Below are 117,184 nucleotides of genomic sequence, written 5' to 3' on the forward strand. Positions count from 1 at the left end.
AACGAGCCGCAGCATCGCCACTAGAATCAGTAATATGCGATTGATACTCACAGATCGACGCTCAAATCGAGTGCTCATTCGAATACAGCCAATCATTCGTTGTTCGGCGCTTAGTGAGTGCGGTTTCGGTTGCGCTTCCAAAACAGCGATTCAATTTGCGCGCACTACCAATTCGGTTGATTCGCGTGTGCGTCATTTTAAGTAGGTGCTCAAGAAAACTAGCTTTATCTATTATTAAGTAGAAAGTACAAAAGCTAAGATGCGAAAACTATGGCTACTGTCTGGACTGCTGCTGATGCTCAGAAGCGAAGAGATTTTTGCACAGAATGTGCCGCATATAGCCTGCCCGCAATACTTTGAGTATTTGGCCTTTAATCAGGAATATATCGGACGACTAACTCTACCACACGATCCACGTTACGGCAATAATACAATATTTGTGGAGTTTTCGCAACGCACGCCCATCAATTCGGTGAGTACAACAAGTGTTGGATTCTTTTTTGTTCTTTGACGAAATCTGCGCGACGTCGTGTCGTGTGAATTCCCCTGGGAAAAAATGAGTTATAGCTCACGTCAGCATCAGTTGCGTTAATGTTTATTTTCCCGCTGGCATTGGTCAGTCAGGGCCATGTGTGAACATACGTTTGTTGCTCGCACTCCATTGCATTCTTATCAGTTAGACATATTCGTATTGACCCTCAGCTCTGGCCTGCGGTTTTTCCGCAACAATCACAGCTGCAGTGCGTCTCCCAATTGACAATTCGCTGTTGTCCAAGCAGCTTCTTCTATTTATACGCACAATAAGAGTTAAGCCTGTTAATTAACTGTATAAACACTGAAAATATTCTGAGTAGTTGTCAGTGAGGTCTTGATTGACTTAAGAGCTCTTGTGTGCTCTCAGCTGTGCCCTGAGTTGAGTTGAAATTTTTCTTTACAAAAAAATAGTGTTCGTAAATTCTCGAACACAAAATTAAATCATGATAGTACAAAATTTGAAATCAGAAGAGACGCGCTCAGCTTTCCGGTTTTATTCTGTTTATTTTTTTGACTCGGCTAGAGATATAGCAGCGATGTCAAGCAGTGCAACAGGTTTCTTGGCTTTTGTTTTGGTAATTATATTAATGTTGGTTGTGTTTTGTATTTTAGTAAAAACCGCAAGCTTGTATTCTTGGTTTTTACCAGATACTCGTAATGTGACATTTATATGAAGAATATAACCCATTGACGCAGGCGAAGGTTAAGCATAATAGCCATCGAAGAAATTTATGGCATGTTGCCAATAGTGGCCATAGTGCTCATATCTAGAATTCATGAATATTAAGTAATGAAAAAAACTCAAAGATACACGAACTCGCAGCAATAAATGGCAGTTGATAGTGCTAATAAAAATGTATTTCAAAGCTAATCTGTTCGTAATTTTTATTTTAAACAGTGGCAAATTTTAGATGTGAGAGATAATTAAAAGAGCATTTCCAGAGTAACATCCAGTATTTCTTGTTCATACATTTAACTATCTTTGAAGTAAGTTTTAGATATGAATATTTGAGGCAAGCTATTTAAAACATGGAATAAATATAACAAGTCATTTTTAAACATTGTTTAAATTATTCGCTGACCCTTTTTGCTTTTTATATATTCTTGATGCATAACATTGTTCTTCAAACACAATAAAAATACAAGGTGAAGTGGTTAGTTTGAGGCCCTGTCTGGATTAGACAAAGTTTGGATAAGCCAACTGTTGATCGTCTGAATAAAGTTGAGTTAAGGAACTGTTGTTCAGTTAAAGAACTTGGTTTGAAATAGCGAGACAAATTAGCAGCAGGTGCAGAACAGGGCAGAATATTCTTATCGTCGCAGCTTATCCAGAAACTGTTTACTTAGAGACGATATCAAAGCTTGTCTAGCCCAGTTTGGCCAATTAGACTAATGTAAAAACTAATGCCTTTAATGACCCAAACTTTTTGAACAGCCTCTAAGAAATTCTCTATCAACTTTTAGAAACTTTATTTAGATTTATTCCGATATTTCTTAATCTTTTATTGGAGAAACCAGATTGTGAATTGAACGAGCCAGATGTAAAGCCTTGCTCTCATACTCGACGCACCATCGCATATTAATTATCGACAAAAACTCCCTTTGAGAGAAAGTATTTTATTTAGAGATATGCTCCATTAGTTGGTAAAGCCCACTTCTCATTCCAGCTTGTAATTAAATGAATGCAGTTCCTAAATAAAAATTGTTTCGAAAATAGCGATTTGATTTCTCATTTTGGAAAACATTTCCATATTTTGTATCCTCTTTTGGCCTTTCTTTCCTTGCTCTAATCTCAGCTACAGCTTCCGCATTTTAACATATTCTGGCCATTTAACAATTAACTAGTAACTGATTCGATTTATTCCTCACTACAACACAATTATGAATATAGCAACGCTTATACATCGTTTTCTTCTATTTTATTTCAGGCTTACGTTGGGCGTCTTTCGCTTTTGCAAGATGAAGAAACGACGAAATATAATTTGGCCAACGGCATACCAATACAATATCGTGTTGACTTCCCAACGCCTGGTGTTTTGCCAAAACTAACGCAAATATATCTAAACAATGCAGTTATCTGTTATGCATCTCCATGTAAGCAATAATCGAGCTCTTCAATCGGTCTGGGTAAAATTGAATCGCCTATTTTACAGATCCACCGCCAAACACACTCATCTCCCTGACACACACACTACGCTTTCAGGCGTCGCCATTGCGTGGTAATAGTAATACAATTACCATTCCGGTTCGTCCAGCTCCGGCGCGACCGCAGGCTACACAGCCTCCACAGATCGTACAGAGACCAGCTCAGCAGTCTGTGATCGTTCAGCCATCGTTTCAACAACAACCTCAGCCACAACGTCAGCCTCAGCTGCAACCGCAACCGCAGCCACGACCACAACCACAACCTGCACCCACAGCTGCTCCTATACCGGCCACAGCGGCCCCAAGGCAACGCCCCACTGCCATTACAAACCAGGCTCAGCTTAATGCGGTCTGCGGGCGTGAGACCCCCACCATTTCACCTTTCATCTTTCACGGCACAAACGTGGCTCACGGAAAGCTGCCCTGGATGGCGGCCATATTCGAAAAGCAGACCAATGGACTCGTGTACTTCTGCGGTGGCACGCTGCTCTCTCAATCGACTGTGGTGTCAGCGGCGCATTGCTTCCGACTTAAAAATAATCTACCTGCTAGCCGCACTATCGTCTCGCTGGGTCGCGTCAGTCTCGATGACTACAAAAACGGGGTGTTAAGTGAGATCGAGGTGATTGTTCAGCATGAGGAGTACCAAAGTGATAACTTTTCGGATGCGGATATTGCGTTATTGAAGCTGGTGGAGCGTGTGACGTAAGTAATAAAAAAAAGAAAACAAATCAATTTTTAAACACCAAAGATAACATAATGATTCAGAACTGGATGCGGGTAGTCTATAGCGGAGAGATACAAAAAAAAAAAAGCGCCATGGGATATTGACTCTTAAATAGATACTTAAGAAGTGCGGTAATTTATTCGCTTTTGGGGTTTTTATGTAGTCTCCATGACCTACGTATTTATGACATACATATAGTCTTTGAATACTCATCGGCAATATTTTATAAAATCGTGATCAATGTAACTACATTTTGTGTTCATTCCGATATTTTACTATGAATTTTTGTCGCTTTTAGCGCCTTTGTGACGAACCATATGCTCACTTTTATAATTTTTGGGTTTACTTTTGACTGTCATATTCTTCCAATGTGTAAATTAAGTTTATTTATTCTTTGACCCATTATTCCAAGAAGAGAGAGAGCATATTTTTGTTGTACATCATTCTTATTACAACAGAGAAAAAAGCTTTCAAAGAAGGTCTAAGAAAATGGTATTACTATAAACCAAAATTTTGTATTAAAAGTAATTTCTATTTTAAATTATTACCATTATAGCTTCACGGAGTTTATTAAGCCCATTTGTCTGTGGAACGAGAATTATCGGCTGGACTTGCCAACGGGGGAGAAGTCTTATGTTGCTGGTTGGGGCGCCGATCAGGATGGAAATGCCAACACAAAGATAGCCAAAATGACAGACACTGATATACTCAGCGAATCGGATTGCCTGCGTCGACTGCCAACGCGGCGCGTGACGCCACGCACGATATGTGCTGAGAATAAAGTCGGAGCGGGTCCGTGCACTGGCGACTCAGGCAGTGGTCTAATGCTCAACGAGAACAATGTTTGGGTGTTGCGTGGCATTGTGTCTGCCGGTCAGACGCGCGCCCAAGGCTGCGATCTAAGCAAGCCCGTCATCTACTGTGATCTGGCCAAGCACATACAATGGGTACGGGCGAGCATGTGGTACTGAAAATATGAAAACGCATACCCATTAATTGTAGCAAGTAGTAGTTTGTTAGTTATTTATGTTAAGATTAAATCAAAACTCACAATACAGTGCCAAAACAAATGCAACTCAGGTTAGACGAAATAAAGACAAGCCCACAAAAAGAGTGACAATTTGGGAAATTGGAAAATCACCGAGTGGCACTGACTGGCGGTTGCTTGCAATTTGTCAGTGCAACAATTTCATTTCATTACATGCACTTGACGCTGTCACTCTGGTGCGATAATGAGGCTAAATTGAAGGTGATGCTATAAAAACCGCACGAAAGTCGCGCAAGAAACGCGCACAAAACGCTATCAAGCATGGAGGCATAGAGTACAACAGGTGTGTGCGTGCATCCTCGCTCTCTCTCGGCCTCTCTCTCAAAAGCTCGGTCTGCGCTGCGCACATATTTCGCCTACGCTCCGACGCATCCTGTTGAATCGGCAGCCTTCGCGGCTTTAATTTCCCACAGACAATCAGTCGCGTATGAAATCGCTTGAAATTTGTTGCATACTTTACGGCATTGGCAAATAATCGCACAGCTACCGACGCCAACTTTCGTCGCTCGGCTGTCCGCCGGCCAGTCAGCCAGCCCGCCAGCCAGCCAGCCAGCCAGCAAGCCAGAGCCAACCTGCCCAAATGGCTAGGCTTCAGTCAACGTTTAGCTTTCCAATCGCACGGTTCGGCTCGGCAGCAGGTACAACAGCAGCAACAACAGCAACAAAACTTACACGCGCGTCGGCAAATGCTCGTGTCCACCTACATGGCTTAAGATCAGCGTTGAACGTGAGTGGGATTGTGCGTGAAACTAATTATGAAATAAGTTAAAACAAATAAAAGTGTGGAGTTGTGGATGAAGAAATAAGAAATTTGTATTATTGTGAAGTCGCCTTCTAGGCGCTGTGTGCCACGGTTGTTGCTGCAGCTTTTCATGCAACAAGAAATTTGACTGCCAATTTGCGTGACCAGCCAATTTCTTGTACATTGTATGTTCACGCTTATTTGCTAGCCTTTTGCATTACGTTGCTAGAATTAAAAAGAAAAATAGGATGAATATATGTACAAGTATAGGTGTTTCTGATCGGCAAGAAAATTTAAATTGCTGTGCATTTTGCATTTGGCATTTAATGCCTGACTCCAAGCCATGTGCGCAATGCATTATAAATGAATGGCGAGCAGGAGAAGAAACGAGAAAAATGTTGCCGAAAATTTGCAATTTCCGTTTGGGAAACGAGTTGCACAGTCACATATACATGTACATGGACACATGTACGAGTATGTAGATATGTGTTTGTTTTTCTGGCGCAATTGTTGTTCAGATTGCGTTTTTGTTGTTTCTTCTTGTCGGTTTATGTACCATGCCTTACTTTAGAAGCGTATGGCTAGGCAATCGTCTGGCAGTTGGAAAATGGAAATTTGCAACGTGCAGCTCATGTATAAAAATAACTTGAAGCAGTAGCAGCAGCAGCAGCAGCAACAACAACAACAACAACGACAAATGGTCGGCTATAGACCAACTGAATATTTGCTTAGCTATTAAAACATACTCGTACATACCTGCGTATAAAATATAACGTGTGCGGAAATTATTTAAGTCGAGTTTCGAGCCCAAAAACAACAAAAATGCAACGTCGCAGTTGCAACAGAATTTTCTTATTCAACCACAAATTAAGATTCGATTAGAGAGCGGAGTGTGAATACGTGAAACCCTTATTGTTGCACTTTCTAACATCCCGAACCCCTCCTATTACCCCTCCTCCACCTTGACCACCCGATTGGACATTAAAGTTCCGCAAATCCCTCTCCAAATTCGCGCACCAAAAATGACAAATGCTGTGAGCGCAGCAGCCGTAACGGCCACCACGGCCATCGCTGCATTGGCAGCAACAATTGCTGCAACTGCGGCAGCAACAACTACAGCAGCAACAGTCGCCACGTCGGTGGCAGCAACAGCAGCAACAGCGGTAAATGGCAGCAGGCACCTCGGTTCTGGCCATAGCAATGCCAGCAGCAGTCTACTACTTGCCGCAACTAAATTTACCGCCGGCAGTGGCAGTGTCAGCAGTAGCAACAGCAGCAGCAGCAGCATCAGTAATCACAATCACAGCACACTACTGTTAGCCGCCGATCACTTACCGCTGCAGCTAACAACAGCCAAAGTGGACCTGGACTTTGAAATCGACATACAACTGCTGACAAATGGCTATGACGGCACCACGGTGAGTAAGCAAGTAATGGGAGTAGTGCGCGTGAGTGTGAGTGGCATGCAACCTCTATTGAGTGCTGGCTGCCCCAGTTCGGGCACCCCCAATATGAATTTATGTGGCCTCATTGGCATGGCATTGATTCGCTGGCTGCTTTATGTCTGTTGCGCGCTCGTTAAATTTTCCCAGCCAGCCACACAAGAAACACAATGAAGTTAAAGGTAGACGTTGTTGTAATATATTGTTACACTACTTGAGATCGGCGAGTGGGAGTGCTTTGCAGTTTTTCTTTTATTACGGCCATATTCCTTGACTTTGTATGTTTTTGCCTGTGGTTTATGGTGCGTATGTGTAATAAATATTTTCACTATTTTAACATCAGCTCCTGTTGAGCTTTGAAGACAATATCAAGGTACAGATTTGTGAGCTAGCTGGAAAATGAAAAATTCCTACAGAAATTCGTCATAAAGGCTTGCATTTGTGATGGAAGGAAACTACAAAGCTTCGAGCAATGCCATTATTTTTGGAGACTTATTATTGTACGTATTGTACGTTTTATTATTACACGTTTCTCTTTGAAAGCTTATTATTTTTATTAAAAAGAATAGTATTATTTGTTGTTACAAAAATAGCCCATACTAAGTATATTGATTTAATTGAAATAAAATTCTTTAAGAAAACGGATATTCTAACCGATTCAAAATGCCATTACTCATACGCAACGTTGTCAATTCTTCCTTCATTTAAGTATAACGTTTTAAATTTACGATTTTCGGTAATGGTAATCTTTCAACCAATATATTGCAATTATTGTTTGCGGATTACTCGTTTTGGCTACCAGTTTTGAAAGTATTGCTCTGCATATTGTTCTTCGATCGGTGTTTGTTTTGTTTTTCTGAACTTTTTTAATGACATTTCCACAGTTTCAAAAAAAAAAAATCTTTGCAAAGACGAACTACTTCTTATTTCATTTATTCAAATAACATACAATTTTTCTCACTTACCCAAATGGAAATTAATGCGAAACTCATTAGCAGCACACGCACATGGGAAACTTTTCCATACAAATACATGTATGCACGCACAAACTCACACCTAAATACATGTATGTAGGTGTACTATATTATCCAGTTTTCACTTGGTAGATGTTTAAAAAGCGTGCAAAAAGTCTCAGTGGCTCGCGTGCCATAGACAGGAATTGTATACAGAGGAGGGGGGGGGGGGCATTGAAATAAATGCGTCCATGTACATAAAACTTTATACTTTCGGCATACGAAAAATTTACGTGCCTGGCTAGTTTAAGGGTAGACCAAACGTCGATACGCATATAAATGTTCTATACCCTGTATTCCGCAATACGACGCAAAACTTAAGCACTATCCTGTTCGCACGTTCAACTTTCAATCGAATGTGAATAATGAGTAGCATGTAAGTAAGCCCGCAAGTTGGCGTGCAGCAGGAAGAGAAACGCTTAGATCCTGCTGGCAGCTGGCAAGCACAACAACAGCTGCGGGTCGCGTGTTCAGCGCTGAACACGAGCAATGACCACATAAACACATACACCCATACAACCATGCAGCTAGTTAAGGAGCAACGATGTCGTTACACATTTTCCGCATAAATAGACTTTTAACTAATTTATAACTTCTCGTCATGACGCGACACCATGCAGGTCACAAAAGGAAAATACAAGTATTTGCGCTCATTAAAACCTGTATGTGATAGAATTGAATTGATTGAATTGTTTTTATTTTTTTAATTCAATAATAATCATGTTGATGCTGGGAAAGATATATTTTATATATTTTTATATTTTCATTTTAAAGTGTGATTTTTCAAAATTATTTTCTATTAAAAACTTATTTGGAAAACATAAGCTTCTGCAGAAATAATTTAGCTTATATTACTTAAGAAACTGTTTGAGAGGAATAGTTTTGGAAAATAAATAGCTCGGCCAATTGATGTCTTAGTTTATGAATTGTTATTGTCTTGGAAAGTTATTGGCAAAAACCATTTTCGATATCTACGTATGCGTCCCTCCTTTATTTCTAAGAATGTATTAGAGAGCAATGCAAGAGTCCGCATGTATTTTATACTGAATCAAAAGCAGTATTTATATTTTATTGCGTGATTATTAGATATATTTGTTTTAGCAACAATTTTATAACTTTGTGCCAATTTCGAAGCTTTTATTGAAAACATGGTTGCCAGCAGGCATTATTTATTCAATATTTATCAGTCATTCATTTTAAACATGTTCTCTCAAATTTCCACGAATTTTCGAGGAGTTAAAAAACACCAGCTTTAAATCTCAGAAAAGTTGACTAAACTAAATAAGTAAGTTTGGAAAATCAATTAAAGGCATTAATCTTTAATGAAAAGCATTCAACATTTTGTTCGCTTATTAAAATTTGTGACTTCAAGCTGCAGCTATCGAAATAGAATGTAAGAAGAATGTAACTAAATTATAAGAACTTCAATTTTCCCTTTAATTGATAGTATATTGTACAACTTAATTGTTCGAGGATTGGTTTTGGTTAAGTTTATGAAATTACGATTATGTTTTAGAAAAGAAAGAGTCGTATACTTATTTATGATTTATTTATCTTAGCAAACGGTCGCATCCGTTTAACTTTATTTATCGGCATCATTTATCATCGGGCGTACTTCGCAAAAAGTATTGGCCTTTATCAAAGCTCACTCGAAATTCATGTCTGTCTATGTCTGTGCAATCTCGGGGGTGTTGTTAGCAGCTAGACACTTGTTCAATTCTATGGCTTTTAGATGGGCATATATACAAGTTATATTTTATTGTAATTTGTCCCACTTGTTTTGCAACATTATGGTGCATTAGCCCCTGATGATAGAAGCTCAGGCATTCATTGTCTGAGATTTGCATGCGTCTTTTTATTTATTTACAAAACAAACTCATAAATCTTCCACACAAGTGCATTGTGTAGACGGCTCTTCTATGTTTGCATAATACTCTAGCTTTATATTACGTACACGCCGCGTTATGCAGCTATATTTTGTGCAAACTAATTGAATTATTAATCCATTTCGCTACTCAGCCTTCGCTATTGTTGCTTTTGTTATTGTCGTTGTTTTTGCATCGACCCATATTTTTTTGCATCATGGTCCACACTATTGTGGCCATTGTTGCCTGTCTGTGTGCAGGCATGGAGTGTTCGGGGGTGTATATGAGTGTGTGTGGGTTTGTTTGCATTTAATTCCGCATTTTCTATTGCCCGGAAGCTGTCGCATAAAAAGTTTAGCCTGCCTTTGTTCGATAGCTTTGCATAGTAATAACGATAAAATATTAATGGTATTATTTGTGTGTCCTTTTTGTTGTATTCCGATTGTTTGTCCCATTTAAGTCTCCTGACTGATTGCTACAAATACTCTGTGCTATTGACCAGCATCAATTGTTGGGCTGACACAATGCATTGGCACTCGAAGCTTGCACTGACATGACAAATCGACAAATCGGAATTTCCGCCGGCGATTTGTCCATTTATGCCATGCGCGGTTATATTCATAACAAACGCTTACATATGCAGAGAAAGGGAAATGTAAAATATTGCATACATTTGCTTGGCCAGGCAAATTAAGGACAATATTTGGGGCTCACAAAAAAGGGTGAAGTGTGTGCACAGCTCGAAATTTATTATTTTTGCAAGGGGAATTTCATATTTTATGAAAAAAGAGACATTTTCAAGTGCCTGCTTGAATTTTTTTTTTCAATATAACCAACCATACCGTGTCATAAATTTTAAGAAGCCGAGTGGCAATAAAAATACTTGATATGCCATCTTAATGGGCTCAGTAGATTAAATAAAAGAAAGTGTTTACTATGATGCTGGACGAATAGGTATAAAAAGAAAGCAGAACAAATACATGATCTATATTTTTGTACCTGCAAGCCATTTTGTGATAATTCTCTTTTCGTGCAGCCTTTTCTTAATAGCTTTAAAATGTTGACATCAAACATTGGTTAAAATGGATATGGTTGAGTCAATTGTTACGCATAATTAATTTTAGGTCATGATTGTATTAAAAAAAGAAAAAAGCATAAAAGCATAAATTAAGTGGAAAGCGGATCTTTATATTTTTGTATAATTGAAAAATTTGACTTAAATCTTAAAATAATATTATTCAGTTTTGATTAGCTTGCAGCTTAATCAAATTGTCTTTTTGTTTTTCTATTAATTCTCCATTATTGGCCCAACATATTGCAGTGTTTGTTATTTATCCATTCTTTGCATTTCCTCACAATTAGATTTTTTGTATTGATTTATTTGCTTTTTACATCCCATAAACGGTTTTCGTTTAACAAAACTGTTTTTGCCAATTAACTTCCGACACAATTGGCTCTCTCCACACTAAAATGATTTCTTTAAGCCTACCATCGGACGAGTTTCAATTTATCATGATTCTTTGAACTATATATACCCTTGTATTTAATAGATTAATTTGTAGATTAATTAAATTGTTTTTATTGGTATTTTAAAAATTATTTTTACACTCAATAAAAATTAAAATCTATAAATAGAATTAATAAGTTGTTATTTCATTCCTACTATTTACGAAAATTAAAATTGTTAGTCTATTGTTTGTAAAGAGCCCGCCAACTGAAATATCTTAACATCGTCTGTTTGCGTTTATTCCTTGTGTTTTCGTAATGAAAATTGTTTTACTGTGTCTTCGTCAGCCCAGCAACAGCTTCCATAACGTTTGAGTTTTGGCCAGCATCGTAAATATTTCACACTCTTATGGACAGTCTGCTTTTTTCCCCTCTGTCCGTATATGTATGTGTATATGTTGGAATGTTGAGCGTATTGCCACAAAGTATCCAACAACAATTTATTTCATTTCGTTTTGTGTTTTTGTCTTGAACCCTAAGAAGAAAATATTACAGTTATTTTATTTGCTGCTATTTCTTATATTTTTGTCTAGTTTTGGCGGCAGCTCTGAACTTTTATTTAAAAAGTTTTGTATATAGAAATATGTTGCTGCTTTATTAATTTTCAATAATAAAATCATACTAGTAGGGAGCAACTTCACAGAAGCAAATGACGAACAATTTTGAATAAATAAATTTGTTTTTAGAAACCTTTGCAAAAATTGATTGAATTATAATTGCACATATTGTAATTCCAGCTTCAAAGAGTTTTTTTTGTAATATTTTTGTATTCCTTCCGAATACATTTAATTACGAGTATTATACATATGTAAAAACTGAGTTTTGAGCAAAAGAAAAATATTTAAGTGATTGATAAGTTATGGTGAACATCTTAGAAATCGTCTAAGCTTATTTCGACTACTTATTTAAAAAATTGTAATCCACCGCAATGTGGAGAGAAATATAAGCGGCTTATAAATTTTTGTAAAAAAAATGTAAACACAGCTGAGAGCGGCAGACTTCAAATGAATAAATGTGTGTTTGTTTTATAAAAGCGCATAAGTCCATTGTTTTTTTTTTTTTTTTTGTTTTAGTTGAATCACCTGAATAAACACAGGAGATAAGTACATAGTTATAAACAGAAAATACTATAATAATAAATATCAAGAATTTGACAAAGACTTAAAATATTAAAGTAAATATGAATTATAAAAATAAACGATTTAATATCATTTTTTTTTCTCGAAATTGAAAATGATGGCAGATTTGTGTGTTGTGTTACATGTATGTATAGCTGACAGACAATAATCTGGCGTTCGAAATTCGCGTCTACAAATTTTCAATTATTTAAATCGCCTTTTATTTGCGAACATAAATGCAGTTGACACTGCCACAACAACAATAAAAATGACTACAGAAACAGTAACGAGATCAACAAAAGCCAACGCACAATTGCAGCGATTTAATTTAATTAAGCGAAATAAAGAAGCGACCGATGTAGCCTCAATGCGAACGTTTGCGTGTATGTGTGTGAGTGTGTATTTGACATTGTCAGTTGTGTGCCATAATCACATGGCAGACGTTAAAAATACCTTGTCGTTCAGAACGCGGCAAAGCAAATGAAATGGCAGATAATTTGTGATTTTTATGTTGTCTGTATTTCATTTTTTTTCTGTTAGGTTGATGTACTTTTTTTTAAAGGGTCACGTCATGACGCACACACATATATATACATGCACTCAAATAGAGAGCCTGATTTAATGCGCAGTCGAAGGGCTTCAATAACCTCAAAAGGCTCTTTATTGACCGTAAAATGTTGGCCCTTTTTCTACCTACTTGTCTTGTGTGTATGGCCGTTGTTAGATCTGCTGCCGTTCTTTCCATTTTTATGTCACTCATCCCGAAGTTACGGTCTACAAAATACAACTACAACTCGAACGTTTGTAACAACAATGAGGCAAAGTGCAAGCGATTACATTTCACAAGTCATTTTTATGATTTTTATTTGCTCTCTTATGTTCGTTTGCTTGTCCCTGTGTTTGAGGTAGTTTTATGATTGAAAATTTAGCAATCATGATGCCAATAGCTATAGGCAATCCATTCTACTTAGCTGCCATTTTATAGGAACTGCGACCTAGAAACAACTCAGCCTGAAAGTATGCAATAACATTTGCACTGATGTATGTGAAGAATAGAGTGTTTAAGTGCTTCCATGTGTATGTGTGTGTACTCCAACCTATTTTCACTTGATTTTACTTTAGTAGTCAATATCTGTTTACTGCTTCAGATCCACCATTGATGTGTATTGCAACAAGCCTGAAACATTTCCAGCGCTAATCCGAAAGGAAGAACAAACAACCTTATACGAAGAACTGCCTGCTTGTCAGCTTGTGCACTGGCATGTAAAAGTGTGTGTATGTGTGTGTTTTTAGTGGTAGTAAAAATGCAACAACGAAATGAAGATGCAGGCAAATGGAAGTGCGGCTGTGAGGCAGTCAGCCACACAAGTCGAGTGTTGTCAGAGCAAACCCATAAGAAACATTCCATTTTAATGCGACAAAACAAGTGCACCAGCAAGAGTGTTTGCATTTGTATGTGTGTACACGACACTTGTGTTGTGTGTGAGTGCAGTAACTTATAGTAACAGCTATAGCTGTTCCCTCCCCACTTTCCTCTCACAACTTTGTTTTGCATAACGAGTGTAAAAAATATAAAAAAGTTATACATAAGTGCAAATATGCCCCACAGCCATCATAGCGAAATCAATGAAATATGTCTAAAGTAGGTGCACTGAGAAAAAGAAGTGGAAAGGGATGCAATTTATATTTAAAACCTGTATAAGATGGATGACAGAAATTTTGAAAGTGAATACGTTTTTAAAACATTCTCTTTAACGCGAATAATGTTCCGGTTTAAGTTTGTTTTTTAATTGCTTAACATGAATTGCTTATTTAACATTTGCCGATCATCAAACATTTATTTGACGAAAAACAAGCACAACAAAATATTATTAATACTAACAGAAAAGAAGAAGAATTTAAAGATGATATGGATATTTTGTTGGAATTGAAATCTGCATAGCTGTATAGTCATATCTTGAACGGTGCGAGTTCTGTTTTTAAGTCCAAACGGAAATAAATGCACGACTCTTTCGAGCTAAGCTAAGAGAACAAGTGCTTTGGTTGAGCAAGGGCTTCCACCTTAAATTTGATCTGAAAAGTAATTATTCTTAATATAATAAATAAAAATTATTTTTGAAATAATAGGATTTGAATTCTTATTAAAATAAATTTGAATCTTCTGGCAGTGTTGACTGCATATACTATAAACACAAGCATCTTATGTACTATATAGCTAATTATGGCACCGTTGTGGCAACACATCGGGGATGGCCAATCAAAATCGAAATCGACACACCGGTGACAAACACAAATTGGCAAGTAGACAATTTTCCCAGACTGCACACACAAACACAAACTGGTCCACAAGGGGTTAACGCACACACGCAAACGCTGGTGTGGAGGGGCGGCCCCTAAGCAGTGGTCAATTTTGACGGCTTTGCGTTGTATCCTTGTTATGCTGTGGAAATTTGCAAATCGCAAGATAAACAACATGGGCGTCGTTTAGACTTCGATGTACTATATACTATATATTTATTTACTTGTATACTACTTGTATATATTTTAAAATGCGACAATATGCTAATAGTCGTATATTTAACTATGCTTATAAATTATTTAATTTATAACCACGCTTATAAAGTATTAAGAACCTAACAAAATAATAAATTTACTAATACATGTCATTATATTCTTTAGATCGATCTATTACTTGATCACAAAATTACCGATATTTGATTTATTGTTGTCTTTAAATGGCTTTAATTTCCCGCAAAGCGACAAACTTTTTGCATATGTCTTGTAATAGAACAATTGGAATGAAGAAAAGGCACAGTTCCTTACAACAAAATATTCCATTGAAATACAATATAATTAGCTCATTATTTTTAAAAATTGAAACTCCAACTCACCGATCATACATCAATAGAGGAGGTTTTCTCATTTCATCAACCCCTTTGAGCGCTGTCTATGTACAAGTATATAGTACGAGTATGTGCATTGATGAGCTTTAGTCTGGACATCACACCTCAAGCATGCACCCCACTAGGTCTTGACATACACAATAAGAACAGGAACAACAACATAGCGCCAAAGTGCATATCAATTAATTAATTGAGATTAAACCAATCTCTGGAAATTGGCAATGGGGCCTGAAAATAAAAAAAACTTCAAGTCAATTTTATGATTTATTTATTTTTTTAAACAGAAATTTTTGTGTGGATTGGCAAATCAAATACGTTCTAAAGAAGTACGTTCTTAAAATATATTTTAGTGTAAATAAGCCTATTATTATAACAAATAGAACCAGCTGTGATAATGTTGTCTATATTAGATTAATAGCTCAAGTTTTATATTAATATCGCATGCTGACAGTATAAAATCGTCAAAGAGATATAGAAAACATGGAATGGTATGGTCCATAAATTTTGTTTGTTTTCAAAGTGTTGTTCATCTTATCCAATTACAGCCTTCGTTTACAGCACACACATCATATTAGAATATTAAATCACAATAAGATATATAATAACTGTATGTTATACTTTTTCTCAAAAGCCTTTAAAAGCAATACTTAATATTTCCTTTATGATCCTTTTTAGAATAACTTAATTTATTACATAAAAAATAAGTATGGATATTCTGTCTTCAAATTTTCTGATTGTTTTTATATAATGTTGAAATATACAGAAATAATAAGAAATGTAACCAAACATTTTTGTATTGACTTAAAATTGTCTGCAGAACAGTAGATGCATAGCCTGCTAATATTAAAAATAATAAATAGGGCTTTACATTGAATAGCTGTGGACAACTTTTCATAGTAAGTACATATACTCGTATGTTCAAAATATATTAAAATGTGAACAATTTATTCATGGGCAGAATTGAAGCAATGTAAGCGCTTTACATATAAAATAGCTGTGAGCATTTACCATGTGCTGGCGGAATGACCAGAAAAAGGCAGGTTGAGGTAGATGTAGAGGTCTGGGTCTCGCCACAGATGCTCGTACACCTCAAGTGTGAAAATTAGCTCTGGGACATTTGCTGTGTAAATTTTGATAAGCAAAAACCTAATTAGTGCATAAATAATTGGAAATGTTGGCATGTGGCCAAATATTTTGCCCAGAAGTTAAGCAAAGTCTGACTTGGGACGGCAGCATTAAACAAAAAATTTATTGAGCGTATCCAGCATAAAGCAGACTTGGTAAGCCCAAATGCATAAGATAATTTGAAAAAAATGTATGGCTAAATATCTTTGCAGCCCACGTTCGGTTAAGGCTCGAGGCATGATACATAAATCTGCATGGCCCTAAATATTCAATATGAGCCTTAAAACCCAATTTACATTTAATGTTCTAGCTCGTAAATATATGCACACATATAAAATGGGTTGGAAAAGCATATAAAATTTTCATAGGTGTTTGTCGTGACATTACGCTGATTTCATAACTTAAGAGCGCTTTTTTTGTAAAGACTTCAATGATGGCGCAGAAATTTCGCATGCAATTACAAGAGTGTTTGAGCAAGTTGAAGAAATGTCTTCTTGACTCTAAAGTTGCGCTTAATTAAGCTAAATGGAACAATGAAAACAAACAAGGCGCGCACACACACACATGCTCACACAACTTGTTAGACAGCACAAGACAATGCAAACAGAGAGCTAGACCAGACAAGTCAGACAAATAGACAGAGACACATAAGGACAAGAAGTCAGGCAGGCTGTCGACTTTATGCAATTGTCAGCGGCAATGACAGCGCTGACAATGGCATGAAACAGTCTTTGACAATTGTTATTACAGTTCACATATGCTACAAATGTTGATGTTTGTGAGTATGTGTGGGTGCGTGTGTGTGTGTGTTTGTGTGAGAATGGGATACCTTGAATACGTGTTACATCACGCATACGCCCTGTTTTCCGGCCTTGCACATATCCCTAGGCTTCAAATATGCACATCCCAAATGCTGGTTTAAAAAATTTCTCAAATATTTGGTTTCCACCTCTGCGGCATAAATCAGCACTTTAACACTGTTATTATCTATTGTGTGTGCGCCTAGTGGGAAGAACATGCTGGCCCAGAAGTATGTAAAATATGGCACACAATGAAAAATACATAAGCATTAGCTCGCATTTGCTGATGCATAGCAAACCACAATACGCCGCCAACAGACAACCAAACAGCTTAGCTCAAGCAAATAGGGAAACCACTCAAGGCTAGAAATTTTGCATGATAGTCGAATGAAAAGTCAGAAAACAAAACATATTTTAAGTCTGCTGTTAAAATGTTCATTTCTGCTATTTTCAGCTTCAGTCTTCTAAGACTCCACTCTTTCCATTAGTTTTTAGTAATCACCCCGATGAAATAAAATGTTTTATTTATTTCTTTTAACAACTTACTATGCTATTGTTTGACACCAGATGATAGCTTGTAAATTATCAAAATTGAAAAACTAAAATATGTCGTTTAACGTCTAGAAATATAGTAAAATTTTTCCCAATTTATTTTAAATTGTTGACTGAAATGTACAAATAAGTAAGTTTAACCGAGTACACCCGTCAAATTATTAACATGCATTTGAATATCAATTTAAAACTCAAGCCTTTTCTGGATTCTTCAAGTGCCTCGAGCTATAATATCGCAAAAATTATACATGCACTCAAGTCTGCGCCTATGCTTACGAAATTTCTGGTTTTATATAGGAATTTAAATGTATGGTAATGGTGATAGAGCATATGAACATGAAGATGAACATGAGCTTAGGCCTTGGCCTACACTTACAGCATTTATTTATTCACGGTTCGCTGTGGTTTATGGTTGTATGAGCAGGCTTTTTGTTTGCTTTGGCACAATACTTACTTAAGATATTACAAGTAAGACAACATTGAGGATTTAAATTCAGACGAACGCAAATCGTCTTTGAAAAATGACAGTATTAGCAATATTTGGCTAACGAGTTCAATCAAAGGCTTACCACAAATGCAAATGCATTGAAAAACGTTCGTGCCACAAATAAAGCTAAATGGACAACATTTATTTTAATAGTAGCAATTTGTGCATTGCGTGATATTCCTACTGCGCATATGCCGTGTTGCCCGAACTTGCTGCAAACTTTTGAAAACCTTATCATATTAGGATAAAAGCAATAACTATACAACTAAAAATACATATGTGCAGAAGTAATGGAGTAGACTGCCAAAGTTGCAGCTTCTGGCAATAAATTGTAAAAGCAATGACAACAACGCCAGAGAAAAATGTTTGTCACCCCAAGAAAATGCTCAATGAACTTTTTATGAAGAAGAAATGGCTTAAATGGCGACGCGTCGCAGTAAATTTAACAACTAGCTTCGAAAAAGCGAGACGAAAGAGAATAATCAAAAATGTTGTAAAAGAATAAAATGGCTAAGAGATATTAATATAGAAACAGCAAAGAGTATTGTAAAGGGGAACTCATAGAATACAGTTAAATGAACAAACCGATTGCATAAAGAACTTGTTGTTGTTATCAGATTTAAAGCTTAGAGAATCTACGAGCAATCCATTTGGTAAACGACTTATGCTGTAATGTACAATGTGATGCAAAAGTGTTTACTTTGAAAAGCGTATTGATCTATATGTCCTTATTAGAGATCTTCGAAAATTTTATGTTAAATGTATATGTTCAATACAGTTGTTAGGTAGGCAACATCTGTTAGAATCGAATCTTTTTGTCTTGCCCTTAATATCTTTTCTCTTCTGTCTTCCTAAATATTTTCTTTCATCGCCATCATCGAAAACGACAAAAATAAATGAAAAAGCGTTTAAAAAGCCGAAGCTATCTGCACTAAACGACGAAGATTTTAAAAAATATACATTAGCTCAACATTTGGAATAGTCTGGCCATTTGAAAGTGAAATGTTTCTTCGTTAAAAATGTGAAGTGATTTTTGACAATGCGCCGTAATTTTGTTCTTCTCTCAATAAATAGAAAGAGCCCTCAGTTGTTTGTAATTTGGACATATCAAATGCAATGCCATTAATTTTTACAATTCTTGCTTCAGCCGAGTTTCATGAACAATTGAAACGATCCAAAGATAAATTCGCTTTTCAAGTTCAATTATTTAGGCATTGTATTGGAGACTTGTCAACTTAACGGCCTCCATTTATCTCATTTCGGACTTTGTTGAACTCTCGTTCACATCATTAAAGCAGTATATGTATTTTTCAGAAAAGTTCTTAGGCATTCAACTTAATTTTAAGTGCCATTGAGGTGTTAATAATGTTAATAATATAAATTAGAAGCCTATATACATTTCTAGAGCTTTTCCAATAGAAAAACCTTCTAAAGGCTTTTTGGTTACAAATATTTCATTTATAGAATTGATTCTAATATTCTTAAAGGCATCTTTCAATAAATAATAATAGTAACTTGTAATAAATATTCTATATTTATTTCATAGTCGCCATGCTCGAGGAAGCATTTCATAAATCATTGTAATTCCGTTCCTATTTCTTAGAAGATTTAATTAAAATACTCGTGTATAAATAGAAATAAGAGTAGCTTAAATAGAAAAGGACTTTGGCATATATATTTTCTTGCTTATGTTTCTCTAATAATTGTATGTTTGCAAAAGAAAAACAATTGTAAATGGTAATTGGGCGATCTAGAAACTGAATATATGGACTTACATATTCTAATTGAAATGTGCAATTATATGCTATTCATTATAGTCTATTGTGAGGTGTCAGCAACTAGTTGTAAATTGGGGGGATGTGTCTGGCAATAAAAAAGCTGGCAACATCAAGCGGCGGAAGCGCTCAAATGACACTGTAAAGTGGCTGAATGGCCCGCCATGGATGGTCAAAGAGAAGTTCTGAGAGGAATGAGTGGGCCAGGAAAATGAAACAAAGCGTTGGCATTGCTTTTGTCGGTGTTTTCCTTCTTCCAACCACTTGCCACTATGTAATGGAAGAGAGTGTTCTTGTTGTTGGAGTTGGCGCACCGTGTCGTGTCTCTGCTTGTAAATCACACTACTTCCGGCAGGCAGACATATTTACACACCAACACACAGCAAGATGGCCACGCACACAAACACACACACACATACAGTGTGTGGCTATAGGCAACAGTTTTGCCTTTTAGCCATTGTTATTGTTATTATTGTTGTTGTTGTTGCTGTTGTTGCTGTTGTTACTGTTGTTGCTGCCGCTGTTGCTGTTTGTTAACAGGTTTTGTGCGTTAGTTCGCTGCCTTTTGCGCATTATTGTTGCCTACTTTTCAGCGTTGCTCACTTGGCCGAAGGCAGAAATACGTTGTTAACAGTTGCGTGCTTCTGTGAGTTGGTCTGTTTGTTTAACTGTAAGTGTATGTGTGGGTGTTTGTGTGCGTGTGTATGTGTGTGTGTGTGTGTGTGTTGACGTTTAATCAACGCACTCTACCATTTAACTTAACAAACAGTGCTCCTGCTGTAGCTTTTAGTAGTATGTTTTCTTTGCCTATATGCTCGGCCTTGGCGGCCATTGCTCGTTGCTAGTCGTTGTCTTGGCTTTTGACATTTTGTGTAGTTATTTGTTACTGTTGCTGCTGTTGTCCACTGTTTATTGCCAATTAAATGCAGCAGCTGCTGTCACAGCTCTGCGCATCTCGCTTAGTGCGTTTATTTTCTTTGCCTTTTAAATTTCATTTCACACACTCACTAAATATTTTGTTACAATTTCAAGCTGCTTACGTTCTTTTCATGCCTCTCTGTTCTGCGCGCTTCTTTATTTCCACTTTGCTTCCGTTCGTGTTTTTTTTTTTTTTATTATTCCTGCGCGTTGCTGCGTGTAAGCGCCTAAGTTCCTTTTATTGCCATCAGCAGACGGCTCCTTGAAGTAGAAGAAGAAGCTGGAAACACTGTGCCAATTTAATAATTCATTTGACAAACTTAAGGCAAATTATTTATCTATGCCATTGAAGTTGAATTATATATATTGAGTTTTTTCCGTCATTGTTTAAAAATGCTCTCGAAAAGTCTATATTGATGGTGGGATTGTAAAAGACAGTATTGTTGTTGTTGCTGTTCGTGTTACTGCTGTTGCTGCTGTTTTAACGGCATTTTAATGATGACACCACAATGCTGACATCAGCAGGAAATCTGTGAAATAGTCGAGTTTAATGAATATTTTACATCAGGCCCTTGACACGGCGCATTTAATGTAATTTTTATAATCTTAAGTGTCTTTAATTGTGTTTGTTGCGAGCTTATGGCCACAACGACATTGCCGGCCTGCAACTGGCAAGCAGAGACAATAAATTAACTTTATTATGAAAGTATTAAACTTTATTTATTGTTCTGCTCGACCATTAGCAAAATGCTGGCAATAAAATGGAATTCTGCACCCTACGTCCGACAGTTTGCTTTCGGCTACTTAATGTGTTTATTGGCTTTTGCTTTCAGCTTTAATTCAATGAAATATTTGCATACAAAGCTATACAATATTAATGCTGTTAACCTGTATATGCATGCAACATATTTTGATATTACTTAACATGCCTTTGAGCCTAAATTAAGTAGCTGGTAAGCAGCTTAATGGAAACAATATATTATAATAAGCCATTTGCCATTTCGCACCCACAAATAAAACCCTGGACAAAATGAAACGAATTGATTTTCCATGTAGTTTTTTCGAAAGAACGCGATATCGCGACTTAAGCTCTCAGAGACAACAAAAATTATAAGCAAATAAATTAAAATATTTTAAAGTCAAGCTTTCTTTAAATGAATTACTTATTTATTTAATTACATCTTAAGTAGCTGCCGTTCCACCACTCCAGTAATTTTTTTCTCCTATTCTTTCTTCTGTTTAACCTTCTTTGTGTTATTTACCGTTCGTCTGTTGCAAAATAAATTCAAGAAATAAAGTAATATAATAAACATGTCAGAGTATTTAAGAGCTGATATCCATTATCCTTGGTATATGTGTTCACAAAAGAAGTAATTAACAATTATTATCAATAATGGTAATATTAAATTTACAAAGATTTCAAATTGGTATCTAAAGTAGTTGCAAATAATTTAATAAGCTGCAATTCAATCTACATTTATAATTCTCTATTCATTTGTGCTCACAGAAAAGCTACTTTTCCGACAATTAAGCAATTACAAGCCTATTATTTCGCATCGATAATAAAGTGTAAGCAATATAAGGACACCTATGTATCAATTACAATTTAAATTTTAATGAGCGCTTTTGAACACCACATTTCCATTTGAATACTTGTATGAATGCCTTATTTTAGCGCAATGCGCTGTGCACAAGGTATACATTTCATATTTGAATTACATAGCAGGAAATTTATGCCACCTCCTTTCAATTTGCGGCACCTGACACTGGCACTGCCTTAATTAAAGTTTCACTTTCAAACAATTAGCAACTGTAAATTAATAAGCCGCTTTAAAACAGAGCAAAAAAGTAAATAAATGAAAGCCACGGGCAGCAGTTCAGTGCGGAGCTCATCACATGAAATGAATATACCTGGAAGCAGGTGAGGCTTGAAAGGAGGAAGAGTTCTGCTCATAACTCTGATAAAGCTTTAAAAAATGCATGCAGTGATGGCAGTTTTATTTTTTAATTTAATTAATTGTATGTGTCAGCGGTTTTTGGTCTGTTTTTTACAATTTTCATTTGCGTTTTTCCCCTTACGCTTGCATTTACATATTTGTGGTAAATTAATGTTGCACATACGCCTCGTGTGCAGCATTAAAAAAGATGAATGTAAAAGCAGCGGGAAGAACTTAAACGCCGTACATATTTTACATGTGCCAGCTTGCTGTAAAGGATTGTGTTTGTTTTTGCTTCCGTTTTTATTGGAGTGGTCTTGTGGGGGGAAACCACCAGCTGTGCGCAGCGGTCATGCAGCGATTAACAGACAGCTCGCATTGCTCGCCTTTGATCGCAGCTCAAGCGGCTGGCATCGCTATTCTTTTGCCGCTTTGCTCTCACTATAAAGCAGCTTTTCAGATTTATGGTTATTAATCGAAAAACTTTCGTGTCCATGCGTCTCCGACTATAAAGTATGTTGTGTTGGCGACTACCGTTGTGGTTTTAAATCGAATAAAGCCCACTCTAGCATAGTTTTGGACAACTTATCCGTCCAGGTGAAATACTTGTATGCGAGTGTAAAAAGCGCAAGTACAGCAGGCGCAAGAGACTAAAATTCCAACAGCATAGTCATTGCTGAAATACCACAAAACACATAAAAGCAGACACACTCACTCTGACACGCATGGTGAGTAAAACCGCAAGGCGAAATTCTCAGCCAGTAGAAGCTCGCACATGCCTGTCAAGACACGTACAATAACAATGGCTGCAGGATGGCCCTCACAAAGCTTAACAAATTAATTTTATCGTCTACACGAAATTCACTTTTCTATTGTACAGGGTGTTGGCAATCCCAAAATGTACACATATAGTACATACATACCTCCTACTCGTAAATTCCATTCAAGTTGATAAACTAATTTCAGTTTGCCAACTCTCATTCGTAGCTCGGCCAGGCTTCTCCTCTCAAACGAAAACTTAACACTCGAGTGCATTCTTAAATGACTTAGCAATGTGTACAAATTTAGACATACTCTATATTTGAATGACTCCAAGCTCTATTGTGACATTTCCTTTTTTCTGAATAAAGTTTGAATTAAGTTTGTAACTTCTATAATGCATTTATTTATAGCTAAATTCGTTTTAATGTTAACTAGTACTTGAAGTGTTTTGTGTAAATTTAAAAAAATATCAGATATAAGTATGTAATTCTTTCAATATTTGTTCAATAAAATATGTAATGTAATTAAGTATGATGTTTGTGAACTTTTGCAATAAATATGCGGCAAGTCTAATCAAGAATAAGGTTTGTTTAAAGTCGCTGCAAGAAAGCATTTACATTCGCATTGCTCATATAAATAAAAAAGTTATTAAAGTTTAGTAAAATTAGATAAATTTAAAGCTTCTCAGTTTGCATCAAGCCCTTATGGTATTGTATTCATAAAATATCTTCCAACTAAAAATAGAGTATCCAATCATCGAGCAAAATCCACCACAACCTTATTACTTATTTTCCAGTTTTAGTGTTTGCAATAAATAAATTCCTTATCCTTGGTGCAAATAAATCAAGTGAAAGTTTATGAAAGTTCTGAAAATAAAGTTTTTGAGGGAAAAGATTTTCCCAACACTTCAATGCACAATTTCATTGAAAATGCGTTTGTAATTGGAATTTCCTAAAATTAAAAAAGGGGCATTATATTAAGAATATTTTTGCCAGTTGGATGTTTATTTGTAGCACCCTGTATATAGCAACAGATTAGGGAGACACATTTTGTCGATTTTAATAATGAATAATATTGCCTGTGAGGCTTCTTAGCGCAAAGTTGTGTTACGTGCGCACCAGCGTTGATCAGCTTGACAGGCTTAACACAGACAGACAGACAAACATACAGACATACTATTTGGTGAGACGCGATGACAGACGTAATACTTGAAACCGCAAATGCCAAATGATTGATAGTTTATGCCTTACCCAGAAACACAAGTAGCGGACCAAAACAGACAACCGCAAAAATTTGGCTGTCTGTATGCATGTGCAGAAGGCTGTGTATGTGTCTGCTTATACACATATTTATAGTTAGGTCCTCTGGCTGCCTTAGTGGGTGTGACCACAGTTTTTGGCACCCTTTGTGGCGTCTCTTCAAATTCAAAGCAACATCGCCAGCATATTTTCAAAGTTCAAAGAAAGCATTTCAAAACAAATTTTGAGCACTAAGTTCCACAAGACCAACTCTCTAATACCCTCTGCTCAGCACTACTCACATATAATGCACAAAATTAAAGGATACTTTAGAATTTGAAGAGCTATTATTCAGATACGAGTGATATAGGCATCGATCGTTGATATGGAAGCTATAGAATGGATTTGGTGCAAAAAATATTACAAATTAGCAACAAGTTTGCATAACAAGCTTACTGTTCTCAGCTAATAATGCTCAAGAGATCTGATAAGACAGTCGGATGGGACTTGGCTCTGACGAATCGTATCCTTATCTCGATTAAATATACGCTCATTTTATTCTGTCTCTAATAACAGCTTAGTTTTCCCTTTCAGTCCTCGGATATAGGGTATTCAAAGTGAAGAATGGAAACAAAGTTAGAGCAAAGGGCAAACCACAAGCTGACGTTACAAACAACAAAAGTAACATGCCAACTAATGCTTGTTGCTTAATTAGTTACTCATTTTTTTTTTAAATGTCATACACATTTCTAAAACATAATTAGTTTCGCAGCTGCTTAGAAGCAGAAGCCTTTCATATTAATTAAAAGTTGTGCCGCTTTGCTGTCATTTAATGCAACCGAATATGCAGTATTTTTTCTTTTTTTTTGACGACGACGCTCTTGAAAGATGACTAAATATTCTTTAAAACATGTGGTCGAGGTCAAAGTTTTGCCAACGGAAAGCAAGAACTTTGCTTAATGGCTGCCAGCTGACCTCTGAAGAAAAAAATTAGCATAAATCTGCATAAATTGGGCGTAAAAAGAAAAAATATTATAAAAGCATTTGGTCCAAAGTTGTGGTGCCTGCAAATCAAAAACTTTTCCCACTAAATTATGTTTATTACCTAATGCTGTTAAACTGACGAATCTTTTGTTTGTTTTTTTTTTTTTTCACTTGCAGCTGACTTCGTTTTATAATGAGACGAGCACCTGGACGAACACCTCCGAAATGGATACAATAGTTGGTGAGGAACCGGAGCCGCTCTCACTTGTGTCAATTGTAGTTGTTGGTAAAGTAAATGTCGTTGAATGTGTTTCATTCCCAAATGCAAGCTACCCCGCATATGCGCATGCACGCATACTCCCCTCCACAGATTGGAAAGAAATGCCGAAATTTAAAACTAATTAGTTTCGAATTAGCGCACAAAATTGCATGTTGCATGTCGCAAATCATTGGTGTTATCTAAATGGAAGTATTGATGCTGCTGCTAAAAAAAATGATGATGATAAAGAAGATAATAATGGCGGTGTTGATTGTCCGTTCAGTGTCTTTTATTTTTTTCGTTTGCCCACATAAGTATGCTATGCTTTGCTCTACTCGGCATTATTTTCTTATTGTAATACTTATTGGCAACAGCATCAGTATGCAGCACGTAACACTCTGTTTAATCCAACGCTCTGTTTACCAACACAGGCATCTTCCTATCGGTGCTTATATTCCTGTCCGTTGCTGGCAATATTCTCGTGTGCATTGCCATCTACACGGAACGCAGCCTGCGACGCATTGGCAATTTATTTTTGGCCTCATTAGCGATTGCGGATCTCTTTGTGGCCTCTCTAGTGATGACATTCGCGGGCGTCAACGACTTGTTGGGTAAGTACAGCAGAATCTCCTTCTCTCACTCCTTCCACTTCTCTATCTCTGGGTTGCCAATGCAAATTTCAATTGAAATTTGTCGCTCGCAAATTTATGTAAAGTGCTGCAGGCTACCAACACAAGCGTAGGCGTGAATTGGTCACAAAAAATATTAAAAAAGAGAGCAGGAAGACACAAATGACTGCACAATTCGCAGAAAGTGCTCGTTGACTTACTGTCTGACATTTATGGCAGGCATTTTTATTATAGCTTTAAGCAGGCAGTTATGCAAATTCGTCAGTGCCCTCCAAAATGCTGTACCAATGGAAAAATGATTTGTGAAGTAGCTGGAAGCTGCATAAGTGATCTAAAAATGTGTCTAAAAGAGCTGGGATAATTTTAAGCAAATATTATTGTGGCAAAGAGTTGGAGCTACAAGGGCGCTCTAAGACTTAGAAGCAACTTGAGCTCATTGCATGAAAATATATAGATACTTTGTAGATTGATTCTCGATATGTTTATAGAAATGATTTTATTGAAATTAAATCTGAATTTGAATTTAACATGAAACTCTTTGTTGGAATTATGATGAGCTATTTATATAACGTGCTACTTGTATATTAAGGAGCAGTAATCAAGAAATAAGTTGTTTGCAATTATTGGAGAAACTTTCTAAAATACACATAAATGAAAAGTTTGTCGATAGAGCTGAACTGTATGTCTAATTGTAAATGATTTTGTTAATGAATAGTAATAATTTGTGAAAAATTTAATATACATTTTTCTAGCATAAATAAAAAATATGCGCCAAATATTTATTATGGTTGCTAAAGATAGCTTGGAGATACATATTTAAAGATATATGGTATATATGTATACTTCAGGCTCTCACAGCCAGGCAACAAACTAGAATTTCATTTCAAGCCAAGTTTAAGCCAAACGGGCAATGTACAAAAAAGAGCGCTTTTGTGTAGCTGTCGCTGATGCTGCCATTGCTGTTGTTAGCTAATATGCAGTATATATGTACAAGTATATGTATAGACGCACACATTAGTTTGCATTTGCAGCACTGAGGCAGAACCTCAGAGCTAAGTGAGTGGCACGATGGCAGTCAGGCTGACAAGTAGGCAGCTGCTACCGTTACTGCTGATATCACTCTGGCATTGCAGCCACTATCCTAGGCTGTTTCCCCCTTTAGCTTGACGTTGACAAACTTTTCAGCTTAGCTGTGTCAGGCACAAGTTTTGCCCAGGCAGATAGAAAACCCATGCCACCAGGCGAAATTGCCTTGAATGCCACAGCCACCAGCCACCAGCCATCTACTTACAGGCATTAGACATCAGGCACCACCAGCAGCTTGCATTTCGTTTCTTTTATGAGAAATTTCGTGTTGTTGAAGTGGATTTTATTAATTTTGCAAAATGCAAAACGCAGCATGCAAATTAAAAGTTGACAAGCATTCAACCAACCAACGGTGGCGACAACAACGACAACAACGACAACAAAGCCGGCAACACAAACGAAACTTAGTTCTGTTAAGTAAATAAGCAGCAAATTAGGCGTGCGGGTAAATGTGAAAACGGCTTGGCACGATGGAACAAATGCACACAAATATAGTAGAAATAGAAATAAAAATATAATATTTATACCAGAGTTAGCTACTTATAATTATTATAAGGTAAACAATCGTATTTAAACTATTCACATAGTATATTCCATAAAAAGAAAAACAAACAATTGGTAAGTTATGCTCATTAACTTAAATAGTCACTTTTAATTTAAAGTTATCTACAACCTTTGGAAACCAAATGAAAGTATTTCCATTCTGTACCTTCCTGATTCATGAAGTTAAGAAAAGTATGCAAGCTGATGCGGTTACACATTTATCCCTATATTAAATTTCTTTAAATAATTATAAATTTTGGAGTTACAGGCTGAGGAACTACGAGGTTTGGGAAGAACAATTTATATACATGTGTGGATTTAATAAAGACTAATTGAAGAATCACTAAGAAGTTGTCTCTATGTTAAGAATTATTCTCCTCAAGACTATAAGTATATAAATTTCGAGCACAAATGAACTTTGAAAAGCTTACAGGTTTGAAAATAAGTGATCGGAATCAGGGTTCCAGAAATAACGAATTTATAATAAAAAATTTAGCTTAGTTTATCTAAAGCGAAAGAAACAAGTCAGGAAACTACAAAAACGCCTAAAAAATTATATATTTTGATTTGAAATTGTCATACTTGACTTCAGTTTTGAAAACTAAATTCATTAAAAAATAAATATGAAGTTAAACCGTCTTGTTCCTGTAGAAGTGAAAGGGATGAAGAAGATTTAACAGTATTTTAAATATTAAACTCAATTTTAACAAGTACACCTTATTCTGGTTTTACACGGTAGATTGTTCCTAAAAAAGTCGTGTAAAAATGACATTGATCATATGCAAAGTTAATCGTGCTAAGTGGAATATAGTCGTGTAACCATATATAAAATTTTTAATTTTCAAACCGCGTTAAATCAAACCCGTGTAAAATCAGAATTAGGTGTATTCGAAAATGGTTGTATACTTCTTATACTTACAATTCTTATTCTTTTCAACCGTTATGCTATATTTTGAGCCATCGTGCGCGTCTGCGGCTTAATAAACAGACAAACTTTGAAGATCTGCTGATTTGACTCGATGCCGGGGCCTCTGTCAACGACATGTTCCGGTTGAAAAAACATGCAGCTGACATCAATGCGTGCTGAGCGGGGCTCGATGGCATGACATGATGACAGGGCGCAAAAAAAAATATGCCGAGCACAGAATACGGGAGCAAAAAAGCAATGGGGATACACATGAAAAATTGCGTAGGAAACGCAAAAGGAGCGTGTGCGTGTGTGTGTGTGAGAGAGAGGGTTTGGGGTGGTGTGCGCTGAAGGTACCTGTAGGCGCCGACTGTTGGAGGTGGGGAAGTAGAGAAGGTAAAACAGTGACGAACAGATACATAGAATCTGCAGCTGAGCTCCACCTAACCAAACACAAAAACCCTGAGCATGTGAGTGTGTGTGTGTGTGAAAATAATAAACGACTTTCGCACTTGAAGATGAAGATGGCGAGTGGAAAGATGTTGAGAATTCTGCCACGACCATTGCGACGTAAGCAAAAAAAGATGGAGGGCAGAAAAATAAGCTGCCTCGGAGTGTGAAAATAAATAAAAATGCTTCAGCTGCCATGGCAGTTGAAGACAAACAGCCGCTTACTGAGGTTGAGGTAGAGGCTGCGGCGCCTTGAGGCATGGACATACACAGACACAGCCACACAACTAGATTGAAAGCTGTTGAGGCGAATTATTTTCATAACAGCGACTTTCCATCGATGTGTGAGTGTGTGTACTCGTATGAAACAAAACAACATTTAACATGCTTCATGCCACAAAGGCGACGCAGGCAAATCAGCGAATAAACGTACACAACTCACACACAAACCTCTATTTGTACAAAATTTAGCCAAACATCAACCCCACACACTGGCATACAGATGACAGCTGCTGCTCCAGCTCAGAATCGCAGCTGTGTCCATAAACATACACTAGATATTGGGAAAAGCAGCGTACACTTACAAAATAGTGGTCTAATTTCTAACATATTCATGTATTATCTTCAGTCTATCTTAGTCTACTATCATTAATGTATTTAGTCTACTATCTTTATCAAGCAGAATTAGCATAAATCTTCAGTTTAATTCAGTTAAAACTCAAAAGTATTGAATAACTTTAGCGGCTTTCCTAATTATATTTTCGAACTAATCATTTATTTTTACTCCGCTTGGGAGCATTGGGCTTCTATAAGAACATTTTTCCATCTGGCTCTCAATTTCTACTCGTCTGTCTGTCTTGGCTGTAGCTGTATCCCATGTGGTGTTGTTTGTGGGTTAAATTCTGAAGGTAATCCGCCGCCAGGTTGTCGTCTTTAGGTCTGTTGACCCGACTGCTTCCTTGGGAGTGTTCCTCCAGAGTATCCGTAACATCGACATCGATGTGGAGCCATTTTGGGTTCATTTGTCTTGTATAAGTTTCCATAATCATTTGTTGTCGGTCGACCTGGTGATTGGCCAGATGCGACTTATCCCACTGGTGGGGCTGCCACCTGTCGCCGTCGGGGAGAGGCGTCTTGGGGGGGGGGGGGGTTATACTATTGTGTTGTCCAGATAGCGTGGATGGATGTGTTATTTTGCTGGATAAATGACCACGACGTTGAAGGCATGTATTTTAGAAGAGTTTTCGAGAGGAGACATTTTTTTTTTTTTTTTTTTTTTTGTTTTAATATTATTTATATAATATCAAATAAGGCATTCCTTGTACTCGTACTCGTACAGTTACATCCCACATAATTTATAGTATTTAGATCATCTGCTCTCTAAACTTTTTAACAACACAGAACTTTATAAGGGGAAGTAGAAATTATAGTCAGAAGAACAACAACAACAAAAGTATATCCATGACACTCCTATATACTATATAATGGAAGAGAGTTCAGAATTCGATTGTTTAATTGTAAGCTTTTGATCTCGATTTCCGATCGCATCCAAGATACTTGCTTTAAGACTGATTCGTTTCGTCCTCTACATATTGTAGAACTCAGTTTTTTTTTACAAAAGTGAAACATGTTATATTTACATATATTCAAGCTTAGTCAGTCTTGGATTGTATTTTTTTTAGTGTATGTTTTGCCAGTTTGTTTGCTTGTATATAAGTATGTACATCAATATGAATTATTTGCTGATTTAAGCACCGACGCCGCCGCTTGAGTGCCTTTAAATGTTTTCAAAGCTGGCAAGGATTGCAATACTTGTAATATGCAGCCTTTTTCAATACTGCAGCTCAAGCAAATGACCTGTAAAATATATATATACAAGTATATATATGTTATGTACAGCAATAAAATGTTAAGAGCTATTTAATTTTTGCTAAATAAGCAGCATATATGTATGTATATGCAAGATTAGTGCTTCCTAGCAAGCTGTTGAGTTGGACAAAGGACAAAGACAATTTCTCGACTTTTTCAAAATAATTCACTGAAAAATGAAAATATTTCTTTTAAAGTAAATAACAAAGAAAAGCTATTCTAATATTCGCATAATTTTTCATTTCATGTCCAAGAGGTCCGACAACCTCGTTTTTTACCAAAAATGTCTTTGAAAATGTCAAAGGCAGCAGAACTCTCAATTTACAAGAATGCTTCATAATTGTGTTGCATTTTGTCAATGCGGTTAAATTTTGGAGATAAAGCAGAAATTATTTAGAAAAGACGAAATTGTGAACTTAGAGAAACGAGAATGGACTGTGCTTAGAAGGCAGCAACTCAGATTCCACAATTAAAAATATAAAAAGCAAATTTAACACGAATTTAGCAGGTTTGAGAATTCAAAACACAGGTATGCTTGAATTCAAATACTGGTCCTGTAGGGTCTACGTTTAGATCCGTGTCCTTTAAGTTATGTTTTTTGAGATCATGGTATTTTAATAAGACAAAATCCAATGAAAGCAATATTTTAAATGGCTTAATAGTTTAAAATAAAAAAAAATAAAAACGTATTATTCCCCATATTTTGATGTTGATTATAGAAGCCTTTGTAACGTTATAGATTATATTTTTTCACAATTTTTCTTGCTTACTTTATATTTATATAAAGATTGAGTTGCAGCTTTAATTTTTTATAATTTATAATTTTATTTAAATAAAACAGTGGCTTAGAATTCTCAGCCTGACCATTTCAACATTTTAGTTTTGTTTACCGTATAGAGCCTTCTTATTCTCAGCTCTAAACTACCATAATTATCTGATTAAGGGTACACCTAAAAAACTCTCATCTGCTCATTTCTTCAAACTACCACATGAATATTAGTATTGTTAAGTAGCTCTGCGAACATTAAAGTGCTCTGTCAGTTGCCCAAAAGTGCAACTAATTTTGATCAAATTTCCTCAACTGCACCTGCTCAGTTGCAGTTTTCCAACAGATTCCCGTTCAGTACACAACCATAACAGTTTGCTTTCAATGTTTTTACCGCGTCATTTTTATTGACAATCCCAGTATCGCGCCATAGCAGGAGCCCCAGGGTCCATTGCGCATAAGCGCAGATTCTGTTAACTAAGCGATACTCTCGAATGAGAATCACTTTCTCACTTCTAAGCTGAAAGAGGGTTTGGTGGAGGGGGGTAGAGGGTGCCTGGGGAAATGTATTGACAAAATTGCTGCTTATACCTGCTGCTTATTATATTGCGTTAACCACATTACGAAAGTCAATATGCGCATGGACATTCATGTATGCATGCCCACGCGTTGAAAGTGGATAACCTTCTTCCTGATATGCCATATCCTGTTCGCGCTAAAGGGCAATATCCTGTGTCTCTGTGTGACACGAATGGCATGAGACCTAAATGAGCATAATGTGCGCTTTATCGAATAACACGATGCCAAAAGAGCTCGTTATATCACACATTTCGCACTGACATGTACGAGTACAGCGCTACAATTTTATATCTGTCTGTATAAATCAGTACAAAATCGAATTGTGTATCAAATTTGAGATTGAATTTATCAACGATGCACTTATATTGCCGATTTGTGTTGCCCTCTCACTCAAACAGCATAATTGATGACCAATATAGGGTTGGCGTCAGCAACAAAAATGGAAAGCTAATGGATATCCTCTCTGGCGGATTGAGAATTGAATTTGTTCGCCAAAGGATTGGCTATTGATTTTGTACGAGTTCAATTTTATTTCAAATATCATAAATGGATGGCGAAATATTTTAAACATTCCTTGTAATAAAAAAGCGAACACAATATTTAGAACTAATATGTAGCAATAACAATTTATAAAACAAAATAAAAATGTTGGTTTCAAAAATGCAGTTTACTTTTACAAATAATTTTTATGAATTTTTTGAATCAATATCAAACAATTTTACAAAAAGTATGGTGAGTTTTTTCATTTTTTTTGGCAACATAAATCTAATTAAACATTTACACAAATAACAATTTCTCTTCGCGATGAAAAAATTGTCGGCGAATCTCATATACTATATAGTATATATTAGAATCTTAAAATAAAGGTCAACAATTATTTATTCTGGTCATCTCACACTGATTGTTGTGTTTATTTATCAGCACCTTCTGGGCTCTGACCAGGTTTGGAGGAAGATGAGGAAAACATCCTTTATCAGAACTGATCCCACTAGGGCTAAACTGAGTTAAAACTCTCTAGAAAACTTCCCATGCGAAAGGCTGGCTCTGAGAGCCTAAGTGGGTCATCTGATAACCTAGTTTCGTGCTTCGTTCCATTAGAATTTAATTATATTAGAAACGTTTCGAAATCGTTTTAAAAATACGAAAAAAACACTTTCCGATTATAAATGGAGACCACTCACCGTATAATATTGGATAAAAAGCGGTACTCTCACACACTTTCCGGTCGAGAAATACAAATGGAAAATGTAGTTTTCTTTGTTCGCAAGGCAACGAAATTTCAATATTGCACGAACGGTGAATACAAACGCACCAATACACTTAAATGAGGCACAGTGGCGCACAGGAAACGGAAATGAATTTATGGAATCATTTAAACTCAATTTATGTTATAAATAAGTGAGGCAAAAACCCGATTCGTGCAACGCCTTTTGCGTTCCACATCGCAACCAATTATTTATACATACATATGTACATATTTTTTTGCGTATATGTATATTATTATTCTTTCCTTTTATTTTTGTGCAAATTAAGCATTTTCCTTGGCCGGCGCCGGCCGCAACACGACAATTTCCGCACACATGCACAGGTCCTGTTAAAAGTATAAAGGCAACCGGAAGAACATGCTAGTTATTAAGGATTTTTAACAAGCAGTCAATCAATCTGGCAGGCAGTCAGTCAGTCATGCAGTCAGTCGGTGAACCAACAAGCCAATGAATCAGCCTGACAATCACTCAAGCAAACTCCACTGAAATTTTATTTAATGGCTCGTTCATATATGTATGTTTTGCAGGTTATTGGATCTTTGGCGCACAGTTTTGTGATACTTGGGTTGCCTTTGATGTCATGTGCTCGACGGCATCCATTTTGAACTTGTGCGCTATATCAATGGACCGTTACATTCACATCAAGGATCCGCTTAGGTGAGTGCCAGAAATAACTATTTATATTAAAGCCCCTGATGACGTTGACATTGTACGCTCCTTTACTCTACTGTTGTGGTTGTGGTGGTTCTTGTTGTTGCTGTTGTTGTTGTTGTTGTTGTTGGCGCACCTGATGCCACGACAAGCGTCTGTCATATGCATAAATTATGCAATATTGTTGCTGTCACAGCGCAAATTTATAGAAAATAATTGTCCATCAAGCGCTTGCCAGCGTGCCAGCGTGCCTGCGGCCTGTGGCTGTTTAGACACTAGTGCTGTCGCCTATTGATTATTTTTTGCTTGTTCTCTCTTTATGCTCTTGCTCTATAAATACTTGTGTGGGTGGGTTGTTCGGAAAATTGCATATTTAGCACAGAAACAAGCGACGGGAAAGCGGCCATGAGCGACCATGAGATGCTTCAATTTGTTGTCTGACAATACTTAAGTGGAAATATTATTGATGTGTTGGGTGAGAACTTCATGCCAGCTTGGGCCAGGCGCGACTTTGACAAATGAAATGCATGATTTGTTATCGATTGCACTATTCTGCATTTGACGAGGCCCGCTTTTTCATCCAAATAATAATTGTAAGGCATTCTTTTCTATTTTTTTTTTTTTTCAAAGCGTATACCAGCATATTGCTTTGCCAGTCACGTCGCTTATTGCTCTGGCGCTCGACTTGTTTATGGCGCGGGGCGTCATTAATAGCCGCACATAATTGTTTCATTAGCAACAGATTTATTGGTATTAACGAGGTTTTGGTCGCTCTGCCTCCAGACATACTCGTACATAAGTGGGCGTGGGCGATACAAGCCCATGAACGTGGCCTTGGCTGGCAATGACTTTATTTTTATGCGCCATTCTTGCTCACGTTCCTTAACGCTTTTGCTGCATCACGAGGCAGTGGTTTATGGGCATTAGACCAACAACCGTTAGCTAAATGCTGTGCAAAGTCAGCGGCAAAGCATGCTACAAAGTTTTGCGCGTGTCATGCTCCCCAAACTCGTCGCCATCATCTACATCAACGTTGCAACGGCAACGGCACTGGCACTGACACCGGTTGTGGCAGTGGCAGCATCAGCATCAGCATCAGCAGCAATAGTGACATTAGCTTAAAGTACAACACTAAAAGTGGCTTCACTTTCCCTAATTCACTGTTCAAGGACTCAAGTGTCGGGCTTAATGCAGTTCCGTTGAACGAAGTTAATGGTAGAGTCGTGTTTTTTAGTTTAGAGTAAAAACGCTCTACAAATGTGTAGCTTCATCTCTTTTTATCCGCCATTTGATGCAGCTTTTATCATTAAATACGAGTATTATAGTTATTTGCAGCTAATTATACATAAAAAATAATTATTTTAGTTAACAAATGTTTTCCTATTTATTTATTATACGAACTATAAATGACTACTACATACAATCGAAGCATAAATTTCTGTTATTTTCTATGGCAGATTGTTACCTGAAATAGCTTCATATAGTACTTGGAAGAACCAAAACTCCTTTACCTCTAAAAGGTTTCAGCTTAAACATTTTCAATGATTTCGTCCCACTTTGAAATATCCTTATTTCTAACGTGTATTTAGTTATAATACAAACTCATTTTAAAAATGTTTTAAAAGCGAAACAAAAAAGCACTTAGAGGAACTGATTTTATTAATTCAAATTTTAATCAAGTTACGATTCGGATTAAAAAGAGATTCTTTCGTTCATTATAATAAAAATAGAATCACTTCCAAAGCACAGATCTGGTTTAAATAAGAAAGATATCGAACTCTAAAACTCTAGACCATTTTATAATTGTGGCATATGTATTTGTTTATTTAAATCTTATAATTTATGGCACTAATCACTAAAACACAAAATTTGTCGAAACAAATTATTAATTAGAAAACATGCTTAGCTCAATTTAATTCAATTCTTAAAGCTAATTATATATAATTTATGACCATTTTGGAATTTTGACTATTTTTTTTCAGCTTAAGCAAAAATTATAACTGTTTTCTGGTCGAGAACATGAAAATATTATGGGAATTTAATATAAGTAGTTAAGATAAGTTGCAATCCTTCTTTTGTTTTTGGTTGATGACTCTTGACGTTAGGAACACAAAATCAATGACGTAATGACAGAAAAATAAGCATATTTGATTTCCCAGCTAAGCTTTAGAAGCAATGAATGCTAATTGGAAATAATTATGTTAGTGCTAGTCAATTGAGGTTAAAGAAACTGTAATTTGTTTATATTCCGATTAAATTAGTATATTTATATTATGCAAGTTTTAAAATTCTTTTCTGTGAACAATGTTAATTCAAATAAAGCAAATGTCAGAAAAAATTTGAAATCTACTTTGATAAAATCTTTTTAATTTCTCGTTCTGTGATAAACAACTTTCTGGGCCATCAGAAATGTTGGATCAGAAATCATCTTTCAATTAATTGAATCGAATTGAAGGGAATGCTTAAATTATGTGAAATAAAATCAGCATTCTCTAGCAAATTGTTTGAAATTGTTAAATATTGTTTAATGATGTTGATATACTCGTATGTTTAGTATTCATACATACATATATCTTCCTTCATGTAAATATAAGCACATTTTACCAAATATATATGTATATGTGGATTTGTATGTGCTGCCCTCATCGCTGTTCATTTAAGTCCCCACAAGCGCCAATATACACATCCAATGCCTGCTCCAAACAGTTTGTTTGCTCGCATCTTTGTTTGGCAGGAACAGGGAACTCTGCAGCCTCAGGTGCCGCATTGACAGTCCCCTATCATGCATATGTATATATGTACTTGTACAAGTAGATATGTGTGCGAGTTGAAGTTTGTACATGTGTACCGGTATTTTCATGAAAATGTAATGTGTAAGGCTCAGAGCTTTGTAACAACGTACAATGGCTTGCCAAGAGCGGCTGTCAGTCAAGTAAGTTTGCTTTGTAGGGTGTCGGCTAATGCAAGGCTATAGGAATTGATTTGGATTTTAATGGCTTGTGGCGGGCAGGCAGGCAGGCAGGCAGGCAGGCTTCAAGCCAGCTCGATAGAACAAAGCGAGTGCCAAAAACTTTAAACAACCTTATCACTGCAATAAACTAAACCCTGTTGGCATTTGTCTTCGATAACAAATGCAAGACACTTCATTTGGAGCATTGTGCGAAACAATGCGTGTTAATTAAATTGTTGACAGTGGCATGTGAATGGCACAGGAACGACAGCCAACCAGCAATGGCAAAGCACGCTCTTGAGCCAAAAGGCAGCCATCAAAACAAAGTGAAATAAAATAAAAGAGCCAAGCAATTTAAAGCAAAAATATTACGTTTGTGGCATGCCGGCGAAGTCAAACGAGAATTTATAACATGTCAGTTTCCAGAAGTGTGCAGACCCAAACAAAGTGGCTGCTGGTCAGTCGTGGCGCGTGTGTCTGGGATCCTTTTTTTGTCATTCTCAAAAAATAACAGCAATGTGTTTGCCAGCACGCTGCAAACTCATGTGCACAATAGAGATGGCCGTAAAGCGGGCTGTTGTCGGCCAAATATACCAAAAAAGTAAAATATGTATAAGAATGTATACAAAAAGTGTCTTAATAAATATTAAGGCTAAGTTATATTTTAAAGTATCAGTATTTGGAGAACCTCCTTTATTTATTTCCTGGGAAAAAAATTTTTGGTTTATTGAAATTAAAAATCATTTTATATATTAGACCACATACAAACCATATACAAACATGGAATTGATCAGTTTTATTAAACGGTTTCTTCTTGCAATCTATAGTTGCAATTAATAGTTGTTCGTTATATAATTTAAGCGAGCAATCTTTGGTTTATTTTTTTTTACAGGAAAACTATAATAATTTAGCAGCAGCAATATTAAAACAAAGAGGTATTTATATAAAGAAATAATATAATACAGAGACAAAGAATTTCAATAAAATCTCTATAAATGGTTAAAATATTCAAATGAAGATATAAAATATATGTCTGCAAATAAATCGTACTTCTTAATTTATAAATACAATTGGTTTAATAATAAAAATTGCAAACAAATATTTACTTTTTATTTATATATTTATTAGAATTATAAGTCTTTTGGTATATATCTAAAATATAAGTATAAGCCGATATTCTCATTAGACCCGAATATCATTATTTATTCAAATAAACTAAAATTGAGCATCCTTTAAGGATTACCTATTGTGTGTGCTTTCACCTAACTACAAAAACTGAATATCTTTATATATAACAATTGCAATTAATTACAATTTTTTTGTGCGTGCATTAGCTGTTCCTGTAGTCCCACCTCTAGCCTCTATATACGAGTATGTACGGGGACAAGACAAATTTACACGGGTCTGGCAGCGAAATTAATGTGACTCAGCAGGCTACTGTGTAGCCCTTAATGGCAGGATCCGCGCAGCCAGCAGCCCAGGGTTGCAGACATACTCGTACTTGTATGAAATCAGACACCGGTACTACTCCTGTCGCTGCTTCTGCTGCCGCTGCTGACGTAAACAGCGGTAATAAATCCTTTGATGCTATTTTCAGCAGAAAGCCAAAAGTAGAAAAATACTTCCTTCTCCTCCATCTCTTCCGTTCTTCCCAGCGCTCGACATTGGCAAAACTTTTGTTGGCCTTTTTGTTGCTCCACTTTCACCTGCCATGTCTGCCTCATCATATGCCCCCTTCTCCATCCTGCTCCACAACCCCTGCTTATTCGTTTATGAAAAATGAAAAACGCTCCCGCTCATTTGTATTGGTAGTATGCTGCACAATGTATGTGTTTGCTGTCAGGTTTTCCATAGTTTTTTGATTGTAACTAGCTGGGGCGCAAATCACGGTTCATTGAGTGTACATATGTAGTTGACTGCGACATGACGTGACAGGAAAAAACATTAAATTGTTGTTAAACTTTGAAAAAAAGGGTTAATCTGTGTAGACTGTTTGGCCTAAATAATGCAATTTAAATATAAGAACATAATTTTGTGAAGCGTGGTTTGTGTCTTCAACCGAAGCACGACACTCTTTGAAAATGTTAAAACTATACCAAATTGTGGGTGAACTTGCGACATTTTGAATGTATGTATAATAGCTGATTGATTATCTTTTATAATTTTGTTCAAAGAAACTCGAACCAATGGCTTATATATGAATTATGTGTGCAAAGTTTGGTTAATGTAACTTTTGAAATGTGGACGGAATTGATGGTGTTACTCACATCCGTTTGTCGTACAGAGCACTTGACTAAATTATTTTTGGCAGTTAATTGCCGAAGTATTGAAAACTCATGTAATACTCAGCTCGTTCGCCCTGTAGCATGTGTAAAACGGCCGACTTTAGGGCCGGATAAGGACTCATTTCGCTGACATGTCCAGGCTGAACAATAAAAAGTGTTGACCGCTTCGATGCATTTTAATCTCGGATATCTACTTATGCGCTGAAAACTTCAATATCCAGTTCTTATTCTTTAAGCCATTATATTGCGGCACAACAAAACCAATCCTGCCGAATCCCTAACGCTCGTATCCAAAAACATTGTCACAGTTCTTAGGTGGAAGAACCTGCGCAGCCTGGACCTTTTAATTTTATTTTTTGCTGGATAAGTTCATAAATAAAACTCTTTAAAATAATCCTAAGAAAAAAATTGCACAGATTAGCATATGCGAAGTATTTCATTGGGGTTAATCAAATTATATTTAATAAAACCCTCAATTAATTAATTACAGGCAGCTTAAATAGCATTTAATATATTTTCGAGGTCCAACAGTCCATGCATACAATATGAGCATTAAAATAAACCAATTTGCTCAGATCATATGTCATGTGGTTTTAGAAGTTACTTAAACGAAAGCTCAATGGCACTAGTCTTCAGATCTCATCTAACAATTTTACTCTCAATCCAGCGAAGATGCGAGGCCACGTCACTGTAGATGACATACTTCGTCAAATCACAGGTGTCGCCGGAGCGTTGAGCCAACGAGACGATGGCTCGCAACATCCATCGACCATTTCGCTGAATCATTAGACCTGCTCCCGAATCGCCTAGACAGGGGCCATGCGCCTTTTTGTTGCCGGCACAGAGAGTGCGTGGCGTCAGGAAGTCCTTGGCCGAAACCATTTCACGCAGACAAGTCTCACGCGATACGGTTTGAACAACAGCCGCTTTAGGGAATCGTGTCGGTTTGCCATTTTCATCATTTCCCCAGCCACCAATTGTCGCATCCTCAACCCCACCATTGCTAAGAAGGGTGCTCGACGTCCACATGCATATGGCTCGAACATAATTGCTTTCCCTGCAACAGAAACATATAATACTTATAAAATCGTAGTTCGTAGGTATTAGATAACTTACTGGACGTGTGTGGTGAAGATGAGCAACCCTATGTCTGAGTCTGGTACTAGATTTCCAACAAAGTCTGGATGTGTAAATGCACTCTGAATTTCCATTAGCGTTGCACCGGTCTCTGGATGCGTATCTAAATCATGTCGGCCCACATAGACGCGCATTTCTTCCGGTTGCTTTTCCCAAATGCAATGCGCCGCTGTAACAACCGTTCGACTAGAGATAAGTGTAGCCACACATTTGTAGGTCAGGCTGAGCTTTTTCGGATCGGGATCATCATCGTGGTAAAGGGCTGCCATCCAAGGAAATCGACCATGAGGTAGGGTCTCTCCACCAATTAGCAGACCAACTAGTCCCTCCATTCCACATTTGTCTGTTGCTGGATTTTCATCCCTGGTTCCCGTATTTACAGTAATGATGGGCTTAGCACCGCCACTACCACCACTTCTTGCTACAGTAATATCGGTATTTCCACCGCTACCATTGCTGCTGACAACGGGGGTTCTGGTGGGGATAGATACCTTTATGGATCGCGTTATTGTTAATGAAGGTGCACCGTCTGAGCAAAAAAAAAAACATGCGAACTTGAACAAGGGAGAACGCTACAGTCGAACAAGCCCGACAGTGAAATACCCTGTACCTAAGTAAGCTTCCGACACTGAGGTATATGCGCCTCTAACAGAAGCAAAAACAAGTAAAAAAGCTAAAGTCGGGTGTCCCGACTTTGAAATACTCTGTACATATGTTTACAATAATTATAGAAAATAAAAAAAAAATTTGATCGATTTTACCTCTCTCGGTATTCGAACTCACGTAAAGGGTTTATAATTGCACATTTACATAGCAATTGCGTATGTGTGAGTGTATGTATGCCTATGCGCATCTATTCGTGTCTGTGTAAGCATTTTCGCAGTCAACCAAACAGCAACAACAACAACAGCCGCGGGCAGCGCTTGAGCAGCGCTGCAGCAGCGCTGCATCAGCAAATATATTTATGGCTATAACTTCTTGTTAAATCGGTCTATCATAATGAAATTTGGCATACGGACACATAATAACCAAATGGGGGATTTACGGGAGAATTACGGGAGTTACGATTTGCGGGGTAGAGGGGGGAGGGAGGGGAATTCCAAAATATACATTTTCTACGGATTCACATAAGGCATCTGGGACTAAAATTTGGTGTTCCTAGGTCTTATAGTCTCCGAGATATAGGCGATTATACGAATGGAAAATCGGGAAAACCCCCATAGGGGGGAAGTGGGGGGGAAAATCAAAAAAATAAAACAAACTCGTATAGAATACACACATAACGCATCTTCGTGCAAAATTTGGTGTCTCTATCTCTTATAGTCTCTGAGATCCAGGTGTTCATACGGACGGACAGACGGACAGACAGACAGACAGGGCTAGATCGACTCGTCTCGTCATGCTGATCAAGAATATATATACTTTGTGGGGTCTGCCACGCCTCCTTCTGCCTGTTACATTTTTCAGCTCCCGCAAACCTAATATACTCTTGTACATTTCATGTACAGAGTATAACAAGAAGAAGAGCAAACTTGATGCTGCAGCTGCTATGCGTAGTACCGGAGTGAAATTGTTTCGCTAATAACTTTTCTTAGAATTAACCGATTTAGATGAGATTTAAAACAAAAGTTGATTATATGAATTATATTTGAATTATGTGTGCAAAGTATGGTTAATTTAGATTTTGAAATGTGGCGGAGGGGGGCGGGGGTGTAATTCCAAAAAATAAAATAACTCGTGCTTTCTCGGACCTAGGAGAATCTGGATGACAGCTTTGGTTATTCCAGCTTTTAAAGTTTATGAGATCATCTAGACAGACGGACGGACGAACAGACGGCCGGACAGGCGGACGGACATGTCTATATCGATTTGTCGAGTCTCCCTGATTAAAAATATATATTCTTTATGGGGTCGGAGATGCTTCCTTCTGCCTGTTACATACTTTACACAAACCTAATATACCCTTTTTACACTACGGGTACAGGGCATAAAAATTGTAGCAAACTACACCAACGGCATTACTCACATTCAATTGCCGTACAGAGCACTTGACCATTTAACTGTGCATATATTATTTTGGGCAGTTCACTGCCGTAGTTTTGAAAAGTTACATAGCATTCGGCGCGTCCACCCTGAAATATGTTTTGATAGGCCGCCGTTCTGTTCGGATAGAGAGCCATTTGGCTGACTTGTCCAGACTGAATAATAAAAATTATTGACCGCTCAGTTACATTTTAATCTCGGATATATACTTACGGAGCCATAGCCATGCGCTGAAAACTTCAATGTCCAGTCCATTCTCGTTAAGCCATTATATTCCGGCACAATAATACCAATCCAGCCGAATCCCCAACGCTCGTATCGAAAAACATTGCTACAGTTGTTAGGTGGAAGAACCTGAGCCGCCAGTTCGACAGACACGCAAAGCAACGCCAGTGTAAGCGATAGTATTACCATCAATACACGATTACTCAATATAGAGACAGACATCGGTTGACTTTGTAAGAATCTGCGCTCCGGGTCCAACACGTTAAGCAGCCGAACGAGAACTGAGCGTCTCGCGATTTTTGACAATTGTTCAATTGCGCTTTGGGAGCAGTTGGGAGCTCGTCATCGTTTATTAATGCTCTTCTTCAACGTAGTATATATATTAGGGAAATTCCAAATGCTTAATCGGAGAGAATCAGACAAACCTCTCTCGCAGTTTTCAACGTTAAGTACAGTGAACGCATACTACTTTGAACATGCCCGTGTTGAAAATATATTTGTCACTCCCAGGGTATTAATTAAAAAGTATTAAAATTTCGTTTAATTATGCCAGAGTGTATTACAATAATAATTAATGCATATAATGAACAGAAGAACTTTAAACAATAGAGCGCTGCAATAGATTACGAGTGTCAATTTTGGTTTATATAGGTTTAACAAGAGAGAACGCTACAGTCGAGCAAGCCCGACAGTGTAATACCCTGTACCCAAGTAAACTTGCGTCACTGAGTTATATGCGCCCATAGCAGCAGCAAAAAGAGGAAGAAGAAGAGTAAACTTGTTGCTGCAGTTTGTGGGGGTTGTACTGGCGAGAATTTGTTTCGCTAATAACTTTTCTTAGAATTGACCGAATTGAATAAAATTTTAAACAACAGTAGACAATTATATATAAATTGTGTGCAAAGTTTGGTTTAGGTAGCATTTGAAATGTGGACGCTGTTGACGAAATTCTGTCGCGGGGGAAGGGGGGGGGGGGGGGGGGAAAAATTAAAAAATAAACTCGTCCTTACCCAGACCTAGGAGAATCTGGATGCCAACTTTGGTTATTCTAGCTTTTATAGTTTCTGAGATCCTAGCGTTCATCCAGACGGACGGACGGACAGACGGACGGACATGTCTAGATCGATTTCTCTCGTCATGCTGATCAAGAATATATATATCCTTATGGGGTCGGAGATGCTTCCTTCTGTATGTTACATACTTTGCACAAACCTAATATACCCTTTTTACCCTACGGGTACAGGGTATAAAAATGTCGACAGTATTAACAAAATTCTGTAGCGGGGCAAGGGGGGGAAAATTTAAAAAAATAAAATAATCTCGTCCTTTCTCTGGCTTTGGAGAATCTGGTTACCAACTTTGGTTATTCCAGCTTTTATAGTTTTTGAGATCATTGCGTTCATCCAGACGGACGGACAGATGGACGGAGAGACGGAAGGACATGTCTATAGGATCTATAGATCGATTTCTTTCGTCATGCTGATTCAGTATATATATATTTTATGGGGTCGAAGATGCTTCCTTCTGTATGTTACATACTTTGCACAAACCTAATATACCCTTTTTACCTTACGGGTACAAGGTATGCAAAATTCACCTCAGTTCCATTTGGAGGCGAAAAGTGCGCCATAAAAATGTATGTATGGCCAACTTCAGATTGCGGAACAATTTGTCTAAAGAATTAGGGAGCCTAATGCCCCCTCCCCCACCCGGCGAACGCCCTTGTTCTGGCGTACATCGGAAAATAAAACACTAACTTGCTCCATCATATTTTAGAAGTTGTTATGTATTTGCTTGACATGTCCATAAATAAAACTCTTCACAATATTTAAAAATCTCCAAAAAGTCAAATTTGGTAGATAAGCATATCTGAAGCATTTCAGATTTCCCCAGTTATTTTTAATAAAACCCTCAATTAACTAATTACAGGCAGCTTAAATAGCATTAAATATATTTTCGAGGTCCAACAGTCCATGCATACAATATGAGCATTTAAATAAACCAATTTGCTCAGATGATTTGGCTTATTGTTTTAGAAGTTACTTAAACGATAGCTTAATGGCACTAGTCTTCAGATCTCATCTAACAATTTTACTCTCAATCCAGCGAAGATGCGCGGCCACGTCACTGTAGATGACATACTTCGTCAAATCACAGGTGTCGCCGGAGCGTTGAGCCAACGAGACGATGGCTCGCAACATCCATCGACCATTTCGCTGAATCATTAGACCTGCTCCCGAATCGCCTAGACAGGGGCCATGCGCCTTTTTGTTGCCGGCACAGAGAGTGCGTGGCGTCAGGAAGTCCTTGGCCGAAACCATTTCACGCAGACAAGTCTCACGCGATACGGTTTGAACAACAGCCGCTTTAGGGAATCGTGTCGGTTTGCCATTTTCATCATTTCCCCAGCCACCAATCGTCGCATCCTCAACGCCACCATTGCTAAGAAGGGTGCTCGATGTCCACATACATATGGCTCGAACATAATTGCTTTCCCTGCAACAGAAACATGTAATATAAAATCGTAGTTCGTAGGTATTAGATAACTTACTGGACGTGTGTGGTGAAGATGAGCAACCCTATGTCTGAGTCTGGTACTAGATTTCCAACAAAGTCTGGATGTGTAAATGCACTCTGAATTTCCATTAGCGTTGCACCGGTCTCTGGATGCGTATCTAAATCATGTCGACCCACATAGACGCGCATTTCTTCCGGTTGCTTTTCCCAAATGCAATGCGCCGCTGTAACAACCGTTCGACTAGAGATAAGTGTAGCCACACATTTGTAGGTCAGGCTGAGCTTTTTCGGATCGGGATCATCATCATGGTAAAGGGCTGCCATCCAAGGAAATCGACCATGAGGTAGGGTCTCACCACCAATTAGCAGACCAACTAGTCCCTCCATTCCACATTTGTCTGTTGCTGGATTTTCATCCCTGGTTCCCGTATTTACAGTAATGATGGGCTTAGCACCGCCACTACCACCACTGCTTGCCACAGTTATATCGGTATTTCCACTGCTACCATTGCTGCTGACAACAGGAGTGCGGGGGCCCCCCGAGTTACTGGATGGCCTGCTGGCGGTGCCGCCAGAGTTACTGGATGGCCTGCTGCCGCTGCTTCCCAAATTGCTGGATGGGCTGCTACCGTTTCCCCCCGAGTTACTGGATGGCCTGCTGGCGGTGCCGCCTGAGTTACTGGATGGCCTGCTGCCACTGCTTCCGAAGGTGGTGCTGGGCCAGTTACCACTGCTTACGAAGGTGGTGCTGGGCCAGTTACCATTGCTTACAAAGGTGGTGGTCGGCCAGCTGCTGCTGAAGAAACTGCCACCGTCAAAGAGACCACTGGTATGAAATATGTTGGTGGTGCCACCGCTAGTGGTACCACTGCTGCTAACGAAACCACTACTAGTGCTGCCACCAAAGCCACCACTACTACTACTGCCACTACTCGCAGCACTGCTGACAGCGTTGTTTAGGAAAATGTTGTCCTTCCACTTATTGGCAATTGGTACTGATTGTACTGAAGGGGGTCGCACAGTTACGGGCGCCTGAGTGATTCGAACTTTATACGTTGGCGGAGCCGTTGGCAACGGTGGGCCAGCTACTTGATTGGTGGATACAGATACCTTTAAGGATCGCGTCATTGTTGATGATGGTGCACCGTCTGAACAAAAAAAAAATGGGAACTTAAAAAATTTAAGGAAAGTAAATCAAAGGCTTTACTCACATCCATTTGCCGTACAGAGCACTTGACCATTTAAATCTGCATATATTATTTTGGGCAGTTCACTGCCGTAGTTTTGAAAAGTTACATAGCACTCGGCGCGTCCACCCTGAAACATATGTTGATAGGCCGTCGTTTTGTCCGGATAGAGAGCCAATTGGCTGACTTGCCCAGACTGAATAATAAAAATTATTGACCGCTCAGGTACATTTTAATCTCGGATAGATACTTACGGAGCCAGAGCCATGCGCTGCAAACTTCAATGTCCAGTCCATTCTCGTTAAGCCATTATATTCCGGCACAACAATACCAATCCAGCCGAATCCCCAACGCTCGTATCGAAAAACATTGCCACAGTTGTTAGGTGGAAGAACCTGTGCCGCCAGTTCGACAGACATGCAAAACAACGCCAGTGTAAGCGATAGTATTACCATCAATACACGATTAGTCAATATAGAGACAGACATCGGTTGACTTTGTAAGAACCTGCGCTCCGGGTCCAACACGTTACGTAGCCGAACAAGAACTGACCGTCTCGCGTTTTTTGATCATTGTTCAGTGCAGGCTTGGGAGCAGTTGGGAGCTCGTCATCGTTTATTAATGCTCTTCTTCAACGTAGTATATATATTAGGGAAATTCCAAATGCTTAATCGGAGAGAATCAGACAAACCTCTCTCGCTGTTTTCAACGTTAAGTACAGTGAACGCATAATACTTTGAACATGCCTATGTTGAAAATCTATTTTCGATGAGGAAAGTATACACAGCTTATAGACTAAATGCACATCTTTTAGTCAGTCCTTAAAATAACGGTATTTACACAGCTAAGCGGGGATAACTTATCCGTTCCTTTTTGTTTTAGTTAAGCAGTCAATTAACCCAGTTGATTTAATTTACCTTCTTATTGTCTTGCCTTAGTCGATGAACTCTTTAAAAAGATTCCAGTTCGTAATCCACTTCCACTTTGAAATTATTAAGCCATTGTTTGGAATAGAACAAAAAAATAATGTGGACCATTCGTTTTTGTTTAGGGATATTTGAATCACAGAAGTTTTGATATTGGAGTTGCCTTTTAGATTTGATAATCAATTTCTGGTTTTACGCCCAACCAGTAATGATCTTCTTTGAAAATGTTTTCTTTGTGCCACTGTTTCGGCCCAAATCTTCAGCTAGCTGTGAAACTAATCCCCGTAGAATTATAGAAAGCTGTTCCGCTGTATTTAGATCCTATTTTTATTCTCCATATAATTGACTGCACGCGTTAAACGTGCATACATTCCTACAGCTTCTTCTTATATCTAATTGCTAATCGATATCAGATAACAATTCATTCATTGATTAATTCAGTATGGAAAATGGATAATTCACAATGGTATTAATACTAGTAACAATAATTGGCAGTTGGTTATTGTTTGAATTCAAATTAATTAATTAAATACGCTTATGGCATCAACAGCCACCAAATGGCAAGGTAGAAAATATTATCCAACACTTTTTATTTTTTATTAAATCTGCGTTGAATTTTTAAAATTTCGATAATTGAGCTTTTACCATTTAAAAGCATTTTGCTGGGTGCAGTTAGTAGTAATTGTCTATAAATCGTCCATTAATATATTTTAATATATATATTACTATTTATTTTTAATGAATCATTGCTGTTAATTTAAAAACCCCATGTAGTGGTACTTACATTTATAAACATGAAAAACAATCTTCTTAAATTTGAAGTCTTCTTTTTGTTAATGCAATCTCACAATTTAACTTTCAATCCACATGAGGGACGCATTTCTTCGTATTGTTTCAATCAAAACAATAGCTTACAGCTTCGCCTTATCCGCCAACGCTCCTTTTTGTGATGTTAATAAAAAATATATTGTCAATATATATTTTATGACTTTGGGCAGCACCATTCGGTAATTGTGGGGATAGTATGCCTACACTGTTATTCTGTGGCACATTAATTGAAGGTTTCACTGTTGGTAGCATGGTTGCTGGCTGTGACATAAAGTTTTTTACTGTGTAAGCCTTGGCTGCATCGAAGATAACACGGGTTAACGATGATAACCAAATGAGAGAATTTATTTCAATCAAATAGATGAATAAATAAAATAAATAATTAAAATAACTTTTTTTGTAGAATTAGTTTGATTTATCAGATTTCTTTCTGCATATTTGGGTGTCGGAAAACTGCTAAAGTTTTGACTCGAACGCACTACCCAATTACATGTCCAGTTGTTGACTACCCAATTACATGTCCAGTTGTTGATTGTCCTTAAGCTCCTTGGCCAGGCAGAGAAGCATGGGCAAAGTCCAAGACATCGTTATAGTGGCAAGCATCTATTTTTTTGTAACTCGACACAGAAGCGATGCCATTTCAACATACAAGTTCGCACTGCCCGCCAAATAAGGAAAATGGCCAATAATACAAAGAGGTGTAGCATCTAAAATGTTAGTTATTCAAGGCTTGGCAATTCCCAAAATCTTTCTGAGATTCACAAATTCTGAAGTTTTCAGCAATGCTACCTTTCTCTCCCTTTCTCTCTCAGCCTCTCTCTGTGTATTGGTTGCTCTTCCCGGGGATTTCTTGATAACACACAACAAGTTTTAAAATGTGGGCTTTACCCCAAACAGAGATAATACCCCAGCTCGTAATATTAACTGACCAACGCAAGGTAATCCACCACTGCGTAATAGTACTCGTATAACAGCCGACTTTTATGAGCAGCTCTCAGCTATAATCTGTTAGCTCCATGCTAACCAAATACTTGAAATTGGTTTGATGAAATGAAAAACACACAAGCTGTATTGAAAACTATAATTTATTTGAAAACAAAGCTATTATTTTGTATAACTATGTATTAATAGAAAATACACATCAAACCATCATTATGGTTGTTGGGTATAATTGAACATAGAATTTATTATTACTGAACATTCAAACCTGATCATCACAACACCTGAACGGTCCAATACTGGGAGATGTATTCGTACTTTACTTTTTTTTTTGTTCAGCTCAGACGCTTTTAAGTCATGCTTTGTGCGCAGCATCTTTGGTGGCTAAACCAGAACTGAACCCACGTCACTCATCTCGTTTAATCATCACTGATAAAAAGAAGCTTGAGAGCGTAATTGAGAGGAGCAGCCGCGAAAACCTGATCTGCGCATTAATTATCTCTTTAAGAGAGTGGCTACACACGTTCCGAGATTAAGAATAACAAGGGAGAACGCTACAGTCGAGCAAGTCCGACAGTGTAATACCCTGTACCCAGGTAAACTTCCGTCACTGAGTTATATGCGCCCATAGCAGCAGCAAAAAGAGGAAGAAGAAGAACTTGTTGCTGCAGTTTGTGGGGGTTGTAGTGGCGAGCATTTGTTTCGATAATAACTTTTTTTGGAATTGACCGAATTGGATTAAACAACAGTAGATAATTATATATAAATTATGTGTGCAAAGTTTGGTTTAGGTAGCATTTGACGAAATTCTGTAGCGAAATTCGAAAATTAAAAAAAATAAAATAAACTTGTCCTTTCTCGGACCTCGGAGAATCTGTATTCCCACTTTGCTTATTCTAGCTTTTATAGTTTCTGAGATCCTTGCGTTCATCCAGAAGGACGGACGGACAGACGGACGGACGGACATGTCTAGATCGATTTCTCTCGTCATGCTGATTCAGAATATATATACATTATGGGGTCGGAGATGCTTCCTTCTGCATGTTACATACTTTGCACAAACCTAATATACCCTTTTTACCCTACGGGTACAGGGTATAAAAATGGGACTCTCTCTCTCTCTCTCTTACAGTGAATTAAATGTACATTAAACTCTAATAGCTTAAGCATAAATTAAGATATTTATATGTGTTTTACAGTAATATTTATTAGGTATAATCACAACATTTATTTCGGTGTCTGAACAAGAAAATTCCAAATTTTAATAAGTAGGAATGCTACAGTCGAGCATTACCGACTGTGAAATACCCTGTACCCAAACAAACTTCTGCCGCTGAGTTACGATTATATAGGAGAAGCAAAAGTAAGTCTTAATCATTCGACAATCGAGACAGTTACAATTCAACTCTAGGTCGCTCATCTGTTGAATATACCAGAACATTTGAACCAATCTGAAAACTTTTTAGTTGCTTTAAAAATATAAATAAAAAGACTTTTCAACTTTTGGAAAATCGCTCCAACTACAACATTGTAGGTTTTACTTCTGCAAAACAATTACTTGATTTTTGGAAAAATATAAATGCTTTTAATTTCCAAAGTAATGGTAATAATCCGCTTAATGCCTAGAACAACAAATTTGTGTTTAGTTGCATATATATACTTTTATATTTCACTTTATCAATCCAATTCTTGTTGCTCACTAATTTAGTAACATTGTTAAAGATGTTAACAACTAAAAGAACCAATTTGTACAACACTTATTTGCGCAAAGTAAAATGCAAATTATTTTTTGCCTACTGTAGGTTTTCAGACGCATTAAGCTAAGCTCTAGGGCATAATCAGAATAGCTGTATTGGACCATAAATTTGCTTGCCTGCTTCTAGGCGCTCATAGCACAAATCGACGAAGCTTTAAAGCTGTCCATATCACAGAAACCGGGAATACTTTCAAATTGAATTATGCCACTGTATTCATTTCAATTTTCAGTGCAGAGCACACACCACTCGATGTCGGGAACGGAAACATGTACTGGGTTTTGAAGCCACAGTCCTACACAGAACAGGACTGGGTGCCATTGCCGCCCATTAGGCATGCCAGTCATCCAATACTGTTTGCCTAACCTGCTGCTGCTGCTGCCGCGTCTCCAACAGTCGTCTCGAGAGTTGAGACATGGGGGTACTTCAAATGTCAAGTCGACGCTTGAAAACACTGTTAGGATGTATGAGTAGATGAACGCCCATGACTCGGCAGCAGCGAAGCTCATAGCTCACCTGTCTTTTGTGTCTAGGCAGTTGTCTCTTGGCCAACTTTGGTTCTGACGGACCCGTTTCGTTGTATGCAAATCTGATTTATTTGCATGTCAAAGCAATGGAACGGCACATTTTCTTTTTGCACGCAGCGTCAAAGTTCACGCAGCCAGCGCTTAGATCTCATTAGGGCAGACAAGCAGCCAGATCCCACCCTACACTCCTGTGAGCCTCGGCTCGACCACGCTGGGAATGGAGCGAACTGCTGAATTTGTGTATTTTTGTAGCGCCTTAGAATAATTGCAGGCGTTTAATTTAATTGTGCTCGGCAAGATTTGAGTCTTGGCAGCAGCCGTTGCGCCATTTGGTCTTTTATAATGAGCTTTGCTGCAAAATTGGTGCCGAAAAAATAAAGCAAAATAAAATAAACGGAAAACAATTTTTGAAAAGCGCCTGCAAATTTAATTAGAAAATGCTGCCAACAGCCGGAGACAAAGTTAAAACGATGGCATTAAAAAATTGGTTTATGTGACAAGTTGCAGCCTAGGGGCATGTGCTCCTCTCCAACCTCATCATCATCATCACCATCATCATCATAATTATGGTCTCTACTGTCAGACACATATGTGTGGCATATTTGCAGGCGAGTATAAAATTAATTTCAAACTGCAATAAAAAGGCGTAAGTATAGTACTAAGCCCAAAGTTTCGTAGTGCTCAGGAGAGCTCGTTGTGTGTTTGTGTGGAGAAGAGAGGGAGAGAGACAGAGAGAGTAAGGCAATGTTAGCGAGTGCGAGACAAAACACTTAAGCGCAATAAAACACGCGACAAAAACCGACAATGGCGCACAAGGGAACATTTTGTAATTGTGTTTGCCAACTGTCTCCAAGTGCTGCCTCCTCTACACTGCAAGGAAATGTGTCTGCTCAACGAAAATCCAATAAGTATGTTTAATTTCGTATAAAGAGCTTAAATATCCAGCTCTTCTTAGAATTCTTTTACAAAAAACGTATCGGCATTAATTGGCAAAACAAGCTCAAATGTACTTAAAAAGAAGGCTTGAACATTCTCAAGTCATATGCAGAATGAAATTGTGACTTAAATGGTATTTTGTATTAATTATGTTACGTCTACTGTTACTTCTAAACATAATTATGGTAAAACCACCTCGATATTGCATGCATTTTTTAAAGGGGTCCTGCGTATCTTTGCTTTGAGCAAGTCTAATTTATTAAAATGAGATTTTATTTTCACCGCAAACTCCCAAATTGGGATATTTTTTCATTAGAGCGGATTATATTTCTGTTATATATAAATGTTGCTTTACACATTATCAAATGAACTGCTTATAAATTTGTCGTGATGATGCGTTTTAATGTCAATTCTTTAAGCAAAATTAAATTCACTTTAAATCAAAAACCAAGTTTTGTGGTGAATTAAAATTGAAACTAAATGCAACAAACATTCAAAAAGTCAAGTTTGAATAACAAGTAAAAGACGTGAGCCCAGAAAGAATGTCTTTCTGCCATATTGAAATTGTGGAATGTGGGAAATAAAGTGGCAGCAGCATATACTAACTACTAGCAGCTCTAATCTGGTATGGAAATAATCGCAGGTTAAAAAAAAACTTTAAAATATATACAAAATAGGCATGCTGAGCTGATTTGTATTTGAAAACCTATATATATTTATTTTAGTTTGTTATAAAAATTCAACAAATTTAAAATGTCTAACTAACTTTTATATTCGGTGTCATGCATTTTTTAAAAGTTTGCCTTTTATGTCCACATTAATCCCACGTCGACTTGAAAAGGGATTAAAGAGTCGGTTGACAGTGGTTGCATGGTCGGATCGATATACACACTTTGCTTTGTTTTTCTCTGTGTATAGGTTATTTCCCTGTATAATCGTGTGTGTGCTTAGTAGAAGAAAGGGCGTATAGTTTGCCACTTGAGTGCATCATTTTCAATAGCAGTGACAACGGCAACGATGCTCTCACAGTATGTGACATTTGTGTACGAAACGGCAACATTTTGCGCACTACAAAGCGCTCATAAAAAGTAATAAATGTTGGCATGCAAGCAAATAAAAACTATGCACATGCCGCACACTCCTACACATGCACACACACACACACACAGGGCCGCATAAGGCGGCCCGCGTGCCACACTGTAATTTCTTGAGTGCGTGTAAGCTATACACACACACACACATATACATAGATATATACCATGGGTACATGGGAGGTAAAGAATAAATGTAAATATGCGACACACTTGGCCACAGAATTATGCACAGTTGGGAAAGAACTGGCACTAGCTGTGCCTGGCACACTACTATGTATTACTGCAGGATAAAGAGACACAGAAGCACACACACACACACACAAACACATACACACAATTTCAATTAGCCAACATTGCTTGATTGGTTCCTCCTGGCGTTCGATGCCACTCAATGGCACTGCTTTATGCGCATATATCAGAGCCATTCGCACGCAAGTCGGCGCCGATTCCTGAGCAGTGCCAGGCTCGAGGACCATATTGGCAGCGGATGAGTCGACGTATCATTTTGATTGTGCCCACACAGGTGCAGGTGTTTGTGCAGCCGACTGTTCCCTTGGCTTCTGCGTTGCGCTTGACGTGCCAAAACACTTAAAGCCCACGCACTCACACTCGCCCTCACACTCGACCTCGCACAAAAGCCTCGCACGAAAGCCTAACAAAAGGCTCAGAGAGTGCGGGCAACAGCTAAGCAATGCTCAGACAGTGATTCAGCGGGGGAATGGGTGAAGGGGGTAATACGAGTACATTGCCACTCTAAGTATGACAGCAAGAGTAATGTCGCCTGATGGCAGACATCTCTATAAACAAGCTTCTTTTCGGATAACAGACTGGGTGAAAAGTCGCATGTAAAGAAATCCTACTACTATTTGAAAGTATTCGGAGAGGGAGTATGCTTGCATATCCCTTAGTTCCTGTAATGTTGTCTTTTATCCTTTGGGCTGTGTTAGTTGCTAGCTCCCTCCCGATGATAGCCACACACCAATAGAAAATATACAATCGAAGTAAAATTGATTTTTTGGATAAAACCCATCATTATCATCACATACATAAGTAGCTCCTTATTCTGCTAATCAACTACATATATGTCTGTCTATAAATTTAAATGAAAAATAGTACCTAATAATATTCTCAACATTTCAACAATGCCTGAAGTGCTAAAGTCGTATGATTCCACAAATGCGCGTTTCCTCCTAAGCATTCTGTGACAGCTTACTTATTCATATGGATACTCCGATTGGAATTAATATCTCTTAGATGAAGCAATCGAGTTCAGGGGGAAAAGACCAAGCCGATTATACTGCAGCAGCTGTTGAAGCGGTTGCCCGCAAAACTTCTGGGTGCACGCTAACAAAGGACTAATAGGAAGACTGTTTCAGCTCACAATTGCAGGCAGACGACCACAGGTGACAGTTGGTTATGCTTTGAGGCAGCTTAAGCTAAAAACTGCACCCTGCGGGTCCCTTTCAACAACTTGGCATCTGTCAGTGTGTCTGTGTGTGTGTGCGTGTGTGTGTGTGTGTGCATGTCTTTGTATTTGTGTATGTGTGCATGGAAATCAATTTCGTGTGAAACGAAATTGAATTTGTGTGCGAATACAATTACATAAACTTCCGTTTCCGTTTTGCGTTTTGTCGTCTGGTTCATTTTCGAAACATGTGCAGACTGAGTGCCACTGAGTGTGTCTCAGCTGTGTGTGTGTATGTGTGTGCGTCTTTTTGTATTGAAATTGAATTATTCTGTTTGATTTCCCGCCAATGTCTGAACCAACCATGCGTCGAACTGCCAAACCAACCCGCGCTTCTTGCCAGCGCTAACATGTTCTCTGCCAAAAATGGCACATACGAGTATATATATAAACACACCCACATACATATACCATACATGGGTAAAGGGGCTAAAATGCCATCGGCCTTAGATTTTGCCTGCTCATTTCCGTTGCACACAAGTGCCAAGCCAAACCAAACCGAACGAAACGCAATTTTAGCCACAGTCGAAATCGAAGTGCTTTTGGTTCCATCGATTTTGGACTATGATGGAAACTAAAACATAAAAAGGAAGACTCGACCTTCATTTGCATACATATATATATGTGTGTGTGTGTGTGTGTTTTAAAATTGAATGCTGCGGTTAGCCCTAGGTCGTGCTGATTTGTTTTCGTCGAGTTCGTTCGTCGTTTCTTTAATTAATGACATGCAGGGACAAATGCGGTAGTATATGCTGGTCAACACCTCGCCAGCAGCGCGGCTGACGACACGTTAATTGGCCAAGTAGCTTAGCAGAGGCAACATCAACACCCATTAACACTGATGGCCTAAATGGGTAAGTGAGGGCTGTTTCGTGTTTGTCCCTTTTGGGGGCACACTTGTCAGACACACCCAAAAATGATGTCCTCAAATGCTGCAGCTGCCGCCTTCTACATGTAAAGCCGCAATCGTAACATGCTCGATTGTTGTTGTTGTCGTTGTTGTTCAGCTTACCCTTTGCCGGAAACCGCAAAGGCAATCGTCTGCAGACTGTCGTGTGTTTCCATTTCCGCTGCTGCAGCCTGCAGCCTGCAGCAACAGGCCTAAGCACTCAACGCCATCTCTCTATTACTATTTCTCGTTGTCTATTACTGTTTTGCACTCATTGCCATGCAATCCAATTTTTGTTTTTCTTTCAGATACGGCCGTTGGGTCACACGACGGGTCGCTGTCATCACCATAGCCGCCATCTGGCTTCTGGCCGCCTTCGTCTCGTTTGTGCCAATCTCGCTGGGCATTCATCGACCCGACCAGCCTCTTATTTTCGAGGATAATGGCAAAAAGTATCCTACATGTGCGCTGGATCTGACACCCACATATGCCGTCGTCTCCAGCTGTATCAGTTTCTACTTTCCATGTGTGGTCATGATTGGCATCTACTGTCGGTGAGTAAGCTTCCCATACATACTCGTACGACTATTTCTTACCATGGAGTTGAACAGCAGGTCCATTTTTAAATATTTAAGGTCCTTTTTGTTACACTATATTACTATATTTGGAATTTTTGAACAAAAAAGCCCTAAACCGAAAACATTTAGTCAACTGCCAAAGGCACTCCATTTCTTGCATTGCTCATTAGGCGATTATTTCCAATATCGTATTATTATTATCTTAATAGAATTATTATTTTTATGTTCTTTTCCAATTTCCTATTTTGCGGTAACAACTGTCTGATTTTATTTGCACGTAACTTTTTATGGCATCTTCAGCTTTCATTTCGAATGTTTATTAATCCATTAAGAAATGTTCATATGCGATAGGTACAAACTATTTGCTATATAATTTTCAACATATAGCATATCATTACGTTGCTGCTTTATAAAAACTTGACGAGCTCACAATATTGTGTCACATAATTAATAACTCCATTGTGGTCTGTCTTGATTATCATTCAAAAAATATAAAATTGGTAAATATTTTTAATTCTGTTACCAGTGGCTTTCCTCAAAACTTCGTAATATGTTAAGAACTTAAATGAATTAAAAATAGCAGATAAGAGGAAAGAAAATCAAACTAAAGTTTATTTTTTTCGAACTCTTATTTGAATACCAAGAAAAAAGATAAATCATAAAAATGCGAATATAAGACTTTATAGTCTATGGCGGATGTGGTGTATATAATCAATAAATTGGCACTCCTCTCGCATCGACTCCTTCCATAACTTAGTGTACCTAGTAGGGGAGATTTGAATTGTTATATTCCTTTTTAATTGTGATGTTCTGTGTACAAAATAAATTAAAACAAAAAATATTCTTCAATCGCACAGTCTTAAAAATGTAACTATTCATAAAATATTGAAATCATCCATTTGTCTGACAGTAATGATATTTTTTGTATCAATAGAGCATGTTTTTTTCATTCCATTTCACGTTAGAATTATAATAATTATTTCTTGGTTTATTGGCATCCGCGAATTAAATAATTCAAGAAGACCCTGACGTCTGCGAAATTTCAATCCTATTTATTTCAAAGTTGAAAAAATACAAGCAATCAAAATATTATGATTTCTTTTTTTGGACAAGTACGCATTCTTACTGATATGGAACAACATTTAGAAATAAGGCCCATCCGCATTGGATTTCGTAGGAAACCCACTGTCTATGACTCATTAAATTTTGCGATTGCAGGCTGGCAATTTTAACAATGCTGCTTTGTCTTGGCCTGAATAATACATGAAATGCATAAGAATATCTGCAAAGACTCACACACTAACAGGCAGATACATATCTACAAAGACAATCACATAGCCACATAAAAAACTAATTTTCAGCTGCTGTCTGGGCCACAATTTCAGACGCCTTGGGCTGCAATTAGATACAAAGAATCCAAGATACAAACAAGTATTGTATTCCTGCCCTACGCTACGAATCCAACGAAAATGTTATGAAGCAAAGAGCTGGCGAGGGGAAAACATCCGAAACTAAGCCGCCAAAAGTTGCGCAACTCCTTGCCATCGTAAGAAAACTGAATTTTCTGTTGGGGTCGTGTCGGCGTTGAAATATGGAGAAGGCGCAAATAAAACCCGAAAAAAACAAGGCAAATATTTTTATGTGCTCACATAAAAAGCTGAGCTGAAAGCCGCACACGAAAGGCGCGGAAATGCGGTGAGCCAAGTAGTAAAAAGTAAATAAAAAGTAGTAAAAACTACGACTATCCCGTTCGCAATGCAAACCACCAACAAGGAATTCATCAAACGCCGCAAGGACTTCAAGCGTCGATGGCGCAACAGCACGATAGCTCAGGAAGAAATTCGAAGGAGAGAGAGTGGGTTGAGTAGGCAGTTGGCCTCCCTACTGTTGTTGTTGCTCTTGGGGTAAGCAAATAAGCGCACGCATTAGTGTCAACTAAGTAATCCCCAAGCTGACCCACAGAGCGGCAACAGGAGCGGAAACAGTGGGGCGTGTGAGGAGCGTCTGACAACATTGCAAATGGCAAAAGGCTAGACAATATGACCAGCGAACAGTGGTCGAAACCATACAATAAATCTGGACCTAATATATTAATAGCCAGGGTAATCGATTGCAAATGAAGTATTAATTACAACTCATTTTGGTTTTCATTGCCTTTCAGTTGACTTCAAGATTTATTATCCCATTCTTTCATTTATAAATATTTCTAAAAGCTCCACAAAATTGCAAAAGCTCTGCTTAAAACATATGCAGTGTAAATATTGAGGCCAACAGAAAACTGGGATTAGCAAATAAGTGAATCATACATAATTTATCGGCTCTCAATAAATGTACAAATTTTTAGTCATACTTGTATAATGCCAAAATGGCCATTTGGACCAGTGTGCAGCGTCAGCGGCCAAGGCCGGCGGGCTTGCGGGCAGGCGGGCAGACGGGCAGACGGGGGTTAGACTGGGCGATATGGCTGCTCATCAACGCGCGATTACATTGCGGCAACTGCGCAGTCGACACTGGCGTCTCTGCCGCTGGGCGCCTCTGCACGTTGCCATTTCAGCTTAACGAGATTTGAGGCAAATGGGCGAACGTAACAAATGAGCACGAGTTGCTCAAGCAGCTACCAGACACAAACACACACAGACACACGTACACCCTCACATATACAGGCATATACAGGGACACTAAAACACACTCACGTACACGCACAACAGCTCCAACATTCCCCAACCTCAAGCTACATAGTATAGTCATATATCTGCACAACCGGATCAGCACGGCTTCTTGTTGAGTTGTTGTCATTGGAATTTTCTATCAAATTTCGGTTAAATTACAGAATAAATATGCTTTTATCGTTATAATTTGTGCATGCCATGTTATCCTTTTCGTTCAACTTTGTTAGTGCTCGTACAAGTGTGTATGTGTGAGTATTGGCATGCTATTGACGTCCCTGAGTATATAGGAAAAGGCATCAAGCATACGCACCGTTGTGTGTTCTTTTTATGTGACAACTGGGAGGCAAGCACTTGAGCACTTGAGCAATTATTGCAAATGCGAAGCGTAAAGTGGCTGGCAGTTGTGTAGGGTATACGTGCTTCAGTCAAGATGAAACCAATGCCGCTAGCCACTTCAAGGCGTCTGCTTAATTGCCTAACAAAAAGCACAAGTAAATAATTTTCGTATCAATTACATAAGCTTGAGCTACACCCATCTACAACAGATTCTTCAGCCCACAAGCAGATAGCAATTACATTGTGTAACACGAAATATAATAAAAATTAAATAAATAAGAACAAAGGAAGGATATGATTTAACCTTTTCGTCTAAAACAGAAAAGCGGAAAAGCGCAGATGATGGGAGAAAAATCTGCTTGTGATAGTATCTCCAAATAAAAGGCCTTTTAGATATTTAGATATGGCCTCTGCTGTAGTTATTTCACACATTTTAGCATATTTATAAGCTTAACATAAAATTCGTTAAAATATAAAATATATAGTGCATTAATAATAGCTAATACTTGTGCACTAATTGCCACTTTTTTCTTATTTTATATCTTACAGGCTCTACTGCTACGCGCAAAAGCATGTGAAATCGATTAAGGCTGTCACACGACCTGGCGAGGTGGCCGAGAAGCAACGCTACAAGAGCATACGACGTCCCAAGAATCAGCCGAAAAAGTTCAAGGTGCGCAACTTGCATCACAGCTCACCATATCATGTGTCTGATCACAAGGCAGCGGTCACTGTAGGCGTCATCATGGGCGTCTTTCTCATCTGCTGGGTTCCCTTTTTCTGTGTGAACATAACAGCCGCGTTCTGCAAGACCTGCATTGGTGGCCAGACCTTCAAGATACTCACCTGGCTCGGCTATTCGAACTCGGCTTTCAATCCCATCATCTATTCGATTTTCAACAAGGAGTTTCGAGACGCCTTCAAACGCATCCTCACCATGCGCAATCCATGGTGTTGTGCCCAGGATGTGGGCAACATTCATCCACGCAACAGTGATCGTTTCATCACGGACTATGCCGCCAAAAATGTGGTTGTCATGAATTCGGGACGCTCGAGCGCCGAACTGGAGCAAGTGTCTGCGATTTGACCAAAACGCTGCGGCAAGTCTACGACATGGTTGTGTCAAGCGTGCGCCTGCTGCGGTTGCTGTTGTCCTTGCGTCAGCTTCAGTGCCGACAGCCGCCTCGAGGATGATGATGGTGCGGATGCGGCCACATTGACAAGCAAGTATGTTCCATGAGATTCGGTTACTGTGGCCACAACCACCATTGTGGAGACTGTGGAGGCCACACAAATGGAAACAGAGCTGGTTTAAGTCATTTGGGTTCCTAGACAACATTTTGAACAAAATGGAAAGCGTACACTTCAACTGAAGAGTGGGCGGCGCTTTAATCGATGCAAAAAGAAAACCCCAAAAAAGAAACATTTACCAAAAAACAAAAGCAAATACAAGACCTGTAAGTATTATCAGCGCCGGGCAACTGCGTGTTTAGCATAAGCAATCAACTGTCTGAGTGTCCAGCACTCTCTCCCCCTCTCTCCTCTCCCTATTTAACTGTGTGGTACGTGTAAGAGTGTGCGTGTAAGGATGCATCTGTGTGTTAGTGAGTGCGTAGGTTAATGCGTTTAAAGCTGTTAGCTTAAGTCGACTTACTGAATAACTACCACGTGATTAGGTCTAAGATCCCTACACAAAAGAGCTTCTAATTAGTTATTAAGCTTTTGGTTGTGACATTTGGCTTCACATTCACATACAGCTGTTGTGGTATTGCTTTAAAATTACCTCAAAAATTGAGAAAGTGAAAATGTTGCGAATAACTTTTGGGAAAATTCACATTTGCACCAAATTTGGTTTCAAAACTTGTTCATTCAAATACGAAATATAATTGATATGAATATTGATAATGATATACATTACACAAAAGTATAATGATTTCAAACAATTATTGGTTAAAAATTTGCAATTTTTGACTTATTCTATAAAATCACAGTTCTCATCGATTACATATAAAGCTCTTTCAATTGAAATGTTATTAATTGCAACGCTAATTTGTTGTCGGAATATATTTTTTGTTTTTTTTTTATTTTGCCTATAAATTCAATATTCAAATTAGCTTCCATTGGAACTTTATTATTCTCTCGTCGTCAATTTGCACTTGTTAGCTCGATTGAATGCTATTCAGTTTTCTGTTTGATTTATTTGACTGCGATATTTCATACTGTTGCTTTATTGATTTATTAATTTGTTCATAATTTTAAAATAAATATATTCAATATATTTGTTTAGTCAATGTTCGTCGCCTCTTTTAAATTTTTTTAAAATCTCATCTCTTATTGATATAAAATTTTTTTGGTTTTTTGGATTTAATGTACATGCATATAATTTAATCATTTTAACAACAATTTTGTATATTAAAACATTTGGAATTTTTCGTTTTTTTTGCTTAAAATTACACATATCCTTAACTAGTGAAATCTTTTTATTTATAATAATATTATAATCACACAATAAGTCAGCATTTGTAAGCGAGATTTATTATTTCGACAATCGCTGAAAGCATCCTAATTGCGAAAAGCGCATTAAATAATGACAATTACAATAATTACTTATATTTGTTTATCAACGTTGAATGCAATTTGAGATTTTCAAACGACGTTTTAGAGCATGCCATCACAGCTATTTGTATTCTCTATTCCATCAAACCAATTTATCCAAGTGTGGCAATCTTAAGGCTCGATGATGCTGATATTTATTGCTAACTGTCTTTGTACATTTTCTGTAATCAATTAATGCCCGTAAGCCACAACATGAAATTTATTGCCAAATTTCGACATTGCAGCATTGGCCACAACTCGATTTTGGTTCGTTGAACACAAACTAATTGATTGAACTGCAAGGGGAAACACGCAGGATCAATACAAAACCGACCAGCAAACACAAACACACACCCGCACATTATTATTTATGCGAAGCATAACACGTCACTTGGCAAATATCTCAATTACCTGCACTATAGTGCATTGTGAATACATCAAAACAACACTCACTCACACACACACACCTCCAATCACACAGAAATCACAAAAATGCCATTCAAAAAGTGTAGCATACAACTCAGCACTGCACTTTACATGTTTTACCAAATTTTCAGACTAACGCACAACGCAATTATTGACCAAAACAACCATGCTTATCATTTGATTTATTGATGAGAATTTATGGTCATTGAACGCTGTGCCGGAAAGTGCTCAAGGCGAGCAGCAAAAATGGACGGGAGGGCTCTATAAAAAACATGTTGAGTGCCAGAGCATAAAACTGCAAAACTACATCCATAAATCATGAACGAAACGCTAAACCCGAAATCACATGCACACACTCACTTCTGTATATATTTTAAACGAGAATTTGTGCATATTTAGTATTGAGTGCAAAATGTTTATGTACGGGTCGCCCACAATACACAAATCACAACATCGGCTTTGAAAAACAAACAAACTCGCGCTTCAAAATAATTTTATGGCGTAAACTTGGCAGACTGATTATGCTCATGTTTGTTTATTTGAATTTATGCTTGTGTATATATTTTTGGAGCTTGCTGTTGGGAGCACAAAAACAAAAACAAAATAAACCAAAACACTCAACTTCTAACAATAACTCAAGTCATTAATTTTCGCGCACCCGGCGCCAAGTTGAAATGTTAATTAAGTCGACTGTGATTGACACTTTTGAATCGACAGATGTTTGCGTGGGACTTGCTTTTATAGAGAATCAGTGGGGATGCAGATAGGGGGTATGTTTGCAATAACAATAACAATACAAAAAGCTTATGCCCGCTTAAAGGTTAACCGAGCTTTGCGCGCCCGTGATTACCAAATGATTTAATGAGCTACACCTGAAGAGCCTCAGAGATAAGGTGATGCTTCCTTCCCCCTTCTCACATCGCTACTGCCACAGCAGCAAGACATAATGAACATGTTGCCTGTAGGTTGATACAAGCACCTCGTTGCCGTTAGTCAAGTGAAGTAAAACAAATGTAAACAGTTTGCTTTTCACGCCAAATAAATATAAAGAAAAATTACGCTGCTGGCTTTTCCCTTCTTTCCCGCTTTTCACTTTACTCCGAGCAGCTGCTTGTCTGCAAATAATTGTTGTTGCTGCTATAATCACTCTTGTTGTTTTTGTAGGTCTTTGTTTGCAAGCGCAACACGCCGTTTGAGATTTATTCTCACTTTGCAATGGAAAATTACTTAAATTTATTTATATATGCAGGAGGATGTGTCCGCCTCCTTCCGATTCCCTTCTCCATTATCCTTTTTCATTAAACATACAGAGAGCATTACTCAAATGAAACAAACAATAATCAACATGCAAGCCGATAATAGCCGGCTTCCCAAAGGATATATTTGCATTAAAGTTTTTCTTAATAACTTACCTTTTGCATATTTATTTTATTTTTCTTTAAAATTTAAACTGACCATTTTTTGCAATCTATGTGCATTTTTATTGCATTTATTTTTTCAAGTCTGATGGTAAAATACTTTATAGGGCGACATTTAAAGTGTAAATTAAATATCAAATGAAAATTAAGCGCTTACTACAAGTATATTATCCTGAAATTCAGTAAAGTGCTGTTCAGTTTTTCAGTGTCACACAGCAACCCGCGTTGTCTGTATCTCTTGATTATAGATCTTGATCATAAGTCTGGCACGAAATTTAATAATAGTTTAGGTTTAGTTTTGTCGAATAAAATGACTATGTTTCTTACTTTTAAAATAATTTCTAAAAAACAAGTAATGAATACTAATCAAATCTATTAATACTAAATCAATAGTTCTACGACTATATATTAAAATTGTTCTGCAAAATATGTGTAAAGAGTAACCCTCTTGCGTAACCCAATGCTTATAGAGACAGACAATTAATTTAAATTTTGTATATTTCAATACCTCTCTATCCTATTTTACAGCTGAAGTTTTCTGTTTTAAATTTCGATTCGAGCGCACAACCTTCAACAGGCCAATAGAATGTTCAAAACAAAATTGAAACTACAAGTATGCTTCAACTATTTTTGTTTGTAATAGTTATGCAACTACACTTAGATGAAATACGTATTTTCCTTTTGTAGTTGTCCAAATAAAAATTTACAAACAAAATAGCTACATTGCTCTGTCTCTTAAAAATATGCTGCTATATGTTATTGAAACGATATAGTACTGACGGAATTGCTTGCTTTTGTATTTTTTGAAATAAAATTTGAAAATCATTTTAGACTAATTTAAATGTAAGAAGAATTCTATTCAACATTTTACTGAGAAGCTGCCTAAATTCGGCATAAAATCAAAATTGCATTTGTGTTTTTTGCCAGCATTGTCAACTGTATAGTCCCTTTATTGCCACTGACCCACAGCTCTGGGTGCCATTAACATGTAACGGTAGTCAAGTTGTCTGTTGACAATCAGCTTATAGCTTTACAGTTTTGTTTTTTTGGTACTTTTGTTTGCGCCAAATTTAATTTACCTTTTTTCTTGTTGTGATTTTTGTTTTTGCTTTTCTCTGTATTTATTTTGCAAGTTTATTAAAAGTCGCTGGCTGCCATCATTTTAATTACAAAACAACAAAGCGCCTATGCCCTGGGCGAGAAGGGGACGGGCGTAGGGACACACCCCTAAAGTAGGTGGGAACTGTGTATTTGTGGCTTATGCCTTTTGTGCATTTGTTTTTGGCTCATTTCCTTGGCGTTGTCGTTGTCTGGCACGCAATCAATTCCACTTTTGTTTGCCTCCAATGCTTTGCGCATTTATTTCGCACGTGCCGAACTTGAAGGGTAGAGTGGCTTGTGGGAAAAACTGCTGGCGGTGGTAGTGGTGGTCTGTTGGGAGTGGGACTTGGAGTGAAAAGGCTTGAAAAGTTAGCTTGCTGAGCTGTGCGATTCTGCTTTGTGGTTTTATCACGCACATGCTGTGCCCAAACATTCGAGTACTTTATACATACATACTTACATATAAGGACTGTCTCATATTTTAATCGAATGCTTTAAACAAGCTTTCCAAGTGTAGAACAACCGAACTGTCGCTTCCCCCGATAAAAGCCTTCCTTATCAGACATCTCCAGAATCTCTGTGCAGGAACAGCTATGCGCTAAGATTCCTTTTAACTCTCTCTAAGTTTTCTTTCTCTGTTAAGTTTTTTCTTTTTATTTGATAGATCTATTGACGTCTCTGACCATGCTTGGTTATGAGTCTGGCTAGGAGTCGGCGGCATTTATTCGAGATTATTGTAATTTAGATTTTACCTACTTAGGCGTTCCTAACTTATAAGGCTTTCCAATAATTTCTTATGTCGACAATCAGTTGACAGTCATGTTGACATAAAATAAGTATAATAGAAAAATAAAAAAAATCAATTATTTGAATACAAATACAGACTTGGACATAGGAGTAAATTAGTTTAATTCTTGTAAATTTTTGGGCTTGCAATTTCCATTTTTAAGACATATTTATTTTATACGTATCAGGGTTGAACCGATATGTTTTTAATGGCAATCTTTTGTGCCGAGACAACAATCATGTTAAATGGTATTTGCATGCATATCTTCTCTGAGCCTCAACCGAAGTTTCGTTTTGTAAACAATGAATATATGTCACATTTGTTAGGAGTCCAACTAGGCCATTAACCATTTCACCAGCAAAAATAATCAAATACCTTTGAAAGAACTCTGCAAACAAAATGCATTTTCAAGCAGTCTGCTTTAAAGAGGTGTAGCTGCATTTAAAATCTACTAAGCTGGCATTCTTAATATTTTTATGCCGAGTTTATGGATTTCCGACTAATCTCTGTAACAAATGTATGGAAAATAGTAGATAAAAGAAAAAAGGAATAATATTTTAAATCGGCACGCGCCTCGTTCGAGGCTGCACTTTATTTTAAAGTACAATTACAAATGGCTGTTTTAAAGTTTCCTAAAATTCCACATGCATTCTTAACCATCAATTCAATCGAGCATCATTAACAAAATCTAATTCCTATTCACTAGGTGCTATAGCTTTTTTATAGGTCTAGACTTTAGACTCTTTGTATAATGAAATAACCTCTGCATTTACAATCAGCAACACTTGAGTTAAATGTACTCTTTGAATTATGTTGTAAATACGTAACAGACCTTATAAATATACCACTCACTCAGTTGCCATCTTCCTTCTCTCGTTTTCTCAGCCATTTGCTGCCATGGCGAGCTCTATCCGTGATAAACTTCATACCGCCATCAATGCAAATGTGTAGTGTCTGAGGCCGCGTGTTGGGTTTCTTCAAATCATTCGAATACTAGGCAACATAATTAGGATAATGTATGGCTATGACTGTGCCTACAAGTCTGAGTGTGTTTATTTTTATTCCTGTCCTTCTTTTGCAGTTGTCCTTTGTTTTTGCTAGTCCGTTATTTATGTAATCCAAATGATGCTGATCCTAGCCCGAAGCAGTACTTGCCATTGCCACATTCGCTTTGGCAAGCGGCTTTAGTCCCATTTGTCCAGCATTTAAGCTGTGCTATTGGTGCCTTTTGTTTCGCCGATTCTTCGATTCACTACCCAAGGCTGCTGCCTTAGCTAGCACCCACTTAGCCAGCTTTCCTTCTCTTTTTGCGTGTGGTTCATTGCTTCCGGCAAAGACTGAAGAAAGCTTTTTAGGACGTTAAGCAACTTTAGCGCCATTTGCTTTTAGCTCGCGCGCATTTCCTTGTCGTTCATTCTTAACTGCTCCCAAAAGTCGCGCGTTCGACTGACTCTTCAGCTTTAATTGAAACATTCGCGCTTTCGTCGTTCAGCCAACGGGCTGGGTAGACATTTTGGCAATTTGGCGCGCCATTTTCTTTTCGCATGAAATATTTGGTTTTTCAATTCCTTTTTTTCTCCATGCGTAATTATATTAGCCAGATTCATGTTACATCGCTACGTGCTCTGAATGCAAAGTTGTTCGGCTTTTTATATGCCTGCTAGAATGTATGTTTGTATGCGAGTCTCTAAATCAGCGTAGGACTGCGTAAAATATAACAAACATGCCTGTGCTCTTGTCCATGCCCTTGTCCTTTGCCCTCTCATTAGCATAATCGCCATGCGTTTAACTGACAGAAACCAGAAACATGTTCAAAAAGTGTGCGAGTTTGGTCGCTCCTCCAGAACTTACCAACTGACGCCTTTGGCTATTTGAAGTTTGGCTCACAGCCGCATTACTCATACGCTCCATTGCACGTGCTGTATAAATAAACAGATTTCTCGTAATTGCTTTCTCAATTCAATTATTTGCCTCCCACTTGTTTGTTAACAGGAACAGAAACGACAACACCAACAACAGCAATAAAAACATTCGCAATGAAAGCTATCTAGTGTTGACAGCAACTTCAAACAATTAAAATTCCAATGCAAATAAGTATACAAATACAAATAAATTGCAGTAAATAGAGAAAAAATAGCAGCAGCAGTTCGGGAGAAATGAGCACCATGTTTACTTTACTGCGAAAATTCTGTACGTATGCGTGCACAATTTAAAAACAACACAAATAGTCGTTTGATAAATATTTAACTAAAAGACAAATAGCTGTTAAATAGGCGCATTGAATACGACTACAAGATGTAAAATGGCACTGGAAATAAAAATAGGACAACATCGTTTACGTATAAAAGACATGATAATAATAAATATAGAGCACGCGCCATTGCTATAAATGATTAAGTTGTAAAATATGATCTTGAATGAATCTTAATTGACGGCAGAGACATCAGCAGCTTGTTAGTAGTCTAGATCAACATATTTACGAATACAGTTCATTTGAGAATAACTTATTAAAAACATTCGATTTAGTATTCCAGTTATTAGTTTATACCTTGCCTTTGGAAACTCCACCATGTTCGGTATTTCAGCAGAGTTTATCTTTCAAAATAGTTGGGTGAACGAAATAATTGGTCGAGATTTTAAATTACATTATGTTACATTAATGAATTGCTCTAATATATGAATATCCTCTTCGTTCTTAAAGTCTACTGTTATCATTAATAAACCTTCATTTATTATAAGTAGTATTTTTTATTTAATTGAATTCAGTTCATTACATAAAGTTTTGTTTAATTCGTAAATATTTGTTGGCACTCGGACCCGGCTTTTAGGTCAGGAATATTTGTGGCGAAAATTTAAAGACAGACACTGTGTTCCATAGTTTTGTTAAAAATAAAAGAACAATTGCATTTCCATTCGGCTTCTTGAAATATCTTTTAATGTGATCAACGACCTCATAGGACGCCGTATTAAAAGTATTCTTAAGACTGACGGCTAAGAAACCATAAGAACTGTAATAAAACGTTTACAAAACAAATAAAATATTTTGGGATTTTTCAGAAATTGTCATTGCCTGCCTTTGCTTCTTGTAATAGAAACAATTTGTAGGAGTCCCGAAAGCTATAAAAACAGTTTCAGATGAGTCCAAAAATTGAAAAAGCAAAGGCTGATATGAAACTTGGAAGTTAACAGTTGAAGCTCGAAGGATATTTCCTAGTGCCTCAGCTACCACCATAAACTATTATTTCATATCGATGTTCTCCAACACCTTCTCTTATTTGTTCATGGGAAATTTCAATGTATTTGTTTAATAATTGCAAAGAATTGTTAATCCATTACTTGACATGCTGTTAAAAATTTTAAATAGTGTAAGCTGGAAGCCGTCCTGAAAGCTTCCAGTAACCCTTTTCACTTTAGCTAAGAGGTGAGCTTAAAAATCCTTTTCCACACTGCCAGCTAATCCGTTCTGTCAAAATTATTTGCATTTCCACTTTGCGCCGTGTGATTTGGAAAAACTTGAGTGCAAATAAAATTAAAATAAGGGCAGACGAGGCGTACAGAAAGTCAAACTATGAATGTCAACATTTTGCATAAATTGCATGTCAATTGGCAAGGAATGTCAAGAACTTTCTATCCTACTCTCCGTCGTCAGACTGTCGCACTGGCTTAGCCACGCGAAGCTCGCTGATAGAATGATTGATTGATGGACGGATGGATGGTACGATTGAAATGAAAAATTTTCCAAACGTGCACGTGGCTGATGTGCAGCAGAGATTGACATTTCATTTGCAGTCAGTTGGCCAAAAGAGCCAAAAAATAAAAGTAACCGAAAGGATGTTAACGTTTAGCCAATGCCAAATGGCCTCGAAACGTTGCTCAAACAGTAGATATCGTATGTATACAGCTGCTGCCATCAACGACTGTCTGCTGCATAAGCTTTAAAAATTGTTGCGCCTCATCGGTCGCACAAACAAAGTCCAGCGATGCGTGGCAGCAACAGTTGGCAATCTGAAAGGGGACGACAGCGGCACAAAATCGTCTAACTTGTTTGTAGTTTTTTTTTCTCAGCACTTTCGTAGTTTACTGGGTCCTGATCTCCTGTCCGACACACAATCCACACCGTGCTGCCAGTCCGTCTGTCTGTCTGCCTGAAGGTCTTGAACCTATTTCGCCTTTTTATGGCTTTGCGCCTTAAAGTGTTTATTTGGTTTTACGACTTTGTACAAATTCGCGTGAGGACGCGTTGCTGGCGCGTGTCATTTTGTTGCCTGCTTTTGGGCGCTTTCTCTCTTTTTCTCGCTTTTTATACTTGCAAACCCAAATCGTTTTATTGCCGAAATGCGAGCTGTACTAATTTATGCAGCACCCTAACACCCCCCCCCCCCCATTGCCCTCCTGCTGGCTCCCTGCATTGAATTGCCTTCCCACATTTTCCAACACGCTGCCCCTGACCAGCCAGCTTTATTTTAATACCACGTTTCGAGTCACGCTCGAATAGATCATAAAAATAATTTTAATCACAATTCTGCTTACGCTGACTCCGATTTTTGGCCAGCCAGCAACAAAAGCAATTTTTTTGCCACGGGCAAGTTGGTCAAATGTTTCCGCCGTCCCTGTTTCTAGAGTGACAAATATTTGTTAGCCTCCTTTCATATATCCTGAATTTACAAATTTCCCCTGATTGTACAAATACCACTATTTTTAGTCGCATTATTATAATTCAATCAAATCTTAAAAAAGCTAAATATTTTGAAGCTTGTAAAAGATATTCCTTTTAAACATAATTATATAAAATAACTTTGACTTGAAAACGTCGTCGACTTTTGAATTTAATTTGTAAAGAAATGTATATAATATTTTAAGAAAATAATACAAAATAAATTTATTTATAGCTTGATCTATATAATGAAGGAACTAAACTTTAAATATTTTATTCCATTCCTGGAGTGCTACAGAGAGACGATACACAAGCACATTCTCAGACCTGAAAGATACTAAATATCCAGCTGGAAATACTCTAGATATTATACAGACAAATGGACATGGTTACATCTACTTGTCTCGTCCTACTGATAAATCGCCTTCGGCTAGCGGGTACACAAAAAGTATTAAATTGATTTGCAATTTAAACAATTGATAAACAATTTATGCACATCTAAGAATCAGCATTTTTCCAACAATTTTTTTCTTTTTACTGTATTTTGCATAAATTTGCCAGAATGTCATGTTTTTGGCACGCATGTTGACCTGCACCTTGGCCTTACTACAAGTATACTATTCTTGGTTGGCCCTTGCCCTTTTCTCAGATTGAACTGCCGCAGCAATTGGAACTTGGCACTTGAACGAGCTCGCTTTTGATATATGAGATGCCTTGACTTTGACTTTGGGCCAAGAACAGTCGAAGAGCGATGGGCGCTCAAGGCCAAAACAACATTGGAGCAATCTAAGTAACTTTTTCTTGGCAGCTTAAAGCGCTTTAAGCTTCCGCCAAGACATTGCTGTCATTGCATCTTTTTTTTATGCTCGTGCCGTGCCATTCGAAACTTTTGCATCCCTCCCAAGCGTCCCTTTGTTGCTGTGCAGTGCAAAGTTTTGCCAGCTGCAGCGACTAGAGCAGGAAATGGCAGCCGGCAAAAGTTGTCGAGCTGCAAGAATAACAATTGTTGCAAACTTTGGGGCCGGTAGACCAAGGCCCGCCCACCTGCAAAACATGCAATTAAAATTACGAGCAGCCTCCACTCCACTTGGTTGCGCCTCAATGCACACGGCTTCCGAGTTATGTGCTGTCTATGCTATGACTCAGCCAACTTTGGCACATTTTAATAATGCATATTTGGGGCTAATTTTCTATTTGCCTTTGCCATTTCACTTGTGCTAATTTAATTGAAAAGCAAATTCAATTCATATTCATGCCAGAGAGGAACTCTTCCAGAAGGTTGTGCGTGTACGTGTGGGTGACTTTTTTTCAATTACTTTGTTTCAGAATCGCGGCAATACGTGTATAAGCCGCCCATGAAGAAAAGGTGCTTAATTAAGTCGAGCATCTGCACAGCCAACGTCTGTTTCGAAGAGTTAAGTTGAAAGTGCATTGCAACAATCAGAATTGCAAGTTGAATGCATCCTTTGGATCATTGTTGATGCAACGCAGTCTGCAGAGCCATTTTCATTTGGCTTGCATAAAATAACAATCATTAATTAATTCTTCCTTTGCATGGCACATCAACGCATTTAATGAAATGCTTCTCATGATGTTTGCTGTCATTGTTCCACTTTGGATGGCTTCCGACTGCCAACTGCCAACGACCAACGACCAACGGCCGACTGCTCAACTTAAACTGCACTCAATCAATTTATACTCATAGTATGCAACACACTCTCACATGCAATGCACTTTAATTGAAACTTGAAGCCGTGAGCTGTGTGCTGTGTGCTGTGAGCTGTGAGCTGTGAGCCGTCCTCCTCCGGTGGTCGCGGACGACTTTCATTGGATGGCCAGCGGCAGTGCCAGCGATACCTTCGCCATTGTCAGGACGCCTTGACATGGCCCGTCATACAGTTTGCAATTTTAAACCCAAATTGAATTACTCACTGCGCCATGCTCGTCAGCATCGTCAGCATCGTCGTTGATGTTGACGTTGGCGTTGGCATCGCAGTTGACGTCGTTAGCAGAAACCTCGTCATGGTCGCTGCGCCCACTCTGCCCACCAATGCTTGGTGCGCTTTGCCCATCGGCATGTCCTTGGTGGTTTACGGCATGAGAAATAGTACTCGTATAAGTGCATATGCACACATCTATGTACATACTTGTAGGTATGCTCCATGGTGTGGCCAAAAATTAAATTGCTCATAAAAAGCAAATAAAACCCAAAGCACTATTTCGGTTTGAATTTAAATATAAAATCATAAATCAGGCAATGATGAGCAAAAGTTATTGAGTTGAGTCTTTAGTGTTGAATTAAAATGGTATTCAAATTCTTAATATATGTATATAATATCAAAAATTGTATGTCTCCCTCAGAACACGAACTTCAAAGTGCTCTATTCTTTAACTTAACACGAATAGCTTTATTATTACATGCAGTTAAGGTTGTTGTACTTATTAGGTATAAAAAAGGATTTTAATATGTGACTCTACAAAATTTTTAACAAAACTTTCCTGATCCATTTCGAATAAACATTTGCATAATTATACCCTGTACCCTAAGGGTGAAATGGTATACTATACAAGTACTATGAGTATGATCAGATTGACAAAACGAATCAAAATAGACTAATCCATCTGTCAATCTGCCTGTCCGTCCGTTTGTAAATGGGCGATCAGATACCCATTTGTCCACATGAACAGCTAGAGATTTTTGCCATAACTGCTAGGGACACCAAACTTGGTATGTAGAATTATAGAACCTTATCTATATGCATAGCCAGTGAATTACAAAGTACATACGGACTCATTTTTTATATATGTAGTTCTCATAGGACCGATCGTGGATAAATTACCCGTACTTTTTTTGGTTATATATATTATTGATGTCTCCTAATAATCTTTAATTTGGTAAATCTAGGGAATCAATAAAAAAACACTTAAGTTCGTATTAGACTAACGAAAAGGCATTTAACTATAGATTAAACATCAATATTGTAGTACGCATTGTTTCTTAATTGTGCAATTTATTACAGAATATTACAGAAAGTTTAAAAATTGTCACAATACCATGAACTATGTTATGCACCTGCATGACATTCGCAGACCCAAACACAAAAGTTCCTTTTAAAAACCAATTGAGCATGCCATCCAATATTGATTATCAGGAAAAACCATTCAGTATTCATGCAACTCCATAATTATTGCGAGGGCAAAACGTTTTCAATGAATTTGAACATTTTTCGATTGTGTAATGCCGCAAAAATTTTATAATTGATTGATTTACATTCATAAGCGCGTGCCGAACTCGGCATAAATATCCTTTGTCAATGCATACCCTTTTGTTTTGTGGTCCAACAAACACTTAATTAATTGATAAATATTTTTCCATTAGGCCCAGCATGCCAAAAGTACCGAGCATACCAACATAAATATGTGCACATATATTCATTCGTAATCGTACTCTGGGTCACAAATTTAACAACATTTAGCAACAACAGAATTGCGAGCTCTTTTCCAGTTTTAAGGCAATTTGAATGCAATATTTGTGGCATTTGCCAAGTGTGTTTTATTTACGATTGGTTTATAATTAAAAAGTAAATTACACACACAATAAAAAAACACACTCGAAATTTGTAGAAATGTGATTTGCAAAATGGCAAACAACAAATTGGTCAACTAACGAGCCACAGTTATAGTCCCCATCCAGCCCCCAAGGAGTGGAGGTCAAAGGGTGGCTTGTGCTACTGACAGCTGCCAAGATTTTGGGTAAAGGGGGGAGAAGGTATGGAACGAGTTCCATGGCGTTACCGGCTAGCTGCGGGGCAACAATGCAGGCGTGAACATAAATTTCAAGCTTCAGTGACGCCAGCATCGCTCGACCGAGCTCACATTCTCCAACATATCTCCCCCCTTCCTCTTCACTCCCACTCTACAAACTTACTTTTCCCTTCCCTTCGGTTGTGTGCTGCTCCCCCTCTAGTCAACGTTCGAAGCCAGCTCATCGGCTTTGTTATGGCTAAAAGTGCCAAAGTTTATTATTAAATAATGTTTGAAAATAAAACTGTAAAAAGAAAAATCAATTTCGGAAGTTTTGTTGCGACGACTTTCGTCTATCTCTCTCTCTCTCTCTCCCTCTCTGTCTATATAACACTCCCTCTTTCTCTCATAGGCCCTTAGATGTGTGAATGAACCTAACTAATCAAATTAAGTTTATTTTTAAATTCCATTTTAGCAAAGAACCCTTTTTGTCTTTATCGACTCGCAGCATACATAAATGGCCGAAAATTGTTCGATGCTGGTAATCGAATATTTTTGGTACCTTCCAGCCCCCACTCACCAACATCATTATTATCAATAACATCATCATCATCATTATTTCCAAAGTCGGCCGTTTCGCTCGCTGGTCGAGCCGAAAATAGCTGACCCAAAAATCGATCGTCCTCAATTGTCAGTCTGTGAAGTTGACATGATGGCGGCCACTATGACATCGACATCCTTCGTCCTTACCAGCCTACACACTACATTCATCATCCATCACTTTCAAATATTTGCACCGAACGAATATCATGACGTTTGCCAGGAAAAACTTAGAACAAAAACAACGACAACAACCAGAAGAGGAACTACAATGGCAAACATTTGACAATAGCAATATTTAATAGGAATATCGTAGGCTGAGCACATTTTTCACTCACGGTTTCGGACTGTTTAGGGCAGTTGGGTAATCGGACAGTTGGAAAAATGAAAACCACACCAGAGCCATAGAGCCGAGTGGAGCAAAGGCTGACAGCTTGCTTTCTTTATGGAATTACTTCTGGCGCAATAATTTTTCCAACTGAATGAGTCGTTGAGTGAGCCTCTCAACGCTTCCTCTCTCTTTCTCTCTCTCTCTCTCTCTCTCTCTCTCTCTCTCTTGTTCTCTGTGTATATAAGTGAGTGATTGCGTGTGCATGTGTGTGTGTACAAGCATACAATGTACGTTTGCCACAAGTAGCATACTCGAAGTTGTTCAGTCTAGGGATGGACACGACTATCAATTAGCCATGCAAATCACGCTGACAATATTACGTTTACTTCCAAATTTAATAATGTACATATTTATATTTATTAAGTTTTTTATTTTATTTTGTGAAATATTGCATTATTTTTTCTTTTATTCAAATAAATAAATACAATTTTTATGTTTATTATTTAAATATTTCAATTGTTCTAACGAACTTAGATTCTTAATATATAGACAGCATTTGAAACTGGATATCCAATGGCCTTCACAACGATACCCTTTTCCTACGTAGTCCTGAGCCGCTTACGGAATACATTCAATTTTATGAATTTATGTTCATTAAAAAAAAGAATATTTCTGATAAAAATATAGACTACAATCTGACTTCTCTACAATACAAAGATTAATATTATGGGCAATTTTAATAAATCAAGTGTTACATAATGTTTAATACCATCGGAAGTATTTCAATTTGAATTACTTTTTTGTTATTTTATATAAGTTGCTTACTACTACTCACTTTCCTTAAAGGTTTAATTACATTTTCTGACAAATTTATTCATAAGCTAGCACTTAAAACACCTAAATGGGTACGATTTTGAAACATATAGTAGTAGACATACTCTTAATTTTTCATCTTTGATAATGTGAATCCAACTGCTAACAAGTCGCACCTTCAAGATATTTTTCAAGTGAGACAACAGAGTTTCTCTACTCTCTTTGACATATTTACTTTGAAGTACTCGTGAATTGTTTAATGGAGTTTCTGTATAATTTAAATAATTTAAATTTTTGCATTGACTTTGTATTTTTTATTTAGCCCATCCTCTCTACTGAAGCCCGTTGGAATTCTAATAATTCCTTGCCACTTTACTGCCTCGTCTCTAGTTCCGCTTACAGCTCTGCTTTGTGGCGGTGGCGGTGGTTTGCCCTCCCTTGGTTGGTTCATTGATTTGCCTTGGCTATGGCCCGAGCCACTCTGGACCATACTGGGCCTGGCAGCCATGAGATCGTTATACAATGCGCTATCAGCTTGCCCAATGGCAGTAATTTTTTTCTGTTGCTACTGCCAGTAGGTGTGTAGCTATGAAGTGGGCCAGACCGGTCGGTCAGTCGACTAGACACCTCAATTGTGCTCGATGAAATTACCTGCATACTTTTAGGCGGATAGTAGTTGCCATTGTTGTTGCTTTTGCTGCGTACGTTGCTGTCGATGGCAGTTGTTGCTGTTGATGTGGCAGTGATTGTTGTTGTTGCTACTGACTAAGTGCTCACGTCGTGTGGTTGACCGGACAACGCAGCATGCGGCTGGTCCGCACCTAAAGCTTTGCGATTGTCTTGGCCTCGACTACGATGACGAGGACGATGAGGATGCTGCTGCCATTGGCGCTGGCGCTGGCGCCGGAGCTGTGGCAACGGCTGCGGGTTGCAGCAACATGGAACAGTGGCCCGAGAGTGCTCTGGGTACACAGCTATGATTAATTACACTTAATTGTAATTTATACGCGTAGGCGACTCTCCTCTCGACGACAGCTCGATGGCGGCACTTTCTGGGCGCCCTCAGGCATTTGCGGCAATTTGTATTGCTGTTGTTTGAGTCTCGCTATCTGTCTTCTTCCTTCCTTCCTTCCTTGCTTGCTTACTTCTCTATTAGATAACCGTCAGTTCTATTTGATGTGTGCAGCCCCACATCTTTTTCTGCTACAACTACTGCTTTTGACTTTTCTGTCCTGTTAATTGACTATTAGGCCTCACATTTTTTAAACGTTTATTTTTATTAGCATAGCTGCTAGGCATGGCGACTGACTTTGGAGTTGGCCATTGGCCAAAATATCCTAAGCTCACAGGCGGGTCCTATGAATAGGTCGCGCGTGCCTAATTGTTTGTCGACTAGTGCTTTGATTCCTCCTTTACTTAAAGCTCGCTGCTGGCCAGTAGAGCGATATCTAGAACTTACCCTATGTGTGTGACTGTGTATTAAGTATCATTTATTGGCTATAAATTAGGGCGCTTTTGAAACTTTGCTCGCTCTTTGACCAATTTCTTAGTTTCCTTCATTAATCAAATTACAATTTGCAGCAGCAAAACCTTGACTTGCTCAATTTTATGTAATTTTTAAAAGCTTTGCACTTGCATTAGCTAATCTCATCAATTTGCTACAATTAGGCAGTTTGAAATGTTATATTATGTGGACAACTTCAATTTCAATTTCGGTTAAACCACTCCATTTAAATTAAAATTGGCATTTGCTTTGGGTCGCATATGAAACCAATAATAAATTGACATTTACGTAGGTGTAATTACCTGCAAAGCCATAGCAAACAGATGCTGTTTTATAATTGCTAATTACTTACAGATGCTTCACATAATAATCAGCAGTCGTGCTGAGTTTACATTTCTTTATTGGAGTCACTCAACGTCATGTAATTGTAAACAAATTTCTGAAAATAAACGCATCTAAATACACATAGTAAAATAATTGGCACTTTGTGAGAAGTTGTTAATAAAACTAATTTATAATAAAGCTTAGTTACTCAAATGTTTTCAAATACCAATACACAGCCAGCCCCTCCGCATATATGTGAAGCAATAAATTTGAATGGAAAATATGGAATTTCATTATTCAATATTAAGAACTAATACAATATTCAATATATAAATACCAGTTCAATTTTTGCAGAAATAGAGCAGCAAAGAAATGAATAAAGTCCCACATTTCGCACATCTGTCAATATACGGGTAGGTCTTGACTATAAATATCATTCAAATTACCAATTTAGGTTTTTTCATCTATTTCAAAAGGGTTCGTAAAAGGTTATGTCAATTTAGTCCGTCAATTTAGTTCGCTACAACAATACCTTACAATGTTTTCGTGTTTATAAAACCTTGTTGTTGACAATAAACAATGGAAAGTAAACAGATTCAATAATTACAATTTTCAGAATTAAATAATGGCAAAGTTCATTTATATTCTTCCAAATCTAAGCAACAGTTTATGCATGTCCTTTCTGACAACAGAATAATAAAATTCAGGCTTTCATTTCCATTCAACTGAATTTTACAAATGTCTTGCTAATAATTGATAAATTGGCTTAAAGTATAAGCAATGTAAAACATTTTGCGCAATGCAAAGCTAAATAAATCAAATACATAACTTGTTAAGTAAGCTACCAATAAGGCAATCTCTTCTTTTTTCTGCACAGCTAACAGACATTAATTAACTCATAAAGCTTTAAAACTCACATAATTATTGCAAATTAGTTCAATCATGCTAATAAGTTCATCATCCATCAGTAAGTAGTTGTAAAATCAATGTAGACATTACTATTATTGTCTCTGCAAACTGTAGTAGTTTTATTTACTGCCCAGTCGTAGACCATTCAATAATCATCGTTAAAAAGTTGGAGCACAACTTTGATTTTAAAAGTGCTGCCCTCAACAGTTTTCATAGTTCTGACGACCCACTACAGCCTCCCTCCCACCAACACTATCCCCACATAATTAGATCAATTTGTGCATTTCAGCTAGACGGGCAAACCTTAAAATGGAAAAAAACAAAGTGCCGCAAAAGTTGCGAGCCAGTTGCGAACATTTAAGTTTTGCATTCAACTTTTGTGCAAAATTCGAAACTTAAATGAAGCAGAGCACCGGCTCGAGTGCCTTTTGCCCACTTTTATGAATTTAAATAAAAAAAAGGAATTATATGGCAGCAAATTTTTTATGCGTTTGCGACTGCAACTTTTCCGCTTTCCTTTGGTCAGCTGCTGGCCAAGTTTTATGACCTCTGCTGAAAGGAGCAGCAGCAGTAGCATAATTCTGCTGACATAGATTTCATCCGAATATTTCGCACTAGTTTTTCATTTTACGATGGCACGCAATGAAAAGTGAAATACTTGAGTGCGCTACTTGCCTTTGTCCTCTTTTCTTCTCCTTTGTTTGCTTCATATTTGCACCGCTCCTGTTTTTCCGTGTTGCCGCAATAATAAACGAAAACGAACCAGAACGCGCGCTAAATACAAACAATGCTATGTAAACGGGGCACAGTGGGGTAACAGTATCGGAGATAAGTTCCTACAGATCTTTCAAAGGAAGAATTCGATTTAATTTCGTGCTTGTTGCAAAACAGTTGTAATGAATGTTGTACAATTGTTGAAAATCTTAAATGCCTTCAGATATTATTTTAGTTTTCGATTTAAATAGTTTATTTTAAATTCTAATTTAAAAAACATTTTAATTACAATACACATAAGCAAGTTATAAGTACTTGATTTTATTTCTAATATTTTCACAATTAAAGTATAAAGACTCTTATGTTTGTTTTAGGAATTACTGTAATTTATGCTTGACAAATCAGTACCTTAATTTGACTAGATCCAAATGTTAATATTAAATTTTCTGTACACCAAACAAAACGAGGGTCATCATCTCGTTTTGAATTAATAATCTCTTGATGCCCTAAAAGTTTCATAGGAAAGGGACAATTATAATTGCATTATTTCAAGGTATGGGTAAGCAAATGACCAAAAGCAAAACTACGATCTTCTAGTAATTGGAAATTCGGCGTAGTTATGACCATTTAAAATATTAACTATGGCTATTTTAATAATGCGCTGTGAGTTTCGTTTGTACTACGCAACGGGTGTGATTTATTTTTTGTATTTGATAATTAAAAATTCAGCCTGCGGTTGTGCAAACCCGTTTTAAAATGAACTCAATTTCAAAGATGTGGATTTTTTTTAAAGCTATATTTTCTTCTGACTACATAATTAACACATACTTGTAGGTATCACACAAATTTGTAAATCTTCTTTTCTTCTATTAATCTTCAAGAGTCCACACAAAAACGTCGACACATTGAGGAAAATCCCCAATGAGCAGCCTTTAAAACGGGCTTTAATATATCGTATATATATATACGTGTATTTTCCAGTATAAGACTCGGTTATATCATATTCAGGTATCTTTTTTGGAAATGGTTGGTTCAGAAATGTGACTTTCTACCCCACTGTGGGTCGAGAGAATGAGTGAGTGGGTCAGCCAGTGAGTTCCGTGCGCCACTTTCAACACTTTTGTTAACGTACCCGCACCTATACAAATATGTACACACACACACAACAAGCGCACATAAATATGCATTCTGGCATTTAAAAAATATGAAATATTCAAGCGTTGGTGCCGCAAACAAATGGAACAAAAATTATTTTCAATAAACGCCTTGCTTTATGCTAATTTTTATGCCTTTTCATTGCCGCAGCCATCCCTCATTCTCCCCTTTTCTGCTTTTCTCGCTTTCTGTCAGCCTCGCCAGCTAAATGTTTTTATGTACTAACCGACACGGACCAGAAACATTTATAGCATTTTGGTAGAAGATATTTGTTTCGTGTTTTATGACGACTCCACATTTAGCCGCACTGCGTCAGTTATTCAGAGCGCGCGTCCAAATTAAATGTGAAATGTGTGCGCTTAATACTAGTGACCACAAAAGATATTTATTTGGTGCACAGACATTCAAATGCTCTTGAATAGTTGGCATCGTAGCTCAACGACAAGTCACTTCCTAATAAATTAGCTAGTCTAAAAAAAGGAAAATCACGATCAGACTTTGCAAAATATACTGATTTAAGCGATGATTTGGATGATTGGTAACTTAATAAATGACTCAAAATTTCTGCTTGAGAGACCGTTTTTTTTTTTTTCATAAGTAAAACATTAAATGAAATCAAAACTTAACACAAGTAAGGTAAGCAGGCCAGAGAAAGTGGAACTTGGTTAGGTCATGATTGCTTCTTCAAATGCAATTGTATGCACTTTCAACATACACACACTAAGAATTCCAAAGCTCTTATATTTATGGATATTTTTAAATGCAAAATTGCATTTTTCTACCTCAAGGTTGCTTTAAAACGAAGAAATAAAAGTATATTTGAAGAAAAGGTAAACTTCGACTATCTACTATCAGAGTATGTAAGCTGGATGCAAAATAATCTTCCAATTGTCTGCATCTCCCTTTTCGCAACATGCGCCTTTTACTGACACAAAATATATATACATTTCTTTTCAAATTGAATTATGGGAAATTTTTGGGTTGACTCATATGACAACGGACTTAAACTGCATTAAATGCCAAAATGTCAAGATTGAAGCAATTTTTTTTCTTTGCTCGAGCGTGCAGGTCGCATTTGATGTAACAAAGGGTTAAGCGAGTTTATGAGCCACGGGCGGTACATTTGCGGAATGCGACTTCGTTGCTAGGCTCCCCCGAGAGCTGACTAGCTGGTACTAATAAAAAATGAAATGTGGATGAAAGTTGCACATGCACCCGTACGATAACATGAAATTGTCAACTGTCAGAAATGCTTGACATGTTCGAATGTTAAATCAACACTTGTGCGCCCGCCCTGTCAATAGAAATGATTGTCAGACTTTGCTCAGTTGAAGCGCAATAGTTTAATGGCCATACGATTGACACTAAAGTTGACACATTCTAGCACCATTTTTGCCCTCTCGTTCGCTTATATGCGGGCGTCGTGGCTGAGACTGCAAAGTATTAAAGAAAATCCCACGAGACGAGCTCCATTTGCACAACGTTCGCATTATACTTGTATAGAAACGCACAACTGCAACGTCTGTCAAACAGACAGCACAACAGACAGCAAGACAGACGGCGTGCTGACAGACAGTGCAGCAGGCGGCACACACTTAGACATAAAAAAACACATTCACCCACACAAACACAAACACACACACTCTTGCACTCAAAGTCATTGCAATGTTGCATTTTATTCTGCACCGAACCGCACGGTTCCGCTTGGATATTTGAAAATGCAGTTGCACTTGGGCCCCTCCTCTGGCCATTAGTGCAAATATCAATAGTGAGGCAAAACAGAACGGAACTGAACTTTGTAGAACAGAATAGCAATGCTAACGTCCGCTCGAATTTGTCAGTCATGCATTCAAGCACGTATTCCTATAGTCGTATATATTTGAGACATGCCTGTTAACTTGTATGCCAAAACCCATTTGCCATCATATACGTTGTTTAAATTGCTATGCTACACAACAACAACAACAACAACAGCAACAAAAACATCAACATATCAAAAAGTTTAAAATGTTAATTAATAAACGTCGCATTCAGTTTGATGAAACATCAAGAACATATCACGCATACGTAGCGTCGCACAGTGGCTGAAAACATCAACTGGCTTGAAACTCTTGAAATTTGTAAGAATCATTCAATAAAATGTTGTACTTTAAATATTTGACATTCTTGTGCAAGAAATCGTGTACAAAATTATTCAATTTGTATTTATACTTATATGTATATATAAGAAAGACTTGCAGGTAAAACATAACTTAACAATCATTTTCTTGAGTTTGGCAGAAAAAGAAGTATAACACAACAAAATAAGCGAAATTCGTAAATATCGGAAAGGCATATGTTATTGAAAAGCCAACAACTCATCTAATTTCCCACTGTGCGTCGTTCTCATCCCAGATACAAACACACCACCCCAAATACTCAAACATGAAATTTAGTACCTTTGCTTTGGTTCAATTTAAATATTTTATACCTTATGTAAACTCCTAAAGCTAAGCATTTAAGTTAAGTACTCAAAAATAAATATAGAATTAGGTACGCGCAGCACGAAAGTATGCTACGAAATAAATTACTCACATACTTATACTAGTGTACTTGTACATGTAAATAGAGCGCAATTAGACAGGCTAGCTCAAAAATTGGCTAATAAACCAAAGAAAATCGCAGAAAGCACACACGAAAACTTAAATCATTCATAATACAGCATAAATTTCTAGTTTTAAGGCATAGTAAATAGACTTAAATATGTGTATGTGTTGCAAAAAAATGGCACATGACCTAACAAGGGTTGTGCTTGGCTAAGCAAACAAAAACTACGAGTTATACAATTAATATAAAATTAAATAAAATGATATTGGTTAACTGCTGATCTGCTACTTGTCACAATTCGCAAGTCAAGCTGTGGTCGTAATTTGAACGGCAGCTATAAAAACTGTAGAAAAATTACAAATAGATAAAACACTCATGACAAAAAAAAAACTTGAAGCTCTTTTGTACCTCTTGCTCCCCCACTTTCGAATTTAATAACTCTTTAAAAGCTCTAAGTACAACTTAAAACCTAAAACATAGCATTAAATTATAGCAATATATAAATGTCTGATGGCAACGTGGAGCGATGAAAAATGAAAATTAAATGAAAAGCGAAAACAAAATCTACAAGTATGCAATTTGTAGTCGCGCAGAAATGCAAATGGCAAGTGTGCAATAAAATTTAGTTACAATTATGCTAAAAGCATTTAATAGTATAAATTCAGTATAAAAGCAAAAATAAAGTGTAATACCAAAATATACGATGGAAAAATTTAATTTAAATTGATTTGTAAAATATTAAATTAAATTACGAGTACACCACAACAAAAATTGTAAACATACACACAAATCCAAATGCGAAACAATATAAGAAAAGCAAACACGAAAAAATAACAAACTGTAGTCCATGGAAAATGGAAAATGTAGTTCACTGTTATTATCTCTGAAAACATGAGCCTGTGTGTGTACGTGTGTGTGTACATTTTCTCACTACATGTGCACAAGAAAAACAGCTTAAACTACTACTATGAGCATTAGCAGCTAGGTGTAAATGTCTGTGTATATGTATGTATATCTAACAATGTGTGTACTATACGCTTAAGTCCAAAACATTTGATGTATAGTAAAGTACTTTATCACCTTGTGTTCTCTGTTTCTTAGTTTTCATTTCGTTATTTCCTTCATGCTGTCATTCAACTGTTCAATGACTGCAATGAAAAAAATAACTGAAATTGTTGTTGGTGTTTTACAATCAATTTAAAGCGCAAGCCTGCAAAATGTTCTATCAACTGTAAAATATATGCTGTTAATTATGCCGATAATACACTAAAACCAAATACTGATGAATTACATACTATGATAAGACATGAATACTTAAATAAATAATGAAAATATTGAAAAGCATGACAAACGTTTACCATTTCATTTTATTGTAATTTAATTTTCAGTTCTTTTTCAAACCAAATGACAAACGTCAATTTGAGCAGCGATGGCAATTATTGATAAATCAAATTTCAGACTGTCACAGCTGAGCACTCGCATGTAATACACTGTGATAAAAAATAGTAGGTACGGTAAGTAATTTAAAGAAATTAATTTGAAGTATTGCTTTGCGAGATTGAAACTCTTTTTTGATCAACTTATAACACATATATATGTATATAACATACTTGTATTACATATTTTGGGATACAATGATACGCATGTTAAATACCAGGAAGTTTTGATTTCGTTACACAGACGGAAATATGTTCTTTTATTTAATGCAAGCTTTTAGGAAAACAGAAAATCGTCGAGTTTAGAATAACGTTCTTCTCTGCCCAAGGCATATTCGTTTCAATAGCAGAATTCCACAATTGCTTAAAACAAAAAAAAAGTCTTTCATATTTATGTGAATCCATAACCAAGCCATTATTCATTATTCGCTTTTCTAGCGGTCTCTGTATTTTAAAGTCGAACGCTCTCCACGCTAACGTTAGTCATTTTTTAAATTAAATTGCACGGCAAAGGCTGTCAATATTTCAACATGTCGCTGGCGTTCCAAGTGTAATTGTGTGTATGTTCTTTTCATTGATTGTTTGGCTGATGTTTTTTCTTTTTTATATACATATGTACATTTATACGAGTATATGTGTGTGGACAATCGTTGATTGGGTGCTTGCGACTGGCATAGTAATGGACTCTTTGACCGATGCGAATTATTTTCATTTGTTAATTTCTTTAAAACATTAGAGGCTTAGTAATATTGGTACTAGGTGCTAGTAGCTTATCACTAACTAAGTATATACATATTATTCGCAAGATTCAGCTAAAATTAACTTCAAAACTAAAAGAAACTCAACTCCCTACGCATTCTTCTGAAAAAGCATTTAATTAGTACGTGATCCACAACATTCCTAATATAAATGTGTCCTCTCATTTGAAGCAGAGCAGATTCATATTTAATATAGACAATTAATTTGTCTGTTTCCGTTTTTAAAACACACCCGGCTAGCCGAATCTGTTCATTTATTTCAGTGCAAGCTTCAATCTTCAACTTTACTAAGAGTATGAGCTAAAACACAAACAGTTTTTGCAAACTTCTGCTATTTAGATAAATATTTTTAATAGGAATGCAGTAAACAAAAAAGTATTTCTGCTTCTGAATTTTCAATACAATTTCCATGTAGATCCCAGCAAAGTCCATTTAAACATCAAATAACAAACACTCTACCTCTACACTCAATGACAGCATATAAAGCACCAAGGATCAATCTGAAATATTGTGAGGTTATTATCGGCAGAGGAAGCTTAGATTAAGTTACCATATACAATGGACTTCATAGCGTGCTGCGGCCATTTTATTTTCACTACCACACACGCGAAAAATATTTCAACTTCATTACAAAATGTTGTGGGAACTTAATATCGGCTCACCAACCTTTAAACGAAGAAACGAAAAAGGAGGGGGTATTTTTTTCAAATCAATCTAACGGGCCAAGCATAGCGACACAAACAACAACAACAACTAGAATGTACACCTTTACATACGCATATACATATAGTACATAGCACACATATATAGAAGCAGCGACGGACTGAAGTTTTAATTTCCGTTTGCGGTCGCCGCAGGAAAGTCGAGAGCAGCAAAATTACAGTGACTGTGGTTGTTATTCGAGTTGTTGTTATTATCGTTCATTGTTGTTACTTCTTGTGTTGGGCTATCGTACTACTATCAGATCACACTGCTGGTACGTATATGTCTGCTCGTAAATGTAAAAGTTGCTGTCAGTCAACGGATGTAATTTTGGTACTGTTATGGAAATATTTCTTTTCCCACATTGTGGTTCTTCCTGCTAACGTTATTATTGTTGTTGCTGTCGCAGGTAACTATACAAAAGCAGATAAGTCAAGAAGTTGTCACCAAAATTGTTTGCAGCGCAAACATAATAAATGAAATTCAAATATCAAATAAATATTCAATAATTTGAACTTTGCGTTCAAAAGAGAGCAATACTTGTACCTTTTTACATAAAAGCCAATGCGTACAAAGCAATACGAATTTGTTTGAGAGCATAATGTACTTACATACAAGTATATGAGGCATAGGTCTGTGTGGATGTGTGGGTGTCTGTGTGTTTACAGACACAAAAAATGGCATAAGCAAATAAAAAATAGATGAACCTATTTCTTTTTATGCCTAGCTTGCCACATGTGCTCCACATATCTAAAGTAATATGCTATACTATATGTATGGGCAACGATGTTTCTTAGATATGCAGAAATAACCTCAAGGCAACTGCCGCACATTAAAATGAAAAAAAAAAAAAAAAAAATTGTAAAAAGAAATGCCCCAGCCCCTTAAAACATACACATTCACATATACATACAGCACAACCATACGGGCATCCTTCTTGTAGATAGCAAAGTTTTCTTTTTGCCAAGCCGTCAAGAGGCACCAATGAAGCTCGTGAAGCTTGAGTAGCTTTCGACTACAAGTACTGGACAAATTGAAGAAGCATTACAATTTTTCTCAGCACTTTTCCAGCCAAACAAATTTCGTTTATCTACCTATATTTGCGCAGAATTTTCCTTTTTGTCCAAGTATTTTTTCGTTCTTAGTCTTTGTTAGCATTTGATTGCCAGAAATGTTTAATGTTTGCAAGTATCTTTAAATAAAATGTGTTTCTTTCCCTAATTTACTTGTAGTTAGTAGCTTCCAAATTGTCTCAAATACTCTTTGAACCGTACGCACTTTATTTGGGGCTTTAAGTAGGTAAGCATATAAATAACATTTTCCTCATTATAAACAACTGCTTAAGCCATATAAAGTTGAATCTTTGACCACGCGCGGCTTTAAATCAATGGAAAGCCCGTCGGGCTTGCTAATAAATTTTCTTCCACTGGTTGTTCATTTATTTTTTAGAGATTTATCATTTTTTCAACTGTTAGGTATGATAACGACTGACTATTCTAAATGTATATTGCTGAGAACCGAAGTATAGTTTTACCGACACGTAATTGAAACTCCACCTTTTTGACGTCATTATAAGCTTTAATTTAAACGATTTCAACTTCAAAGATTTTTAAAAAAAATAAATACACACGAAAAAGCTACATAAAAGTTCCATATTGCATGAATGATTAAAAAATCGAATTTAAACAATTAAATGTTTTTAGCACTCACTTCAGTTTGTAATTAAAAAAACAAGATAGAACGCTACAGTCGAGCAAGCCCGACAGTAAAATAGCCACAAAAAAGAAAAATTAAAAAAAAAAATTTTAAAAAAAGTAAATTATTAAATAAAATGAATGAATTAATTAATTATTTAAATTAAATTAGAATACATGTTTATGTTCAGTTTTAACAGCATACATTTACATCACGTACCTATGCGTGTTTATATGCGTGTATGTATGCAGCACAAAGTTGAACCAAAGCAGCAACAACAACAACAGCTGCGGGCAGCGCTGCCGACAGAGCTGGCTATAACTGGCTATATGGCTATAACTTTCTTCAGAGTTGACCTATCATGATGAAATTTGGCATACGGACGCGTTAGTGCTAACTGGATGTACCTAACAAAATTGATTTCAAAATTCCGAGAATTACGGAAGTTATAAGAAACAAGATAGAACGCTACAGTCGAGCAAGCCCGACAGTGTAATACCCTGTACCCAGGTAAACTTCCGTCACTGAGTTATATGCGCCCAAAGCAGCAGCAAAAAGAGGAAGAAGAAGAGCGAACTTGTTGCTGCAGTTTTTGGGGGTTGTACTGGCGAGAATTTGTTTCGCTAATAACTTTTCTTAGAATTGACAGAATTCAATTTTAAACAACAGTAGATAATTATTTATAAATTATGTGTGCAAAGTTTGGTTTAGGTAGCATTTGAAATGTGGACGCTATTGACGAAATTCTGTAGCGGGGGAAGGGGGGGAAAATTAAAAAAAAAAATAAACTCGTCCTTACTCGGATCTAGGAGAATCTGGATGCCAACTTTGGTTATTCTAGCTTTTATAGTTTCTGAGATCCTAGCGTTCATCCAGACGGACAGACGGACGGACAGACGGACGGACAGACAGACGGACATGTCTAGATCGATTTCTCTCGTCATGCTGATCAAGAATATATATACTTTATGAGGTCGGAGATGCTTCCTTCTGTATGTTACATACTTTGCACAAACCTAATATACCCTTTTTACCCTACGGGTACAGGGTATAAAAACACGAATTGCGGGGGAGTGGGGGGGTGCATCGAAAAAAAACTCAAACTCGTACTTTCTCGGTCTTAGGAGAATATGGAAACCAAGTTTGGTTATTCTAGCTCTTGTACTTTCTGAGATCCTTGCGTTCATACGGACAGACGGACGGACGGACAAGGCTATATCGACTCGACTTCTCATCCTGATCAAGAATATATATACTTTGTGGGGTCTGCCACGCCTCCTTCTGTGTGTTACATACATGCGCACAAAACTAGTATAGCCTTTCACCCTTTGGGTACAGGCTTTAAAAAGTATTAATCAAAAAGCGCACATAAGAAAGTCAACAACAAAACCACAAGGCAATTAAATACATACATATACATATACAAAGACATATGGCATTAGCTAAAGCTGATTTAATCATTATATAAGAAAATGTAAGACTAAATGAGGATATTTTCCATTCTCTTTGCCGGTCTATCGACCAGTAAGATGATGAAGCATTTTACGATGATGTGTTAAGTATTGTCCTTTGGTTAACACATTTCCATTGCATATTACCTTTGTAAAACAAAAACTTTTGTACTGCCCAAGAGTGAAATCGGAATTCAAATGGTGGCCAGATGGTGTCATTAAGGAAATCAATATTAGTTACCTACGCTGACAGTTGAGCAAGGTCAAAGGCAAGCGTTGAAAGGGTGGTACGTGGCGGTCTACGACGTATTGAGCTTGTTTCAACACGAATTTAGATGAATATGTTCAGATCAACAAAAGGTGCAGGTGGCGCAAAACTTTGGGAAACATGTCAACACACGAGCGGAAAAGCAAGGCCTAAAACATGCCCAAAAGCAATCAACTATGCAAACGAGTCAAAGTAATACCACACAACAAATGTGCTCGTACGAATATGTACGCTCGAGGTGAGTTAGAAAAGAAACAAGCAAGGTCAACTGTGGATATTTTTCTACAATTTATCCATGTCATGTTCTGCCAACAACGGAGCAAGGGAGACACCCGTGCAAGATGTCTGCGAGTGGGCAGCTGAACCATCCAATGCATTCAAAGGTTTGACTGGCCATTTCCCATGTACTATGAGCTGACAGCCAAAAGCCAACAGAGTATGTTCGCTGCAGTTTTGTGAATGCAGATTTATTGGCACTCGAGCAGGCAAGAGGCACACATTATTGGCCCACATGTGGTGCTTCATACTGCAGTGCAGCATGGGTCCTGAGCTGACTGATTTCCAAGCATATTTCAACAGCTTTTAATGGCAATGCTCATTTGTTTGCAATGACGACGACTCTGCCGCAATCTAGCTCTGGGCAGTGTTTGGCAACCGCCAACACACAGAAGTGGCGCCAATATCTGGGCTGGTTACATGCGAAAACATTTATGGTGCTTGTACTTGTGGTATGCCAGGCGAATGCACAATGCGGCGTATACGTAACACGAAGCAAATCCCAAAAACTTACCAAGCGTGCAGTTGCCACACAACAATGCAAAATTAATTGTCTAGTTGCTGCAAGTTCTTTTAAGCTCAACTTTAAACGAAGGATATTTCTACAATTTCCTGTGTTTCATGCAGCAGTTGCCGAATGAGGAAAATTTATTATCTAACTATGACATTTATGACTGCTAAACGCAGTATTGGAAACAGTTTTAATTGCTCGAATCATTATGTTGTGTCTTTGAATGACAGTGAAACAATTTGGTTTGTCTATTCGTTACCTGTGCTCATAAATCCAATTTTCTCTCCTTCCCTTTTGTTTGAGAAGTGGGCCCAATAGGCCACAACGACCATGTAGATGTGTAAATCCCACAATTAGCTCAGAAAAATAATAATAAATACCTTAAATGAAAATAAATTTTTGTAGGTACAAAAACGTTTTTTGGCTTTCAGCAATTTCTCAGCAACTTTAACTATTGTTTCAACAATATAATAGATGAACATTCTAAGCTGGCCAATTCGGTTAACTTAAGCCTGATTGAAACGATTCATGTACAGTTGAAATATTAGAATGAATTGTATGGCTTTGATTAACTATTTTTACCAGCAATTGCTGGGATGTTTCCTTTATATTTGCTCAATACAAGTATTTGAATTGAATTATATTAAAGTTTAGTAGATGTTTAATCTACAATATTTACTGCAATATGAGATTGAAAGCTATCAAAAATAAAAAATAACCAATTAATACATCTTTTTAATTTTACTTTAACTTGGCCACAAAACAAACAATATAAGACACCAAAAATATACGAAAACATTACAAATAACTTAATGTGGTAGGCATGCATTATTAAAATGTACATACATTATTGATTGTATCGCTTGCAGGTGTAGTCGTAATTGCGTATCGACAGAAAATAAACAAGCACTTGGGAATATATATATATAGTGCATATGTATATATGTATATAGTATGTCTATATAGTATGTTTATATATAGTATGTAGGTATATGCATTCAACCTTCAGAGTCCCGTCGCCGCTGTGACGGACCCACCAAATACTTTCGTCCTTTTTTCACAATCCATTGCATAAAGAGCTGCTACTTCAAACCACAAAATTACTGCGTTTTCGCTGTACATTTATACAGTAATAGCGATAAAGGACCACAACCGATTTTTTCAGTTTATTATCAGGGAATGCTACAGCCACAATTTACAACTGCAATCAGTCTGACCCCCAAGGGAAATATGTTCATTCGATTACTGTTTTTGACAAGCGCTTTCCGCGTAAATAATTATACAAAAAATACATATTCTTTTGAATACACATATGTATGTATTAATTATTTAAATATTAAAGATACACATTATTTGTCAATATATTTGACGACGTCATTTCAGCACATATTTTATGTAAATATGATTTTTAATTATTTAAACATAAGTATGTTCCATTGTGCTTAAAACCAAATTTGAAAACGTTAATCTTTACAATACTCGTACATGAATTTCTGCACGAACACATTTAAAGCTCGCAGTTCTGCTGATAAGATAGATAGCATGAAATATTTTAAAAATTTATAATCTTAAATATTTTTAAATATTTGCAATTAGCGTTCACGAAAAAAAATGAAAAAAAAAAAAATTTTCCCACATGCGATTCTTAATTATGGCTTATCAGCGGAAAAAAACATTTTTGGCTTTTCCCACGAACATGCGATTTTCTATTATCTCTTATCAGCGCTGCGTTAAAGACCGGTTTCGGCATTACCCAGAGACAATATAATTACCATACAAGAACTTAAGCCAAAAAAAAAAAAACAGAAACAGAAACAACAACAACAATGAGAAAGAGCAGCAACAGATCGCATATAGCGCGTCTCATTGAATCAAGAACTGTTGATAAACCAGTTTGGAGCGCAGTTTCTCTCGCACTTAGTTTCGAGGCGGTTGTGCGCACGCAAAGCAAAGCCAACTTAAGTCAAGACTACTTACTATCGAAACGGCTTATAAAAATGTGGGTTGCATATTTTAAAAGAACAATAAATGTTCTGCTTCTGGTGTTTTTATTAGTGCTAATTAAAGACAGTCTCGTTAGTGGCCAGCATGAGAAAATAGTTAGCGGTAAGAACTGAAATCATTTGAAGTCCGATAATCAAAGCTTAATTCATTCTGCTCTATACAGATTGCACAAGTTATAAAGATACAGTGTTTGTTACGAAAGATGCGTTCAGCTTTGCCTTCCCGAACGCACCCATTAAGTTTGTGATTAATAATCAGTGTCAGGCCTATACGCCGCTCATTTATAATGGCGAACCAGCCGAGCCCAAAGAATTCCCGCATATGGCCCGCCTAGGAAATCGCAAATCGAACGCCTCAAAAATTGACTGGTTTTGTGGTGGAACGCTAATCAGCAAGCGTTTTGTGCTTACGGCAGCGCATTGCTTTGAATCACTTCAGTAAGTAAACAAACAGTCTAGCGATAAGCTGCACCCAGAGTTCAAAATCACATTTCTAAATGTACTTGTACTCTCTAGAGGCGTCGTGAATGTGGTACGCTTGGGTGAACTAGACTTTGCCAGGACAGATGATGTTGCAATGCCGGAGGATTTCGAGGTGGAAAAACTGATTCCGCATCCCAACTACACAGATCAGTTATTATATCATGACATAGCGCTAATTAAATTAGCGAAAGATGTTAGCTTCGATCGGTACAAGCATCCCGCCTGTTTGCCTTTCGAAGATGGATACTCTTTCGACACGTTCGTAGCCACAGGTTGGGGATCAACTAGCGCCGCCGTCTTGCACTCCTCAAAACTTTTGAAAGCACAGTTGCAGCGTTTTAGTGATACGAATTGCCGAAAGGAATACAGCACCAGTGAAGAGTTTCCACAGGGCTTTGATGCGACCACTCAAATATGCGTTGGCTCGAAATTCGGGCGAGACACCTGTGATGGCGACTCGGGTGGACCTCTGTTATCCTATCACAAGGACTATCCGTGCATGTATCATGTCATGGGCGTCACATCGTTGGGTGTTGATTGCGGCAATCCCAATAAACCTGGCCTATATACACGGGTATATCATTACTTGGATTGGATTACAGAAAATGTTTGGTCCAACAGTCAACTCATTAAATTTTAAGTAGCATTGTTTTTAACGTAGTTATCACACTTCACTTATTTGCTAGAATGCTTTTAGCCATTTTTGTACTATATGGCTATAACACACAGTAGGAAGCTCAGCCGTTTCCTACGTAATCCTACACATTTTGTAAAAAAAAAAAATTGTATCTTTAAATACCAGCAGAAAAAGCTTTGTGTTAGGATTGGTTTAAGCACAGATTTATATGAAACTACATTAAAAAATGAATGTCACAAATTAACAAAAAAAAACATTGTAGAACAATTGCTGTATATTTATTTAGATGTTATACTATATGTTTATATACCAATAATATTAGAAAGTATTTATGTTTAATAAGATATTGACCGCAAATTTTAGAATAATAAAATATATATTGAAAATATAAAAACAACATAAGTGAGTCGCTTAGTTTCAGAGCACCCAGTGCGATCATTATCTGCAATCATTATACGGTTCTCTAGCTTTGGGTAAACCAATTTATGGGCTTGAAAATACCGTGTTACAGCCTGCAGAACAGTTACTTTTGTATCCGCAATATGTCTCTCATTAATCTTGAACTTATAGCCATCGCCTTCGTCTAATAAATATTGAGTCAGCAAAATGCCATATAATTTATATGGATCCAGGGGTTGAAATTGTGGAACTTTACATTCGGTACATAGAATCAGAACAGATCTGACACGTCGTCCCTTGCGCTCCTTTAAATCATATTTGATGCGCATACCAGAAACTTGCAGGAATCCCCCATCCGAATCTGTTTCTCGCATTTGAACTGAGTGTTCAAGTATCCTCAGAATGTATTTCCCCAATATTTTTATGAAGATCACTTTACTGTCATAAGGTAATACCTGATATATATCTTCAACTGTCACTGCGCCGCCATTCGATGTTCTAGTAATAGAGCCACGAACAGCTGAAATTTTCAAGGAATATTTATAAACAATAATTAATATTGATCCGTAGTATAGTTCCTACCACCCGAATTGATAATTGCTGCAGACGCGTCGGTCCAGTAATCCTGAAATTTATTGTCTTCCAGACGTGCATATACCATACTATCAGCAATCAAGTTGCCAAAATTACATTCCACCAGTCGGCAGGCTTGGTAGTCCCCATTTAGAAACACCTTTGTGGTGCCTATAACTTGTTCCTCCAGGTTCTTTACCATCCCCCTCTTTTTATTGATGACAGCCATTATGTCTCCACGTGGCTCAATCGATTTGTCTAACAATATGGGATTGCCACTAAACTTGAGCAATTTTCCACTACTATCGAACTAATGGATATAATATAATTGGGGTAAGGGCAAAACACTCCATAATAGGTTCTTACCTCGACAAGTAATTTTCCCAAATACTTTGTAAAAGCGAAGGCCTGCACAACCGGAACTTGTATGCCATTTTTCTTAGCCACCACCGTCGGATATGGACCCTCAGGCAATTCCATGTCTGGCGGCTCACCAGTATATAGAAATGTGTGTGAATGTCCACCAACAACGATATCCACTTCAGGACACTTTTCCGCTATCTCTTTGTCCTTCTTATAGCCGGAATGTCCCAATGCAATAATAATATTGACTCCCATCTTAACCAGTCTTTGCGCCTCTTTACTTGCATTAAAAAAAAGGGGCAATAGAATTATAGGCTATGCCAAAATTATGGCAATATATCTCACTTTATGGCTTGTATCTCCTCTTCGAACTCAAATGGGTATAATGGCAAATGGTTTTTTGTTGCGGGTGTTATATAACCAATAATGCCGATCTTTGCCTGAAACTTAGTAATAATTGTTGAGCGAACTAAACGCGTTAGGTTCTGAAATTCGGGAATCAGTGCAATGTCCAAGTTAGAGCATACTACCGGAAATGATACTATATTCAAAAAATTAACTAATCCATCGATGTTGTTGTCAAATTCATGATTTCCGAGGCTCTAGAAGAGACAACTCTAACGTATAAATAGCACAACCCCTTCAATTGGCCACCTACCAATGCATCGGGTCCAATTAGATTCATTAACTGAGCTGCCATTTTGCCCTTGTAAACCGTGAACCAGGCTGTGCCTTGAAATGTGTCCCCCGCATTTAAATATATCGCTGATCCCTCGGCTCGTGCTTTCGCAACCCTGAAATTAAATCATAGTTATGTTGCTTTAAAAAATTTAATGTACATATACTTACGCAGTAGCCACACGACCGAACCCACCATAGCAAAGGCCGACCTCGTCCTGCTCTTTACCGCATTTCTCATCGCTTCCCAAAACTGGATCGTACCTAGCGTGCATATCATTGTTGTGAACGATGGTGAATTCAAAACTGTAGCCTTCACTAATTAGTAACGCAATCAATAATATAGGCAAGAGGCTTTTCCACACATGCATTCCAATGCTAAACAAGTTCGCCTCATTTATATTTTTTGAGCTTTACCAAATGATAGAAATGAAAATGAATATTTGATCAAATTAATTAGTCGAGCTTACTCAGTACCGTTAATATGCACCAGAATATAATAAAGCAGAAATAAATAATAAGAAATTCAAAGGAATTTAAAAACATCGACATGAAGTCAATTTTGAATACAATTTTGTGCTAGCTGTAGATTCGGTATAGCCAAATCAAATTCCAATTCCTCACGCGTTATATCAGCGAAATTTAAAAGTAGAATATTGTAATCGCAGTATGAGCATGTCAGATTTAAAGCACCACGTCAACCACTCTCCTACATTCTCATAATGAGGAGGCCAATTAGGAAAAGCGGTTTCTAAAATGCCGCTACACGCTTCAAACACTGTGCCCCATTGCGCCAGACTCGCGATTCAAACTATTTTTGTAGACCCTTCACACGTACAGAGAAAAGCATTTGTGCTAACTACGCAAAATGTAGCAAAAATTAGTCCTTAATTATGCGCCAGGCGGCACTTGACTGGTCGATCGGCAAACAGCCGCAACGGCGTAACCAAACACAATGCCCAATGCGACAACAACAACAACAGACACATCTGCATAAGCGGCGGTGCAGAATGGCATTAACTGTTGTCATTGCCACTCCCCAGTCCATGCTGGGGGGATTAGATGCAGGCCAACACACACACACGCACACATATTGGCGAGGACTTGCAGTGACGGTGCTGCATGCATTTTGTTCCAATTATATCGGCTTAGTTTGCCATAGAGCAACAAGCAAGGGGCGCCACTAAATATAACTGAACAACAACAGTAGTTCCAGTTTGGGGAAAAACTTTGTAAAATCTATCAGAATACTGCAACACGTTGATATTTGTCAATTATTTTCTGCATCCTGCGGCCGCAACAAGGACATACTGTGTAGGTAAGCTTAATTAGTTTAGTTTAACGCGCTTGTGCCACTTAATAAAGTAACACCAGCTGCAGCTCATTTGGGCCGATAGGCGTTAAATTAATGCGCAAATTTAATTAAAATTGAACTTCATTTAGATAAGTGAAGCAGGTGATGCAATGTAGAGCATATTTCAAGGCGTGTGCAGTCCCGTTTTCATGACTGTGCATGTCTGCGTTTATGTGCCACATTTTTCACACCCACACTCACCCACACCCATCGTCTATCTACTTATCTACCTGGCTGTGCCTGGCCGCTCTTCGCGTGTTAAGCGGCTTACAATTGAATCAAAAACGGCTGATGCGATAAATTAAACCACCAGGTACGCCCAAGTGGATTTAAAGCAGCAACTTTCAAATTAAGGACCCGTGTGTTTTTCAGCTTATATTAAGATTAAAGCGGTTCTCATTCAACCCAAAAAAGAAATATGCCAAAGACAATGGCCTGTCAAAGGTAAAAGACTTACTTGACACTGTTTCAATGTTCAGACCATATATGCATTTGTAAAGTAGGCAGTTCTACTAAAATGTTCAAGATCAATTCATAATCATTTCAAAGTTAAATGAGTTCATTTTTGTGGGAACACTTCACCATATATTTGATTCAATTATTTTAAGCATACAGAAATTAGTTTATAATAAGTATGATGAGGCACATCGTTCTGGATGTGTGTCTGTCCGTCTGCTTGGATTTATGGATATTATACTCTCCTTATCCTTATGCATGACAAGTAGAATTAATTTTCCTTTCTCCTGCAACTTTATGTCAATACTCCTCACATGTCCAAATCTACATAGAATTGGACACAATTCATTAAAAATGATTATCAGAAGAACTAATATTTAATATTGCGTTGATCCGAATTGAATATTTTTGGGGAAGCATAGTTTAAAAAATAACTCTGATTTATACGTTCCATTATAAATAGTTTTTACGAAAACACGAAAACTATGCTAAATTTTTAATTTAACATTTAAATGTTTATTTATTTTTAATCAATATCGCTATAAAACGCAATATTTTATCAAACTTCTTAGAAATTTTCTATTGATCATTTTAGCCCAACACGTTTAAATCGTTCTGTAAAGGTTTGCAAAGTGAAATGCCTTCCAGTAATTTTATAATTGACATCGTGGTCACGAGCCTTAATGTGCCCGGCGTGGTTATCGATGAACCACAAAAACTCATAGTAGAAGCAAGAGTTGTTGGCAAAGGCATTTTTATTACCTCAAGTCGTATAAATGTGACCGATTTTAAGGCTGGTGGTGGCGTCGAACTAGTGCTAGAATCCAGTGCGTTGCGCGAGAACCTCGAAAACAATGGCCTGATCATTACAGTTCGTTACAAGGGCTTCACAATGGGCGCCGGTACCATAATACTTCCTGATGAAGTCATTGATACCATAACAGACGACATGAGCGACTTGATACATGCCGACAGTTGCGAACTGATACGAGGAGGAAAATTAGTAGGTACTATAGATATTTTGTTCCGAATGGTCATCAAGTGCGAGGAAACAACGCAAGCGTAAGTGAAACAGGAGAATCTTAGTTTACTTTCAATGATGAAATTATTCCTATTATTACTTCAGAGTGGAACATAAAGGATTTCATCCGAGCATTGCCAGGAATATCAGTCCGCAGGATATATTGTTTGTTGTAGGCGAACCAAAAGTCTGTCCTACACCGACCGACCCCTGCCCAGATGTATTAGAATCTGAAGAGGGTGATGATCGCTTGTTTTTGGATCTGCTAAGATTCCGTAGTGTCAATCAGCGCGTTACAACACAAACGATTGAGGATACGTATAAAAATCGAGCATGTTGTGAACTAAAGGTAGGAACTCAGCTTCAGTTAGTAAGATCCAATCTGATATGATTTTTTTCCTATTCCACACAGAAACTGACTCTCGAGTATGGTGACATCATCGATAAAGTTGCGAAACAAGTAGGCATTAGTCCCGAGCAGCCATGTACCTATGCACAAGACTTAGACAAGCAATTAGATAGCAGTCCCTGTCAGCCGTGCAAACAAAAATTGCCGGAAATACCCCACGAAATTAAAGTTCCATTCAAACCCTACACACCTGGCCCTGATGCTCTGGCCGAAGGGTTTGCGTACGACAACGCATATCCCATTCCCATTGGGGATGGACATTTTCTAAATCCCGAGACCCCTAAGCCAATACGTTTTTGCCCCGTATGCTTGAACAGCATTTCTTGGCTGCCGAGATACGCTGCATGCCCCAAATGTGGTGTAAAGCCGACACCCATTTTCGACGAGAAATTGGAGGAAAAACTGAATGCAGATGAGATATTAAAGGAGTGCTTAGGTGAACGTAAGGCCGTTGTTGACGACGACTACTGTGAAGATCCCTGCACTAAGGCACTCAAAGACAAAGACAACTCCGATATTTCCTGCCGTTGCACTTGTAAGGGTCTTAAATTTTGTGCCCACTGTCGCATTCGCAAGCTTTGTTCCGATATATTTCATTCGCATGAAAAGAAAACTGAAGAATGTCCAGAAGTAGTGCCCAAGTCCAACGAGGATTTTCGCATTGTCAGCACCAAACCGCCAGAATGCCGTCCCTATCTTACACGCGTCTTTTCCGAGCTTTCTCATCTCTATGATGTCAAGGAAACCATGAAGAAGGAATCTCAGCTTGCCCTTAAATGCTCCCAACTATTGGTAAAATCCAAGGCGAATATGACAGCCGAAAAGCCTGAAATGGAAGCCAAAGAACCAACAGCAGGCATTATGGAGCGGATCTATCCGGGAAATAAAATTGGCCACAAGAATTGCCTTAATCTGCCCGGAATAGTTCCACGCCACCACGGCTGGGCATGGGCGTCAAGTAAAGAGGCACGAAAACATGGTTGGAGGCCAGGAGCAATACGAAGACCCATTGATGGCATTATGAAATTCTTCCTAGCAAACTCATCCGAGGAGAATGCATTCAACCAGTGCAAACGTTTGGCAGAAGCTCTAAAAGAGGAAGAACGTGAAATGCCGGTATTAACGGTCAAGAAAAAGAATGGTGAAATCTTCATTACTTTACGCCCACTTGGAAGTTCAAAGCTAAACATGAAGCCCATTACGTTTAAGATAGTAAAGAGCGATCTAGCTGTGGCCCTGCGAGAAATAAAGCGAAGGCTCAAGAGCATGGGTTTCCCCAAGTGTACCTGCCACAAGACTCTGATGCTATGTGAGTGTCGGCACTACATGGAGAAAAAGCAGATCGAAAAGGTGCTGAGAAAACTCTGCGAAAACCACGGCATGCCAATGTGCGGAGATAAACTGATACTTACCGATACCAGCGAAAGCGAAGTGGAGTTCGACGTAAGAGTGACACCACCAGCGGGCACGAATAAGCCATTGGCCGCACTTAAGCCACGCACCATAAACCATGGTACGCAAACCTCAAAGGCTGACCTTAAAGTGCAGCCCTTATATCCTATGCCATGGAATCCGTATTATCGCACCTATGATTGCGCCGTGGGCGATCGGTACACGGGCACAGCGTTTGGCGCACCCGGCGAGAAGGTGTTTGAGGATGGTGCCTTTGGCTTCTTTGGTGGAGGACCACACGGAAAGACCATATGTCCAGGTGGCCGTCCGAAACTTCGAAGTATTTGGGGTGCTGGAACTGGTGGGCCAATGCGGCTCGGCAGTCGAGGTCCAACTGCTATGAAGGGCTTCCCCGGTGGTGGCAAAACCGGACCATATGCAGAACCCAAAAAGGAAGGCGCCGGCAAACCTATACCCGTGAAAATGCCCGAGCGATTCTTAAAGGCAGCAAAGGAGGCTGTTAAAGCGCAAGCCGAAGCAAAAAAAAAGGAAGAGGAGAAACGTAAGAGAGGTACAGACATTATGAAATACTTGGAGTCGCAAGGTAAGGTGGGACCAGTTAAAGGACCCGACGGCCTAACTGATGAGCAGCGCAGACGTCGCAAGTTGACTGAAACAGCCGTGCCGCCATTATGTGACGTAAAACGTCGTGGAAAGCCCTACGATCCGTGCACGCCCATATGCTATGATGACTGTGGTATGTCATACGATCCACGCTATATTTGCTAGAAAGCTATTCATAATCAATTTCGAAACCTGTAAAATGCCAAAACAAAACCGTACATAATGAAAAACATACCAAATAAAAAGTGCCTAATATTAACATTTATTTTGTTGAGGGTGTTGTTTTGAAATGAAACTTCTTCTGTGAGGGTTTTGTCTGATGGATCGGCACCCTTTTCTGCTCTGCAATCTGAAATGTAAGCAAACTGGTTCTCCTATTGGTCATATTTAACAATACATGGCTGCACGATCCTAATTGTGAAATAACCACGCAATCGACAGCAGTTCTGCTTATTTATGCCCACCTGGAAGATCTTGGTTTTTAACAGTCGTGGTTTCTTGTGGTTTTCGGGGAACTTCAGGAATACTTTTAATGGAAATAGAACTTTGTTTTCTTAGGGCCTTGACAGCTGGATCGGCAACCATAGTTGTCTGTGAGTTTTCTATCTATACTTTATGATATTTATAGCGGTGTTTCTAGTTATTTTCTAGCTATTAAAAGTTTAGGTTTTCTATATATTTTCTGGCGGATTTTTAGCGGATTTTCCACCCTTTCCCTAGCTATTTTTTATTGTTTTATATATATATATATATTATTATATATTATATTATTATTGTTCTTTGCTTGCCATTTTTTAGAGTATTTTTTAGCTGTTCATAGCGGGTTTTAAGCCATTTTCTAAGTCTATAACCGAAAACGATAACCATTTTCTAGCCATTCTCTTCAAGCCAAATTCACATTAGCCAACAATTATTGATAAATAATTATATAAAAATTAAATCATTCTAATACCACCATTAAATTTCACTTCTATCGCGTCCCTGATAGATTAATTTTTTTTTTCAAAAACCAAGTATCCTTTGAAATCTAGTTCTAAACGGAAAGGTTCGGAAGAGGTCATTTTAAATCTTTGTTATAGCTTGGTGACACAAAATCGGAAGTGTTCAATATTTTAATATCTTAACAAACCTCTACATGTATATCTCCAAATTATTCGCATATCTGCTAGTTTTGCATAATCGTTTGAAAACATAAATCATCAGTCTACCATTTTGTTTTATGTATTTGAATTTGTTATTGCTTGCAATCAACTATTTTACTTTTCGTGTCTAATCAACAAAAAATAAAATTAAAAATTTTATATAAATTAAAGTATATAAAAAATTACACCCCAACTCATTTGGGTTTCGGCTGCTAACGTTGATAAATCCTTGTTCGAAATTAATATTTGAAAAAAAAAATTAATTCAAAACGCGCGTAATCTCCACAACCAAACCACATCCACACTACTGAATTATATAGAGCAGACCGAAACTAGCACGTTGTTTTCGTCTCAGCAAAATGGCGCCCTGCCTTTTCATTTTTGACATCGTGGTGTCACATCTGGAGGTGTTCACTCAACAGATTGTCGATCCAAAGATGTTAGTAGTGGATGCAACCTTTAACCGTTTTAATTTACCCATCACGTCGAGTCGAATTAACGTAACCGAGTTCAAGGCAAATACGGGAAAGGAATTTGTTGCTGAACCGAAAAGGTTGCGCGCAACTCTTGAGGAATGCGGGCTGCCTGTGGTCGTGAGGTACAAAGACAGTGCGGTGGGTTCCGGAAAAATTTGTTTTCCACAGATGGTCACAGATCGCATAGAGGAGGGAATGAGCGATTTAATGCACGTTGATAGCTGCAACTTGGATCGTGATGGAGAGGTCGTCGGAAAGTTGGAAGTTCTATGCAGACTAATAATAAAATGCGAGCAGCTAAGGTAATAATCCGAAATAACAGAACGATTTTGATTTAGCAAAGCTGACTTTCTTACATACTTGTAGGCCTGAAGAAAAGGACTGTAAAAAGAACATGGATAAGAGCATTAATCCGCAGGATATTCTATTTGTCATGGGCGAGTCGCAGCACTGTCCTAGCCCTTGTGATCCCTGTCTGGATGCGCTAGAGCCCGAAGAGGGGGATGAGCGCCTAAATTTGGATCTTCAGCGCTATCGCAGCTATAATGGAGGTACAGGTGGAGGCCTCGCAAAGACACTGGAAATGATGCACCAGCCGGCTGGAAATGCTGCGTGTTGTGAGCTCAAGGTAAATTAATTCAATCCGACTGGTTAGATCAAATGAACCTACTAATTGTTTTTCGACACAACAGAAAATGGCCATGGAATATGAGCGAATGATAGATTCAATAACCAAGGGAACGGGACAGCCACCACCCCCGAAACCACCTTGTCGAGCGCAGGACGATATATACCCTCGGCATAGTTCACCTAAAATGCCAACCATGGATATGAACGTATGCCAAGAAACTAATATACCTTGTTTCTCGTATTCGATGCAACAACCATCTACTAACACATTTGGCGATGGTGATTCCTTAGGAATTGGTGTTAAGCCGATACGTTTCTGTCCAGTCTGTCTGACCAATATGTCCTGGCTGCCGAAATTCGCTGCGTGTCCCAAATGTGGTGTGAAGCCCACGCCCGTTGTCGAAGAGCGTCTCAAGGAAAAGAAACTGACTGCTGATCAGATTCTGCAAGAGTATCTGGGTAAGCCACCCGAAACCATTGACGACTATTGTGTCGATCCGTGTGCAAAGGCGGCTAAAGATAAAGCCGCTGGCGATAGCGAAGACCAGAAATGTCGTTGTACATGCAAGTTTGGCAAACTGTGCGCTCATTGCCGCATTCGAAAGCTCTGCGCTGACATCTTTCAGAGCAAGGAGACGAAAGAAACTTGTCCACCGGTTGCACCAAAAACATCTGAGGACTTTTGCGTTGTAAACAATACCGATTGCCGTCCATATTTGGCGCGTGTGTTCTCTGAGCTGCGCGATCTGTACGACATTAAAGACACTACAAAAAAGCCGTCCGAATTTGAAGAGCAATGCGAGGAGTTGATACCGTATCCCACCGAAAACCAAACCAACTCCGAAAAGAACACCAAGAAAAAGAGCAAAGACTGTGACGAGCGCGCTAAGTTTACAAAAAAAGCATTTTCGTCAAAGACCTTGATCAAGCCCAAGGTGCAGCATATGGACAAGAAGTATCCTGGAATTCAAGTCGGCCACAAGGATTGCATTAATCAACCAGGTGCCGTGCCGCGTCATCATGGCTGGAACTGGACCACGAGCAAAGAGGCGCGCAAACATGGCTGGCAGCCGGGTGCCATACGTAAGCCCATCAAGAACCTAATGAAGTTCTTTTTACATAACTCAGGCCAGAAGACTCCCTTTAGCGAGTGCAAAAAGATCGAGGAGGCGGAAAAAGAGAGGGAACGTCAATTACCGGTGCTTAATGTTGTCAAGAGAAATGGCGAGATATTCATCACATTGCGACCACTTGGCACCTCTGACCTGAACATGAAGCCCATTGTCTTCAAGGTGGTCAAGAGCGAGCTAGCCGTGGCTATGCGCGAAATTAAACGCAAACTCAAGGACTTGGGCTTCAAGAAATGTACGTGCCACAAATCGGTTATGATGTGTGTCTGCCGTCACTACATGGAGAAAAAGGAGCTGGAGAAGGAATTGAACAGGGAATGCGTCCGTCGCGGCATGCCCTCGTGCGTCGACCATTTGACGCTCACGGATACCAGTGACAGCGAGCTGGAGTTCGACTTCGATGTAACACCGCCGGCAGGCGTTGTCAAGCCACCGCAGCGAAACAAACCGCGCACCATCAACAACGGCACACAGACGCTTAAGACCGATCTGCGCGTGGTACCCAAGTACCCCATCAAACTGAATCCCTACTGGCGCACCTATGATTGCGCTGTAGGCGATCGATTCACGGGCACAGCGTTTGGCGCGCCCGGCGAGGAGGTCTTTGAGGATGGCGCCTTTGGCTTCTTTGGCGGGGGGCCACACGGTATGTCCGTGTGTCCAGGCGGGCGTCCGAAACTTCGCAGTATTTGGGGACCTGGGCCCGGAGGGCCGATGCGTGGTGGTCTCGGTCCTGCAGCTATGAAGGGCTTCCCTGGCGGTGGCAAAACAGGACCATATGCAGAAGCCAAAAAGGGTAACAGTGAATTCATTCCGGTAAAAATGCCCGAACGTTTCTCCAAGGGAGCAAAGGAGGCAGCTAAGGCTGCAGCCGAGGAAAAGAGAAAGGCAGAGGAGAAACGTAAGAAGGGCACAAACATGATGGAATATTTGAAATCACATAAGCCTACCAAGTGTGGCACCGATATTGCTAAAAACAGCCCGCAGTGCAACCGCCGCAAGCTACTGGAGATGCCAGTGCCACCCTTGTGCGAGATTAAGCGACGTGGCAAGCCCTACGATCCATGTCTGCCCGTGTGCTACGACTTTTGTGGTCGACCCTACGATCCTCGCTTCATTTGTTAATTACCTAATAAGCAACAGAAATAGCAACGATGGTTGATGAACGTGGGAAATTCAAACTATCACTATGTTTATAGGCAACAAGAAAATCGGATTTATGCTTGTTTTTAGAGTTCTAAATTTCCTCACAGATGTACAAGGTAGTGCGGCACCAGAAACAAAAGTTAAATTTTCACAAAATACTATTTTACGTAAATCCAAAATAGCAAATTGCCGAATAAAACAAAATAAATTCTTTAAAAAGTGAAAAAAGTTTTCAAAATTTGTCTATTATTGTAAAACTGCTCTGGTACCGGTTCCAAGAAACCTGTCCAAAAACCATTAGTCTAACTCAAATGTATTAAATATGTATCAATATGTAAGTGGAAAGATATGGCAGCCGATGATCAGTTATCGGTACTCACTTGGTTTAACGTATTCTGCCAAAAATCAGTTACCAACTGCACGGGGAACTTACAAAAACAAAAGTCGTCAAAGCAGAGTAAAAAAACCGTTAGAAAAATCAGCACCTGGTCGTTGCATATAAGCTAATATTTAACTTAGTTTAACTTTTAGTTAGAGTTAATACATTTATTAGATAATTATACTACAATTAACACATTATATGATAAGCAAGATCACATGTATAAATAGCAGAATTAGAATTAGTATAATTTAGTTAAACAAGAAAGGAATGATAAAGTCGAGCGGGCTCCACTATTAAATACCCTGTACCACCCCACAAAAAAAAAACATAAATAAAAAAAATTTTTAAAATATTAAAAAATGTAATTAATTAATTTAATGAAGTGTCTATGCGTGCTTTATGCAGTAAAAAATAAGTCAAAGCAGCAACCCCTGCCGACAGAGCTTGGGCGGAGATTATGTTTATGGCTATAACTTTCTTCATAATTAACATATCATAATGAAACTTGGCACACAGACACATAATTACTATATAGATGTATTTGCCATTTTTAGTTGAGTACAAACTTCCAAGAAATAGAGGAGTTACATGAATTATAGGAAAAACAAGAACTGCGGTGCAGTGGGGGGGGGGGGGGGGGGTGCATCAGAAAAAACATAAACTCGTCCTTTCTCGGACTTAAGAGAATCTGGATACCGAGTTTGATTATTCTTGCTCTTGTACTTCCGGAGATCCTTGCGTTCATACAGACGGACGGACAGATGGACAAGGCGATATCGACTCGCCTTGTCATCCTGATCAAGAATATATATACTTTGTGGAGGATGCCACGCCTACTTCTGCCTGTTACATACATTCGTATAACCGTTTACCCTTTGGGTACAGGCTATAAAAATGCTTTAGAACTGTTTCTAAAATAATTCAATAAGTGGTCATAATGGACTCGAATTACCTTAAACCTTACTAAACTTTTCACACTTCGTTTTAAAATTGCTAAAAGCTATCTGGAGGCGGGTGAATGAAGACAAGCTAACTTTTTATGCAGGGTTATACAATTCCTTACAAATCTTTGTCTAGGCGCACTTCTGCGTGTATGTCCTGTGGTTAATATTGGCGAATAGGTCTAATTAAAAATAGGCCTGGTCTGATAACTTTCATTCAATACATCTGCTGACTGCCGCACAATTAAGGACGAAACAAGTGAGTATTTTTATCTGTTATTTTTCAAATACCGGAATCACCTTCGGGTAGCGGCTTGTTAACGCGCCCAAGCAAAAAATCGCAGGCTTAACAACCGACAGAAATAGGAGCAGGCGTAGTGACTAGAACAGCAACAATGTAAACAGCAGTCATGATTTCAATTCTGTCGCCCCAAACACTAAATTTTCAATTGCGTGTCAGCCAAGTGGCGGGCAGTTACCACAAGCCGTGAAATTCATTCAATAGCTTCAGCTCCAATCCCGAGCCCAGTGAGTACCTATTATTGTGTAAAATTTAATTTACGGCCTCATCATCATCATGAGCATCATCTGCTTGCCCCCTGGGGCGTTACGTTTCTCGGCAACGCCATCAATGAAAAATTTAGCAACTGTTGTTCCATTTGTATTTTCATGGCGTGACAGCTGCGCGCATTTCGAATTGGCAAACAATTTTGTATATTGTCTGCCACAAAGTCCTTTGGCACACGTTCCCGGCCAAGTCATGCTTTCTAATCGGCGCCCACGTTGTGGTCGAATGTTGAACACCTCCTATCCCTCTCCGTCCTCTCCCCATCCACCCACCACCCACAGCATTGTTGCTTCTTCAAATCGAAAACGAAAATCTATACCAATGCCAACGACACGTAGCTAGGCACTCAGTGAAGATTTCCCAGCAATCTAGTCTAAATGGAAAGGGGCAGCTGACTGGAGAGGAGTACGAGTAGCTGCTGGAAATGTTCTTGCGTAATACATAAATGCGAGGCATGTTAATGCATTCTAATGCCATCGCAATATGCAATATTGTTGCATATTTCATGCACACAATTTGCCAATTTCAATTAGTTTTTAGTCTGCAGCTACATCAGATAGTCGATGTTGCTGTTGTTGTGCGAGCGACAAATGCCAGAGGATTAAACTGTAAGCCCAACAGCTTGTTTGTGTAATTATAACAGCATTTTGGATTAATATTTGTTGAAGGCACAAGGGTATGGTTTGAGTTGATAAATATTTTGCAGTGTGCAGTTAATTAAGTGACAGAGAGCCGGCCAGACAGTTTGAAGAGAGAAGAAAGAAGGGCGAGTGTACTACTCAATACCCTATACTTCATACCATTGGAGTACTAATTCGCCCCCAGTACACCATGCAAGGATTTAAGGTTTGATTTTTGACGAATGAAATTAAGTTTTTAGATGTGATTAATAAAGTGGCGTTTTCTTTTTGATTCTCGTCCAATTCGGAATTTTTTAAATAATTTATCTTATTTATATATTTAAATTGCTAGTGAATTGTTGTCTAAGGATATTAAAGATTATAAAGAAAATTGACCAAGTAATATTATAAAAATTTCGCTTAAATCTATTTCTATGGCACCTGAATTAATATTTTGTTTCTTCTGAGTGTAAAGCTTACTCAGTTCAATTCCGTTTAGAAATAATAGATGAGTTTTTGCACTTTGTTTCTGGGACCGAACCCTTACCAACGCCGCACCACCTGATAACACAACAAACTTTGAACCATGAGGTATTTCCCAGCTTATATTTGCTTAGACAAAATGAATAAAGTAGAGAGAGTTACTGCATAATTTTAAAGCTGCTTAGTTCAATTTCCTTTAGAATTATTATAATAGGCAGAGACAATTATTGCATTTAGAAGCTGTCCTAATAACTAGGAGCTGCAGCTATTTCTGCTTCAGTAGCTATAAATAATAATAAATAATAATAAATAATAAATCAATCAGTTAAAATGCAACAACTGACACATGAAAAAAAACTACGTATGTATGTATATGAACGTATATCCAGGATATTTACGCAGCAATTAGAAAATTGCTGGAAATATTGCAACATTTTATTTCCCTAGTAGGTTCGGAAATGTGGCTAAATGACATGCAATTTAATACAAACAGCGCGCTTGCAACAAAAATTGAGTGTTTTCAGCAAATGTACAAAAAAGTATCCAAAAATTGTAATTAAAGAAATTACGCAAATTATGCGGAACCAGCAAAAAGGTAAAAAATAAAAGAGAAGAAAGTTTATGGCCGTGCAAGCTCAAAAGTGAAATACGTACTTAGCTCTGAAATTGTGGTTGGGATGAGCTGATAAAGCAAATTAAACTCGCGTTACTTAGGGATTAAAAGAGTCGACACATCAATCTGTCCGAAGAGCGTGTGTGCCAGCCTGCAGGGCAACGTCGCGACGTCCATTATGTCAGAGTTATTGTTGCATAATTCATAATAATTATTACAAAAGATTTGTAATTTCAATGTTGGTAGTAAGTACCTGCTTACTAATGGATAGCACAGGCCGCCGGCGGTATACCACCCCCCAATTCAATCATTTTGAACTTTTGTACAAGTTTCTTTGGTGAACTCATTTGCGAAAGTTTTGTCTGGACGAAATGAAGTGCGCGCTGCTGGCAGCACAGCACGAGCAGAAGCAAAAGCAGAAGCAGCAGTAACAACAGCAGTGACAGTGCCAGCAAAATGACAACAACAAAGACAAACTTTTCACAATCCAGCAGATTACACCTGCCTGGACGACACCTGCACACACGAGGGTGACCATTTTCCAGATCAGATAAAAGCATAGTCTGCTTACTATTTATGTTAACAACGCAAGATTTGAGTAATGTGATACATATGTAAGTACTAAGCTATACTGCTCAAGATAATACCTTGTTTAAATATAAACAGATTTATCCTGCAGGCTATAACACTTACTGCCGCCTTGCAGAATCAAATGAATCACATGTTTAAGCTTAGACTTACATGAACTCTTTAGATAATTACCAGGCTTTCCAGATTTCCACATGTTGATTTTTGCAGGTCTTCCAACACACGCAGTTTCTTATTATTCTAAAAGTTTTTTTGAAAGTTACAAAAAGGAGGAAGTTACAAAAAGGTATATTTAAATAGGATCAATATTCAATATTAAATACATTATATTTAGTTATTTAGAATACGTTCTTCCAAACAAATTGTTCGATTTTTGTCAAATACTAGATGAGAACAGTCATTTATGCATTGAATAAATAGCTTAAATATACAAAGGCAGCTTAGCCATTGCAGTACAAATACAAATTGAATCTGCTAACCAATCTCGGAACTGCAAAGTTGTTCTTTTATCCTCTCAAATTATTTCTGCATCAAGAATTCTTGGTTCTATAAATAAGTCAAACAGCCTCTTGTAGCCTCTAAGTTTTGACCAACAATTAAAGTTTTATAATAATCTGTGTTCCTGCAACGGTCACTCTGATCGCCATGAGGCACATTGTATACGAATTTATATTTAATTTTTCTTTCTCTCTCCTTTGTGTGGGGTTTGGCCAAGTTCGACGCGAACACTCAAAATGCAATTTGCCAACTTGCTCAGCAACTTTTGCCCATGGCGCACTTAAAGTTTATGGCACGAAATGCCAAATGCCTGTTGGCCGAAATTCTGTTTGCCAGTCCGCTCGCTTCGTACGTTTGCGGTACACATTAGTGCACTTTTAATTGAAAATTTGATTGAAACGTTTTAATTGGCAGACTTGGCTGATTCTATAAGCCTGTCCGATAATATCGCAGACTGTCACGCAACTATACTGAGCGACTGTGGCCTAATTAATGCAAAAATGCGAAACTAACCCGACAACACTGCGTATGAGCAATGCCATTAAAGTGTAACCAGAGGCATGCACACAAAGGCACTCAACACACACACAAACACACACATGCTTGCACACAAATTCGTTGTGTTTATGTGGGACGTTCTGCGGCTTAATATACAAACTCAAATGCAATTATTATGCACCAGCCCGCTGGCGGAAAGAGAACAACAAAAATGTTATTACTAGGTCCCACACAAATTCTCATGCACAGTGAAGCTTTACGATTTCATCAAAAGGATAAGGACATGGCAACAAAAAGCTGTACCAAGCTTTGAAGAATTAAGCGGCCAACAACTTTAAATTAAGGTCCTAAGGTAATAACATGTATGTGGCTCTTGATGCCATCTGTCACCTTAATCTGTTAATCCTGGTACCGCATTAGCATTTTACAGTGTTTTGAAAACGCCTACAAAGAGTTTCAGAAGCGTTTGCCGCCTCGATTCGTGAGGTATGCATGTACCCTTTAAAGAATTTTACCCTGTATATTACCAGTGTTGGACAGTGACAGAAAATGCTTTCTAGAGCTTTTTTCAGTGCCCGGTCCCAGCTTTATTTTGGTAAATTACCTTAACCCCAAAAATAACTACAAAAAGCTAATGTATGGCCTCATTTTAAGTAAGCTCAATTTTCAAGTTACCATTCTTTGTATCTTCAACAAATAATTCACTTTTATTTTGTAGTCTTTTTATTTCCCTTTAAGACAAAATTTGGATTAGATATTAAAAAAAAAAAAGTACTAATATTTTGAGAAAACATTTTTCTGAATGCAACTATAGAAACCGAATCGTAAGCCCTTAGTGTTTCTTGCGCATATTTGTAAATGTAAATGAATTGTAAACAACAAACAAGTCTTCTCTCATTGCCAAAGACTTCCAGAGGTATTGTGAGAGGCTTAAATACACCATCAAACGCCCATCACTTTTAAGGTGCAGCAGAGGTGGTAATTCCAAACACAAAGCAACATAGTTGTTCATGCATTTTGTGAATGCAAAAAAATAAAGTGAAATGCAAAAATGCGTTTGATTGCCTGACAAGAATGTTTTCAAAAGGAGTTCTCTAAAAAAGTATTCTTGCTTAACTGGCAAGTGCTTGCAACGGCATTTTGCGTAAATTGCTTGCCACTTCGCATCCGGCCTTTGAACAGAACTGCAGAAAAAACAAAAGGTGAAATGCAACTTGTGAAAGATAACTGAGCTTGTAGACTGATATTTCACTTTCTTCTTCTAATTGCCAGTGTGCTTTGCTTGTTTGCACAAATTTGTTGGATGATGATAGAAAACAGCATTTTTTTACAATTCATGAGAAAGGATGACAGATAAAAAAAGAAGATAAAAAAAGAAGTAAGAGATTATAAGGTTTCCATTTTTTAATTCGTTCTTTTTTTAGAATTGCAAATGTTGTTAAAGAAAAATTAATATAGTACTTGAAATATGTTTATGTATGAAAAGATTCTTGTCGCTCGCTTTTGAACAAGTCATTAAATTATAAATGAAAAAATATTGAAAACATAAACAAGCACAACAACAGAAAACGCTACAGTCCAGCAAGCCCGACAGTGAAATATCCTGTACCCAAACAAACTTCCTGCAGTGAGGTCTAGCCGAGGCAAACAGTGAAATTGTTTAAAAACTTTTCTTCGATTTGTATAAAATGTAAAACAATAAAATCTTACATTTAAGAGAACATTTGTTTTATTTTTGTTAAGTCCTTTAATATATAGTGTCACATAATGAGTATGTTGCTTTAAGGGCAACTAATTATATTTAGCTCCTCTATGACTTTGATAATAAGAAACTGATTCACATGTCCGTTATAAAAATATATCTTTCAAAAATTTTAACGAACTTATTTCGTTGCCCGAACAAGAGAAATAAATTAAACTTTACACATTCATTTCCACACATTACTAAACATCTTGTCCTATTTACGTGGCAAGCATAATCATTCCTGGTATCTCTTTATATTATTCATTATTCTAGGGTTAAGCCATACACACATTCATATACCCACACTTGCACTCTGGGAGTGAGAGAAAATGTTGCAGCGCATCAAAATAAATGAGCATTGCTGTTGGTTGCAACTAACAAAGTGTGCATCATTATTTTTGAATGCGTGCCAGGACGCAAATAAGTGGGCATGTGTGTTTGTGTGAGAGAAAAGATTTAGTTGCATAGTGCTTTTCAAATCCAAACTGACTGAGAGACTGACTGTGTGAGTGCGTGCAGAATATTTTATAAGCCTGAGAAAGAAAATAAAACTTTTAATTATGCGTTTTAAATGCAAAGGCATTGCCACAAACGAGCCAACAGTCAAGCGACGCACAGCGACAATTGCCGAATCGTCGAATCGACCATTAACACAGAACGACCGCGCACACCGCGCCCGCCACACCCGTGTCCACCGTCCGCCCACTGTGCACGAACGAGTGGTTGACAATACGCGCCCACAAGTATGCAATAAAATATGCACGCAAGCACACTACATACGCGTGCATTCGACTGTGTGTGTGTGGGTGCGTGTGAGTGTGTGTTTGTGTGGAATTTCATTTTATAAAATATACAAACCGGCGGCTCTTGAATGCCATTTGCACATACACTACTTGCACGCAGCACATAAGTTTTGATTGTCAATTGGTTGAGCAGAATATAGTACAATGGCCATTTGAATCGTATATGAACGATTGTCGACCTAGGCCTATGGCTATGACTAAATGGATATTTTGATTTATACCTGTACAAATTTGCATTTTTTGCAATTTGCAGCTGACACAAAAGGGGGAGGGACAAGCTCAACGTTTTAACGTCAGCTGTATGGGATTATAAAACTGAAAAATGTAACTAAAAATAAAGCTTTTTCAAACAAATAAAACTGGCAAGCAAATACTCGTATACATAATTGACAAAATAGGTTTTAAAATAAAATTTGCAAATGAAAAATACATGCATACATACTAGTGTAAACACTTAGCTAGACTGATATGAAAGTGCTTAGCAAGCAATTTAATTCGTGACCACTTTTCAAATTGTTTGTTTTGCATTTGAGGCGTTGTAGAAATTACTCTAAGCCAGTAAAAATATTAAGCTTCTATGCGCTTCTGATGACACTAGTATGTTAGTCTGTCTAGTCGAACACTTGCACGGCCGGCCACATAACAATTCCAATTTAATTTGAAACCACATTTTTTTACCACTTGACGATGACCACACAAAATGCCTGAGAAGGAAAAGAGATGACAAGCACACGCACACATATAAATATTCACACATAACTCATCTGTATAGTTATAGAGCTGCATGCCATTGAAAAGCTGCAGAATATCAATTAAACTTGGTGTATGAGAAACAGCAGGGAAATTGTTAAAAAATAATGCCAGCAGATTGTGTTTAAGTTAAATTTTAAAGTGTGGCCCACTCGTTAAAATGCAGACAACACAAGCACCTAAAGGACAGAAAGTAGCGACAACAAATGCTAAAGATGGCAAACAAACGACCGCCAATGCCGCTCAATGGCGTGCCAATGACTTGGCTAGGATCCCACAAAACCATACGCAGGACATCTACCTCAAGCCGTTTGCAACCACAGCCATCGAACAGCTGCTGCTGTCACTGACTGATGTGTTTGCTTCTTATGTATGCGCTTGAGTGTGCCAGTGCTGGCGGCTTGGCCTTTCATTCATGTCAAGTTTCCGAAAATAAACATTTATTACATTAAATAATAAGCATAAATTAGAGAAAAAATTACGATTATCAAAGTTAAATAACAATTTGTTAAAGTGGGTCAAATTCTTCAATAATATTTTGTCTTACATGTTTTTAAAGTAATCTATAATTATAATAAACAAATATTTCGGTTGTTGCGGGAGGATTAATTAGTGAACATTGATTTGGTTAATTGTATGTATTTAAATTTGCTATAATGATTAGCAATTTTCGAACGCTTTATTGAATAAACAATATATTACATTTTGGTGTTTATAATAAGAAATGAGGCAGTTTGAAACGTCAAACTGCTATCATTTTCAAAAATTTTGAATATAACATACTTGTATTTGTTTTAATTAATAATAATATGGCCCTTTATATAAGTAAAGTATTTTGCTTGGATTTTTATTTTGTTTTAAAGTTTGTTATGGCAAAGATTGTTAATAGTAAAGTCAGGTCTTTAAATATATATGTACATATGTATGTAAGTATTTATTTACACAAAGCACTTCACACAACTGTCTTGCACAAGGAACGATCAAAAAGTGATGTTCTCTTTATTAATTATGTCTTGTGTACCTCTGAGAGCGGGAATGCTCTCAGTGTGTACACTAATGCTCATTAAACTAAGTACAAAATTGTATACATCCTTACTTTCTACGGTGATTAGAGTAACGGCCTGCTACAGATTTTATACTAAGAGCTCTTCATCAGCACTAACATAATTTTTAGGTTAAATTTAGTTTATTAGGATTTATTCTTCCAAAGCCCCACTAAAATTGTAGCAGGTATTTCCTGTCATATGCAGTATTTGGGAAAGAGAATGCATTAAAGTTCAACCAACCCTTGCCACTTTTATATTGATTCAATTGAATGATTACAGCAAGAAAGAATCTCTATTTAAACAATTTAAATTTTATTCATATCGATTCAATAGTGATAATCCCTTAAAAGATTACTAAATATCTAAAAAAAATTTGGTTTTGCATTGCATTGCTTTAAAACCACGTAAAATATCTTAAGCATAACATGACGAATATTATCTTAAGTGTTTTTTTATTAATCCCAATTTTCTGCAAATTAAAGCTGTTGTTTCTATAAAGGCATACACCAGAGCACCAATGAAGCACTCTGAACAATATTCGGCTTAAATCAACAATAAAAACTGCGTATATAAGGATAATCAAACCAAAGGGCCATAATAAATTGCGGCAAAAACAAAAAGATTAATTTTCAGAATTACAAAAAAGGGTTAAATTGAGCTAATCAGTTAAACGAAAATTTCATCCGTCCTGTTTGTAGATTAATTATCTGCCGGTGCGCACAGCTGAGCCTTACCGGTTTTATAGCAGGTTTTATAATTGCAACATTTACAAGTAATTAGAAGCTGGATAGACTTTGCTTCTTTTTTCACAGCATTATGGATGAGCCTCTGATGAGAACTCCTTATTAAGATAGGGTTTTGATATAACATTTATGGAAGTGTTGTGTTTAAATTTAGCTATCTTTTTAGCCACAGCTTTTTCAGTCTGCTGATCAAATTCGGACAACACTGCTGCATGCGTAGACTGACCATGAACTTGATGTGCGGTTGGGTCGTGGGTATTTCTGTCAACTTGTCGTGGCAGAATATTTCTTGCTTACTCTGCATAGCTTGAAAACTATTTGCATTGAGCGCACGCCATAGTTGTCTCGAAGGCGACCACGTGCTTATATCTCAGGTCAATTGACTGCTCAAATTTGAACACAAAAGGGGGTCTAAAGCTGTGTTGACTTAAACGCGATGGTCATGTGTAGTTTTAGGGAAGAAACAATCACTTTTGACCTGCCACACAAACAATTTCCTAATGCACAAGTGCTCGGAACTTAAAGCTATATCGTCACATTAGGAAACAAAAGTTCTTCAGCTTCGCTCTCTCTTACTTGTATTTTCTCTCGCTGTTTAATTAAACGCGGCAACAATATGGAAATAATTGCAGCCTACGACGCGACACTGTGGCGCTCATTTGCACAAAAATTTCCTAAGGGAAAGGGCAGGCACACACTTTCGAAAACATTTAATGAATGCAGAAAAAGTGAAAAAATATCATCACAACAAAAACAAGAGTTAAGGACCACACAAAAAAACGAATGAAAACTGTTGAACTTTTGTGCCGCGCCGAGTTGTAAATTTTAATGACCTCAGCAGCGGCGACGGTTCATGGCATTGTTGTTAACAACAAAAACTCACCAAGCGGCACAAACATCTTGTATGACAATGAATGACACCCACCAACAGCAACAACAACAACAACAACAAGAGCAAGAGCCCAAGCAACAACGTGCCGCAAGTGAACACAAATAAAATATGCCATAATAATGCATAAAACAAAAAACGAGTTGCCCACGATATTGTTATTGTTGTTGTTGTTATTGTTGTCACAGCTTGTCACCAGCAAACGAAAAGCATGCGTGGGTCGCCTGATAAGTGATTGCCTTGTCCAAATTATTTATGAATACTCTTTATTTTATTGAAGCACTATACGAGTACAACGATCCTTCTATACAAAAGGAAAAACTTTCGGAGCTTTATTGTTAGCTAAAGCTAGGCGGAAATAAATAGAACAGGCCCAATTTAGAAAGAAAAGTTAAATAAAATAATAAACAAATAATTGCAAAGCCCTTTTTACT

The 117,184-nt window shown here is 37.7% G+C and overlaps 8 protein-coding genes and 1 long non-coding RNA gene across 11 annotated transcripts; 6 read left to right on the forward strand and 3 right to left on the reverse strand.

Annotated features, from left to right (window-relative positions):
* The first annotated feature begins 259 nt into the window (after positions 1 to 259).
* LOC115620210 (serine protease gd-like) lies at positions 260 to 4,481 on the forward strand. Its single transcript, XM_030513347.1, has 5 exons — positions 260 to 472; positions 2,463 to 2,628; positions 2,688 to 2,894; positions 2,955 to 3,384; positions 3,963 to 4,481. Exons 1-5 carry the CDS (start codon positions 260 to 262, stop codon positions 4,375 to 4,377), a joined length of 1,431 nt encoding a protein of 476 aa, XP_030369207.1. The 3' UTR covers positions 4,378 to 4,481.
* Positions 4,482 to 6,503: 2,022 nt separating this feature from the next.
* On the forward strand, positions 6,504 to 60,997 carry LOC115621749 (dopamine receptor 1). The gene is made up of 6 exons (XM_030515484.1): positions 6,504 to 6,614; positions 25,799 to 25,907; positions 26,312 to 26,491; positions 34,502 to 34,631; positions 56,636 to 56,881; positions 60,460 to 60,997. The coding sequence occupies exons 2-6, from the start codon at positions 25,847 to 25,849 to the stop codon at positions 60,995 to 60,997; spliced, it is 1,155 nt and encodes a 384-aa protein (XP_030371344.1). The 5' UTR covers positions 6,504 to 6,614; positions 25,799 to 25,846.
* On the reverse strand, positions 40,356 to 43,489 carry LOC115621747 (serine protease gd-like). 2 transcript variants are annotated; one of them, XM_030515480.1, is made up of 4 exons: positions 43,254 to 43,489; positions 43,024 to 43,195; positions 40,977 to 41,526; positions 40,356 to 40,917 (listed from the first exon to the last, which is right to left on the reverse strand). In XM_030515480.1, exons 1-4 carry the CDS (start codon positions 43,485 to 43,487, stop codon positions 40,500 to 40,502), a joined length of 1,374 nt encoding a protein of 457 aa, XP_030371340.1. In that variant the 5' UTR covers positions 43,488 to 43,489; the 3' UTR covers positions 40,356 to 40,499. The 2 variants fall into 2 exon arrangements, with proteins under 2 accessions (XP_030371340.1, XP_030371341.1); XM_030515481.1 differs by lacking the exon at positions 43,024 to 43,195 and having other exon boundaries at positions 40,977 to 41,488.
* LOC115621743 (spermosin-like) lies at positions 45,189 to 48,164 on the reverse strand. Its single transcript, XM_030515476.1, has 4 exons — positions 47,224 to 48,164; positions 46,994 to 47,165; positions 45,817 to 46,930; positions 45,189 to 45,761 (listed from the first exon to the last, which is right to left on the reverse strand). Exons 1-4 carry the CDS (start codon positions 47,455 to 47,457, stop codon positions 45,344 to 45,346), a joined length of 1,938 nt encoding a protein of 645 aa, XP_030371336.1. The 5' UTR covers positions 47,458 to 48,164; the 3' UTR covers positions 45,189 to 45,343.
* Positions 58,559 to 59,250, forward strand: LOC115621750. Its single transcript, XR_003995293.1, has 3 exons — positions 58,559 to 58,809; positions 58,868 to 59,007; positions 59,067 to 59,250. It is a non-coding gene; the product is annotated as an uncharacterized LOC115621750 (long non-coding RNA).
* Positions 60,998 to 92,663: 31,666 nt separating the features above from the next.
* On the forward strand, positions 92,664 to 93,832 carry LOC115621748 (serine protease snake-like). The gene is made up of 3 exons (XM_030515482.1): positions 92,664 to 92,774; positions 92,836 to 93,109; positions 93,188 to 93,832. Exons 1-3 carry the CDS (start codon positions 92,666 to 92,668, stop codon positions 93,792 to 93,794), a joined length of 990 nt encoding a protein of 329 aa, XP_030371342.1. The 5' UTR covers positions 92,664 to 92,665; the 3' UTR covers positions 93,795 to 93,832.
* Positions 93,833 to 94,135: 303 nt separating this feature from the next.
* LOC115621744 (protein 5NUC-like) lies at positions 94,136 to 96,178 on the reverse strand. Of its 2 annotated transcripts, XM_030515477.1 has the most exons (6): positions 95,976 to 96,178; positions 95,785 to 95,920; positions 95,472 to 95,728; positions 95,130 to 95,406; positions 94,773 to 95,073; positions 94,136 to 94,710 (listed from the first exon to the last, which is right to left on the reverse strand). In XM_030515477.1, exons 1-6 carry the CDS (start codon positions 96,173 to 96,175, stop codon positions 94,151 to 94,153), a joined length of 1,731 nt encoding a protein of 576 aa, XP_030371337.1. In that variant the 5' UTR covers positions 96,176 to 96,178; the 3' UTR covers positions 94,136 to 94,150. The 2 variants fall into 2 exon arrangements, with proteins under 2 accessions (XP_030371337.1, XP_030371338.1); XM_030515478.1 differs by lacking the exons at positions 95,785 to 95,920; positions 95,976 to 96,178 and having other exon boundaries at positions 95,130 to 95,401; positions 95,472 to 95,595.
* Positions 96,179 to 98,197: 2,019 nt separating this feature from the next.
* LOC115621139 lies at positions 98,198 to 101,325 on the forward strand. Its single transcript, XM_030514696.1, has 3 exons — positions 98,198 to 98,676; positions 98,741 to 98,984; positions 99,048 to 101,325. The coding sequence occupies exons 1-3, from the start codon at positions 98,252 to 98,254 to the stop codon at positions 101,223 to 101,225; spliced, it is 2,847 nt and encodes a 948-aa protein (XP_030370556.1). The 5' UTR covers positions 98,198 to 98,251; the 3' UTR covers positions 101,226 to 101,325.
* Positions 101,326 to 102,319: 994 nt separating this feature from the next.
* On the forward strand, positions 102,320 to 105,815 carry LOC115620842. Its single transcript, XM_030514281.1, has 3 exons — positions 102,320 to 102,980; positions 103,045 to 103,306; positions 103,371 to 105,815. The coding sequence occupies exons 1-3, from the start codon at positions 102,562 to 102,564 to the stop codon at positions 105,561 to 105,563; spliced, it is 2,874 nt and encodes a 957-aa protein (XP_030370141.1). The 5' UTR covers positions 102,320 to 102,561; the 3' UTR covers positions 105,564 to 105,815.
* Positions 105,816 to 117,184: the final 11,369 nt, after the last annotated feature.

This window comes from Scaptodrosophila lebanonensis, unplaced genomic scaffold, assembly GCF_003285725.1.
Source record: "Scaptodrosophila lebanonensis strain 11010-0011.00,11010-0021.00 unplaced genomic scaffold, SlebRS2 tig00000024-arrow-pilon, whole genome shotgun sequence".
NCBI classification, from domain to species: Eukaryota; Metazoa; Arthropoda; class Insecta; order Diptera; family Drosophilidae; genus Scaptodrosophila; species Scaptodrosophila lebanonensis.

Bases quoted from the DNA above. Each gene is read 5' to 3' on its own strand.
- LOC115620210 (XM_030513347.1), top strand. From the start codon at position 260: ATGCGAAAACTATGGCTACTGTCTGGACTGCTGCTGATGCTCAGAAGC. The intron at 2,629-2,687 runs GTAAGCAATAAT...CCTATTTTACAG, and splicing joins TATCTGTTATGCATCTCCAT to ATCCACCGCCAAACACACTC. The intron at 2,895-2,954 runs GTCAGCCTCAGC...CTGCACCCACAG, and splicing joins ACAACAACCTCAGCCACAAC to CTGCTCCTATACCGGCCACA.
- LOC115621749 (XM_030515484.1), top strand. From the start codon at position 25,847: ATGGATACAATAGTTGGTGAGGAACCGGAGCCGCTCTCACTTGTGTCA. The intron at 25,908-26,311 runs GTAAAGTAAATG...TTACCAACACAG, and splicing joins TGTGTCAATTGTAGTTGTTG to GCATCTTCCTATCGGTGCTT. The intron at 26,492-34,501 runs GTAAGTACAGCA...TATGTTTTGCAG, and splicing joins GGGCGTCAACGACTTGTTGG to GTTATTGGATCTTTGGCGCA.
- LOC115621747 (XM_030515480.1), bottom strand. From the start codon at position 43,487: ATGTCTGTCTCTATATTGAGTAATCGTGTATTGATGGTAATACTATCG. The intron at 43,196-43,253 runs GTAAGTATATAT...TTTATTATTCAG, and splicing joins CAGCGCATGGCTATGGCTCC to TCTGGACAAGTCAGCCAAAT. The intron at 41,527-43,023 runs GTGAGTAATGCC...TTTTTTGCTCAG, and splicing joins GCTCTGTACGGCAATTGAAT to ACGGTGCACCTTCATTAACA.
- LOC115621743 (XM_030515476.1), bottom strand. From the start codon at position 47,457: ATGTCTGTCTCTATATTGACTAATCGTGTATTGATGGTAATACTATCG. The intron at 46,931-46,993 runs GTGAGTAAAGCC...TTTTTTGTTCAG, and splicing joins GCTCTGTACGGCAAATGGAT to ACGGTGCACCATCATCAACA. The intron at 45,762-45,816 runs GTAAGTTATCTA...TTTCTGTTGCAG, and splicing joins ATCTTCACCACACACGTCCA to GGAAAGCAATTATGTTCGAG.
- LOC115621748 (XM_030515482.1), top strand. From the start codon at position 92,666: ATGTGGGTTGCATATTTTAAAAGAACAATAAATGTTCTGCTTCTGGTG. The intron at 92,775-92,835 runs GTAAGAACTGAA...TGCTCTATACAG, and splicing joins GCATGAGAAAATAGTTAGCG to ATTGCACAAGTTATAAAGAT. The intron at 93,110-93,187 runs GTAAGTAAACAA...TGTACTCTCTAG, and splicing joins CATTGCTTTGAATCACTTCA to AGGCGTCGTGAATGTGGTAC.
- LOC115621744 (XM_030515477.1), bottom strand. From the start codon at position 96,175: ATGCATGTGTGGAAAAGCCTCTTGCCTATATTATTGATTGCGTTACTA. The intron at 95,407-95,471 runs GTGAGATATATT...TTTTAATGCAAG, and splicing joins GAGGAGATACAAGCCATAAA to TAAAGAGGCGCAAAGACTGG. The intron at 95,074-95,129 runs GTAAGAACCTAT...TATATCCATTAG, and splicing joins TGGGAAAATTACTTGTCGAG to TTCGATAGTAGTGGAAAATT.
- LOC115621139 (XM_030514696.1), top strand. From the start codon at position 98,252: ATGCCTTCCAGTAATTTTATAATTGACATCGTGGTCACGAGCCTTAAT. The intron at 98,677-98,740 runs GTAAGTGAAACA...TTATTACTTCAG, and splicing joins TGCGAGGAAACAACGCAAGC to AGTGGAACATAAAGGATTTC. The intron at 98,985-99,047 runs GTAGGAACTCAG...TATTCCACACAG, and splicing joins GAGCATGTTGTGAACTAAAG to AAACTGACTCTCGAGTATGG.
- LOC115620842 (XM_030514281.1), top strand. From the start codon at position 102,562: ATGGCGCCCTGCCTTTTCATTTTTGACATCGTGGTGTCACATCTGGAG. The intron at 102,981-103,044 runs GTAATAATCCGA...ACATACTTGTAG, and splicing joins ATAAAATGCGAGCAGCTAAG to GCCTGAAGAAAAGGACTGTA. The intron at 103,307-103,370 runs GTAAATTAATTC...TCGACACAACAG, and splicing joins CTGCGTGTTGTGAGCTCAAG to AAAATGGCCATGGAATATGA.